The sequence below is a fragment of the Artemia franciscana genome, chromosome 10 (genome assembly GCF_032884065.1).
Source record: "Artemia franciscana chromosome 10, ASM3288406v1, whole genome shotgun sequence".
NCBI classification, from domain to species: domain Eukaryota; kingdom Metazoa; phylum Arthropoda; class Branchiopoda; order Anostraca; family Artemiidae; genus Artemia; species Artemia franciscana.
In genome coordinates, this window is record NC_088872.1 from 27,487,368 (window position 1) to 27,621,813 (window position 134,446).

The window sequence follows — 134,446 nt, forward strand, 5'->3', positions numbered from 1 at the left end:
TAATAATAATAGAATGGCTTTCATGGTCCAGATGTCCAAGGCACTGTTCCATTGAGGAGGAGCCCCTTTTGAGTCTTAAACATAAAATCTTTGGAATATAAAGGTTCCCAGAGAAAAAAAGCATTGAAAGAAAAAATTTCTAATGGTATTATGTAACATCCATGTGTGTGTCCTCCAATGTTAAATACGGGGATTCCCCAAGGGCCCTGAAGAAACAAGTCACGTTAGAATGCATTATCCTTAACATAAATAAACGTTCCCGTATTGCATAACAGCCGAAGAAATTTTGAAAGTTCTTGAAAAGTCGTCTTATCGGGGAAATTGGTCGCTAGCTGCCCCCTCCCACCAATGAAATTGGATGCTAGGGCCCCTCTGGTTAGGTTATGGGGAATGGTGAAATTGAATGCTAGGATCTCGATTGAATTGGATGCTAGGGGGTCCTAATGGTTGGGTTAGAGGCCCGGTGAAATCGGATGCTACGGCGCCTCGTTTGAATTGGTTGCTATGGGACCCTGCTGGAATCTTTCGCCAGAGTCCCCGATGGAATTAGATGCTAGGGCCACCGTAGGTTAGGTTAGGGGCTCGATGAAATTGGATTCTAGGACCACCGATAGAATTGAATGCTGGGGCCCCCTGTGATTAGGACCCGATAAAATTTGATGTTCAGGCTCCGGTGGAATTGGAAGCTAGGTTCTTCCAGTGAAATTGGATGCTAGGGCCCCCCGGTGCTTAGGCTAGAGGCCTTCCAGTAAAATTGGATGCTAGGCGCCCTCTGTTGGAATTGAATGCTAGAGTCCCTAAAAAAATTGGATGCTAGGGGGCTCCATTCGAATTGGTTGCTATGGTACACTGCTGGAATTACTCACTTGGTCCCTCCGATGGAATTGGATGGAAATTGGTTAGGTTAGGGGTCCGATGAAATCGGAGGTTAGGGACCCCGATAGAATCGGGTGCTAGGACCTCCCTTCCAGTGAAACTGGATCTTAGGGCCCTGGTGAAATAGCTCGCTAGGGTCCGGCGTCCTGAAGGTTCTCCATTAGTAGGCCCTGAATGTTTTTCCCTGGCTCTCGTAGGTTTTTAATCATAACAACCAAAGAAATCCTGGTTGGGAGGGCTCCTGAAGGTTTTTATAAATAAAAAAAAAGAAATCCTGATTTGGCAGGGTTTCGTAGGTTTTTTCTTATCCCTCGGAGGTTTTTACTCATCCAAAGAAATCCTGATTGGGAGGGCTCTTGAAGGTTGTTAAACAATCAAAACTCTATAGTATAACAAGCAAACCTATGATCTAACATCCAAGGAAATCCTTATTTGGTGGGGTGTCGTAGGTTTTTGAAAGAACGATCTTTGAAATCCTGATTTGGCGGAGTCTCGTAAGTTTTTTACAAGGAAATTTTGACTAGGCGAGGTCCCTGAAGGTTTTTAAACATAAAAATCAAAGCAAACATTCCTTATGATGTAACAAGCGAACCTTATTACGTAATAGAAACATGCGTTTTCCCCTGAGGGAATCGGCGTTCAACTTTTTCGTCATTAAAGTAAGATAGGAGTATCGGTGTCGTGGAAAGCATTAAACTATTACTACTATTGTATAACAACCGAAAATTTATCTAAGACAGTGATATTTGTTTAGACCGTAAAATATTTTGGTTAGTTAGGAAGGGAGGGAGATGCCTCAAAGGGTGCATTTTAATGCCAAAATATCCCGACCTTTATTGAGTTATAAGATAAATATGGAAATAGTTCTAAGAAAGAGACGATGGGAGGGTTGAGGTAGAAATTGCTTTATAACCCCAGGGCCATAATTTAGGATTTATTTGTTTTTTTCAGGAAGGGGGAAGGGGAAACCAAAAATATTAAACAACGCATCAAAAATGTGAAATTGATATTTAATCCCTCTTGATTTCTGGGAACATTTCTGGTCTGCGATGTTATTATGAAAGTAAAGAGCAACATTAAACCCCAAAATGAATAGAATTTTTTCCGTGTCCCCAGAATTTTTGTCTCATCCCTAGCCCTACTTCATGGTCGAAGAAACTGCGGAGTGTAGTCATAAAATTAGAAACTGAGAGTTCTAGTCCTTTTTTTACAAGTCAAAAATTGATTGAGATCAACCAGCCACAGAGGGGGGGAGGAACGCCTAGACTCAAGCTCTAAAATCAAATTCTTAGATCCAATACAAACTATAGCATATTTTGTTATTGCATTCTCTTCTTAGTAGCATAATACTGGCGTTGCCAACGTTTTGGGATAAACTCTACTAGTCCCCCGACTAAAATTGTACCGCACGAGATTATTTTGTACCATCTGAAAATCAGGTTAAAAATTTCTCGCAAAAAGAAGAAAACGTTCGATAAAGTGAAACTTTAACAGATATTCGGGCAAGTTAGAAGCACGTAAAACCTCAATCTACTGGAAAATTTTATTGTACCAAAAAATTTTCAGATGTACCGCAGTGTACTAAGATCTCTGAATTGTACAGAAAAAAGTACAGTTTTACCACATAGGCAATGTTCTATAATGCTCTTTTTTCTTATGATTCATGCCGTAGACTTTGTATCAATTATTTACGCCGTGTTTTATCTACAGATATAAGTTATTCGGTTGGCAACAGTTATACATCCGCATAGTTTGCTCTTTATAGCGAGTAATCAATTTTCGGTCATAGGTTCTAGCGCATGACGTAATGCTTTAGTTTTTTGTATTGCTGGAATCAGAGGCATTGATTCTATTTTCAACAAGGAAATATTCCCAAGACAGGAGGCTCAACGGCCAAAAATAGACGGTCTGGAATGGAAGTAATCGGTTCGTTGACCTCCAGTGTTTTGTTGGATGGCAAATTAACCCTTCTTGTTGCTTCACTTGTTGGATTCTGTACTTATTATCTCACTAACGCCGTCAAGGTAAGCACTTCTTTTAGGGTAGTGAAGACTAGTACCAAGGGTACTATAGGCCTAGAACTGGGGCTACTGAGAAAGAAACATGTGGCTATCGAGAAAGAAACATGTGGCTATCGAGAAAGAAACATGGGGCTTAGAAAACAATTCTTAATTCATAATATGCAGAAAAATTGTTTATTAACAAGTTTTGAAAGCGATTCCTTTATAGTTTACCCCAATCCTCCAAATGTGTAATTATATAGCCTAAATTGTATATCTCCCGTGTCTTTTTCCATTTCTTGATTTAGTCACCGTTGATCCAGTTTACTGGTCCATGGGTTTGAAACAAGAGTGACGCATGGCAAAATCCATGGACAATATATAATTTGGGCCTTATATTTGCACATTGTGGGGTGGGTTGTGGGTAAAATATAGTACAATTGCTTTCAAAATTGTCAACTACAATTTTTCTGCATATTAAGAAGTAAGAATTATTTTCTAGAAATTACTAGTCCTAGAGTTAAAGGATTTTTTTGCTGGCCGGCAGCGTGCCCCCTAATTTTTTGGCGTACCCCCAAGGGGTGCACGTACCACAGTCTGAGAACCACTCCCCTAGACGATAAAAAATAAAAAGGTCGGAACTTTTCTAAGTACGGTCATGCCAGTGTAAATGTTTCGGTTGGGGTAAGAGCGGGTAAAAACTTCTTTGGAAGGACAGGGTCAACACGACATAGTAATTTTTAGACCATTTTTTTTTTTTAGTTGAATCGCCGAAAAGTGTACAATTCTATTTTGTTTTTCAGATTTGGACTTTGTTGCTTGAGTCTTTCTCTCCGTGCATGATCTTGTCTTGATTAGCGATTTATCATGTAATAATAAATATTGTTTAAATTGATGCTTTAACGTTTGAACTTATTTGTAACTCTTTTATTTATTTTTTAGACTCATTATGAGGCATTTTTCTTCCAAGTCATTTAAAAGGTAGACTTGACCTTGCACTCTATGATGTAACTTTTAAGAATATTGCTTTAACAGCATTTTATGCATAACATGAACTGTGTCCTTGCCAGTTAGAAGAAAAGTTTTTTGGCAAGATATTACAAACTACGAAAATAAATAAAAGAGGATCAGGCTTTAAGTACAAAAAAACTTTTATATTCGACAAGATGTAAAACAAATATGCAAGGGACCTTTTCTTGAATTCTTAAATGCTATTACAACTTTCTTTTATATCTTTATTTGTATGAAATTGGTTATGAAGTCATAATTAGACATTGATTATAATCGACTGTAACACGCTATATTGAACACAGGGCTAGTAAAAAGCGTAACCGAAAGTGTAAAAACACATTTTGAAAAAAATCTGTTTAATGAGAAAAAATGACATTTGAAGTTTTGTAAGTAATTTTATCTATTATTTCGACTTATTCTAGCAGTAAAAGTTTATTACGGAAACAAATTTATGGGATTTCGAAAAAGAGCCCGAAACCTACCAAAAATGGGGTCGGATCAAAATACAAAGTGTACCATGAGAACCTCAGTGATGACAAAGATTTGAAAATTCGATTCGTGACGCCCTAATCGGTTCTTTTTTTCTGATCGACTTGAAACTTATTTGGCTTCTAGGATGGGCGAAACATACATGAGCTCAGAGATTCACATTAAAAAAAAAGAAAAAATTGGACCGATTTGTGCTGAATACTTTTTTTCTCATTATTTCAAAATTATTTGAAAAAAAGTGATTTTCCTTGTTGTTCAAGGAGGGGGTGGTAATTCTACTGTATAGGGTTTTCGACCCTGGTGATTCCATGGTCGCTTCCATTTTGATCTGGTACCATTTTCGATGGGTTTCATAATATCTTTCGAAATTTACTTAAAATTGTTTTTGCAATGAAATTTTAATATTAAAGTTAGTCCAAGCAATAGCTACCATTCCCGAAACAGCTTTAAATAATTTTTTTCATACGTAAGTTTTTTCATACCGTCTTTTTAAACTTTCGGTTGCTATTGGTCGTAGTTCTGACTTCTATGTTCCATTCTGATGTCAAAACTAAACCTCGGCACTGTTTCTGTTTTCCAGAAAAACAGAAACGGAGAAAAAACAGATGAAAAAAAAGCTAAACAGAAACAGGTCCGTCAAAAACAGGTGACCTGTTGCTGTTTTCTGTTCGTTTTTTTTTTAAAAACGGAAAATAGATGTTTTTACAAAAAGAACAGCAGTTTGAACAGCTGTTTTTCTTTCGCTCATCTTCCTCTGTTTTAGGAAGTCGCACCCTGTCATCTACACTGGACGAAATTATTAGCTGCAATTCCCAAGCTAGCGCAAAGAAACCGCCTTGACACTATCTCAAATCCACTAATCCAACTCTTAGTTAATTGATCACATGCAAATACGATACTACAGGTGATTCTAAAACCTAGTAGAGGACTTTAGCACAGCATAATTTTGTTCTTGCCACCTCAAGATGCGAGCCGTAGTAAGGATCGACTCGTCTCAATAGTAACCGAAAATCGAAAAAACGGAATTTTGATACCAATAGCTACATAAAAGAATCACATTTTAACCCTTTAAGTCCGGATGTCCTTTTAAAAAGACAAGCACGTTTGATGCTTGTACGAGCAATGACTCGTGTATGGTTTTAATCGGCATATACCATCTCTTATATGATTCAGCAGTTCAAGACGCGTCAAAAAAGATGTCGAACAAGGCCGTGTGACACTCGGTTCAGTTGCTAGGCCAAGATTGGCGATAGAGGTCCAAAAAGGGGTGAAAGGTAGTGATTATAAAGGGTATTGATTAAAATATTGTTAAAATTATTAAATGACTTTCAAAAAATCTAGAAAAAAATCAGTGTGTAGTTAGACAGTGTTAAATTAGAATTTGATAAGAGGCTAGGATCAAACGGTAACAATGCTGGTATATGAACTAGTTTCTGAGAAACTGTCCTTTTGAAAGGACATCCGTCCGTAAGGGTCAACAACTTGACGGCTATTGCATGAAAGAACATCGAAGGAAAATAATAAGTGTATTGAATATATTGAATATGTTTTAACGAATTTATATCCAAAGTATATTTTAAGATGGGAGACAAGTTTGAGAAGGCATTGAAGAAGTCACGAAACTTGCGCGCTCGGCGAAATTTTGAACCACAACAAACCCTAGAAATGTTTATGGAACTACAAGATGGAGATGTTTCCGAGATATTGGATCTTTCAGATTCCGGTGATGACGAGAGTGATAGCCAGTATTTACCGCTGAACCCCGAACTAACCGACTTCTACGAGTTAACGCAGCTGGAACCGATATGAGACAGCCCCCCTCCCGATAACTTTCTTGAGTCCCATGATCTTGTAAGAACCTGGGCCCTCTACTAGCTCTCACAGGGCAACTGAAGATGAGCAACCTTCAGCTAAAAAGGTAAACCGACGAAACAGGGGCGAATAAAAGTGGTGTTACAAGGACTTCGAACCTTATATTGAATATCAGCAAGTTATATGTGCATATACTCCCCCACCAACAGAGTCCATTTCCCCAGCCGAATATTTTTCTATGTTTCTCTCTGATGAAATGACTGATAAGATATTGTTAGAGACGAATCGCTATGCAATGACGAACGACAACAAATTCGTCGACGTCACAAAACAAGAGATTTAGTCTTACCTTTCAATAACTCTCTACATGGGAATAATAAGATTGCCTAGCTACAAGCTCTACTGGGAGAAGGAGCTGAACTATGCTCTCGTCTCTGGAAAGATGTCCCGAGACCGTTTCACATTGATCCGAAGGTACTTGCACTTCAATGACAACAGTAAGTGCAAGCCAAATCAGATCCTGGACATGATCGTTTGTTAAAGGTGAGGCCCATAGTTGACCTGCTGCAAGAAAATTTGATGAGAACTGAGCCTGAAGAAAGACACAGTATCGATGAATAGATTATCCCATTCAAGGGAAGATCCGTTATGTGGCTGTATCTCCAAAGCAAGCCGCACAAGTGGGGGGTTCAAAGTATTTACTCGAGCTGGAAGTAATGGGAGCATGTATGACATCGAAATTTACCAAGGCCGAGGAGCTGTGGAAGCTGGGCCCTTCGGTCTTGTGGGAGATGTTGTTATGAGCTCTTGAGATCCCTGGAACTCAAAGCGGGGCCCAAGACATTTTTCGACAATTGGTTTTCAAGCGTAGACCTTGTCGTTCATATGAAGGAGATAGGATATGATTGCGTTGGGAATAATCGACAGAACCGTCTTTCAGGATGTAAACTGATGGAAGAAAAGGAAATGAAACGGTTTTATATGGGATACGTCGACTGGGGAGTTGAAAAATCGACAGAAGTTTGCTTGGTGCGCTGGTTTGATAGCAAAGCGGTCACGCTTGTGTCGAAATACGGTGCAGTTGAGCCTAAGAATACCTGTAGACGTTGGGACTCCTCCGAGAAGAAATACGTGGAAATCGAAAGGCCCACAGTGATCAAAGAGTACAACAAGTACATGGGTGGCGTGGACCGGGCTGATATGCTTATTGAGCTCTATCGCTCAAACCTGAAGGCAAGAAAGTGGTATATACGCATATTCTACTACGTTTTTGACAGTACAGTAGTCAATGCCTGGCTAATTTATCGTCGTCACTGCTAGCAGTCCAATGACAAACCGATGCCTCTGCTGAAGTTCTAAACCATCATCGCATGCTCTCTCGGATGCTCCGACACACCCCAAAGGCGCCCTGGTAGACCATTATCTCTGGAAGCCGAAGGTACTCCTCCACGAAAAATGCCTACACAGCCTACCCCCCTCTTAAAGACGGGCATCATGACGGGTACAACTATTTTCCTGGGTTCAGAAAATATCAAAAACGCTGCCGAATTTGTCAGAGGAATTGCACTGTGCCTTGTTCCCGAGAGGAACTGTTTTCTCTCTTACCACAGGAGGTGAACTCTTTTTTACTTTTATAGTAGTTATTAGTTTTGTCTGATAAAAAAATACATGGCATTATTTGAAAAAATACTCCACTAAGGACGGATGTCCTTTTAAAAGGACATGACGGATCTCGAACCATGAACCAGATACTGAAAATCTGACTCCATATTCAAGTTCAGCGATTTTTTTTCATCTGGAAACATAATTAAAATATTTTTTTCCCTATCGATTTCATAATGCAGTAATTAAAGGGTTAATGCTGATTTTCAATATATAAATTTCATCAAGTTTATTCTTACTTGTCAAAAGTTACGAGCCTGAGAAAATCTGCCTTATTTTAGAAAATAAGAGGGACAACTTCTAAAAGTTGTAAAATCTTAACAGAAATCGCACCGTCAGATTCATCATATCAGAAAACCCTACTGTAGAAATTTCAACCTCCTATATACAAAAATGTGGAATTTTGTATTTTTTGCCTCAAGACAGATCACGGATGCGTGATTATTCGTTTTTGTTGTTGTTTTTTCCCCAGGGGTGATCATATCCACCCGGTGGTCTTAGAATATCGCGAGAGGGTTCATTCTAACGGAAGTTTAAAGTTCTAGTGCCCTTTTTTAAGCGACCAAAAAAATTGGAGGGCACCTAGGACCCCTCCCACGCACATTTCTCCCCAAAGTCCCCGGATCAAAACTTGGATATAGCCATTCTGTTGAGCCTAGTCGTAAAACTAACAACTATGTCTTTGGGCTGCAACTTACAAACTTTGACCATTGTTTACATACGGTATAGGTTATTATGAAGTGTACAGACATTTTCACGGAGGAATTTATCTTGAGGGAAGAGAAATCAATAGAATATAGCAAGTGGAAGCTCTTCAAGTGGAAGCTCTTCAAATGTAACCAAACTCTTGTGATCGATTTTCTACCCTGTATCTTAATTATTGCAGTTATAGAAAACCCGTAATCAATAGCTTAATCATAGAATGACTTGCTGGTCCACCTGTCTCAGGCTCCATTCCATCGAGGAGAATACTTTTCGAATCCTATTGCGGTCTAATATCGTTAGTTTAAAAAGGTTTCCTGAGAAAAAAAGAAATCCTGAAGAAGAAAACTCCTAAAGTATTATGTAACACCCAATGTGGCACCATCATTCCTTAACATCCCGCGTGTATGCTGTACTCGGTTACAAGCGGGGATCCTCAACGGGCCCCTGAAGTCTGGCATGTCACGGAAAAGTGTGCTATCCTTATCATAATTAAACATTCTCTATTAAATAACAGCCAAAGAAATCCTGAAACGTCTTGAAAGACGTCTTTTCAGTAAAATTGGTTGCTAGGGACTCCCCGATGCAATTCGATGCTAAGACCCCGTTGGAATTGGTTGCTAAGGGACCCTGCTGGAATTGATCGCTAGGGCCCGGTTGAATTTGATTCTAAGCCCCTTAGTGGATAGATTTTGTTAGGGGGCCGGTGAAATTGGATGCCAGGGCCCCTGGTGGTTAGGTTAGTGGGCAGATGAAATTGGATACTAGGCCTCCGATGGAATTAGGGGTTAGGACCCAATTGAAATTGGATGCTAGGGCCACTATGTGGTTAGGTTAGGGGGCACTGATGAAATCAGATGCTAGGGTTCCGGTGGGATTGGGTGCAATGGCCCCAGTTATATTGGATGCTAGGACCCCCTTGGTAAGGTTAGGGACCCTGGTGAAATTGGATGCTAGGACCCCATTGGAATTTTTCGCTAGGGCTCCGTTGGAATTGGTTGGTAAGGTTCGGTGTCTTGAAGGCTCCCTGCTAGCGGGCCCCCTGAAGGTTTTTTCCTGGCCCCTGCGGATTTTTAAACACTTATGTTACAAGTAAACTCTATTACTTAGCACCCAAGAAAATCATGATTTGGTGGCCCCCTGAAGGTTTTTTCAAGAATCAGAGAAAACTATGACATAAAAATCACGATAATCCTGATTTGGTGGGGACCCTGAAGGATTTTTAACCCTCTAAGAAAGTATGATGTAACAAGCAAACTCTATTGCGTAGGTATACTATACCGCTATAGGTGTGCTACATTATTGCCCAGTTAATAATAACGTCCTGAGGGGTGAATAGCTCCATTTTTACACCCCCTATATGTCAGTTTAAAACCATGTAGGGGATACTACTGCTACATTGTTCAACGAACGGTAAAAACTCCGTTAAATGTAATAAAAAGGTCGCGCCTTCATGACCCCATCCATCCATGTAACGCACCAAAATTTGAGACAACCAACTCCAAGGGAACTGGCTCCCTTGGTTACCAATTGGTTACTCCATTGGTGTTACCCATGTAACACCTGGCTGGTAGCAGTCCTTAGCGCTGTGCCACTCTGCCCTCAAGTTCAATTTTTTCATATTGGACTCATGAAACCCAAAATAACAGTAAAATTATGAAGCAAATCACAACACGAAAGATACTCGATTACAACCCTCAAAAGCTTTTAGGGCAGGCACGTACGCAGGGGGGGGGGGCCTTTGGTCCCCCCTTAATTTTGTGAAGTGTTTAGTTTCCGCATGATTTCTTGGGATTTCTGGCAAAAGTAGGACATTTATTAAGAATCATGTGTGAAGCCTTTTTTGTGATTTTACAGCATGCAATTATCCGGTCAAGTCACTGCCCAATTATTAACCCATTTTCTGTCTAACTTATTACCCTCTTTGAAGTAGGGGAGAGTGTGGTTGGTTCGGACGCGGGGTGAATCTGGGCAAGCGTTTTTCTTCCTACAGCGCCGACTGCTAATCAAGAAAAAAACACTGTAGACCTGACATCTAGTATTCTACCTGCGCATGTAGTTTTGTTAACCCACGTGCAGTCGTTTTGGAAATATTTGAAAAAAAAACTGAAAAAAACAAGGTAAGGCATCCTGTATCTTCTTTACTTTGAGATTTAATTCAGCCAAATCCTTATATATCAATAAACATTTAACTTGCTTAATGCATGACACGCTTAGCTTAGACTTTGTTAAGTTGTTTCGATTTTGGTTTTTGGTGCCATCTGTAAGTTTTGAGGTGTAGGTGAGGTTTCAGGCTTTTTCTTTCAGGTGGGTTTTGTTCGGACAACTACAGTGGGGTGCATTCGGTCATTGTCCGAACCAGCCCCACCCACCCCTAATTAGCGATTGTACTGTTATTTTTTTTTTTGTAAAAAGAGTTTGCTTTCCACTGCAAAATAGAATTATCCTTGATATTGGGGTGTTTATCCCCACTTTTCAGGATAAGTACAGCTTTTAATGGGTCAATTTTGGAAACTATCATTTTTCATTAAAATCAACGTTTTTGCAATAGAAGAACTACCCCCCCCCCCACAGCACCCATATTGCACTGTTATCCCTAAAATTTCCCTTTCAGTGGGATATAATAGATTAATCACTGGTTCTAATTCGCTATGAACATAACTTGAGCCTAAAACGTACTTTCGAGACTTCAGTCTTCTTCCCCCCATCCGCGAAAAGAAACACTGAACTCTTTTTCTAGTTCCTTTTTCTGGCTGAAAACGATTGGAGAACAGATCGACCAACAACAAATGTGCCTTTGGGGTCCTTAAATACCCAATTTCCACTGGATCAGCGTTTTTAAAATTGCCATTTTGTTTAAAATACTCGAAAGATCGGACACAATGGCACCCATAGTCCCGGGAGCAACAGCCCTATATTATGCCTTAATATACTCTTAAAGAGCTAACAACACATGTTGAAATGAAATTCCTCCAGAATTTCTACGATTGCTTGTTTGATATACTAGCAAAAAAAATAATAATAACAATAATAATAAACCATGTCACATCAGAAATTTTGCATTTCTTAGTTAGGGACTTGGAAATTCTGTTTAGAGAATGTTAGGAGTACAGAATTAGACAGTGCAGTTTCCACTAAGATCAGATCGATTTTGGTTGGGCAGGGTGTGTCTTTTTTTTATAAAATAATAAGAGTTTACACATTCTACTAACTTTTAACGGGTACCATTAAGCTTAATAAATTTGACAGTGTTAGAATCACCGTAAAGTGAAAATTCTGGGATCTATATGTTGCCACCAAACATGCTTAATTATTTTTTTCTTTAGATTTTCGATGGTTCTTTATTTACAGGTCGTTACCAAATGTGAAAATGCCGAAAAAACAGCACAGTGTTCTCGAACTTTGGAGCAAAAAAATACGAATAAGTGGTATTGAATCAGAAAGAGATCACAATAGCGAAGTGAATACTGCCGTCGGTAATGAGCCTTCGTCTCAGCCTCACGAAAACATACCCTTTGGAACCGAACCTAGGACTTCACCTCAGCAAATATCAGCAAATGCTGAAATGATGAAATCTGAAATAAATATTGACATTGAGCTTGACATAGAAAGTCTTTTTGATAGAAGAGGCTCACTTTCGAGATGAAACAAAGTACAATTTACTCAAAAGGCCTTTTAAACTCAACAGTAAATATCCATTCCCAGTTTAAGTCATAGGAACGAAAACAAGGAAGTTTCAGATTAGCTGGATGGATAAGTATGTCTGGGTAGTTTTTTCGGCTGTAAAAAAAGATGTTTTTGTAAATGTTGTACTGTGTTATCTTCTGACCAAGCCGGACGAGGTTTCCATCAAAACTTAGGTCAGCTTGTTTTAGATCCATATGTTAACTGGAAAAATGCACTGAAAGACTTTTCCAAACATCAGTCTAACTCTTACTATAGAGAAGCTGTTATAGAGAAGCTGTTATTGGGGGAGAAAATTTTCTGGCGACACTGAGCAGGCAGAAAACCTCTATCGTGAAAGTTCTGAATACACAGAAAAGAGAAAAATAGAGACAAACAGAAAACGGCTCCGTCTTATCGCTGAAACAATACTGATGTGTGGAAGACAGGGTATTGCTCTGCGTGGTGATGAAGAATCTGGGAAATTCCACCTCTGCTGAGCCTCTAAAAAATGATGGAAATTTCGGGACCTTGCTGCGCTATCGGATGAAAGACGATCCAGTTATGAAAGATATATTTGAGAGAAGTACAGGCAATGCCCAGTATTGAGGCCCAAGAATCCAGAATGAATTAATTGATATTTGTGGGCAGCTAATAACCGAAAAAAAAGTTGACCAAGTTAAATCCGCCAATTTTTTTACCACTCTTGCAGACAAGACTACGGATATATCAAGACAGGAACAAATGGCTCTAGGGCTTCGATTTGTGGACAGCGAAACGCTGCAAATTATGGAAGAGTTCGCTGTTGTTGAGGACTTGCGCGGTGAAAGCCTTGGTCAGTTTATCCTAAGTCGAATTGAGAAACTTGGTCTCGGCATGAAACTCTGCAGGGGACAAGGTTATGATGGAGCTCCAAACATGAGTGGATATTTTTCGGGGGCCCAAGATTTTATTTCGAGCAAATATCCGCTCGCCAAGTACGTTCGCTGTATCGCTCACTCCCTAAACTTGGCCCTGACGGACTCGAGGTGATTGTAATTCGTGAAACAGTTAATTTTTTTCCCTTTAGTGCAAAGCGACGCGCTACCCTAAAATCTTATACTGCACTTAATCTTAAAGGATTTTGCGAAACTAGGTGGGTCGAAAGACATGATGCTATTCAGATCTCAAAACAGTTGATTGTGCCTATCTTTAAGGCCCTAGAGGACATAGAGACGGACAGGGAATCGGTAACGTTGTCGAAAGACAGAAGTCTGCTCAACAACTTCCTGAGCTTGGGCTACATAGTGACCCTCATTGCGATGGATTTTTTCCTTGGGTATACATTGAATCTATCTAAGCTGCTGCAGTCTGAAAACATAGATATGGTTATGTGCATTCAGTGCGTCGAAAGTGTAACAGAAATGTTCAAAGAAATCCGAAATAGTGCCGAGGGAAGGTTTCATCAGCTGTTTCTGGAAGCAACTAGGCTATGCAGAGAACTAGAAATTAATCTTGTCATACACAAAAGAGGAACCTTGTCAAAATCCCAAGTGATATCCTTGCAGAAAAACATATAGAGCTTTACAATTGCGTCTCTATTTTCTTCTCATTTGTAGATCAGCTATTACAATCACTTGAATCTCGATTCACAAAGCACAAGGTCACGCTGAAAGGCCTCAGCGGAATCCTGCCATCTTTTGTTGTGAAACAGCCTAGCAGCGATCTTAAAGAACTGATCAAATTATATGCCTCAGATCTAACGAATCCAGACTCCGCTGTGATGGCTGAGATTGAACTATGGCGAGCTAAGAGCTGAAAGTAGTACCCAGTCTTTCCCCGAAGATAGCAGTGCAGAGCTTGGCTGAGCGCGAACGTGAAATATTTCCAATATTCACAAGTTACTGAGCATTTTTTGTGTCATTCCCACGTCTACAGCATGTTTTGAGAGGTCATTTTCTTCGATGAAAAGGATTAAAACGTATCTTCGCAGTCGGATGAGTGAAGACCTAATGAATGGCTTGGCACCCTTGAATGTCCACAGAGATGTTCTCGTATCAGTCGATGAAATTTTGGAGAAATTTGCTATTAGCTCTGCTCGAAGGTTACTATTTAAAGTACAGATAAAGTTAATCTGTATTTTCTGATATACGTGCTTTTTGCCTTTATTTAGTTACTAAATAAAAAAGTGATACTTTATATCTGCTGTTTCGAAGGTTTTGCCCCCCCCCCCGAAAAAATTCCTGCGTACGTGCCTGTTTTAGGGTTACTCCCATAAAGACGAAATTCAAAACCTACAAATCCTAGAATGGGGCCAAGAGGGGGATATTGACACTTTCCTTTCAAAGTTACCAAATCTTAAAATACAGGAAAAATATATCTATACTAATATATTTATAAGTTCCAGCTCTTCGCATAGAGAGACCCCTGCTAGAAACGGTCTGGCATGTGTTAACCAAATAAAAACAGAGAGAAAGTGCCTATTTATAGAAAATCCCCCGTAACTACCAAAAAAATCGATTGGGGCTACAAAGGAAATCCCCCGAAAGGTAAAAGACGTCCGAGTACAAAGAGATTTAATCCAACACATAGAAAGGAGAAAATATTGGCGTCTAGTTTTAGAAACAAAATGACGCTTAGCATGTAAATACGACAAGAAAGCTTCACTGCACCGCTAAAGGTAAAAACCCCTGAAATAGGATCAAAAAGACAATAAGGCTCATGGCAAAAAATTGCGATAAGAAAGCTACATTATATCACAAAAGACAAAAACCTCTGGAATGGGATTTAAAGCCACATCCCCTTTAAAGTGAGAAAATAACAATAATACGAAAAAGAATCTTTAAATATGGGAATAAAATCATTTAGAAATAAACTATAAAAGAAATCACTTTGTTTCAAGTACTGTTTGGTTTTGAAGTACATCTTGAAATGCTTGCGTATCAGAAAACAAACTTCGGAGAACCGGAAAGTTGATGCCCCCTCCCATTAAACTTATTTGGAAATTAATGTTGTTACCAGGGGTTGAAAAAGTCAATTATATTCTTGGCAAGAAATGCGATGAGAAAGCTACTCTATACTGCGAAAGTTAAAAACCCTCTTCAAATGTGATGAAAAAGCCACGTTTCCTTTAAACCGAAAAAACAACAAAAGTATAAAAAAAAATCCTAAAGTACAGGAAATAAGAAAGTTTTTATAAATTAATGTTGCGAGATGTTTGCATCTTTGAATAAGGGATATCTCCCACCGTAAAATAACCTCTTTGAAACCGTTGTTTGGGGTTTAAAATCTGGTTAAAGGATTGCCTCTCATGTTAATGGAACCTATATTTTTACATACAAGAAAACCTTAGCGTGAGAAAACAACGTCGTAGTAGTCATAATGCTGTTTGCCTTGTGAAAAAGTGGGGTTACTTTGAAAATCTCCCTGGAAGGGCCTAGTATTGCGACACTAGACCCTCAAATCCCTAGTGACAGGGTTGGGAACTAAAACTCCTGCCAGTATATTGACCCTAGCACCACGAATCTCTAGCGACCTGGTTGGGAAGTAAAATTTCCCAAAGTATAGTGACAATAGTGCCACGAATCCCTTAGCGGCGAGAATGCGAACTAACATTTCCTGTAGCTACCATTATCCCGAGCTATGCTCGTATTAATTATCCTGTTAGTAATGGTGACGAACATATGGCAAAAATAAAAATTTCGGATTCAATTTCCTTACATTCACTGCCAATTGCGGCCTCTATTTTATTTTTATAAAAATAAAATTCTAAATATTACAAGTAGTTACTGGCGAGATTTGTCTCGAGGTTTCGTCGATGCCAATTACACCATAGATGGCCCAGGAGGAACTATGTAAGTTCAATAGTCTTTCAGCGACATGACCATCGATAACTTTTAGTATATAATCATAATCCGCTAAAAGATTCAAGCAAGCTCAATTTTCAGTAAAGCTTTGGTTTTTAGAATCTTACAGATATTGGAAAAACATCACAAATCAATTTATTTGAGCTAGTTTTGTAGATATATGTTACGTAATTAAATAAAAAAACAAGCTTTTTAAATGAAAGTAAGGAGCAACATTAAAACTTAAAACGAACAGAAATTACTCTGTATATGAAAGGGGCTTTTCCTTCTCAACACCCCGCTCTTTAAAAAAACTTGTTTGTTTTTTTTTATTTAATTTCTGGACGTTTTTGAATTAATGCATGTTTTGATCTTGGCTCTCCGCACATAAATAATTAAAACAAAATTCGCATATTAATTAATTGCAATTAATCGGAAGATTTTGAGAAAAAAAGGAGTGAGAGAGGAGGCCTAGTTCCCCTCCAATTTTTTGATTACTTAAACTTTTAATTTTTTACAAACGTTTTCATTGGTAAAAATTATACGTAACTTACGAATTAACTTACGTAACGACCTTCTGTATTCGTATGTTTTTATTGCGTATACGAAGGGGGTTCAACCCTCATCGATACCTCGCTCTTTACACTAAAGCTTAAATGTCCCAATTCCTTAAGAATGACCTATGAATCCCAAAGGCCGTAGAACAAATAGTTGAAATTACTAAAAATACTTTAGCGTAAAGAGTGAGGTATACCGAGGAGGTAAACCCCTCATATGCGTAATAATTTCCGTTCGTTTTAAGTTTTAATGCTGCTCCTTACTTTCAGTAGAAAAAACTTTTCATATTTAGTTTTTTACTGTTTTTCCAAATAATGCTAGAAAATCCTTCACCCCCTTCATTGAAATTCTCTTCCCCCATGAGATTTTCCTCAATGGAAATATCCTCCGACGTAAACCCCGCCCCTCAACTCTCCCCCTAAACCAAAGAATCCCCCTGAAAACGTCTGTACACTTACCAGTAACCATTACTATATGTAAACACAGGTCAAAGTTTGTAACTTGCAGCCCCTACCACGGGGACTGCGGGGGAGTAAGTCGCCCCTAAAGATATAGTTATTAAGATTTTCGACTATGGTGAATAAAATGGCTATCTCAGAATTTTTATCCGGTGACGTTTGGGAAAAAATGAGCGTGGGAGGGGGCCTAGGTGCCCTCTAATTTTTTCGGTCACTTAAAAAGGGCACTAGAGCTTTTAATTTCCGTTAGAATAAGTCCTCTCGCGAAATTTCTAGGACCTCTCAGTCGATACGATCACCCCTGGGGAAAAAACAAAAAACAAAACAAAACAAAAAAAAACAAATAAACACGCATCCGTGATCTGTCTTCTGGCAAAAAATGCGAAATTCCACATTTTTGTAGATAGGTGCTTGAAACTTCTACAGTAAGGTTCTCTGATACGCTGAATCTGATGGTGTGATTTTCGTTAAGATTGTATGACTTTTAGGGGGTGTTTTCCCCTATTTTCTAAAATGAGGCAAATATTCTCAGGCTCGTAACTTTTGATGGGTATAACTGATCTTGATGAAACTTATATATTTAAAGTCAGCATTAAAATTCGATTCTTTTGATGTAACTATAGGTATCAAAATACCAATAGTTACTTTTTACTATGTTTTTTTTTTAATTTCTGAACGTTTTTGAATCAATGCATGTTTTGATTTTGGCTCTCCGCAGAGGAATAATTAAAACGAAATTTGCATATTTTTTTTTGACTAAATGGCTTTCTCATAATTTCGATCGAATGATTTTGAAAAAAAGAGCGAGGGAGGAAGCCTAGTTGCCCTCCGATTTTTTGGTTACTTAAATGGCAACTAGATCTTTTAATTTTTTACGAATCCTTTTATTAGTAGAAGATATACGTAACTTATAAATTAGCTTACGTAAAGAACTTTTGTATTCTCATGTTTTTATTACATATATAAGGGGGTTCGCCCCCTCGTCAGTACCTCGCTCTTTACACTGAAGCTTAAATTTTATCCCAATTCATTAAGAATGACCCCTGAATCACAAAAGCCGTAGAATAAATAGTTGATATTACTAAAAATACTTTAGCGTAAAGAGCGAGGTATTAGGAGGAGGTGATCCCCTCATATTTGTAATAATTTCTGTTTGTTTTAAGTTTTAATGCTGCTCCTTACTTCCCGCTGAAAAAAACTTTTTAATATTTATTTTTTCATTGTTTTTTTTAATAATGCTAGTAAACCCTTCGCTCCCTTCATGGAAACTTTCTTCCCCCATGAAAAATTCCTCGATGGAAAGTTCCCCCAGCATATCCCCCTCTTCTCAACCCCTCCCCCCAACCAAAAATTCTTCCTGAAAACGCCTGTACACTTCCCAATAACCATTACTATATGTATGCTCTGGTCAAATTTTGTAACCTGTTGTCCCTCCCACGGGGACTGTGGGGGAGTAAGTCGTCCCCTAAGACATAGTTATAAGGTTTTTTCAACTACGCTGAATAAAATGACTATCTCAGAATTTTGATCCGTTGACTTTGGGAAAATAATTAGCGTGGGAGGGGGCCTAGGTGCTCTCCAGTTTTTTGGTCACTTAAAAAGGGCACTAGAACTTTTCACTTCCGTTAAATGAGCCCTCTCGCAACATTCTAGGACAACTGGGTCGATACGATCACCCCTGAGGAAAAAAAAACAAACAAACGAACAAATAAACACGCATGCGTTACAGTAGGGTTCTCTGATACGCTGAATCTGATGGTGTGATTTTCGTTAAGATTCTATGACTTTTAGGGGGTGTTTCCCCCTATTTTCTAAAATAACGCTAATTTTCTCAGGCTCGTAACTTTTGATGGGTAAGACTAAACTTGATGAAACTTATATATTTAAAATCAGCATTAAAATGCAATTCTTTTTATGTAGCTATTGGTATCGAAATTCCATTTTTTAGAGTTTTGGTTAATATTGAGCCGGGTCGCTCCTTACTACAGTTCGTTACCTCGAACTGCTTGATTAGGGAAGCAATAAATTTCGTTCGTTTTAAGTCGTTTTTTTTTCAAATGGACAAAAAACCTTCTATTTAGGGTTTGACCATGAAAATCAATACACTCAATCTTTCAAGCTTTCAATCTTCAGGGGACTCTTAATTTTCAACTGATGGTAACAGCTGACAGTGAAAAAAAATATATTTCTTTGTTTTTTTCAAATGGACAAAAAACTTTCTATTTAGGGTTTGACCATGAAAATCGATACACTCTTTTAGAATTTGGATCCCCTTGTATTTTGAATTTCTGAGGGGGGAGCGGGGTTCAATGTTTCTGTTTAGTTTCTTAGACTGTAAAAAAATGATAAGCTATCTTAAAACCCCCATTCTCTGGCAATTTGATCCTCATCAGGCAAATATTGACGTTTATTGGCACAAAATGCCATGAAGCTGGGACATACCATCTTTTGTTACTTAAAAGGCACTAGATATGCCCCTTTCCTTTGAAATGAGCCATCTACCAACATTCTACCACCACTATTTCGGCATAATCATCCCTAGGGGGGGGGGAGGAGGACACATTAGTGCCTTCCGACCCCATTTTAAGATTTTGAAGCTCTTTTCGAAATCTCCGTAAATTCAGTTTTTTGCAATAGAGCTTCTACTATAAAGATTAATCGAAATACTAGTTATAATTTCAGAATTAGTGTTAAATAACAATTTTTTCACTAGATATACAAAACTCATTTCTAAATTTTTGTTACTATAGACCGTAGTTTGCTCTTTGCTAGGTTTTATTTATCGCTGTATCCATGATTTATGATCATTCAAGTTTAGATTATTATAAAAATTTATTTCCGCTCGATGGCTCTTCACTTTTCTTTAAAAACTTCTTTTTCGAAATGTTTTCGAAATTAATATTTAATAAAGATAGACATAAAATTAATATTCTTAGATTAACGACAAATCTTTTTCTTTCCTTTTTCAGAGACCTAATTTATGGTGTGGCAACCCCAAGTTCCATGATTTTTTAAATCAATTCGTTCCAGTATTCAGTGAAAAGTTTTGGCCAACGATATGGTGTTTCGAAGCACGAGCGCAGACAGTTTTTGCTAGTCTTCTAAGATCTCGGATAGCTCCTATTTCGTACTCCAGGTTCGTTTCCCACTTCCCTTTGTTGTTCTTGTCTCTTCCCTATTCTCTCGTTTTTTTTTTTTTTTTTTAGTTTTTTTTTCTAGTTTTTGTTAAGTAGTTGGAAGCACAAAGAAATGCATGCGTCTTACTTCGTTTTCACACTGATCCTTTTTCATGATTAAATAAATAAAAAATTTTTTTTTAGCTGAAAGTAAGGAGCGACATTAAAACTTAAAACGAACAGAAATTACTCCGTATATGAAAGGGACTTTTCCTCCTCGACGCCCCGCTCCTTACGCCACGGTTTAACTCTTTCTCTTAACTCTACTTTTTAAAACAGTAAAAAACTCTATGACTTTTAGGGGGTTCCCTTTTCCTAAAGACTTTAGGGGGGCACCCTTTTTCCTAAAATAAGGCAAATTTCCTCAGGCTCACAACTTTTGATGGGTAAGACTAAACTTGATGAAACTTATGTATTTAAAATCAGCATTAAATGTGACTCTTTTGATGTGACTATTGGTATCAAAATTTCATATTTTAGAGTTTCGGTTACTATTTATCCGGGTCGCTCCTTACTACAGTTCCTTACCACGAACTGTTTGAAAATTGTTGTTTTTGTTGTTTTATCATTGTCCCACTGGTTGCTTCAGAATACGACATTACACAATGGAGAAAGAGATTAAGCATGTGAGGTGGCATGTGAGTTGAGAGGATGCATCCTTGCAAAACACCAACAGAAGTTTGGAATTCTTTGGTCGTTCCCTCAACTGTTTGTACTTGGCTTCTCAACCGCTCATACATGCTACGAATGAGATTTGACGGGACGCTTTAGTATATGCCAAAGGCCCTCACTCAAAATTAAGTTGAAAGCTCGTTTGAAGTCAATAAAGAGTTGTTAGAGGTCCTGACCGTATTCAAGGTCATTTTCCATTACTTGACGGATGACAAAAATCTGGTCTATGGTCGAGTGGTTCGCTCAGAAACCCGCCTGATACTCAGGGATGATGTGATTGGCTAATGCTTTTATTCTGTCCAGTAGTACCTTGCTCAACACTTTGGAAGGTTGGCTTGTCAGGCTGAGTTGACGGTAATTGTCACATTTGGCATTGGACCCTTTCTAATGCAGAGGAATTATGGTGGTGGAACACCAAGTTTTCGGGAAATATTCCTTGGGCCAGGCAGCTGTGGCAATTCTGTGGTAGAGGTCTGTTACGACTTCTGAGTCGACTTTCTGAGTCAATCCATCTGGTCCAGGTGATTTATTTGATTTGAGTAACTTCAAGGCAGCTTCAATCTCGCTTTTGAGTGGTGGTGGGCTTTGTTCCAATGGGGATATGGTTAAATTCCTAAGAACAGCAGGGTTAGGATTGAATGGGGGGTTTAACTTTTCATGAAAACGTTTTTCCACCTCTCTCTTATTCCTATTGCATCGTTGATGGAATTCCTGTCCTTATCCAGGAGTATATTTGTTAGTGTAGATTTGCACCTCGATCACTCTCGTATTCTTTTGTACACGGCATGGGTATTGCTTCTTCGGAAGTTGACCTCGCATTGGTCACATTTGTTATGAATGTACACGGTTATCGCGCGTTTGACCTTCTTTTCTGTTAGTCACTTAAGATGCTTATAAATTTTTCTACTTTCTCGGTCTTGCCTAATAGCGACAGCATGCTTGTCTTTACACACTTGAATGATCTCATCGGTGATCCATGGCTTTTCGGAGCCATTAGTTCTTCCAAGGACTGTCTCGGCTGTCTGTATGAAGATCTCGGTGCTCTTGTAGACTAGTGTGTCTGAATCTATTTCCCTGTATTCATTGAAGAATTCTCTAAGAGGGTTTTGAGAGCTAAATTGAAATTCATCCGGTAACAGCTGCGAGTTGACTCGTCTTTCAGAAGCTCAGTACGGAATTTCGGGATTTTTTTTCTGGAGTTTTGTTGCCAACTTCAGACGGAGGTGGAAAGATGCCATTACCTGTGTGTGATCGCTGTCAAAGTCTCCTCCTGTCATTAGAGACTGTGTCTAGCGTGCTATTTTTTCAGCGTTTTGGTACGAGGACATAATCGATGCAGTTTTTGGTGATTCCCTCAGGTGATCTCCACGTGACTTTTTGTCGCTCTCTGTGTTTGAAAATCTGCTCTTTGTCCTGACAGTATTCCAGAAGACACTCACCTCTTTTGTTTCTGGTACCATGTCCAAATTTTCCCACTGCGTCTTCATGACCATCGGAGTTCGACCCCACTACTGCATTAAAGTCTCGAATAACGAGAATTACGTCTTTTTTTTGGAATAGAGTCTGTGAGGTTTTGGAGTTGGCTGTAAAATTCCTCTGAGTCTTCGTCGCTACGAGAAGAATTCGGCGCATAAACCTGGATGATGCTCAGGTTCGCAGTCGAACCTTTGAGCCGAATAGCAATGATACGTTCGGAGACTGGAGCTATGGAGATAAGTGATTTCTTTGCTTTCTTTGAAAGAATAAATCCTACTCCTTGGCAATGAATTCCATCGTTACGACCTGACAAAAGTAGTGTCGTGTCTCCAATCCTTTGAACACCAGTTACTAGAAGATGGATTTCTGACAGACCAATGATGTCCCATTTATACCTATAGATTTCTCTTACAAATAGATCGTTCTTTCCTTTCTAAGACAGGGTCCTTACATTTAGAGTTTCTATTGCCAATGTTGTTTTAGGGTTAAAAAGGGGTGAAGGGGGTCCGATTCAGGGTTTGCTACATTGGAAATTGTATTTGCGGCGTAGCCGGTCGTCAGGCTATCAGTAATCTCTCCAGCAGAACCGGTCGCCACATCGTCGGCTGCCCCTGACGTGCTATCTAGTTCATCGGTTGTCCTGGACGCGGTTGATGGCTCGTCGTTTGCCCCGGATGCGTTAGATGGTATCGCATGGTTGTCGGATAAAACCCCGAACGCTGTAGCATTAGTTCTTATAAGTTTTCTTGTCTTCGTCATTATACAACTTGAGAGCAATATCTGAGAAGAAAGGACGCTCAGCTAGATTTTTAGACAGCAGCAAGCCACTCCTCCCTGTCTCTAGAAGGGGCTGTTAACTCGTGTACGAGTTTATCCGCCCTTTACAGTTGTTGTCCTATAGGGAATCCTTCCATTTGGCGTCGTGCGTGGCCAATACAATTTTCTCATTGATGAGAGGAGGTTCGGCATCTGCCGGGACATGTCCAAACGCCGGTGGGCCCTGTTCATAACCATCTCAGGGGCCTCCTTCCTCCTGTGCACAAATTTATATCCACCGTGTATGGGTGCCTTAGTTTCTTTTTACGGACCCCCGAGGGCTGGGTCCCCCTGGTCCACGCCTCCTTAGTTTATATTCGGCATTATCTTTTATATGTAAGGGAATTCTCCCCCCACCCGCCACCTTGGGACGTGTCTGGTGCCTAGGGGAGGGCTTTCAGGGAGGAAAGCTTCTTGAGGGAAGGCTTGTTTTTATTATTCACGTTTATTTGTTTCTATTTTGATTTTTCATTTTCTGTTAATGGTAATCGCATCAAACCAGTGGTCCTGGCAATTTGGTAGGGGTTAGTTCGAGTTGAAATAGTGAGTTCCACTTCTACTGCCAAATAATAAAAAACCAGCTAGGTTACCATCGCCATTGTTTAACCCCCAGTACCTATTGCAGTCAAACATGGCGCAAATTTTTTATTGATTTTAGCTTGTTTTTGTTTGTTTTTATTACGCACGTTTATTTATTTCTTTTTTTGGTGTTTTGTTTTCTGCTAATGATAATCGTATCAAACCAGTGGTCCTGGCATTTCGGTAGGGTCTACTTCGAGTTGAAACAGCGAGCTCCACTTCTACTGCCAAATAATCAAAAACCAGCTAGGTTACCATCGCACGTTTTTATTACGCACGTTTATTTATTTCTTTTTTTTTCGTTTTCTGCTAATGGTAATCGTATTCCTGGCATTTCCGTAAGGGTTACTTCGTGTGAAAATAGCTAGTTCCACTTCGACTGCCAAATAATCAAAAACCAGCTTGGTTACCGTCGCCACATTAGCAAAACATCTAAAAGTTCATATTTTTTGTTCGCACTTTCATCTAGGATGCTTAAATCGTCAGCATAACATAACTCCAGAAGAGTGTTTCCTCCCCATTTGATTCTGCGTTCTCCCATTGCCTTTCCTGAGCTTCTTAAGACGAAATCCACCAAATGATCCATATAAAAGGGGATAGAACACAACCCTACTTAACTCCTGATTTAATACAAAACCAGTTGCTAACCTCATTTCCTACCTTAACTGTAGCAGTGTTAATCTCGTACATTACACTAATCACTTTAGTGTATTTGCCTGGTATATCAACCAAGGATAAGACCTTTGCTGAAGCTCTTCTATCAAAGGAATCGAACGCTTGCTCATAATCTTTAAAACTGAGGACCAAAGGTATTTGACAACTCAGGCACTTCTCAGTTATTAACCTAAGAGTGAAAATTTGGTTGACGCATCCTCTACCTGTCCAACACTGCACTGTTCTTCTCTTAAAACTTTGTCTACATGATTTCTTAGTCTTAAAAGTATCATATTACGAAGTAGTTTGTTTCCTACAGAGACCAGAGTAATGCCTCAATAATTACCACACTTACTCTTATCACCTTTCTTATACAGTCGTTGAATTAAGGTTTTCCTAAAATTGTTAAGTCCTTCCCCTTTTTCAAAAACCATATTCATAATCTTCAGAAACTTATTTCTTATCTCAGAGCCACAAACAATTAACTATTATGTAACAACCAGGCGTGCGTAATACGTCATCCTCATTTACATCCTGGGGTAAATTCGCATAGGGAAACAAAACCATCCCCTATAGTATTACGTAATAACTACGTATACATAGTAAATCAATAGTCAATAACATTTGTTGGCTGCTAGGGTCTGGAACTGGTTGCTCTAGCGCTCCGGCCGGATCCACAACTTCCCCGCTACTAACAGAACGTTCTGATGTGATCATGTGAGCAGTTCTATATCCACAAATGCCTTATGTGTCTGAAAAAAAAATCAACTGTATGAAACCAGGGGTACAAGCTACATTTATCATGTAGTTATAACATCGCATGATCGAGGAAATAGACACTCATTCAACAAGTGAACGTGTGCAAATTTATTCTGCCAAAAAATGTCTATTGTGAAAACTGAATAATGAATTTATATCAAAATTCTTATAGAACTTGAGAAATCAGATAGAGAAACATTTGAAATTTTAAGTGAAACCTGTGGGACAATATTTTATCTTATGTAGGTACGTTTCATTGATACAAGCAGTTTGTGGGGGAAGGGACAATGTGAAAAGATAATGAACGTTCAGAACGCACAAGATCTGCAAATTTTGAACAAAAACAGTTCGTTAAGGGATTGAGGATGGCCGAGGATTGAATTTCCATGCATTGGCTGAGTTAGTTGGTATGAGTAGGGTAGGTGTTTTGCTTATTTTAACTGAGGAATTTACCATACAAAATTTAAACTTATATCCTATGAAGGAAAGCAGTACCGTAAAGATATGTGCCTTGACAAGCTTGAATAATAAGACTTATTAGAATCGGTTTTGTTAGAGTCAGGTTTTACTTGGGATGGAACATCGCTTTTGCCTACGAGACCCTGAAAGTAGACGCCAGTCAATGTAGCGGTAGTCTCCAAGACCTTCAAGACCAGAAAATACCATTCTGGTCAAAATTACAATTCAAATTTATGTTGTTTGTCTTCTTCAACATTAGTAGAAACATGATTAACTTGATTCTCTGTGAATAAACTGCTAGCCAACAGTAATACATTGAGAAGTCGAATGAAGGGAAAAAGAATATAAAGAAAGCCCACAGCTGTGAAGCGTTTTGTGGATATTGTGTCAGGAAAATGCATCGGCTTACACTGTCAGTGAATCAGTTTCTAGCCACCTAAACTAGTCATTAACCTCCTTTTCCTAACTTTTGTTAATGTCATATTTTATCAATCGTTAATAATGTTTTAATGTTACTCCTGAAAAACAGGTAAGTTACAATCACTTACGTCATTTCCTGTTGTTCATCCCTTTCTTGTTGTTCAAGTTGCATCTCTTCGTGGAAAGAAAGCTGTCGTAATTTCAACAATTCAACAACCCATTGGAACCCTTTTGAATTGAGAAACTCATTTAGATAAATATCTTTTTTAAAAAAGTTCAATAAAACATGAATTTTCCATGAAAAATAAGGAGCGAATTTAATACTTCAGACGGTCATATATTAGCTTATGCATATTGCCAAAGAATTTTCTATGAGAAAGCAATATAAACTAAAACAAACTGAAATTACAACGTTTTTCAGAAATTAAAGAGTGATGTTGAAACTTAAAATCAACAGAAATAAAGTCATATAATTAGTCAGAATAAAAGTAAAAATTTGTAATTTTTCTGGATGAACAGGCGAAACCTAGAACAAGCAGAAATTAAAATTCATAAATCAAGTGAGACTTTCAATGAACAGAAATATTACTTCAAATTAGTGATTGACGATTTTATGTATATACTTATAATATTATATACTTTAATTGAGATGGAATTAAAAGGAAAAAGATTGACGAGAAAGGTGTCGTTGCAAAAGCATTACCTGTTTTGGATACACTTTACTGGAATTATTTCTTTGTGAGAAAACACTATTCAATATATATATAATTTCCAGTACAACGCAAATAACGACAGAAAAACAAACAACAAAACAACGATAGAATTAATCGAGGGTAAGAAGAACTTGGAAGGGTTAAGGGTCTACTTTGTGCCTCCAATTATGTAGTGTCTACTATTGTCATTATGTATCAAATGATATAGTCACATCATTTTTTAAATATGTAATTATGGTGTTTTTATTTGGACTAGTACATCATTTGTGGTGCACAAAAGCTATATACTGAGTTTAGTCTTAGGGCAATCATATTACAATTTTGACCTCATAGTGAGAATTAGTTACTTTCATATACTTAAATACCAATTTGGGTTTTTGCACGTCGGTCATAAAATGTTTAGCATGGACACATTGGAATATTTTTCCTTTTTTAAGCAAATGACCAGTAATTTACATTTACTTAAGCTCAGACTCATGTACATTAATTAGTTCTGGGCAGAGGGTACAAATCCGAAGAAAATATGAAAAAGGCAGATTATAAGGAAAGTATTGGATCTAAAAGGAAATGTCGTAGACATCTTGACAATTGGAAAGGAGGCCAAAGGCCAATATGTCCCATGCAGTAATGCTTGCTTTGACTACTGAAAAATTTGAAAATAGACCAGTTGCTTAAGTGAAATGTTTTGACTGAAGCATTTGTTTATTTCGGTGAATATTGCCCAGTTTATTTCTTATTCTTGTGATTTTTCTGTCTTTTACTTTCCTTCCTTGTTGTTTTATTATTTTTTTTTCTTTTTTATTTTTTTTTGTTTCTTTTAAAGTTACATTATTATAAATATTTGGAGTAAAGAAGTAAAAAAAAAATAAACTGCACTTTTTATTTCATATAAATACAATTCAACATAGGTACTAAGGTTTATTGAAACTTGCTCTCTTCGCTCCATGGTGTAATTAGTCGATATTTTTTGTTCGGAAGAGGGGGAGGGGCTTAAAACCCTGATAAAAAAAAGTCTTATCTTCTTGGTTTTATGATGGCTATAGAAATAACTTTTTCCTTATTTTGACTCGGGTTTCTCCCTCCTAAAATGAACACTCATACTATTGTACTAGGTATGATTTTGTTTTCTCATGTGTTGGAATTTTCGATTTTGTAGGCCTTTTTTTACTTTTTTTTCTCTTAAGCTTAGTTTTTTTTCATTTTCAGGGAGATTTTTCAGCTGAGTGATGGTGGTGAAGTTTGCCTAGACTGGACTGAACCTACCCGATTTGCTGATTCTGCACCGAGACCTGTCGTAATTTTCCTGCCCGGATTGACAGGACATAGCCAGTCTGATTATATAAAATCATTAGTTAAAGCAGCATTGAAAGTTAATGCAACTGCTGTTGTTTTTAATAATAGAGGACGTGGAGGCATCGGTATAAAGGTACCCTTGGGATACTGTGATACTTTTTTTCCGCTTCTTCTCTCTCTCTCTCTCTCTCTTTCTCTCTTTTTTATGTACTCCGTGGGAGTTATTGAGGTGTAATTCTTTCTTTTTTTTTCTCTCTATTGTTAAAAAAGACAAAAAGAGTTGCCTCCCTGTCTCCTTTGTATAAGATTTATGTATATCGTTTCTTGTCAACCCAACACAGAACAAGTTTTCACGCAATTTAATTTAATCCCAAATACTTTTTTTTCATCGGCGGTAACCAACGTCTCGACGTCTAGTATTTTCTCACCATTTTTACCTGCTTTGTCTCTGCAATGAAGCAGAGTCGTTTCTAGGGCTGGGGGTGCCAGGGGAAAAATTGTTGTAGTGATCACCCCCACCCCCGACTCAAATATAAGCAAAATATCAGAACCAAAGTGAAAAATTTGAACAGAGTGGGGAATCCCCTAGCCGCCGCCCCAGCTGCCGTTCCTGGGACAGCTGACACGGTTGCCCCCCCCCCCACTAGGAATAACTCTTTATTGAAGCCTTTCCCGTAGTTTTTTTGAAAGTACTTTTCACTCTCTAGTTGAACTCTTCCTTAAGTATTTAGTCGTTATTTGAATATATTCTTAAGAGTCAGGCATCAAAAGCTATATTTTAAGTGACCCTGAAAGGAAAAATGATATTTTCGAATGGAATACTTTCGAAAGCAGAAGAATAGTTTGATGCTTCTGTGAAAAAAAAATGATTCTTTTGCAGACTGTAAGGATCCAATGTTGACATATTTGTTATCTTTCAAGAAAACCAAAGGAAGTTTAGACCCTTTAATGGCAACTTAACCTCTTGTTTTTTTAATCTTTCAAAACGTGCTATGTATACTGTTCTCTTAGCAAAACACACTAAACTTAGAAAATCTAACAGTAAATTATTTTATTCTGGTGCAGAATTTCAGCAGTAAACTTTATACTATATTTTTATTGTTAAATTTATACTAATTAAATCTAAAGCATCCATGTTGTGGTCATTTTTAGATTGAAATAAAGGATACTAAAATATAGAGCATGATTCGGGATTAAAAAGGGTAAAAATTGTCCAAGGCTATAATCCAAATTCTCACCAAAATTTATTTACATATTATATTGTTGCCTCTAAAAGTTTTCTCGTTTATTGTAACATATAGAGCGCCTTACGAAAAACACTGAGCAAAAGTATTATCTTCTCCGATCCTCCAAAAGGATAAAAAGAAAGAGAAATCATGAGAGAAACAAGCCCATCGACTATATATGTAAAAACAAATTAAGTAGAGCTAATTCTGAAACTATACGAACAAAACACAACAAGGATACTTTTTCTGGGTGACATAGCATCAAGACATATCGTAATTAAATAATACAAGCAGGCACGAACGCGGAAATTTTTTTCGGGGGGGGGGGCAAAACCTCCGAAACAGCAGATATAAAGTAGCCCTTTTTATTTAGTAACTAAATAAATGCAAAAGGCATGCATATCGGAAAATACAGATTAACTTTAATCTGTAGTATTGTAGCGGATGGGGGAAGAAGACAGAAGCCTCAAAAGTACGTTTTAGGCTCAGGTTGTGTTCATAGCGATTTAGAACCAGTGATTAATCTATTATATCCCACTGAAAGGGAAATTTTAGGGTAAACAGTGCAATATGGGTGCAGTGAGGAGGTAGTTCTTCTATTGCGAAAACGTAGATTTTAATGAAAAATGACAGTTTCCAAAATTGATTCATTAAAAACTGTACTTTATCCTGAAAAGGGGGGATAAACGCCCTAATATCAAGGATAATTCTATTTTGTTGTGGAAAGAAAACTCTCTTTACGAAAAAAAACAAAACAAAAACAGTACAATCGCTAATTATTTCAAAGGGATAAAATGTTAGCCAGAAAATGGGTTAATAATTGGGCAGTGACTTGACCAGATAATTGCATGCTGTAAAATCCCAAAAAAAGGCTTCACACATGTATCTAGATTCTTAATAAATGTCCTACTTTTGCCAGAAATCCCAAGAAACCATGGGGAAATTAAACATTTCACAAAATTTCGGGGGGGGGGGCTTCGAAGCCCCCTGCGTACGTGCCAGAATACAAGGATGGTTCCTACTTTTATGATTTTGACGATAATTTTAACAGAAATTACTGAAGACAAGTTTTTTCAAATGAAAGTAAGGAGTAACATTAAAACTTAAAACGAACAGAAATTACTCCGTATATGATTTTGAAGCGCCCAGATTTTGAAAAAAAACTTTAGCGTAAAGAGCGGGGCGTTTAGGAGGGAACAGCCCGTTTCATATACGGAGTAATTTCCGTTCGTTTAAGTTTTAATGTCGCTCCTTACTTTCAGTTGAGAAAACTTGTTTTTTTTTTATTTAATTTCTGTAGGTTTTTGAATTAATACATGTTTTATTTTGGCTCTCCGCACATGAATAATAAAAACGAAAATTGCATATTAAGTTTTTTGTGGCTCAATGGCTTTCTCATAGTTTTGATCGGACGATTTTGTGAAAAAAGGGGGTGGGGTAAGAGACCTATTTGCCCTCCAATTTTTCGGCTATTTAAAAAGGCAACTAGAACTTTTAATTTTTTTTTTTTGAACGTTTTTATTAGTAATAAATATACGTAACTTACGAGTTAACTTACGTAGCGAGCTTCTATTTTCGTATATTTTTATTATGTATATGAGAGAGTTCACCCCTCGTCAATACCTCGCTCTTTATGCTAAAAAATTTTATCCCAATTCTTTAATAATGACCCCTGAATCACAAGGATTGTAGAATGAACGTTGAAATTACAAAAAAATACATTCCATGAAGAACATTCAGGATAACTGAAACTAAAATAGTCAATGCAAAGCATTTTCAAATAGTAGTTTGTCACTTTTCTTTAATAGATGGAATTGTTGAATAACATTTATAATGCCAACTCGCTTTTATGCATGTTTGTCAGTGCGATAGTTGCTGGAGTTGTTGTTGTTGTTGATTAACGACTGGTCTTGACTTCAGAGGGTGGTGTGTCACTTCTAATTCTTGGTATGGAGATTCCCTTTGCCCAGTTTTCATTGAGCCAAAAAAGTCCATTTACAATTTGATTCGAATTCCGAAGTAAAAAGTGCTGCCATCTTGGCAAAATTCTTATCTCATTAGCTACGATTTTTATTTATATGTTTTGCAATATTATTTAGGATTATATTTCTTAGCTAAAATTCTAGTCAGTTTGTGAAATGGATTTTCGCGGGCATCTTGTAAGCGACAATTAGAAATCTAGAATTTTGGATTTGGGAATGAAAAATTTGTATTAATCCGAAGGGAACTTTTGCGGTATGAATAGGACCCATGCTTTAGTAGTTTTGTGCCATTTTCAAACTGAAAATCTATCAGGTTTTGAAAGATAAAATCACACATTTCAGCTCACGAAACATTTCAGGTTATGAAGTCACAAATTGCTTGTAATTGCTTTTTCCTATTCTACTCTCAGCTTCTAAATGCTTTTAGTTGCTCACTCATTTTAACCCAATTTTGTCTGCAAACTATATATTTTTTATCTCTCTTTTCTCTTGAAGCTCACCTATTCATCATCGGTCACATCGATGGCAGCTGAGTAAAGCGTGTGGTATTTAATAAACTCCCCAAGTTGTTTTGTTTCTTCCAGACACCAAAAACATATTGTGGAGCTTGCAGTCTTGATTTCTCCGAAATAGTGTGCTATGTTCGTCGAAAATATCCTACATCAATTGTTGTTGCGGCTGGAATTTCTTTGGGAGGGTAAGTCGTCATTTTTTGCTAATTTGCAATCGATTTTCTAGGACAATTCTTTCTTAAGCAAAACCACGTATGCTAACTTTTTATTACTCTGAGTAAGAAACCAAAATGAAAACACTACCCTTCCTTCATACAACTAAATAAAAAGAAAACAAGTTTTTTCACTTGAACACAAGGACTGACGCTAAATTTCAACTGGGGGGGAGGGTTGTACGCCCATTCATTCTCTAATTTTTTACTAAAAATTTGGTTTTGATATAAAGAAGACAATTTTGCACTTGAACATAAAGACTAACAACTAAATTTAAACGAAGGAGGGAGGGTGTATGCCCAGTAATTCCTCTGTATTTAATACTGAAAATCTGTTTTTGATTTTAAGGAAACAATACATATCGTAAATACGTATGCTCTTTATCAAAATTTTCGAGAATGAATGCACTCATTAAAATGTATTTACTTGAAATTAGGGTTTTAATTCGGACCGGAAACGGTGAGATTTCCGCTCAAATCTTTCAAATGATGGTAGGTAAATAAAAAAACAAGCAACTACCAACGGAACATTTTTGTCACATTCCATAATAAGCTTTCAGTGAAGCGTGATCTATATTTTAACGTGAAGCGGAGACGCTGAGGGGGCCGTAGCGCTTTTCTACATAAGATAATTTTGTCTGGTTTTAAATTCGAACGTTACTCTTAATTGTCATGGGAGAAAATTTGTTCTTGTTCAATCCTAGTCCATTTTTCATTTTTGTATTTAAAGATAAAGAATATGTAATCATGAGCTTAAGAACAAAGCACCGGACCTTGGAAACTGGTAAATCTCCATTGGAATTTTTGATATCTACCAACATCATAACTTCCTGGGAGGTAGTTACCCTTCCGAAATTACTGCTTAAAATTAACCTTAGACACTTCTTGATGGCGTCTTTACTTTTATGGTCTTTACTTTACTTGATGGCGTCAATAACAGCACTCCTATATGCCCTAGTATCTTGTATTGATCCTGCCAGTCGTCGGTTTACAATAACATAATCAATAAGGATTGCCGTCTTACCATCACGTGAATACTATGTCAACTTATGGGCCATTTTATGACCAAACATCGTTTTGGTTATAACTAGAGTGTTATAGCTACTAAATCGCATAAGTCTGTATCCATCACTGTTTTCCTTTCCTACATCAAATTTACCTAGGCTAGGATACCATCTATTACTATTTTTAACAACCTGGGCGTCAAAATCCCATAGTAAAAACATTACATTTCTACCTGGGACCCTGTCTATTTGCTTCTGTAACTGTGAGTCAAATTCATCTGCGTCACTAGTATCTCCGTCAGTCGGTTCTATCGGGGCATATACTACTATAACTGATACCCTGAACTTTTTAGTCATAAAATGAGCAATTAGTATTCTATTATTAATACGTTCCCAGCCTAAACAAGACTTAGCAGCTTCCTTATTCATCATGAGTCCTACTCCCTCTCTATGTACTCCATCCATCCTGCCTGAGTAAATAAATTCTATGTCACCTAATTTCATACTTCCTTCCCTTGGGATGTGAGTTTCTGAAACTCCTAATAAGTAAAGTTCGAATCTCCTGTATTCGTCAGTCAAAATGTCGGTACGATAGTCATTTTTTAAGGTCGTAACATTCCAAGTTCCAATTTTCACGTTCTTTAAATGATTGAAATTATTTTGGCCTCAGGAAAAAGCAATGATTCCGGATACCAGTGCGGGGCGGGGATCAACATAAGTCTATACCGAAGCGCTTAAGCCGGCTTAGAACCGGACAGAAAGAAGTCCCTGGGACCTCCAGTATGAATGGAGGCTTTGTGCAATCCTGGGCCCATTTTGGTGAATACAAGGTTTTCAGCACTTGGCGATGCTCTTCTATCAACAAGAGTCGAAATCCTGTACAGACACTCCCAAGCCTATTACCTCCGACTCATTATATATTTATGCCTACAAATATTATGGTACTACGGGAAGACGACCCATAGTAGATAAATCAGCCCCATTAATCAGAATCACGTGCGAATGCTGTGTCGTTTACTAGGCTGTAATTTCCTCGAGGGGTGCCACTCCTCAAGTGGTAATAAAATGGTAAATAAATGGCAGAAAATTTTTTCTGCAATAAGAAGGGACGTATCACCCTGCAGTACCATTATTCAGGCTTAGTCTAAATGAAGGGAGATAAGAGATTAACTCAAACACTGCTCCTCCATACTCCTTCCTACATTTATCTGAAGGCTCGTGGAGAGTTAGACAATTTGGGAATTGAAATGCGCTCTTTTAGGCATCCGTCCTGCCGCGGCCAACACAATAAACCACTCTCTTTATAATAGCTCATGGACAATTATTCATCACTAAACATATTTCATGAAAAATTAAGTGAATAAGCCTTGAGATAAATATCTATACTAACCATGTATCTTGTATCGACTGCGTGAATTTTTAGGAACAAATGCACCATCGTGCGGCATTACTTCCTCTAGGACTAGGAGAATCAATTTATAGAGTTGTTGTTTTTTGATAATTTCAAATCGATTGGCTATCTCAAGTTTGCAATCGATAGCAACTTGGTCCACCTAGGAGCAAAATCGATGTTTTGTACCTCAAAATGGTGGAAAATGCCACTTTTCTGTGGCACAATCTTTTTGGTCACTAAGAAATGGCACTAGTACTTTAAATTTTTGCTCGAATGAGCCCTCTCTCGATTTTCCAGGACCAGGAAAAAACACGCATCCATGATCCTTCTTCTGGAAAAAATGCTAAATTCCACATTTTTGTGGATAAGAGCTTGAAACCTCTACTGAAGGTTTTTCTGATATGCTGAATCCAGTGATGTGAATTTTTCAAGAAATTCACTTGCGTTTTGGGGGAAGTTTCCTGCCTTTTTCAAAAACCAGGCAAATTTTCTCAGGCTCGTAGCTTTTGATGGGTAACATTAAAGCATAACAAGCCTTTTCTTTAATGTATATATTGTTATCAAAACTTTGTTTTTTATAGTTTCGGTTACTATTGGCCCGATTTCTTACTTACAGCTCGTTGCCATGAACTGTCTGATAATCTCTAAGACTCATTTTTTTCATTGAGGAACGATTCTTCGATTTAGGAATCATTTCGGCCAAATTACATTTATTTGCAAACTAGCTTTGGTGGATCTGATACCTGAGTGAAACCCTAGATCTTTCTGATTTAAGTACAGGAAGATGAAGCTTCTTGGAGCAAATTAAATAAATAAAAGAAGTTTTTTAAACTACAAGTAAGGAGCGACATTAAAACTTAAAACGAACAGAAATTATTCCGTATATGAAAGGGGTTGTCCCTTCCGCAACGCCTCGCCCTTTACGCTAAAGTTTGACTCTGTCACAACTCTACTTTTTAAAACAATAAAAAAAACTTTAGCGTGAACAGCGAGCCGCTGCTGAGGGGACAGCCCCTTTCATATACGGAATAATCTCTCTTCATTATGGCACTTGGTCTTAACCAAGTGACATATAGCAATGGCCAATTCTGTCGGTCTGTCTGTCGGTCCTGGTTTTGCTACTTTAGGCCCTTCCAGGTAAGCTAGGACGATGAAATTTGGCAGGCGTATCAGCGACGGGACCAGCTTAAATTAGAAATAGTCATTTTCCCAATTTGACCATCTGGGGGGGGGGGAGTGGGGGGGCGGTTAATTCGGAAAAAATAGAAAAATTGAAGTATTTTTAACTTACGAACTGTTCATCAGATCTTAATGAAATTTGATGTTTGGAAGGATATTGTGTCTCAGAGCTTTTATTTTAAATCCCGGCCGGATCTGGTGACATTGGTGGGGGGGGGGGGTATGGGAGGGGGAAACCTAAAATCTTGGAAAACACTTGAGTGGAGGGATCGGGATGAAACTTGGTGGGAAAAATAAGCACAAGTCCTAGATACATGATTGACATAACCGGAACGGATCCGCTCTCTTTGGGGTGATTGGGGGAAGGGGGGGGGGGGGGGGTAATTCTTAAAAATTAAAAAATGAGGTATTTTTAACTTACGAACGGGTGATCGGATCTCAATGAAATTTGATATTTAGAAGAATATGGTGTCTTAGAGTTCTTATTTTAAATCCCGACCAGATCTGGTGACATTGGGGGGGGGGGGTAGTTGGGAGGGGGAAGCCTAAAACTTGGAAAAAACTTAGAGTGGAGGGATCGGGATGAAACTGGGTGGGAATATTAAGCACAAGTCCTAGATACATGATTGACATAACCGGAACAGATCCGCTCTCTTTGGGGTAGTTGGGGGGGTAATTCTGAAAAATTAGAAAAAATGAGGTATTTTTAACTTACGAACGGGTGATCGGATCTCAATGAAATTTGATATTTAGAAGGATATCGTGTCTCAGAGCTCTTATTTTAACCCCGACCGGATCTGGTAATATTGGGGGTGGGGAGTTGGGAGGGGGAAACCTAAAACTTGGAAAACACTTAGAGTGGAGGGATCGGGATTAAACTTGGTGGGAAAAATAAGCACAAGTCCTAGATACATGATTGACATAACCGGAACGGATCCGCTCTCTTTGGGGTAGTTGGGGGAGGGGTTAGTTCTGAAAAATTAGAAAAAATGAGGTATTTTTAACTTACGAGCGGGTGATCGGATCTCAATGAAATTTGATATTTAGAAGGATATCGTGTCTTAAAACTCTTATCTTAAATCCTGACCGGATCTGGTGACAATTTTGAAAATTGAGGTATTTGTAACTTACGAAAGGGTGACCAGATCTTAATGAAATTTGATATTTAGAAGGATCTTATGCTCTAAAGTTCTAATTTTAAATTCCTACCAGATCCTGTGACACTGGGGGGAGTTGGAGGGGGAAACCGGAATTCTTGGAAAACGTGAAAATTGGGGTATTTTTACCTTACGAATAGATGATCGGATCTTAATGAAATTTGATTTTTAGAAGGGATCCATGTCTCAGAGCTCTTATTTCAAATCCCAACCAGATCTTTTGACATTGGGGAAAATTGGAGGGGGAAATCTTGGAAAACACTTGGAGTGGAGGAATCGGGATGAAGCTTGGTGGATAGAATAAACAAATGTCCTTGATACGTGATTGACAGAATCGTACTGGGTTTGCTCTCTTTGGGGGAGTTGGGGGGAGGGGTTCAGTGATTTGGCGAGTTTGGTGCTTCTGGAAGTGCTATGACGATTAAAATTGGTCGGCGTGTCAGGGAGCTGCACAATTTGACTTGATAAAGTCGTTTTCCCAGATTCGATCATCTGGAGCTAACGGGAGAGGAAAAATTAGAAAAAATTAGGTATTTATAACTTACGAGTGGGTGATCGGATCTTAATGAATTTTGATATTTAGAAGGACATCGTGACTCAGAGCTCTTATTTTAAATCCTGACCGGCATTAAGACTCTTATTTTCCTTTTCAAATCAATCTATTGATTCATAGAATTTTGTTAGACCTCATACCATATGATCTCTTGGCTCTTAGCTCTTCTCGCCTCGTCACAAGTGCCATATGAGCTCTTAGCTCTTGTTTTGAATTTTAATGTCGCTCCTTACTTGCAGTTAAAAAACTTGTTTTTTATATATTTAATTTCTGAACGTTTTTGAATTAATGCATGTTTAGATTTTGGCTCACCGCACATGAATAATTAAAACAAAATTTGCAAGTCAATTTTTTTGCTAAATGACTTTTTCATAGTTTTGATCGGACAATTTTGATGCAAACAAGAGCTAAGAGCTCATATGGTACGAGCTCTAGCAAAATTCTAAGAATCAATAGATTGCTTTAAAAGGAAAAATCAGAGTCTTAATGCCGGTCGGGATTTAAATTAAGAGCTCTGAGTCACGAGGTCCTTCTAAATATCGAAATTCATTAAGATTTGGCGTTTGCCAAGATTTTAGATTCTCCTCTACAACTCCCCCCAATGTCACCGGTTCTGGTCGAGATTTAAAATAAGAGCTCTGAGGCAGGATATCCTTCCAAACATCAAATTTGATTAAGATACCATCACCCATTCATAAGTTAAAAATACCTAATTTTTTCTATTTTTTCCGAATTAATGGGCCCCCCAATCCTCCCCAGATGGTCAAATCCGGAAAATGATTATTTCTAATTTAATATGGTCCGGTCCCTGACACGCCTGCCAAATTTCATCGTCCTAGCTTACCTGGAAGTGGCTAAAGTAGCAAAACCGGGACAGACCGACATACCGACAGACCGACAGAATTTGCGATTGCTATATGTCACTTGGTTAATACCAAGTGCCATAAAAACGGGTGAGGAAGAGGCCTAGTTGACCTCCGATTTTTGATTACTTAAAAATGCAACTCGATTGTTTTATTTATTTTTTTGTATGAACGTTTTGTTAGTAATAAACATACATACGAATTAACTTAAGTAACGAACTTCTACATTTGTGTATTTTTATTACGTACTAGCTGTTGGGGTGGCGCTTCGCGCCACCCCAACACCTAGTTGGTGGGGCGCTTCGCAACCCCCCAAGCCACCCCGCGCGCGTAAGTCGTTACGCGTCATATTAGTTATGCGCCATTGTAGTTGTGTCCCTGTGTCCCACCTGTGAATATAGATAGATTTATATATGTGTTTCAAACTACGTAAAAATTGCGAATAAACAACATTCTTGGCTTTCCCATTGTCTGTGCATATACAAAGCCGTATGTACTAATAATGACGTCATATGCAAACGCTCTTTTTACAAACAAACAAACATGCATCCACACAACTCGTTTTTATATAGATAGATAGATAGATAGATACAATACAAATTAACTGCGTAAAACTTGCGAATATACAACATTCTTCGCTGTCCAATTGTCGCTGCATATAAATACATTGTCAGGTTTACCGACCCTCGAACATGCAACGTACAATTGTCCATGGGAAAAACAATCAGTATTAAGATCTATACCACATTTTTCTAATGATTGACCTTGAGCTTTGTTAATGGTGATTGCAAATACTAATCGAATTGGGAATTGCAATCTTTTAAATTGAAAAAGCAGATCCGTTGGAATCATGGGAATGCGAGGAATAAGAACAGCCTCACCCTCATAAGGCCCTGTCAAGATTGTGGCCTCTATTAGGTTTTCCATTGTTTTTTTTTACGGCAAGTCGCGTGCCATTGCAAAGCTTTGGTGGGTTGATATTTCTTAAAAGTATTATTGGTACGCCTATTTTTAGTTGTAGCACGTGTGGTGGAAACCCTGAAGGATCTATGGAATTTAAAAATTCAGATGGATAATTAACCGCTTCATTTGGTTCCAAAACTGTGTCGACTGACTTGTAAAGGACTGTCTGGTCTCGAATCTTGGTCAAAACAATATTGTTGATTTCGTGGACGTCTATATTTTTGGGTGCGAGAATCGCTCTTTCACTTAGCCATTTATTATTTTTATAATTTTTTAGAATATTCGGAAATACTTTTTCAATCAATTCATTTTTGGACGTCACTAAATTACAGAAATCAGCAGGTAGTTGTATACGTCCTGAAATTGAGTCTACTGTTTGACCAGAGTCATCGTTTTGCAATCGGACACGCATATTTGTAGTTAATTTTAATATTTTTACGTGTGCCCATAAATTAGAATTTTTTAGGCAAGCATTCATTTCGTCTGCAGGAGTTAAACTATGTAAAAATTGCGAATATACAACATTCTTGGCTTTCCCATTGTCTCTGCATATACAAAGCCGCATATACATATACCACATTTTTCTAATGATTCACCTTGAGCTTTGTTAATGGTGATTGCAAATGCTAATCGAATTGGGAATTGCAATCTTTTAAATTGAAAAGGCAGATCCGTTGGAATCATGGGAATGCGAGGAATAAGAACAGCCTCACCCTCAAAAGGCCCTGTCAAGATTGTGGCCTCTATTAGGTTTTCCATTGTTTTTTTTTACGGCAAGTCGAGTGCCATTGCAAAGCTTTGGTGGGTTATTTCTTAAAAGTATTATTGGTACGCCTATTTTTAGTTGTAGCACGTGTGGTGGAAACCCTGAAAGATCTATGGAATTTAAAAATTCAGATGGATAATTAACCGCCTCATTTTGGTTCCAAAACTGTGTCGACTGACTTGTAAAGGACTGCCTGGTCTCGAATCTTGGTCAAAACAATATTGTTGATTTCGTGGACGTCTATATTTTTGGGTGCAAGAATCGCTCTTTCACTTAGCCATTTATTATTTTTATAATTGTTTAGAATATTCGAAAATACTTTTTCAATCATTTCATTTTTGGACGTCACTAAATTACAGAATTCAGCAGGTAGTTGTATACGTCCTGAAATTGAGTCTACTGGGAGATTTCCGTTTCCAATTGTCAGCAATTGATCTGAAAATGTTTGACCAGAGTCATCGTTTTGCAATCGGACACGCATATTTGTAGTTAATTTTAATATTTTTACGTGTGCCCATAAATTAGAATTTTTCAGGCAAGCATTCATTCGTCTTCAATGGCTCTGATGGTGCAGCCAATAGGGGAAGTTTAACTTTTCCTGAGGCGCAACACATTCCCATTGTTTCACCATTGAATTTCAAGGCCTTGCAATAGGGACAAATTTTAGACATTGTCCCGATTTGAACACATCTACTCAAGCTATAATCATCGACTGGGTTGTACCTGAATGCCAGGCGATAACTTTCAGGTTGCTCTGATTCCTCGGCACGCTTTCTTTTCTTACTTTCTCTATCAGCAGCAAGCCTGATTTCTTGCTGTTCTTGTGATTCCTCGGCACGCTTTCTTTTCTTACTTTCTCTATCAGCAGCAAGCCTGATTTCTTGCTGTTCTTGTAATTCCTCGGCACGCCTTCTTTTTTCACTTTCTCTTTTAGCAGCAAGTCTGCTTCCGCGTTGCTCTGGTAGTTCCTCGGCACGCTTTCTGTTCTTTTTTTCTCTATCAGCCTCAAGCCTGTTTCCTTGCTGTTCTTTTGATTCCTCGGCACGCTTTCTGTTCTTTCTTTCTCTATCAGCCTCAAGCCTGTTTCCTTGCTGTTCTTTTGATTCCTCGGCACGCTTTCTTTTCTGACTTTCTCTATCAGCAGCAATTTTTTTGGCATAGACTCTTTGAGCATCTTCATCGGCTTTTGCCATGGTAAGTTCATCAGTCATTGTAAACTTAAACATTAATAGATTTCTACGTGAACATATGTCTTAAATATCTTGAATGACGTCACCGTCAAAGCAAAAATGACGACAACTAATTTCATGACGTCAGTCAACACAGAAACATGACGTCACCTGATCCACAGACAGACACACAGACAGACAACTTATTTTTATATATATAGATATGAGGAGGTTTGCTCCCTCGTAAATACCTCGCTCTCTAAATTAAAGCTTGAATTTTATCCTAAACCTTTAAGAATGATCCCTGAATCACAAAGGCCATAGAATAAATAGTTGAAATTACTAAAAATACTTTCGCGTAAAGAGCAAGGTATTGTGGAGGACACGAACCCCCTTGTATACGTAATATTTTATGTTCGTTTAAAGTTTAATGCTAACCATTACTTCGTGGTGACAAAAAAAAATATTTTCTCACTGTTTTGTTTTAAATAATGCTATAAAATCCTGCGCCTTCTTCATTTAAATTCTCTTCCCTCATGACAAATTCCTCCGTGGAAAGATCCTCTCACATAACCGCCTCCTCCGACCCACCTCCACCCCAACAAGAAAAAGTCCCCCTGAAAACGTCTATACATTTCATAATAACCATTACTACATGTAAACAATGGTCAAAGGTTGTAACTTGCAGCCCCTCCCCCGGGGACTGTGGGGGGTTAAGTCATCCCCAAAGACATAGTTATTAGTTTCTTGACTGTGCTGAATAAAAGGTCTATCTCAGAGTTTTGATCCGGTGGCTTTGGGGAAAACATGTGCGTGGGAGGGGGCCTAGGTACCCTCCAATTTTTTTGGTCACCTAGAAAGGGCACTATAACTTTTAATTCCCATTAAAATGAGCCGTCTAGCGACATTGTAGGACCTCTGGGTCGATATGATCACCCCTGGGGAAAAAAAAAAACAAATAAACACGCATCCGTGATCTGAATTCTGGCAAAAAATAAAAAAAATTCCACATTTTTGCAGATAGGAGCTTGAAACTTTTACAGTAGGGTTCTCTGATACGCTGAATCTGATGGTGTGATTTTCGTTAAAATTTTATGACTTTTAAGGGGTGTTTCCCCCCCCATTTTCTAAAATAACGCAAATTTTCTCAGGCTCGTAACTTTTGATGGGTAAGACTAAGCTTTACGAAACTTATATATTTAAAATCAGCATTAAAATGCGATTCTTTTGATGTAATCATTGGTATCAAAATTCCATTTTTTAGAGTTTCGGTTACTACTTACTACAGTTCGTTACCACGAACTGTTTGATATTGACAGATGAAACAGGGACGCCGGCAATGGCTTTATCATGGAAAGACTTTGCTGGAGATTGAATGTGGAAACATCGCATTACTGTGAGGATATTGCTTCCTCGCCCCTCTTCTCTGTGCAAAACTACCCTCAGAATTTTATGCAAATATGATCACAAAAATATTGAAAATGGTAGTCTAGGAAGCACTTTTCTGTTAAAATTTATAGCCTAGGGTATTTTGTAACAACTTATTTATGTAATAAGGTAAAACGTGAATAATACACGTCTCCTTTTTTCGTACGACGTTAAACCTTTTCCTTTTATTGTTGTGTCTTCACATTTCGGCATAATTTTAAGGAAAAATTACCGTAGTTTTTTGTAATTGTATCCGGATTTTATGTTTCGAAATTTTTGTTATCCCAAACAACTTGTTATTTAGAATAATCTACGTAGGACTATCTTATCATTACGAATCTCTAGGCCTATCCCCTTTTTAAACTGTAAAATATGATCATATGCTATGATCGTAAAATTATGTTTCGTTGCTCTGTTAAATTAGCTGAAGAAGAAGCATTTGCCCAAGACAAAAAACAAATCGTTCCTGTAAGGCTTTACGGTCTGCTACGCAGGAAAAGAAGAAAGTTCATAATAGTTGAAACACAAGTGTAAGCAAAGGAGTAAAACGAAAAAAAAAGAAAAAATATCTCACAATGAAGTTATTCTATAAGATATTAAATAAATAAATACAATTTTTTCAACTGAAAGTACAATATCAAAACTTAAAACGAATATAAAGTATTACATATATGAGGGAAGTCTTTCCCTCCTCAATACCTTACTCTTCGTCCTGATGTTTTTTAGTATTTAAAAAAATACTTAGTATTTAAAAAAAACTTAGCATTTAAAAAAGAGAAATGGTCCTTGTATTTCAGGAGTAATTAATAAAGAATTAAGACAAAAAGTCAACATTTAGCGTAAAGGATGAGGTATTGAAAACATGTACTATAGGGTTCGCTGATACGCTAATCTGATAGTATGATTTTATTAAGATTCCTTGACTTTTAGGGAGTATTTCCCCCTTTGTTTGAAATTTTGACGAGAAACAGTAAGCTTAATGGATCTTGCATGTTTGGAATCAAAATTCCTTTTTAGAGTTTCGGTTACTTTGGAGACGTATCGCTCCTTACGTACAGTTCGTTGCCACGAACTGTTTGATATATAAGAAAAAACTGAAACGAGGAAATGAAAAATAAGAAGATAAAAGGTCAACTTACCTATGACTCATTTTATGGATAAGATACACAAGGCATAACTAGTAAAAACAGAAATGAATCGAAATGAATTATTTAGCAGCCTATTCAAGAATTCTATCAACAAAGATAAAATGAATACCAGTGACGTAACAAAAACTCAGTCCCCGAAGCATCTCAATCCACTAAAAAAGAAAGAAAAAAAATAATCGAAGCTAAGAAGAAAATTAAACATTCTCGCTAGATATTGGACGGTGTTCTGGATACTGAAGCAAATTTGGTTTTACTCTATTTTGTTTCTGTTCGAACCCCACATATAACAAGGGTTTTTAATTTTTTATTTCAGGTTGATACTTGGTAACTACTTAGCAACAAACGGATCCAAAGCACGAATTTATCTTGATGCTGCGATGATAGTGTCTGTACCATGGGATGTTCTTAAGGGAACTGTTAGTCTAGAAAAACCAATCCTTAACCTGATGTTGAATCGTCATTTGGCAGGATGTCTTGCACAGTCTCTTGATCTGTAGGTAGAAATCTTCCTTTTTGTGCGTTAATTTTTCAATATTCTATTTCCCAAATTTTTGAATGGAGATTGAACCTTAAAATAGTAAAAATTACCCCGCATAAAATTTTACCTTTACCCGCTTGTTTCCAGTTCAGTAAGGACAAGACTTGCTGATATCATAAGCTTTACTGTCTTCAAGTTTCACGGTGAAGATAGTCAGTTAGAGCGTGGTTACAATAAGTTGCCTGAACTTAGCCAAGTTTCATATTTGAACTTTTTTCCAAAACAAATTATATTCTTGTAGAATACCAACGTATCTTGTCAAAACGTTTCTGAAGCACAATCTTACGTATGGTAAATCCTGCTTGTTTTTTGCACTTGTCTTTTTTATATATATCATTGAAAAGGGTCTTCTTGAGACAGCTTATATTCGAAGACTAAGTGTCTAAGAACTTTTAGGTACCTCTAATTTAATTCGCTACAAAGCTTTTTTTAAAGCCACCGTAGTGGCTTTTTAGTCAAAGATTAGCGTTTAGTGGCACTAAGCGGGAAAAAGCTCTATCATACAGAATGATTCATTTCTAATTACAAAAAATTATTAGATATCCCAAGAAAAATGAACCTGTTCACAGATTAAATGCGATTTCTTATAAAAGGTAAAAATAATAATAAAATAAAAGCAAATAAAGCCAAAAAAGTAAAGCTTTGCCAGACCAATCGGCTACCAGAAAAACGAAGCCTTTTATTATTTTAAATAGCGGGGTTGAATGGATATGTTTACGAAAAATCTGCTCTAGAAATATAATCGGTCATTAACAGAAGCGGTCTATTACGCAAGCGGTCTATTTGGTAACTGTAATTCGACCCATTTGTTCTTTGAGGGATCTGTTCTACCCTATTCTGATGACGATAGCGATTCTATGATTCAGCATCAGTGATTATCTTATATCTCACCCGCACTGTCAATGCTCCATTCTCTCTGTTTATCTAAGTATAAACGTAGTCTAGTGTAAAAGTCTAGGCGTAAACTTATAAGAGATCTTCGGCCGGCAAATTTACATGAGTTCCGTGAACAAATAAGTGTAATATCGTGGGAGAAAGTGTATGAAGAACCGGATCCCTCGCGTGCCCTCGACAACTTTCTTGGGATAATTACTCCGATATTTGAGTCTGCTTGTCCCTTAAAACTTACTAGGAAAAAAGAACGAGATATCCCCCGAAAACCCTGGATTGATGATGAAGTTGTTGAAGCTATAAATGCTCGTAACGCTTGCTTCTTTAAAAGTTTAAATGACTCATCTGAAGAAAGTAAAAATGAATAGATTCGTCAACGAAATTTAGTGAATAAGTTAAGACGTTCAAAAAAAAAATATTACATCGAAAAATTTAATGAACAAAAAGGTGATATGCGGGGCACTTGGCAGACCATTAATGGCGTGATTAAAGGCACAGGTAAACATGATGGCCTCATAAATGCTATCACTGTCGAGGGTGTTACAGTCACTGATAAGCAGCAGATTGCTGACGAGTTTGGTCAATCAAGGAATCAAGAATCAAGGAAGACACTTCTCACGGAGACCCAGCGAAAAGTGACATGCTCATTGAAGATAATCGAGGTGAACATAATAAATTTCAATTTGAAAAAGCGTCAATTGAAGAATTAACAAAAATTGTGAAGAATTTAAAGTCAAATGCTGCTGGTATTGGTGGTTTGAATCTGAAAGCATTCAAAAGAGTTTCAGTGTATCTACTACCATGTCTTCCCTACCTCGTTAACCTGTCACTTGAAGTCGGCCAATTCCCTGAAGCGCTTAAGCGAGCAAAAGTCCTCCCACTGTTCAAATCAGGCAATAAGCACGATATGACGAACTATCGACCTATAAGCTTGTTACTACTATTCTCAAAGATATACGAGAAAATAGTACATCGACAACTGTACGAATATTTAGACAAGCTCAAAATATTAAGTGAGTCACAGTTCGGTTTCAGAACTAAACATTCAACTGTTCATGCGGCATACCATCTAATGGAGTGCGTTAATAGTGCCCTTGAAAGGAATCTTATCCCTCTTACTGTGTTCATAGATTTTAAAAAAGCATTTGATACCGTTGATTTTAATCTTTTATTAAGTAGGCTAGCTTGTTTGGGAGTCCGTGAGAAGTGTTGGGATTGGTTTAGGTCTTACTTGCATGGTAGGTCCATCAAAGTTATGATAGATGATGGTGGTAGGGAAACCCTTCAATGTGAATTGTGGAGTTCCCCAAGGTTTGGTATTAGGACCTTTAATGTTTCTTATATACGTGGATACAATGCGTTTTTACCTTCCTGGTGCCGTAGTTACATCATTCGCAGATGACACAGCGCTTACAGTGATTGGGGAATCTGTCGAAGATCTTATAGAGATAACTAATGTAGCTTTGGATAATTTATCTCAGTTCACAAAGCATAGTTTTCTTTCAGTGAATACTGAGAAGACTAATTATACGATATTTAGTCGTATTGGTAAAGTTGTAAATAATTGTCATAGTATTCTTTTACAAGGTGTTTCCATTAGTCAGGTTTTTCAATGTAGATATCTAGGATTTTATTTTGATGTAAATTTTAGTTGGATTCATCATTGCAAAGTTTTATCTTCAAAATTGGCTCGCGGAGTTGGTATTTTAAGAAGATTTCATAATTTTTTTCCTCTACATGTCCTGAAAGCAATTTATTATTCAATTGTCCATCCTTATTTAGTGTATGATTGTTCATTGTATGCAAGCAATTTTTCTAGTCATGTAAAAAGGGTCCAGATTATGCAGAATAAGGCAATTAGAAGTTTGGGTGAGTATCTTGCGTGTGGTAGTACTAGAGATTGTTTTAGAGATTTAGATATTTTGAATATTGATTTTATTAAATCTCAGCAGATTTTAATTTTTGTATACCAGGTTTTAAATGGATTGTCTCCTCAATATTTTAGAAGTTTTTATCGATATAATTCAAATTATCACGACTATTCTACTAGGAGCTCTGATCAGGTGACTAGTGAAATCAGGCATACAACGCGATCTGGGTTTATGATTAAACATGTAGGTGTTGTTATTTGGAACTCAATTCCAGAGAGTGTTAGTTGTTCTGAAAACCTTATGTTATTTAAAGTAAGAATAAAAAATTATTTTTTGAATAAATTATAAATTATATTGGTTATAATTTTCCCCTTTTTTTTCTTTTTTTTTATGATGAGAGATGGCTGTTTAGAGATTGTATAGTGTTTCGTCTGTTTGTTTCTTTTTTTGTTTTTTTTTTTTTGCGTATTTCTTTGATTTTGAATGAATAGTTATCATTTATTTGTTGTAGTTTTGATGCTGAACAGGGACATTTTAGGTCCCTAAATTGAGCAGCATATTATTGATTGTAAGTGCAATTTTAGTAATTTTTATTTGATGAAATAAACGCATACCTACCTACCTAAGGAACGCTTGAAACAAAACACTATTTCTGCTACGGCTGTAGTCTTTGACAGATTTCCAAATTATAAAAATACCTTTGCAGATGTATTCCAAATTATAAAAATACATTTCCTGGTGTGTGTCTGGCTTTTTAATTTTCTTAGAGTTTCCTCTTCTGTGCTAAGCTCTTACACATTTTAGTTGCTGTCACGTGGGAAGGTCGGATCCAACGCTTTTACACTTCCGACATAATTGCCAAAAACCATCAAAGGGAGGGAAGATCAGGGCAATGTAAATCAGGATGATAAAAGTGTAATTCAATATAAATCATTTATTTTTTATTTCTGAGTCTCTAAAATGTCAGGTAGGACGTTTAAGCATGAAAGCGACGTTTTCTTCGACATTATCTTACTAAATAGTAAGGATCAGATTTTTTTATGAGATATGATATATACATTTCATAAAATAAAAATTCACGTTTTAACTTCTAGTAATTTTCAGTAGAGTTCCACAACTATTTTCTAAAACACTTTTTATTGCCACTTTATTTCAGGGTAAAGCACCAATTTGAAACAGTTGATGGGAAGTGGAATATTGAGCTAGCTTTGGCAGCCAGGACTATTAGAGAGTTTGATACTCATTTTACCTCAAAACAATTTGGCTTTTCAGACTTAGAAGAATATTATAAAGCCGCGTGCCTTCATGATAAGATTCATAGAATCAAGGTTCCAACCTTGTGTCTTAGTGCCCGTGATGATCCGTTCCAACCCGACGAAGGTAAATATCTATATCTGGTACCTAAATAAGTTAAACAATAATTTCCAATAAGATCGATCCTAGGGCCATCCCCCAACCCCCCCCCCCAAAAAAAAAGTCTAAAAATACTGTCCAAAAATGCGGTTTGTCCATGTAGTGCAGATAAATGTTGATAAATTTGGGGAGAGTAGGTAGTGCAGATAAATTGGTTTATAAGTGTCATATATTGTTAAGGGTCAAGAACCAAGGGGAATATAAATTTTTGTATTTCTATGATTTGGCATTATTGTTGACAGTCAGCCGCAGTCAGCTTAGTTATTCGGATAGTTAGGTCCCCAAAATTATTCAACTAGAGTTGAAACTATTTCTGGTTATAATTGTATGATACTAGTAAACAATTGCTAGACGAATTTGTAATTAAAATTATGACAACCATCTAACACTTGGTGGTAAAAAAACAATAAGTAAGGAGTGACTCGGCCCAATAGTAACCGAAACTCTAAAAAAGGGAACCAATTGTCCTGGAATATTAAGAGAGGGCTAATTTGAACGGAAATTATAAGTTCTAGTACCTTTTTTTAAGTGACCTAAAAGATTGCAGGGCAGCTAGCCCACCTCCCACGCCCTTTTCCTCCCTTTCCAATCCAAATTTTGTGATAACTATGTCTCTGGGTACGGCGTGACCCCCGCAGCCACAGGGGGAACGGATGTATGTTATGCAATTTACCCACTGTTGACATATAGTATTTGTTATTTGATAATTATATGGAATTTTTGTTGGGGTGGGGGATTTTCGGAGACGGGAAGATTTTACACGCGGATAATTTTCCATGGGGAAAAAATTTCCTGGGTAAATTTTCCAGTAGAAATTTTATAAGAAGGGAGGGATTTCCTGGTATCAGTTTAAAAACAGTCAGAAATCGAATAAAAGTTTGACTTTTGTCCCAATTTTTTAAGAACAGCCCCTGATACACAAGGGCCGTCGGTTTCACATGACAATTATTTTCAAAGAACTTTAAGACTTTAGTGTAAAGAGTAAGAGTTATACCCGGAATAATTTCTGTTTTGTTTCGATTTTTCAGTTGAAAATACGTATTTTGTCTATTAAACCTTGTAAAAGCTAAGGAAAATACACCGAAATCAAGTCAATCAGATTTGGTTCGCTTTTGCTATGAAACGAAGTCTGATAGTGTCAGCGAACTTCAGCAATGGATGGAATTTTTACCCATGGCGCGAGTTAGAGGAGGAAAAGAGAAATATTAAGTTTGACTATGATGGTATACCGGTACTTTGGGAATGGCTATTAATCAGATAAATAAATACATTTTATCTTTAATATTAAGCCCTCCACCTTTATACAATTTCAGGCAACGTCTCCAACGTTCGGGCAAAATCTCCAACGAAATTTTATGCCTCAACCCCATCCAGTGCCTCAACCCCATCCAAATCAGATCTTTCTACTCAAGCCTCTTTCTGTTCAAGCCTTTTTCAACTCAACACAGTGGCGTCGTTTGGGGGGAGGGCAAGGCTGGGCAGTCTCTCCAATAATTTGAATAAAATATTATTAAGTTGCTTTAAAACTGCTGCTCGTTTTAAGTTTCAACTTTGTTCTTTACTGTAAGCAGATTTTTTTTAAGTAATCCATCCTCGTTTTTGGTACGTTTTTAGTATAAAAAACAAGGCGAAAGGGGTTCATTACGCTTCCTAATATGTTCTACATTAATATTTATTCAATTAAACCGCCTGAAAACCTTGTCATGAAGTAAATAGGTGAGCCTAGTTAATGGTAAAATTGCAAAAATGTACGATACTTCCTGTTTCGCCTCGCTTGCTCAGGTCAATTTTTTTCCCCTTGCAGTTAAGGGTCTTAAACCTCCTCAAATCTACGAGTTCAAGATTAGATTTTCTTGGTTTAAAACTTTCAAAAATGAATATGAGCACACCCTCTATATCTGCAAATAGGACAGAAATGGAATCACTGAAAACAAGAAATCATTGAAAATAAAAATAATTTATTGAAAAACATGAAAAATATTTCATCGAAAAAGAAAATGAGACTTACTGTTATTATAATAATTTAAAAAAAGCAAGTTTTTTTTTAAACTGAAATTAAGGAGTGACATTAAAACTTAAAACAAACAGCAATTATTCCGTTTGTGAAAGGGGCTGTCTCCTCCTCAACGCCTCGCTCTTTACGCTAAAGTTTCACTCTTTCTCCCAACTCCACTTTTTAAAACAATCAAAAACTTTAGCGTAAAGAGCGGGGAATTCAGGAGGGGACAGTCCCTTTCATATACGGAATGACTGAATCTGATGATGTGATTTTCATTGAGATTCCTTGAACTTTAGGGGGTGTTTCCCTATTTCAAAAATATGGCGAATTTTCTCAGGCTCTTAACTTTTGATGTGTACCACTAAATTTGACAAATATTATATATTTTGAATCAGCATCATAAGCTGAATCTCTTGATATATCTATTAATATCGAAATTTTGTTTTTTAGAGTTTTGGTTACTATTGAGCCAAGTCGCTTCTTATTTACAGTTCATTATCACAAACTGTTTGATTTACCCCGGACAATACCCATAACATCTCCACGCATAAAATTGAGTTGGAAAAGAGAAAGCAGGACATAAGACGAATTTCGTAAAGGAATTCTGGAAAAATATACTATTGCTAGCTAGGTCAAATCGGTTGTTGTTTAGTCAAAGAAGTTAGTATGGGGGGGGGGGGAGGAGATCAGCTCCAGGAATCATTTAATTATTTTAAATTTTTTACTTCAAATATTTAAATAAAAACTCCAATTTTTAATAATTAAATCAAAAATATTTAAATCAAATATTTAAATCAAATTGTCTTATTTGTAATTGAAACGCCTAATAAGCGTTGATAAAGTCTTATTCCTTACGTTTTGGATTAACGTGCTAGCCCATAAATGTAGAACTGCCTCTATGTACATATACCATGCTGACTTCTCGTTATTTTTGCTTTTCTAAATATTCCTATTAGCCGGCTCAAAAAAAAAAGTATTGACAGGAATGTACTGAGGATTATTACTGTTATTTGTGGCATTTCACGTAACGCCAGCGATACTTATGTGACATTTATCTCTGCATCAGCATGTTGTACGAAATGCCCCCTGTAAGGGATGAAATAAAGTGAGTCGAACAATATATGTATATCTTTCTCGTAATTTAGAAATTTTATGCTCATATATAAGCGGTACCAACCCATACTATTTCTCTATTATTATTAGTTTTAATATGCAGCACTAGGAGACAGAGCTTCGTTTTGTAAAGGAAATTTTAGAGATAATAAAATATTCAGTGCCTCTACCCCTTCCGGAAAGTGTAATTTTCCTGCATTTCGTTTTCAAACAGTTCGTGGTAACGACCTGTAGTAAGGAGCGATCCGGCTCAATAGTAACCAAAACTCTAAAAAATTGAATTTTGATATCAATAGCTACATCAAAAGAATCGCATTTTAATGCTGATTTTAAATATATAAGTTTCATCAAGTTTAGTCTTAGCCATCAAAAGTTACGAGCCTGAGAAAATTTGCCTTATTTAGGAAAATAGGGGGAAACACCCCCTAAAAGTCGTAGGATCTTAACGAAAATGACACCATCAGATTCAGCGTATCAGAGAACCCTACTGTAGAAGTTTCAAGCTCCTATCTACAAAAATGTGGAATTTTGCATTTTTTGCCAGAAGACAAATCACGGGTGCGTGTTTATTTGTTTGTTTGTTTTTTTTTTGTTTTTTTTTCCCACGGTTCATCGTATCGACCAAGTGGTCCTAGAATGTCGCAAGAGGGCTCATTCTAACGGAAATGAAAAGTTCTAGTGCCCTTTTTAAGTGACCAAAAAAATTGGAGGGCATCTAAGGCCCCCTCCCACGCTCATTTTTTTCCCAAAGTCAACGGATCAAAATTTTGAGATAGCCATTTTGTTTAGCATAGTCGAAAATCATAATAACTATTTATTTGGGGATGACTTACTCCCCCACAGTCCCTGGGGGAGGGGCTGCAAGTTACAAACTTCAACCAGTGTTTACATATAATAATGGTCATTGGGAAGTGTACAGACGTTTTCAGGGGGACTTTTTTGGTTTTGGGGGTAGGGTTGAGGGAGGGGGCTATGTGGGAGGATCTTTCCTTGGAGAAATATGCCATGGGGGAAAAAAATTCAATGAAAAGGGCGCAGGACGAATCTGGTCACGTTAGAAAAAAACGTCAAATTCAGAGCTTAATATACAATGCTGGGTGTTCGGAGCCTCTCTATTATGGAGTATAATTTGAAAATAACACAACTATACGAGCGATAAAACATATATACCACAACCATAACTCAACTAACGAAAGAACTGCTAAGAGATAACACAACTATAAAGCGAAAACAGGTGAAAACTAACGGGAAATAAACGAACTAAGAGGTGGAAGGGGCCCAGAGAAAAAATTTTGAGCCTGACTTCCGCAAAGGAGTAATAATGTCAGAAGCCCCGAAATACCGAATTATTTTCTTTTCAAACAGTTCGTGGTAAAGAACTGTAGTAAGGGGCGACCCGGCTCAATAGTAAACGGAACTCTAAAAAACGGAATTTTGATGCTAAAAGATACATCAAAAGAATCGAATTTTCACGCTGATTCTAAATATATAAGTTTCAATTAATTTAGTAGAATCTTAACGAAAATCACACTATCGCATTCGGCATATCAGAGAACTCTATAGCAAAAATTTCAAGCTCCTATCTAAAAAAATGTGGAATTTCATATTTTTTGCCAGAAGACAAATCACGGGTGCGTGTTTATTTGTTTGTTTGTTGTTTTTTTTTCTTTTCCCCAGGGGTCATCGTATCGACCAGGTGGTCTTAGAGTGTCGCAAGAGGGCTCATTCTTACGGAAATGAAAAGTTCTAGTGCCCTTTTTAAGTGATAAAAAAATTGGAGGGCAAATAGGCCCCCTCCCACGCTAATTTTTTCCAAAAGTCAACAGATTAAAATTTTAAGATAGCCATTTTGTTCCGGATAGTCGAAAACCATAATAACTGTGTCTTTGGGAATGGCTTACTCCCCCACAATCCCTGGGGGAGGGGCTGCAAGTTACAAACTTTGACCAGTGTTTACATATAGTAATGGTTATTCGGAAGTGTACAGACGTTTTCATGGGGATTTTTTGGTTTGGGGGGTGGGGTTGATAGGAGAGGGCTTTGTGGGAGGATCTTTCCTTTGAGGAATATGTCATGGGGGAAGAAAAATTCAATGAAAAGGGCGCAGGAAGTTCTAGCATTACTATAAAAAAAACAATGAAAAAATAAACATGAAAACGTTTTTTCAAATGAAAGTAAGGAATAGCATTGAAATTTAAAACGAACAGAGATTATTACGCATATGAGGGGTTCTAAAAATACTTTAGCATAAAGAGCGAGGTATTTAGGAGGAGATAAATGCCTCGCTCTTTATGCTAAAATATTTTTAGTAATTTCAACTATTTATTCTACGGCCTTTTTGATTCAGGGGTCATTCTTAAAGAATTGGGACAAAACTTACGATTTAGTGTAAAGAGCGAGGTATTAACGAGGGTACAAACCCCCTCGTACACATAATAAAAATATAAGAATATAAAAGTTTGTTACGTAAGTTAATTCTTAAGTTACGTATATTTTTTTACTAATAAAAACGTTCGTTGAAAATTAAAAGTTCTAGTAGCCTTTTTAAGTAACCGAAAAACTGGAGGGCAGCTAGGCCTCCTTCCCCACCCCTTATTTCTCAAAATTGTCTGATCAAAACTAAGAGAAAGCCATTTAGCCAAAAAAAATTAATATACTAATTTCATTTCAATAATTTATGTGCGGAGAGCCAAAATCAAACATGCATTAATTCAAAAACGTTCAGAAATTAAATAAAAAAAACTAGTTTTTTTAACTGAAAGTAAGGAACGACATTAAAACTTAAAACGAACAGAAATTACTTCGTATATGAAATGGGTTGTCCCCTCTGCAGTCCCTCGCTCTTTACGCTAAAGTTTGACTCTTTGCCACAATTCTACTTTTAAAACAATTAAAAACTTTAGCGTAAAGAGCGAGGGACTGCGGAGAGGACAACCCATTTCATATACGGAGTAATTTCTGTTCGTTTTAAGTTTTAATGTCGCTCCTTACTTTCAGTTAAAAAAACTAGTTTTTTTTTATTTTTAACAAGGATACAAAGGGGAAGGTAATTTCCAAACTCTAGGCGTAAATTTTAAAAATACCGTCCCTATTTCAAATGTAAGGAAATTTCCAGGGGAATTCTCAGTGGAGGAGAATTCCCGCAGGGGTAAGGGGAAATTTTTCTGCCGAGTTTTTTTCATTGGACAACGCCCTTTTTGCTATTTTTTATTTTTTAAAATGAAAAAAACGCCATGTGGCACTTTACGTTTGCCTTTTAAAGTCAAATTTATAAAGAGCATTTAAATATAAAAATTAGTTATAAATGAGCCCATAATTAGCTCTCCATGATGTCCGTATGTCCGGTCTAACCTTTTCATTCCAAAAATGTCACTCGAATTGCGCTTTTAGTGTGCCGTGTGACACTATATGACGACGTTATCGAGTCTATCATATAAAAAACGTTAAGATATAGGTCTCTATGAATGTCTATAAACAGGTCTCTATGATGTTCCAGTGCCTCAATAGCGACGAAGAAAAATATGAAGACATATTACTACTGGCCATGTAAAAAAGTGATTTTTTCTTGTTGTCCAATGAGAGGGTTGTAATTTTCCTGTATAAGGTTCCAACACTGGTAATTTAAAGGGTATACTTTGTGATTTGCTAAGACGTCATTTTCAAATGACATGCAACTGAATGACGGGATGCATGAGGCTATTAGATTAGTGCGTAGTTCAACTGCAAGATTTAGTCTCCTATGATGTTTGCGGGAGTAGAAGGAAATGGAAGAGTGGCATGCAACTTAATATTAACGCTAAAACTTGCAAAAAAGCCGAGGTGATGGTGAGTTTTAAACTCACCATTACCCATTCGAAAGCTTGTTTAAAGTACACTACTGTCGCCTGCAGCAATCCATTGCTGACAGCCTTAGTACAAGCCGAGTCCACTACTTAATTTATGCTTATTTGATGCGTGTGCATTGTTTATTTATGTATTCTGTGATGTTTTTTAATTTAATCGAGTAACTTCTTTCCTAAATAGTAACTTTTCTTCGTTATCGCTTTTAGATAAATGCTCTGTTGAAGACTTAGGGAAGGAACGGGCTATTTTTACTTTTTAACCGCTTGGTATATCTCTCCCCCCCCCCTTCAGTTTGAACAGTGCATGCTCTTGCGTTCCCGGGGATCGGGACAGCTGGGCTGCTACATATTCTGTAAGTTATTAATTCAGAATAAGCGCTTCCGTAGGTTCAGCAATGTAGGATGGCCAAACTTTCGGTTCCTTAACCAGTTCCGTAAAAAAACAGCTTTCTCCAGCTTTCAACTTTGATGTGTTTTATAACGTTATTAAAAATTATAATTTCTATCAATTTTATTTTGCTGTAACAGGCTAATAAAACCAGTATAGGGCAGAGCTCCTTACTCTTTTTTTTGGCGGAAAAGCAACTTTAAAAAGTAAAGGAAAGGGGAACCACAAGAAGAAAGTATTGACAAGGGATTTGATCCCATCCACGTCTTCTTGCAGTAACACAGAAATTCTTCTTCACAGAAACTGAAGATAATCTTAACAGTGAAAGCAGCTCAACTTTGACCAAACTAATTAGCAGGCGTGATCCAGTTAATGGTACAGCTTCAGCTTTGGCTCATATTTGTAATAATCCCTTTGAACAAAGTCATCTTTAAAATACATTTAGGCTTGTGTTTTTTCAGAAGTTTTCCAACATCCCTTTTCCTAGATGTGGTTTTAGGGGAGGGAGTTGAAGGGGAAATCGCCCGGGCGCAGAAATTCTAGGGGTGCAAAACTTAAATAAATAATTTAACATTTATAATTAGTTTGTAGTTTTTGAAATTGTATCTTTATTAAAATAAAGCAAAGGTCGTAGTTGGCAATAAGTTACTTACTGTAATACTTATATAATAATGCTTAATATTTTCTGTAAGTATAAGCAAATTGAAGAGAAAAGAACCGCCATTGCTTTTTCCTGAAAAATGGCCCATGTCCCTTGAATATTTGGATTTGGACTCCCTCTTGCCCCTCCCAATAAAAGTGCTGGAGCTACGCACCTGACTCAATATGATCAGCCTTCTTGAACTTAATATAAATATCATTTATGACTAGGTTTTGTGCCTCGATTGCTGTAAGAAACTACTCATATCTATCTCTTCCTTTTAAGTTTTCCATCCCATGGACGAGTTCTCAATCTTATCCGGATTAATCATATGTTTGATGATTAATTTTATCAACAAAAGAATTTCAAAACAATACCCATTTAATTGAGTCTTGTGAACCTTCGTTCAAATTAAGCTCCATTAGCTCATCTTCAAGCAAAATCAACCCGCATTCAACTCTGTTCAAACACTTCAAATAATAAATTTAGACAAGGCCCATCTTTTACCCCCCCCCACCTTGAAATATCCGTCGCTCTTAATCGCCTATTGGATTTTAATTAAACTGTTAACGGGTCATTTAACTCATTTTTCCTTTGCTTTACGTGCTTCGTTGAAACGTAACTTTGTTTTATTCGAGCAAATACTTTTTTTTAGTAGAAAAATTCGATCTAGAAAACAGGCTGGTATCACCTCTGAATTGAATTTTGACATAAAATCAGAACCTGCTTAAAATACATGACGGTTCCGTGGCCTAATTGATTAACTATCTTAAAAGGATAATAAACAGCAAAAATTAGAAGTTGAGATTAAAATCAATTTCCAGCGAATCCAAAATGGCAGCCATGAACTATTAGTAAACAATTGTGTTTGTGAGGCTAGTTGAGTTGGCCAGGTCAATTTCTGCGTTTGGGTCTGAGCAAGAGGAATATTATCATATGGGCCTCTGAAACATTCACAGTTTTCTCATTTTGACAGAAATTAGAGCTTACCCTTTCTACCTGACTTGATAGTGATGTTAGGAATTCGGTCCGGTTAAAAAGACAAAAATTGAGTTTTGAACATGCTTAGATGGATTTTTCTATCCATGCTGATAAACAGTCCTTAACCAGTTGATCAGAGTCTGTGATATCTAACTTTTGGCTGAAAGAAACGTCCATGATGCACACCATGTTGAAAAGTTTGATCAGTCAAAGTCTTCATAGTTCTGGTAGGTAGGTACCAGACAAAAATCGGATAATGGCTCTTTACAGTAGTAACCTAAGTCTTAAGTCTTTGTAAAAAACGAGTCTAATCCTGATAGGTTTACCAGATCAGCTGCACTTAGTCCTCCCCTATGCAAACAAGAGTTAGGCAAGTAGCACTTTGTTTAAATCGGAAATATGCAATAATTTTCAATCTGTGTTCTTAAAGGCACAAATTGAGTCTCTGACTCCTCTAACGTTGCCCCACCTTCCCAAGAACTTTGTAAAAGAAAGGTAGGCATGTGCAGCAACATTTGACATCGATAATTGGACAACCAAAGTACTCCAGTGGTCCCTCAACGATTTCTCCACCTTCCCGCCAAATTCTTAACAGAAAGGTAGGCATATGGGAGTCTATTTTAGCTAAGATCCTGCAAGGATTTTAAATTTTTATAACTTGAGGCGCAAAACAGAGCGTTTCCTCCGCCATTTCCAGCACCATCCGCCTATGTCAATTTTTTCAGCCGAAATGTAGGCTGGTTTCTCACCGATGGGTTTGAAACTTGTGGGACAAGTACCTTAGGCCAATATGACATGAGAAGGGTGCTTCTCAGAGACATACAGCCCTTCACTTTTGTTAACATGTAAAGGGTAAGGTCCGCTGAAATTTACAGGACCAGTAAATTAGACCAAAATGATAAACGAGATTGATTTTCAGTGGATGTAACTTTCGAACCAAACCTACTTTCAGTACAAAATTGTACAGCTTTACTTGACAGTTTTTAGGCGCATAGCCACAGTCAATGAGACTTTCCCCAATACATTTTAGGCCTTAGGACCATTCAGAAGTTTAAACCTTCGGGGCTCAAACTGAGAAACTTTGAAGCTGTAAATTTATTATGCTGATTTTTTTCAAGAAATCCTATTTATCTTGAAGCCTGCTAGCTCCTGAACTAACCTAACCTGGCAGTCCAAAATTGATAGAGACTTTTTGGTTGTAGATATATTGATAAGCTACAGTGGAAGAAACCAATCCCGAGCGATATTGGATGAACTAGGTGAGCCTCTAGGTCCTCTACATACCCAATATTGAGAAACCCTTGTTTCTTATAGACCACACTAATAGTTGACCATCCTCATTAGGTCCTCTAAAATAAAATGCATATTTTGGAAAAATTTATTTTTATTGCTCGAAGCAGATTTTTTCGCTGTGGGGCCAAGAAATTGTAGAAAAGATTTATAGTTACTATCTAAAAGTAACAACTGGATCGCCTGGCTGGCTTTCTGGAAACTTGATTTACAAAAAAAGGAAAAATCGGTTCCCTCACTTTGGTAGCAGGTACATCAAAATCAAAATTTTTCATACTTACAGCATTGCGCTAAATGTAGCATAAAGAGCGGGGCGTTGAGGAGGGACAGCCCCTTTCAGATGCGGAATATTTTCTGTTCGTTTTAAGTTTTAATGTCGCTCCTTACTTTCAGTTGAGAAAACTTGCTTTTTTTAATTTAATTTCTGAACGTTTTTGAACTAATGCATGTTTTGATTTTGGCTCACCGCACATCAATAATTAAAACGAAATTTACATATTAATTTCTTTAGCTAAATGAATTTCTCGTAGTTATGATCGGACGATTCTGATAAAAAAGGGGTGGGGGAGGAGGTCTAGTTGCCCTCCAATTTTTTAACTACTTAAAAGGCAACTAGAACTTTTATTTTTTACGAATGTTTTTATTAGTAATAAATTTAAGTAACTTACGAATTAACTTACGTAACGAACTTCTACATTTGTCTATTTTTATTGCGTATATGAGGGGGTTTGTCCCCTCGTCAATGCCTCGCTCTTTACATTAAAGCTTGAATTTTGTCCCAATTCTTTAAGAACGACGCTTAAATCACAAAGGCCGTAGAATAAACAGTTGAAACAATTAAAAATACTTTAGCGTAAAGAGCGAGGTATTGAAGAGGAGACGAACCCCCTTATATACGTAATAAAAATAGACAAATGTAGAAGTTCGTTACGTAAGTTACTTAAATTTATTACTAATAAAAGCATTCGTAAAAAAAATAAAAAAGGATTAAGTTAAAGATTAAGGTAAAGGTTAAGGATTAAGGTAAGGTAAAAGGATTAGGGTTTTTCCTTACCATGGAAACTCTTCTCTTGGAAAACCCCCCTCGCAGAATATGTCGGTATATTCCCCAATAACAAATACTAGGCTATATCTAAGCAATGGACAAATTGAGCAACTTACATCCTTTTTCTTCAAACACTATATAAACCAAAAGAAACAATGAATTGATAAATTTGAATAGCCTGGTTTGATTTTCGAAATAATAAAAGAAAACTAAAAAAAGGTGAAGCTATTCTTTTTTATCGAGAAAAAAGCGTTGGTTAAGAATTACCATAGTCAGCCTTAACAAAGACAGGTTATCGACATAATTATATAGAAGTGACAAAACCATGATTGAAAAACAAACACCCAATAAGGGACTTGAGTCCTTGACTCTCGGATTAAAAGTTCAACGCTCCATCGATTGAACTACCAGGTCTCTTAATACAACTTAATCTATGGCTTGTTGTAGCACCATAATTGTATAACTTACAGCCCTATCCCAGGAACTATGGAGTCTCATGTCATCACCGAAAGCATAGTTATTGTAACTTTTGACTATGTGGAACAAAACGACTATTTCAAAATTTTGATCAGACGACTTTGGGGGAAGGGGACTGGGGGAGAGGTGGACTCACTCACCTTCAGTCTCTTAGTCACTTAAAAAGGGCACTGGTAATTTTGATTTCTGTTCGAATGAGCTATTAAATATCTCTCTATAATGTTCTGGTAACCCTCTAGCCATAGTAGAAAAAAAGAAGAAAAAACAAGGAGACATATGCAACCGAAGCAAAGAAATGATTTTCCTTGTTCTTCAAGGTGGAGGACTGTAATTATCCTATACAAGGTTTGGGGACAAGCAGTTCCAATAACGAGCTTTTTTAATTTGATCTGACGCCATTTCCGAGGGGTTTCAGGCTTTTTTCAAAATCACCGTAATTTTTTTGCAATAAGCGCAATAAATGTGTTAACTTTTAGGATTAACCGAAATGATAGTTACCATTCCTGAATTAGTGTCAAGTGCAACTTCTTCTCATTAGGCCTTTTTTCAAAAGGGGTTTTTCTGGTTCGCTCTTTACTAGGTTGCGACTACTGCTGCAACTACGATTAATGCAACGAATGCTTGAAACCAAATACCAAGTGCAGCTGGCTCAGAACTTAAAATATTAGACCCTCAATCTCGAGTTCATTTGGTTATTGCCTGGCTAGTTTTTTTTATAGAATATATTCTTTTTTGGGTAACAATTGCATTTATGGAGAAAAAGTCGATCTCAGACTATTTTAAACGAACAGATGAGAAGGAATTTAATTAAAGGATGGAGATCTTTTCCTCTATAGCTATAGTTTTTACATGTCTACCCTATTATGTCTCACGACTGAGGAATAAAGCTAAAACTTTAAGGAATTTTTTTTTGGGGGGGGGGGGGGGGTAGTCAAAATTTTTCTCTGTGGGAATTTTTTTCGCTGATTTTCACAAAAGTGTTTCTAATTTCAGCCGAAAAGCTTCGCTGCTTGTAGAGAAAAAATCAGTTTTAAGCATAAAGGTTTCAATGTTTCAAACAGCGTATTTTGTGAGCGTATCTTCTTTTTTGTTTTAAGTAAAAGTTCTTCTTTAGATATAACAATTGTGGTGTCTAGAGTTTGATATCGATAGCGTTTCGATGGCACAGAAATAAAACCAGAGTATTAAGCACTGCTCAAACGTTACATTTGTCGACGCAACAATCAAAGGTTGCTGCAACATTCACGTTGCCTAGGCAACGTAAGTTTTAGTACCTGTGCAATATCAACACATGTTTCCTTTCATTTTTGCACAATGCTATTTCTGTCAAGGTTAAGCGTTATTGCATATGTTTCCTAAGGCGGCTGTTGCGAAAATAATTATTGATCGTTACACGTGTCATTTTCTGGCTACTTGGACTCAGTACAGTTCATGAAATATAGGGCAAAATGAAAAGCGAAATAAATGCATTGAAGTCTTATAAAAGAATGCTAAAACTTAGGTATTGGGCAGGGACGGATAAAGAATTAATATTTGGCGGGAGCACAAAGATGACTTGGGCTCCATCGTTGGTGGGAGGGGTTGTACGTGCCCCCTCCCTTACATTGCCCCTTGGATCTGGGTGGTTTTGGTAATCAGTGTTTACAAAAGAGGTAGCATAAATACGAGTGAAACTATCCCTCCTCACCCCTTTCAAACCCTGAAAAAGGATCGATTGTCGTCAGTACCTTAAAACAGCATTTATTTTGAACAGCGTGCTAGACTTATTCCCCCCGGAGCATTATCCTCGCGGAAAATTCCCGCTTGCAAAATATCCCCCCGGAAAATTAACCACTTGCTGAAAATTTTTCCTTGGAAACCTCCCCCCTCGTGGAAAATACTCCCCGCTTTTCAAGCTGAACAGCCACAGAGAAAGTATGACAAATAAGAATAATAATCGAAAAGAATGGATTTTGCAACACTCAACCAATATTCCAAAATATGGGCAGAATAAGTAGTGGAGAATGTCTTATAATATTTATTTTTTGACTTCCATTTAATTTGATTTTGTTCGTGTTTCTGGGGATTGAGTTTTCATAGCAGGATAAGATAAAGTTTAATATTGGGACCATGGAAAGATATCAACCCCAAAGGCAAAGTTATTAGAAATTTGGAAGTTTTTGAACAAAACAGATGTCTCAAAATTTGATTCGATGTCATAGGGGTAAGAGGAGGACCGGATAGCAAAAAAGAATTGAGAGGGAGGCTGATTGCCACCCAGTAGCTTTCGGTCTTTAAGAAAGATACAAGAACTTTCAGTTTCCAATTGAATAATCCCTCTCCAAAGTTCCTAAAACTAGCCCCATCCCTTTGGAGTGGGTGTGGAAAAAGTTTTTTGCCCTTTTTTGGACTGTATGTTGAGGGGAAGAAATATATATATATATATATATATATATATATATATATATATATATATATATATATATATATATATATATATATATATATATATATATATATATTAATTTACTTCTGAAGTATGGTCCCCTTAGACCCACGTTTTACATGAGTTTCAGGCCAATCGAAAAAATTTTGGCGTTTTTTTTTGCCCTTGGCCCAAAAACCTGTGGCTTTAAGTTTCAAATTGATCTGGAAAAAAGGTTTTGTGGCTCATTTCTGGACCAGTAGCCCTCCCCCTTTCTACAGCACAATATTGCTGATCTTTTTGACCAAGAGAATAATCACGCCACTGGACTCCTGAGAAAAAACTGGCCTCTTTACTCCTTTTCCACTGTAAAACCCATCTGTAAAGGATTGACAGTTTGCATAATTTATGCGTTATCAAAAGAATCGATATAAAAATGTTCAAGGATTGGGGCTGGCTGCGCTCTCCAATCATATTTAACTTTTAAAAAAAGGCCCTAAAACTCTCAATTCCCGATCGAACGAGCATCCGCCGAAGTTTATACGACCACAAGGAAAATTGAGGAGGGGATAACCCCTTTCTTTACAGAATAAATTCTGCCTTTTAGGGTTTAATGTTATTATTTATTTCCATAACAAAGACGTAGACCAGAAATATTTCCTGAAATCAAGAAGGATTAGAAATCAATTTCTACCTTCTCCCCACTTCACTGGAAATAAATCTGTACTTATCTGTAAAGCTTATTGAGAATTAGGATCTTTTAGCGTTAAAGTGCACTCTTTGATGCATCCGCCCTCCCCGCCTACAAAATGATCCATCACCACTTTTTCATAATAACTGACCTGTACTTACACATTACTTCATACAATTTTATGAAATTTGAAGCAAATTAGTTTAGTTAAATGAAGCTTAAAAATAAATTTAAGAAATAATAGCTCAATAGCTACAGCTCAGCCCTCGTTACTCAACCCGTTTAACTCAATTCCTATTGAACCATGTCAAATTTAACCCAAACCTCAGTCAACGCAACCACAACTGAATTCAACCTCTGCAATACGTTAGGTTAGGTTGAATGGGGATTGAGTTGAACAGAGTTGAAGTTAAACGAGGGTCGAACTGCGCGCATACCATATTAAACATCATAAATAAAATACATACAATTCGACAGAACAAAACAGGTTAGGGAGGAGGTTAATACCACCAAAATAGTGGATTTATAATGTGTCTTTATCTTTTTTATCTTTTATCTTTTTTTTATTATTTTTACTTTTTCTATTTCTGAAGACCAAAGAGAAAAAAAGACTTTTCTATTTCAACGTCATTATATAAAAACTGTGCTTTAAGTCCATTGGCTTGTCTTTGTGGCGTCAATCGTATATCTTCTCCTTAATAAGAAATTACATAAAAAAAACTAGTTTTTTTAACTGAAAGTAAAGAGCGACATTAAAACTTAAAACGAACAGAAATTACTCAGTATATGAAATGGGTTGTCCCCTCCGCAATCCCTCGCTCTTTACGCTAAAGCTTTAATTGTTTTAAAAAGCAGAATTGTAGCAAAGAGCGTAAAGAGCGAGGGATTGCGGAGGGGACAACCCATTTCATATACGGAGTAATTTCTGTTCGTTTTAAGTTTTAATGTCGCTCCTTACTTTCAGTTAAAAAAACTAGTTTTTTTATGTAATTTCTGAACGTTTTTGAATTAATGCATGTTTGATTTTGGCTTTCCACACATAAATTATTAAAATGAAATTTGCATATTAATTCCTTTTTGGCTAAATGGCTTTCTCTTAGTTTTGATCAGACGATTTTGAGAAATAAGGGATGGGGAAGAAGGCCTAGTTGCCATGCAATTTTTCGGTTGCATAAAAAGGCAACTATAAATTTTAATTTTTAACGAATTTTTTTATTAGTAAAAAATATACGTAACTTAAGAATTAACTTACGTAACAAACTTTTATATTCTTTAATTTTTATTATTTATATGAGGGGGTTTGTACCCTCGTTAATACTTCATTCTTTACACTAAATCGTTTCCCAATTCTTTAAGACCCCTGAATCAGAAAGGCCGTAGAATAAATAGTTGAGATTACTAAAAATACTATAGCATAAAGAGCGAGGTATTTATCTCCTCCTAAATACCACGCTCTTTATGCTAAAGTATTTTTAGAACCCCTTATATGCGTAATAATCTCTGTTCGTTTTAAGCTTTAATGCTACTCTTTACTTTCAATTGAAAAAACATTTCCATGTTTATTTTTTTCATTGTTTTTTTTATAGTTATTTTAGAAAATCCTGCGCCCTTCTCATTGAATTTCTGTTCCCCCTTGAAATATTTCTCCAAGGAAAGATCCTCCCATATAGCCCCCTCCCCTCAACCCCACCCCCAAAACAAAAAAAAAATCCCCTGAAAACGACTGTACACTTCCCAATAACCATTATTACATGTAAACACTGGTCGAAGTTTGTAACTTGCAGCCCCTCCCCCAGGGACTGTGGGGGAGTAAGTCATTTCCAAAGACATAGTTATTATGGTTTTTGACTATGCGGAACAAAATGGCTATCTCAAAATTTTGATCTGCTGACTTTATAGAAAAAATGAGCGTGGGAGGGGGCCTAGGTGCCCTCCAATTTTTTTGTCACTTAAAAAGGGCACTAAAACATTTTCGTTAGAATGAGCCCTCTTGCGACATTCTAGGACCACTTGATCGATACGATTACCCCTGGGAAAAAAAAACAAAAAAACAACAAATAAACACGCACCCGTGATTTGTTTTCTGGCAAAAAATACGAAATTCCACATTTTTGTAGATAAGAGCTTCAAAACTTTGCCATATGGTTCTCTGATACGCCGAATGCGATGGTGTGATTTTTGTGACAAAGACTAAATTTGATGAAACTTATATATTTAAAATTAGCATGGAAATCTGATTCTTTTGATGTATATTTTAGCATCAAAATTCCGTTTTTTAGAGTTTCGTTTACTATTGAGCCGGGTCGCTCCTTACTACAGTCCGTTACCACGAACTGTTTGAGAAGATATCACACTGTAACACTTTTATTCAGGCTTAGTCTAAACAAAAGGAGATGTTTAGAGGCACATTGACAATTAATTAATGATTAGTATTTGTTCAAGCTTAAAACGTCGTTCAAGGTACTAGAGTCGGGTAGACGTGATGTGCCTGGTAGACCCTTTGGTTGGGTTCCAGTCTAACCCAATAAGCCTGATAACAGGGACGTAATCTGCTATGGGGCAGGGTTAACTGTCCTCCAGGCCCCAGTTTGCCCCTCCCAGCTGAAATTTAGCGTCTTTAAAAATCCTGGCAAAACTGAGGAAGGTCTATATAATTCAAGATCCACAGAAACAGGTCAGGTTTCTTTAGTATGCCTATGACTTTATGGTGCTCTATGGCCCATTTTTAATTAGTCAATGTTATTTTCAAGTGAATTGGGAAACTTTGCCCTCTCGCCAGGATTTTGACGAAATTACATCACTGACTGATAAACTCAGGTGTCTCAAGCAACTAACCCTTTTACACGTTTCTTAAATTTATCCTGAACTTTTTATAAAATGCAAAAGAAGTATAATGCTAAGCTTTAATTGTGAACAGTATTCACCAACTATTGATCAAAATTTTGTATTTTTTGTGGATTTTCATTGCTAAAGAAGACGGAAGTACTGCTAAAACTATTGAGAGCACATTGCGTCACCAAGTCGCCTGAGACTAACGCAGCTGCGCTGCTCTTTCACCGCCCAATTCTGTTCAGTCTTACATTCTTGAATTCCTCCCCTGAAGTCTACACCTGCTTACGACGTTTTCTTATGGCATTTTCCCGACCCGTTCAAAGATATCCATCTTTTTCGTTTGGCCCCATCTAGATTGTCATAAATCATTTTTTTTTTGAACCTTCATTCGTTAAATGTAACCTGATCATCTCTATCTTGCTTTCATAATATTCCTAGAAAGTGAGAAGGATACAAATTGAATAATTAAAAACCGAATAATGGTCCTAAATTAAACCAAAATTGCCGAATTGTGAGCGAATTTTGTCCCTGGCTTGAACGAAAACAAAAATCAGATTTTTAAATGGGTAGCAATGATGTTTCTCCTTTTTAATGGCACTTGGTATTTACCATGTACGACGGTTAATTCGGAAAAATTAGAAAAAATGAGGTATTTGTAACTTACGAACGGGTGATCAGATCTTAATGAAATTTGATATTTAGAAGGATCTTGGGCTTCAGAGCTCTTATTTTAAATCCCGACCAGATCCGGTGACATTGGGGGCAGTTGAAGGGGGACACCGGAAATCTTGGAAACCTGAAAATTGAGGTATCTTTATCTTACGAATGGGTGATCGGATCTTAAAGAAACTTGATATATAGAAAGATCTTATGTCTCAGATGCTCCATTTTCAATTCGAATCGGATTCGGAGACATAGGGGGTTGGAGGGGGAAACAGAAATCTTGGAAAACGGAAATCTTGGAAAACGCTTAGGGTGGAGAGATCGGGATGAAACTTGGTGGTTAGAATAAGCAAATGTCGTAGATAAGTGATGACGTAACCAGACTGGATCCGCTCCCCTTGGGGGAGTTAGGGTGTCCAGTGCTTTGGCGAGTTTGGTGCTTCTGGACGTACTAGGACGATGAAAATTTGTAGGCGTGTCAGGGACCTGCACAAATTGACTTAATAAAGTCGTTTTCCTCGATTCGACCATCTGAGGGGCTGAAGGGAGAGGAAAAATTAGAAAAATGAGGTATTTTTAATTTACGAGTGGGTGATCGGATCTTAATGAATTTTGATATTTAGAAGGACCTCGTGTCTCAGAGCTCTTATTTTAAATCCCGACCGGCATTAAGCCTCCGATTTTCCTTTTAAGTCAATCTATTGATTCTTAGAATTTTGCTAGAGCTCATGCCATATGGGCTCTTGGATCTTGGCTCTTCCGACCTTGTCACAAGTGCCATATGAGCTTTTAGCTCTTGTTCTTTTTGTTTCTACCAATGCTAGCAGGGCTATCACTTTCTTTTCAGTTCAGCTGGTCACCGTGGTTGTTTACTTGCTCATGCATTACAGCGATTTTTCTATATTGGTTTTTATGTCAGCGTAATAGCGCTGCCTAAGTAAAGAGTGATGCGGGCACAATGTAGCGCCAACCCCCCAAGCACCCCCGCGCGCAAGTCGTTACGCGCCATTCAAGTTGTGTCCCTGTGTCCCACCTGTGAATATCTTGAACATGCAACATATAAATGTCGATGAAAAAAACAATCCGTATTCAGATCTATACCTCATTATTCTAATGATTGCCCTTGATCTTTGTTGATGGTGATTGCTAATCGAACATTCCCTGTGTCCCCGTCGTCATTTATATATCCCCCTGTGTCCCGGTCGTTATTTGTGTCTCGGTATCCCGGTCCGTAATTTCTCTTTGAGTGTCCCGGTCGTCATTTATATTCCCTGTATCCCGGTCGTCATTTGTATCCCGATGTCCCGGTCTGTAATGTCATCTTATAATGACGTCATATACAAAGCCTTATATACTTATAATGACGTCATATGCAAACCCACAAACAAACAAACATGCATACATACAACTTATTATATATATATATATATATATATATATATATAGTTATAGTTTCTCTTTTAGTTTTTCTTTTTTTTTAGTTTTGCAGCTTTCTTAGTTTTTTTACCTTTTTTATTTTTTTCCTTTTTTTTTCTTTTTAGGTTTTTTCTTTTTTTAGCCTTTTTCGCGCCATATACCGTCGTCATTTATATATCCCCCTGTGCCCCCCGGCGTCCCCGTTGTTGTTGTTTCCCTGTGTCCCGGTCGTCATTTGTGTCCCGGTGTCCCAGTCTGTAATTTCTCTTTGAGTATCGCGGTCGTCATTTATATTCCCTGTGTCCCGGTCGCCATTTGTGTCCCGGTGCTTTGTTGATTGGTAATCGAACATTCCTTGTGTCCCGGTTGCTTTCTCTTTGAGTGTCCCGGTCGTCATTTATATTCCCTATGTCCCGGTCGTCATTTGTGTCCCGATCTGTAATTTCGTCAGTCGACAAACATGATGTCAGTCGACACACAAACATGACGTCACTCGACAGACAGAAGGACAACTTATTTTTATATATATAGATATACTAGCTGTTGGGGAGGCGCTTCGTGCCCTCCCCCCCCCCCGAGCGCGTAAGTCGTTACGCGCCATATTAGTTACGCGCCATTGTAGTTGTGTCCCTGTGTCCCACCTGTGAATATATATATATATATATATATATATATATATTTTTATTGTCACTCGACAGACACACAGACAACTTATTGTCACTCGACAGACAACTTATCTTTATATATATATAGGTATATGGATTCCCTGTGTCCCGGTGTCCCGGTCGTCATTTGTGTCCCGGTCTGTAATTTCATCAGTCGACAAACATGATGTCAGTCGACAAACAACTTCATGATGGAATAATACTCAATCCTTATAATGACGTCAGTCGACAAAAATGACGTCAGTCGACACACAAACATGACGTCAGTCAACAGACGAACAACTTATTTTTATATATATAGACTAGCTGTTGGGGTGGTGCTTCGCGCCACCCCAACACCTACTTGGTGGGGGCGCTTCGCTCCCCCCCCCCCCAAGGCCTCGCGCGCGCGTAAGTCGTTACGCGCCATATTAGCTACGCGCCATTGTAGTTGTGTCCCTGTGTCCCACCTGTGAATATAGATAGATATATATATATTTTTAACTATGTAAAACTTGCGAATATACAACATTCTTTGCTGTCCCATTGTCTGTGCATATAAATAGATTGTCAGGTTTACCGACTCTTGTCGATAGATTGTCAGGTTTACCGACTCGTGATTGCTAATCGAACATTCCCTGTGTCCCCGTCGTCATTTATATATCCCCTTGTGCCCCCCGGCGTCCCCGTTGTAGTTGTTTCCCTGTGTCCCGGTCATCATTTGTGTCTCGGTGTCCCAGTCTGTAATTTCTCTTTGAGTGTCGCGGTCGTCATTTATATTCCCTGTGTCCTGGTCGTCATTTTTGTCCCGGTCGTCATTTGTGTTCCGGTGTCCCCGTCTGTAATTTCTCTTTGAGCGTCCTGGTCGTCATTTATATTCCCTGTGTCCCGGTCGTCATTTGTGTCCCGGTGCTTTGTTGATGGTGATTGCTAATCGAACATTCCTTGTGTCCCGGTCGCTTTCTCCCTGAGTGTCCCGGTCGTCATTTATATTCCCTATGTCCCGGTCGTCATTTGTGTCCCGATGTCCCGGTCTGTAATTTCGTCAGTCGACAAACATGACGTCAGTCGACACACAAACATGACGTCACTCGACAGACACACAGACAACTTATCTATATATATAAAAATAAGTTGTCTGTGTGTGTGTCGAGTGACGTCATGTTTGTGTGTCGATTGACGTCATGTTTGTCGACTGACGTCATTATAAGGATTGAGCTGTATGCGTCATGAAGTTGTTTGTCGACTGACGTCATGTTCGTCAACTGATGAAATTACATACCGGGACACAGGGAATATAAATGACGACCGGGAACTTCAAAGAGTAATTACAGACTGGGACACCCGGACACAAATCACGACCGGACACAGGGAATATAGATGACGACTGGGACACAGGGACACAACTACAACGGGGACGCCGGGGGCACAGGCGGGATATATAAATGACGACCGGGACACAGGGATTGTTCGAATAGAAATTAAAGACCGGGACACCGGGACACAAATGACGACCAGGACACCGGGAATATAAATGACGATTGGGACACTCAAAGAGAAATTACAAACTGGGACACCGGGACACAAATGACGACCGGGACACAGGGAATATAAATGACGACCGGGACACAGGGACACATCATTAGAATAATGAGGCATAGAACTGAATACGGATTGTTTATCCCATGGACAATTATATGTTGCATGTTCAAGAGTCAGTAAACCTGACAATTTATTTATATGCACAGACAATGGGACAGCGAAGAATGTTGTATATTCGCATGTTTTACGTAGTTAAAAACATATATATATATATATATATATATATATATATATATATATATATATATATATATATATATATATATATATATATATATATATATATATATATATATATATATATATCTATATTCACAGGTGGGTCACAGGGACACAACTACAATGGCGCGTAACTAATATGGCGCGTAACGACTTACGCGCGCGGGGGGGCTTGGGGGGGGGAGTCGTGAAGCGCCCCCACCAGCTAGTTTATATATATATATAGATAGATAGATAGATACGTCAGTTGACAAACATGACGTCAGTCGACACACAAACATGACGTCAGTAGACAGACACACAGACAAACAACTTATTTTTATATATATAGATTTTTAGACCAGGGCACTTTGTATAGAAGAAGTTGTAAAAACTTCGAAGGGTTCATTCAGCTGGAGATTGAAAAGAGTAATGCCCTTTTTAATAGTCAAAAGCGATTGGAGGACAAATATCACCCTCCCCCCCCCCCCGCCCAAGAAAGTCATTTCCCAAAACACATCCAGTCAAAATTTTGAGATAGTCGTTTTCTTCAGCGTAGTTGAAAGGTCTAGACATTATGTCTCTAAGGATGACAACCCATACACAGCCCTCTGGGCTAGGGTTGTAAAGTTTGCCCTTGTGGCTTTTAAGGTTTTTATATAAAGGATGGTCGTACTAACCCGAATGGAGCTCATTTGAATGGTAGCCAGATTTTCAAACGCCATTTTTTAGAGTCAAAGCAATCGGAGGGCAGCTACCCCCCCACACGTCGTATTTTCTTTAAATACATCTAATAGAAATTTTGAGATATTTATTTATTCAAAAATAGTCCAAAAAATCGTAGACAGTGCAATTGCGCTGGCTTAGTAAAGAACGATATTATCACAATGCAGTTTTTTTTACCACAATACAGGTTTTTTTTTCGTATAGAAGGAGTAGTCGAAGCCACTTCGAAAGAGGTTCATTCGATTGGAAATCGCAACTTCTATTGCTCTTTTTAATAGTCGAAAGTGATTGTATGGTAACCACACCCACGCTCATCATATCCCCAAATACATCCAATTAAAATTTTGAGATAGCCATTTTCTTCAGCGCATTTGAAAGGTCGGGTAATTATGGGAGCACTCATGCTTCGGAGCTATATTTGATCACTGTCATCACTGTACCTCCCAGTATCCTAATCTTGGTTTGCATACTTATCTTCTTATTCTTCCAAACTTTTTTTTAACTGTGAAAAAAAAACCGGAGCCTTGTCTATTCTACTTCTAACATCTTCACTGCTCCCACAGTTTTTACTAATAATATCATCAAGGAAAATGAAGCTGCCCACCTGGTCAATCTTTTCGTTACCCAACGTCACCTTTTCATTTACACTTACTCCTAGCCTTAGTGACTTAGTCTTCTTAACATTAGTTTTCAAACGTATTCTTGGACTCTGAACTAGCAAAGCCTCTAAAAGCTCATTCATTTTGCTCACACTTTCATCTAGGGTGCTTAAACCATCAGCAAAATCTATGTCCACGAGTTTTTTCTCGCCATTTGTTTCCGTAGTCTCCCATTGTCTTTCCTGTGCTCCTTAAGGCAAATTCCCATGAAAATGATCCATATAAAGGTGGATAGAACAAAACCCTGCTTAAATCCTGATTTAATACAAAACCAGCTGTTAACTTCAATTCCTACCTTATCCGCAGCAGTGTTATTCTCGCACATAGCATTAATCACTTTAATGTATTTGTCTGGTATACAATACAAGGATAAGACCTTTGCTTAAGCTCTGCTATCAACAGAATCGGACGCTTGCTCATAATCTATAAAACCAAGGACCAAAAGGTGTTTGACAGCTAATGTACTTCTCAATTATTAACCTAAGAGTGAAAATTTAGTTGACGCATCTTCTACCTTTTCTAAAACCGCACTGTTCTTCTCTTAAAACTTTGTCTACATCATCTCTCAGTCTAAAAGGTATCATTTTACCAAATAATTTATTACATACAGAGACCAGACAAATGTCTCGATATTTACGACACCCACCCTCATCACCTTTCTTATACAGTGGTCTAATTAAGGTTTTCTTACAATCGTTAGGTACTTCCCCTTTTTTTAAAATCATATTCATAATCTTCAGTCGCTTATTTCTAACCTCAGAGCCACCATATTTGAGAAACTCATTTACCACACTATCAGCACCTGGAGCCTTATTATTTTTTTAATCCGTTTAGTACTGTCACTATTTCTTCTTCACAAAACTAATCTTCCTTCACATCCAAGATATCACAAACTTTTTCATTTTCCTCTATATCTTTTCCTGTAACTGTATCTCGGTTTTGCTCATTCTCAAACTTTTCTGCCCATCTCTAAATCTTTCCTTATCACTAATTGTGGCCCCTTTTCTATCTTTAGCTGGGACAAGTCCGGATTGACTACTCCCTCTCAATTTATTAACATCCCGGTACAATATTTTACTTTTGAGTCGTCTAGCTGCATCTTCCAGATCCACGGCAATTTTATCCATGGCCTCCACTTCACATCTCCTTAGTTCATGTTTTAGTTCTTTCTTCACTTTCTTTACATTCCTTTTGTCGTCGTCTGATCTATCACTCAGATAGTTCTTGTACAAACCCCTTCTTCTCTCAATTAAACATAAAGCTTTTTCACAAACATTTCTAGCTGCAGTCTTAACTTTCTTCCCTAAGACACCATCAGCAACTTCATAAATTATTTTTCTAAAATTATTCCAACAGTATCCCACATTGTCAAATTTTAAACCCTTAAGTTTAGCATTCAACTGTCCCTGGAAAGTTTCTCTCGAATTTTCACCCTGGAGTCTACCAACATCATAACTTCCCTGGAGGTTGTTTCGAAATTTCAGCTTTAAATTAACCCTAGAGATGGTGACCTTTACTTTTATCATCAATAACAGCACTCCTGTATACCCCAGTATCTTGTATTGATCCTGCCAGTCTTCGGTTTACTATAACATAATCAATAAGGTTTGCAGTCTTCCCATCACGCGAAGACCATGTCAACTTATGGGTCATTTTATGACCAAATACCGTTATTGATTATAACTAGATTTTTATACCTACAAAATTGCAAAAGTCTGTTGCCATTGCCGTTTTCTTTTCCTACATCAAATTTACCTTGGCTAGGCTACCATCTATGTATGTTTCTACCGACCTGGGCGTTAAAATATCCTAGTAAACACACCACATTTCTACCTGGGACCCTGTCTTTTTGCTCCTGTAACTGTGAATAAAATTCATCTGAGTCACTAGTATCTCCTTCAGTCGGTTCAACAAGGGCATATTCTACTAAAACTGATACCCTGAACTTTTTAGTCATAAAATGAGCAATTAGGAGTTAAGCATTGTCGCATTCTATCCCCATTTATATGGGTATTTTGATGGACTTCGCCATAAGGAGCACAACAACTGCAACGAGAGAACACGGAATCAAATGAGGAAGTAAAACTACCCTAGACTTAGATAATGGCGCTGATTTAAGCATCCTAGATGCAAATGTTGAACTTTTGGAGGGTTTGCGAACTCAGGATGCAAGAATAGGTTTGAAAATTAATGTCATTATGAATAAGTCGCTAAGACTAGAAATAACTGAAGATGAAGAGGTGATGTTGGGTAACGAGAGGACCGATCAAGGGGACAGCTTCATTTGTCTAGGTAGCATTAATAGTAAAGATGAAGGGTGCCGTGAAGATTTTAGAAGTAGAATAGCCAAGGCGCAGGGTGTTTTTCCACAGTTGAAAAAAGTTCGCAAGAATAGGAAGATAAGTCTACGGACCAAGATTAGAATATTGAAAGTTATAGTGTACGTATCCAGTATGGCTCCAAAGGCCGGATGCTGCGAAGGGTGGAGGAGATGCTGCTAGATATTTTCCAGAGAAATTACCTACGGATTGTTTTGGGAACCCGACTGACTGACCGTATCTCATATAGTAAGCTCTACGAAAAATGTGGCTCAGTCCCGCTTTCTAGGACTATAATGAGAGAAAGGATGAGTCTGAAAGGATGAGAAAAGTCTGCGGACCAAGATTAGAATATTGAAAGAACCCGACTGAGTGACCGTATCTCATATAGTAAGTTTTACGAAAAATGTGATTCAATGCCGTTTTCTAGGACTATAATGAGAGAAACGATGAGATAGCTAGGATATGTTCTGCAGATGATGATTACCGAAGATTGTCCATGTCAGCTTACTGTGTAGGGCCAAAGGGCTTCCCCGAATGGGGTGGGAGGATGTCGTTAGGAAAGATTTAAGGGAAGTGAGAATTTCTTGAGAGGATGTAAAGAGGGAGGCATTGAATAGATTGGAATTGAGGAGAAGCGTGCGTAGCTGCGTTGGCCCCAAGTGACTTGTGCATTAATGAACAGTAGTAGTAGTAGTCTCAAAAGATTCAACAAGATTTTAATGTCTGTGCTTTCAACCCTAGCCGCTGTTCTAAAATAACACGGTCGCTTTGTGGGGGAAGGAGAATATTTCTATGATTGTTGTTAGCAATTAAAGGTAGGGCCTAAACGTGGAAATATTTCAGCCTTATGACCGAAGTACGACAACTTTGAAAAACCCTTTATAGACAAAGCTAACATCTTTTGCCCTTTAGCCTTGGGCATATAACATTTTATTGGGGGGTCTCATTTCAAATTTTGTAATAACCCCTCAGTAACTGAAGGGGGAGTGCGTGCCACCTTCTGGTCCCAGAATTAAACAAAGGTTTAGCAGCGTAACCTTTTGCATGAAATGTTTACTTATTTAGTTGATATTTTATTCATTATTATGTTCCCAAAACGGCATATGGTCGTATTATCTGTAAATTACTGTCTAATCAAATAATATTTGTTGAGCGGTTTATACTAAATATCGTATAGAAAACATTCTGAAATAGTTTCGTAAAGAGTTCTGAGAAACCAATTATATCGCTACTACTGGGGAAATACCACGATTCTAAATTCTAGTTCAGGCATTAGTAAAGTGATTCTTATTTTTTCGTCTGATGTTTGGCCGATTCCCGGCTACGAAACATATGTTTATAGTCAAGTTTTTCAGGTAACAGTTTGTTGCCTCTATGCTATAGTATAAACCGGTATTCCTCAATATTATTACATTCTCTATATGCAATTTGTTTAAAGTGACCAGACTTCTCTCTTCAATATTCAGGTCGATAAGAATTAGGAAAATTAATTATTACTGTTTTCCTTAATAACCTCTTCAGGCACGTACACAGGAATTTTTTTCGGAGGGGGGGCAAAACCTTCGAAACAGCAGATATAAAGTAGCACTTTTTTTTATTTAGTAGCTAAATAAATGCAAAAAGCACACACATCAGAAAATACAGATTAACTTTAATCTGTAGTATTGTAGCGGATGGGGGGGAAGAAGACTGAAGCCTCAAAAGTACGTTTTAGGCTCAGATTATATTCATGACGATTTAGAACCAGTGATTAATCTATTATATCCCACTGAAATGGATATTTTAGGGTTAACAGTGCAATATGGGTGCTGTGGCGGGTAGTTCTTCTATTGCGAAAACGTCGATTTTAATGAAAAATTATAGTTTCCAGAGTTGATCCATTGAAAGCTGTACTTTATCCTAAAAAGGGGGGGGGGGTAAACACCCTAATATCAAGGATAATTCTATTTTGCTGTGGAAAGCAAACTCTTTACGAAAAAAATAACAGTACAATCGCTAATTACTTCAAAGAGGGTAAAAAGTTAGACAGAAAATGAGTTAATAATTGGGAAATGACTTGACCGGATAATTGCATGCTGTAAAATCCAAAAAAAGGCTTCACTCCTGTATCTAGATTCTTAATAAATGTCCTACTTTTGCTGACCTCTTTCTATAAAAATGATGCCATGGAGAGTTACAGGGGTGCCAGGCAGGGGCGTAATTTGCTAGGAGGAAGGGTGGCAATTGCCCCCTCCAGACCTAAGTTTGCCCCCCAGACCTCAGTTTGACCCCTAGACCTCAGTTTGACCCCCCAGCTGAAAGTTAGTTTCTATAAAAAAAAAATATAGTCAAAACTAAGATAAGTCTGCATAATTCAAGTGTCCAGAGAAACAGGTCAGTTTTCTTTAGTATATTTTTGCCTTTATGGTACTATATGGCTCATTTTTCATTTTCCCCTGTTATTTTCTCTTGAATTAGGAAAATTGGCTCCAACTTTGCCCCCCCCCCACAGGACTTAACATAATTACGCCACTGGTGCCAGTGTGTAAAAAGGGTACAGGAGGGTGCTGATTATCCTCCATTCACTTTTGAACTACAAAAAGGGCACTTTAAATCTTAATTGAATGAATCCTTTCACAAGGGGATTTCTTCAACTACCCCTTCTTAACGAAGTGGCCGTGGTTGAGAAGAAAAAGAATAGATAATAATGACAATGGACGGGGGACTATTCTCTCTTTACTAAGCCAAAGCTAGTGCATTAATTCTGATTTTTTTAAATGTAGAATTTGCAAGATAAGACTGCGCTACTTTTCCTCAAAACAAACCTCCGATTATTTGTTTCTGATGTATTTATTATGTAACTTTGGGCGGCCACTTGAATTGATGGTACGTGTTACATAATTTGGTAATTAAATAAACTGAACTGAACATTAGTATTAATCATTATGTAACAAAAGAAAATTTTTGTACCAATTCGATTCAAAAAAGGTGTAATATGGCAAAATTTCTGCTAAAAATTTTGAAGGAGAAGGGTAGTGTTTCTGGACCCCTTTGGTCCTCTAATTTTATTGATTGAAAATACTTGTGTAATTTCAGTTTGGACAGATATGAAATGTCTACCTTTCTACTAGAAAAATGGTGGGAAGGAGGTGAAGGGATGTTGGTGTTGACATCGACGACCTTAATTCAGCCAATAATAGATATTGAAATCCTCACGTGATTCCGCTTCCAACAAGGTGCAGTAGCCCTACCTTTCCACAAAAGAAATGGTACGGACAATGGGAAAGAGGATCAAAGGGCCTTCTTGATATCTGGATCATGCTGATTAAAAATCCGTGCATGATCCCGGTTTAATCAAGTTGAATCATTTCCACCTTTCTATTGACAAGTAGGTGGTAAGAATAATAGCGGGATGTTGGATAGGCCACTGGTCAACTTTATACATTCAATCTTACAGACTGGAAATCCTTTACATGATTCCACTACATACAAGATCCAGCGTATGTACCTTTGCTCTATAAAGTTGATGGTGGGGGGGCCAGGAAGAGGGATGTTGAACTGAGCATAGGTTAATTGTGTGCCTCCAGTAACACAAGTCATTGGCTTCAAATAAGTGTATCCAGCCAACCTTTGTGCTAAAATTTTTAATGGGAGAGGGGAATGGAGGGAACAATGGACAATTTAACGACTCAGCTCGTTCTTGCAAGGAACCATGGCTTCGATCATTTTTTTTTCGCAAAGCCATTATATGATTTTATTTTTCGATGTCTATCACAACAATGAAGCTGTTAGCCCATTGAAAATTTTTATAATGATGTATCTCATGAGCGAATTTTTATTCAAAAAAAATTTGTCGCTTCTTCCATCAGTTTTTCAAGGGCTATTTATCGGTAGGTTGTTGAAAACAAAATTGCTTCTCACTTAGTTCAAGCGTTAATTTTCTTGTCAAGGGAAAACATTCTAATATCACCAGTTAGAAAGGAGCAAAGAGTAAGATTGCCTTTCTTTTTAGCAGCCAGAGCACAATTAAAGTTTAAGAGAGACATGTGATAACATTCCTCTGCCCCAGCCCTAAATGTAGAAAGTGAAATAACGAACTCAACCGATATCACAAATAAAATAGCCTGTAAAAGTAGATGATAGCACTTTCTAACCTATAGGAAAATGCTCGTTTTTTTGGTTTCTATATTGTTCAATTTATTATTTTAAGAAAATTTTTCGTCGATTGTGTCGGTAAACCGTCGATCACTTTAAGGACTTTTTGATTGTAGCCTGATTCTAATTTGAAACTGATACCTGTTTGCGGGCCACTTTAAAACGGAGCTCGCCGCTTCAAAGTAGAATCGTAGCTCGAAGAAACGAAAGCTTGACAGAATAGTTTCGGATAGTTCTCTGGTTCAAGAACAAGCGACAACCATCCTTTTTGGCCCGAGACAAGAAGCATACACAGCCTTCCAAAATGAATCGTCATATTTAATGACCCGGCCGGAGGTCTTTATTTTTTGTAAAAACTGCAGAATCTACACCTTGGTTTTATCAAAATGAAACCAGGGTTTTGCTTCCGCAACACAATAAGGATTTTAACTATAGCTACTGGGTTTGAAGAGAGCACATACAGTTACTTTTGACTTGGTTTACCTGTGTTGACAGCTGATCCTTGCAATTTAAAATAATGTTTACTTTTTGGTCGAATACTAATTTGATCGTGCTAATATCATCAATGTTAGGTTTCGCAATTCGTTTCATAACACTTTTCCGGTTTCAGTCTAGAAATGTTTCGGTAATTAATGTGGAGAGTTATTGCTTTTTCCTCGAAGACTAATTCACGGTTCCTTTGAAAATGATGGCGTGGCTTGTCAAAACTGTTGCGAAATCTCCAACAAAACCACAGACAAAAGTTATATGATACAGATATCCAACTAAACAATTTTTTGGTAACCGATTGTCTTCAGTTTCTTCAAAAAGTATTTCCAGGAATGTTACCTATTAAAACCAGGCTCATTCGGAACATTTGATCTTCACAAAAGAAATTCAAGAGAATAATGTATAAGTTTTGAAATAATCATAATTTTTCTTATGATTAGTAATTAGGTTTAAACCTATGGCCATTTGATGCTTAATAAAATAAAAAAAACAAGCTTTCTTAGCTGAAAGTAAGGAGCGACATTAAAACTTAAAACGAACAGAAAATTAATACGAACGCTTTTTGGTCACTTTAAAAAGGCCACAAGAACTTTTCATTTTATTTATGAACGTTTTTATTAGTAATAAATATACGTAACTTACAGATTAACTTACGTAACGAACTTCTATATTCGTATATGTTTAGTACATATATGAGGGGGTTCGCCCCCCTCGTTAATACCTTGCTCTTAACACTAAAGTTCAAATTCTGTTCCTATTCTTTAAGAAAGACCCCTGAATCACAAATGCCGTTTAATTAGAATAAATAGCTCTTTTGAAATTGCTAAAAATACTTTAGCGTAAAGAGCGAGGTATTGAGGAGGGGACAAAACCCCTCATATACGTAATAATTTCTGTTCGTTCTAAGTTTTAATGTTGTTCCTTACTTTCAGTTGAAAAACTTGCTATTTATATTTAATTTCTGAATATTTTTGAATTAATGCAGGTTTTGATTTTGGCTCACCGTACATGAATAGTTAAAACGAAATTTGCATATTAATTTTACTTTTTTTGGCTGAATAGCTTTCTCAAAGTTTTGATCAAACCATTTGGAGAAAAAGGGGCGGGGAGGGGGCCTAGTTGCTCTCCAATTTTTGGGTTACTTAAAAAGTCCACTAGAACTTTTAATTTTATTTTATGAACGTTTTTCATTAGTAATAAATATACGTCACTTACAAATTAACTTACGCAACAAACTTTTGTATTTGTATATTTTTATTACTTATATGAGGGGGTTTGCCCCCTCGTCAATACCTCGCTCTTACACTAAAGTTCGAATTTTGTTCGAATTATTTAAGAATGGCCCCAGAATCACAAAGGCCGTTTAATTAGAATAAATAGCTCTTTTGAAATTATTTAAAAAAAAATTGCGTAAAGAGCGAGGTATTGAGGATGGGGTGAACTTCCTAATATACAAAATAATTTCTGTTAGTTTTAAGCTTTAATATTACTCCTTACTTTCAGTTGAAAAAACTTGACTTTTATTTAATTTCTCATTATTTTTTTTTTCTTTTTTAATTTCGTTTAATACATATTATGTACCTTTTGTCTATGGACAAAACGTATTGGATTTTAGTCGGAATTTTTATAGAGGTTAACTAGGCATACAGCAACATTTATGCAAAGTATATTCTTAATTAAATTAAAGCCCCCTAATTCCATCTTAAGGTATGTGTGTGTGAATTTTTTTTCTTTTTAACAGTTTAAGTATCTCATCGATGAATCCCCATGATAGCATGAACTTACAATCAATTACTTTGAAAGGGAGGATTTACAGCTTTTAACTGAAGTTATAGCTATCAGGTGACTCTCAAAGGCCCCGGTAGGATTTTTCCAGATAATATTTGGTCTTTGCTGTATAATTGGCTAGAAACTTTCGGTGATTATTCTCTGGTTGAAGGTGACCTTAACTGTTTTTGGATAGGATGGAGTAGGGATATGAAAATATGCCTAAGAACTACTTGCCGCTGATAGGTTACAAACTTACATGCTAAGAATATCCTAGTTTCTGGGCTAAGAACAGGCCCCCTGGAAACGGGGTTCTTGATAAGCTGTCAGATTTATTCTTAGATCTGCTTAAAACCTATTTCCTCAAGTACTTGAGCCAGGGATACTAAATGCTTAAAAACAGAAAAAAAGACCTCGTTACCCCCAAAAATGATGCCCAGACAGGCCTTTTAACTAATTATCTTTCAAATGGCTTCAAACTTTTATCTGTAAGTCCCTGGATCAAAGTGACCCTAATTCACAAAAGGTCGAAAAAATTGGTCGGCCAGAAAATAGGTAAAAAATCGCTGTTTTTTGCATCGGCCAGGCCGGGATATTTTTAATCAGCCTAGATCGAGAAACCTTTTACTGGGTATGGAATTTTTTTTAATGAGCCGCGATGGAAAAGCCAAAAGATTCATGAGGCCCAAAAAATTAACCCGCGAATTTGTGCATCTGATCAGCTTGAAGATTAAATAAGCCAGGTGTTCCCCAATGCGGAAAGAAAAAATTGAAGCTAAATTTGGTTGCACTAATTTTCTATGGCCTAAAATAAGTTAACTATTTTTATCACATGTGACCGACTTGAAAATTTACAAGGCTTGTAGACTGGTCCGAATAGACCCCAATGAAGACATGAAATTTTGAAAACAAAATTGCTTGTATCAATTTGAGATTAGAAAATCGATTTTTTCTCGTGTTAAATAAGGTTTAAAACAAAACCGTAAAATCGCTTAAGAATAAAAAACAAACTATGCCACAGAATATGCAAGTGAGCTCATACCTAAAGCCAAACAGACTTCCCCCGAGAAATATTAGGTCACTGGCTTTTTTCGGTCGGGATGCTAAAGTTTGGGATTCTCTGACTAATTATTATTAGCCTAATGAATAAATAAAACTTAAAATGAATAGAAATTCAAATGAATAACCAAGTCAACCTTAAATGAACAGATATTTGAACAGAAAAAGTCCGGAGGGACTTATTATCACCGTCGACTTTGAGGAGGCACAGATACAAAATTTTTTTAATCATCTATGACACATTTTGATTTAATTACAATGCGCCTTATGCAACACAAGGCTCATCTACTTTGTGGATAGCATCAAGAGAACTTGTGGAAAAAGTAGCACTTATAGCAAAACAAAGAGGACAATAAAAGAGTGACAAAGAAAAAATTTTGGTCTCCGTACGTAGAATATCCGTCACCTTTTTAAACAGTAGCCTTTTGTAAAAACTCAGATGCAAATGTCAGATGCAAAAAAAGTTCTAAAAGGTCCGGCGTGGTGCAGTGGGATTGACCTCTGCTTGAAAAGGTGGGACCCAGAGTTCGAACTTTGTTGCAGCAACCACCTGCAGGGTCCTGGATTTGATTCCTGTGGTGATAATTATGCGAAAGCGTCTCTGTAACAATCCAAACAAGAAGACGACGAAGAAGATGGCTCAGAAGAAAACAACGAGGTTTCTCTCGTTAGACAGTTTCGCTGAAAATACAAAATTGACATCTAGAGCGTTGAGTGCCAACGGGCTTATCTTCAGCGCCTGGACAGTACACGTTTGACTTTTTTTTAGGTCGCATTTAACCAGTGGTTACACACACACACACACACACACACATATATATATATATATATATATATATATATATATATATATATATATATATATATATATATATATATATATATATATATATATATTGGTTTCAAGCTGAAGTGTTTTCGATGTTATGGCGGGTTAGAGATTTTCAAGATGGGGGTTGTAAGCCTTCTGATAGGGATTTTAATCATGGTGAAATCAATGTTGCAATTTCCATTTCGATCCACCGCCATTTTCGATGAGTTTCAAGCTCTTTTTCAAAATTCTTGAAAATTTATTTTCCTAATTAATTTTAGTTAAATGGTAAACATAAATAATAGTAAATATTTTTGAATCAAATTTGATTAAATTTTTCTTTTAGTAGGAAATAATTTTTTGAAAATGTTTTTGTTTTCGGTTACTAGAGGGCTAGGCGGATTAGAATTCCACGAGGGGGATTGTGGACCTGTGGTTAAGAGTCTCTCCTACCATTATATTTTAATGGTGTCCTTGTTATGCTTCATAGCCCACCAGAAATGGCACCAAAGAGTGCCATTTTCGGTGTCATATAGCACTTTGTAATGGCAGCATCAGTATAAATTTATAGAAAGTACATATTTATAAGCATTAGCTTTCAAACTAGCTATTAAACAAATCTTTACGATTTTTTGGTGCCCCGCTAATATCCGAGAAAAAAAGACACATCTTTCTAGCTTTTATGAAATTCTCGAAAAATGTTTTCGTAATTAATTTTTATTGTTAAAGTAAACATAAATTACAGTTATTATTACAGGATCAAATTTAAAGGATTTTTTCATTAAGTAGCTGTTTTAAACGTGCTTTTAGTTTTCAATTAAAAACGCGGGTTTCAAAACCCAGAGTATGGGTTTTCAAAGAGAAGTGAGCTGAAAATGTGCTAATAAGGTTCCTAGACAATTATCATACCAAAATTAAACTTAGCTTTTCGATCTGCGGTCAAGGTCATTTTTGGGGTCTCAGGCTTTTCAAATACCCTTTCAAAATTTCCGTGCCTTTGTTTTCACTACAAACTTTTGCCATTAGAATCAACATAAATAATAGTTACTATTCCTCAATCACCTTTAAATGAAAAATTTTTCACATTAGATATTTCTTTTTCGAAACGTGTTTTAAAACTTCCTCTTTTTTTGCTACTCTGTATCATTGACCTTTTCCTGCCTCAAGTGATAAGCCTCAGTTTATTTAATCTGTATTCTTTTTCAGCCATACCATATGAAGCTGCGGCAAAGTCTGATTATGTTGCCATTGTTGCGACTTCTCGTGGTGGACACATTGGTTTCATGGAGGGATTCCTTCCATTGAGAGAGAATTACATTGACCGTGTTTTTGCTCAGTATCTGCAAGCCATTATCAACAAACATGATCTGCTTTCGAAATTATGATGTCTTTTTACTGTTAGCTAATTAGATCTTTTTTTTTTTATAGCGCAATCATTTACAAGAGATCTAGGAATTTGTGCTTATTTTTTCCCTCTGCTTCTTCGGTAGCTCGTCGTTTGTCCATTCTTCATTTCATATCTTCTTGTCTATGATTTGTTTTTTCCACATCGTCGGCTGCTTTTCTTTGGGCCTTTCTCTTCTTGGCAGCCTTTTGCATTCTTTCTTTCGTTCTTCTGGTTTTTCTATCATCTTTTTATGGATCAACTTTTCTCTAGTAGTGTTTTTGAGTTGTATTATGATGCATCATTCTTTTAACCGTGTAATGTACAGAATTCAACCTACGGTGAAATATAGATATATATTCCGTATATGTATCCGCAACTTTTTTTTTCCTAAAATGTAACTTAACTAGCGTGTTCTCCTATCAAACACATCAGAATATTCGTAAAATACTTAGAAATATTTATGTTCGTATGCAGTGCTATCTATGCAAATGGCATTTTCTCATGGCGTCAAATTCCCAGTTCCTTTGATTTTTTTTACCCTAATTTGCATTATCTTGGTTCTAAGACTATATTCAGATATTTCAAGCTTCTAGCTTGAATAGTTTAGCTGCAAATTACTGAACAGACAAATAAACACTTGAATTTCTGTAAGAAGGTATTTATTAATGCTGACAGAAAGGGTTTTGTGACAGAAATAATTATTAATGCAGATTTAAAGATTTTCCGTAGAGTCGACTTCTGGCTCTAAAATTATGTGTAAGGTAGATATGAAAAATAGGCCCAAAATGCTGGAAAACAAAGGGAGTACTTGCGCTAGACGTTCATTAGCTTCGCTTTCGTTTTCCAGTCGTATTACCCAGGTAACCGAAAGTGTTTATGAATCAAGAAACTCCTCTGTGTTTCGTTAGGTGTCATATTGCGTGGAAACTAGTCCCTAAGAGCAAGGCAGAGGATTTTCAGAAAAAGTACTGAGAACTGTCGCCCTATGCTGTGAGCACTTAGTTGTGATATTTTTTCGTTTTTCATGGTTGAACTCACCTACACTATCATCTATGCATGATCTTTGTAATAAAATATAAGCTTTTGGAGTTCTTATGAGTTTTTGGATTTTTCTTTGAAGGGCTAATATAACATTTTGAGCTTTCTTTAATCCGGAGACATTTCTAGCTTCCCAGGCACTCTAACGGTCCAATGTGTTGACACCCGTTTTGTAGACTTTTCTTACATGTAGTGAACATAAGCAAGGCTTTTAGTGAGATTAATTAAAAAGAACTTTATCCACAAAATAAGTTTTTCAAGGAAAAGTAAAGAACTCCATGAATGTGTATTTTCAGTTTAGTTCAAATATGCTGGTATTTATTCCTTAAAATGTTAATCAAATTCGATTTATTAAAGTTGTAAATGCGAAAATATTTAAATTTTTTCAGTAAAGTGTAAATTATGTTATGGCCTTGGGGAGGCATAGGTGTTTTGAGCCCTACTCATGTTAATATCTACTCATTTGACTCGGTTATTTATTGTAATTTCTGTTCGTTTTGGGTTTCATTTATTTGTCGATATTGATTTGTGGTAGTTTTACGCTTGGTAGATTATTGGATTTTGCTCATTTTTCGTTTAATGGTGTTCTTTACTTTTCTTTGAAAAACTGTTTTTGTGAATTTTTTTTAATTAATTTCTGTTCGTTTTATATTGACATTGTCTTTTCAGGCAAAAAGAAAACAATACTTTAACTCTTTTTGGTTTTTCTTCAAGAATTTATAGTTTGGCCTGTTATTTATATGCTGGAGAAAATTCTTGAACAATTTTTACCAACTTACACCCTTTTGAAAATCTGGACACAAATAGTGGTGTTTAATTTATTAATATACCTGTTCCAGTTGACCTGCAAATAAAACTTGGTACCATTTGCAAAAACATCTACCTATGCTCTTTGACAGCTTGGATACACGCACACTCTTTCGATTTAGTAAAATTTTAAGAGTAGAAGTATTAATAGAAGTAGCCCCAAAAGTTTAAACATAATACTCTCAGTCGTTCTTGGGATTCTGCTGAGATGTCTTATTGGCAGTCTGCATACCCACAGTGCTTTTTGATTTGATCTTAAGGCAGCATTTAGTTTTTAAACAAAATTTGAAAATTGCACAACTGTGGGGGGCTGACCTACGCAATAGCCCTGGAGATATAGTTACAAGACTGTTCAGCTATGCTGAACAAAATGACTTTCTTAAATTTTTATTTGAAGTGTTTGGAAAATTATGAGCTAAAAAAAAGGGCTGGTTGCCCTCCAATCACTTTTGACTCTTAAAAGGGTACTAGAACTTTGAATTTGCAATCAAACTAGTTCCTTTAAAATTCCTTTAAAATATCGAGCAGCGCTGCCTATGATATTACTTATATGCCCTTTTGGTACTTGCATGATCATAGTTCGTTTTGGTTTAGTTCAGTATTCGCCTAAGTACTCTTCGAAAGCTTCATCTTAATACCCTTGGCTTGTGTAGTAGCATTAATTGTAGTAGCAGTAATAGCGTTAGTGCCAGTAAGCAAATAGCACCTTTTTATCAACATCCCCTTCAACACACGATGAAATTTTTAACTCATAACCCTCAACCAGTCCTGAAGCATTGCTGATACATCCTCTTGAAAACCTATTTGGGCATAGTGTGTTTCAATTTATTTCATTACAGTTACAATATTGTCCAAAATTTTCACCTTAATACCCTTAGGTTTATTAGTAGTATTAGTAGCACCAGTAGTTATAGTAGTAGCAGTAGGAGTAGGTTAATAGTAGTAGTCTTAGCTTTAGTAGCAGTAGTAGTAGCAATAACAATAGTAGCAATAGTAGTAGTTGTAGGAGTAGAAGCAGTAGTGTTATGATGCAAATATTGTCATTTGGTTACTTCAGCATCCCCCACGACAAGCGTTTTAAGTTCTGATTTTACTCACGAAACTGTTCCTAACACATTGCTGATATGCTCTTTTGACAAGCTGCATACGGATGTCAGGTTGTAATCCGTACAATATAAATTTTCAGGAGTATTCTCTGAAATTTTCGCCTTTATACCCTTAGGTAAAGCTGTAATAGTAGTCACAGCAGTATTATAATTACTCTACTTAATACACTTAGCCATTGCTGTGGCATGGTCGATTTGTTTTTTTGATAACCAGTATATTCATATATTCCTTGAAATTTTCATCTTAATGCTCTTAACCTCAAAAGTTGCTGCGATGGAAGTAGTAGCTGGAGAAATAGTAATAGTGGTAGTAGAACTAGTAAATGTTGCAGTAGCAGTAGTATTAGTGTGCAAATACTGCCTTTTGGTCAATTTATCTTCCCCTTTAAGTATTCTCTGAGAGTTGCAACTTCATGCACAAATTATTTTTTTACACAATTATACACAAATTTTTAGTCCAAATTTGCCATCAATATTCTCTAAGATTTTAACTTCGTAGACTTAGCCTTAATAGTACTAATTTCACAATAATTTCAGTGGTAGTAGAAGTAGTTGAAGTGTTAGTGTTGTATTTGTAGTAGTAGTAGGAGTAGTAGTAACAGCAGTATTAATAGCGGTAGTAGTATGTACATATTGCCTTTTGGTCAATTGAACATCGCTATCATGATGCCCTGGAAGTTTCACCTTAAAACGTTAAGCTGTCCCAAAAATATTGTTGATGTACGCTTTTGACGCTCTGTTCACCATAATACTCTAAGCCTTGCAAGTTGTTGCAATTGAAATAGTAGTTGGAGTAGTTTAGTAGCAGTAGTAGTATAAGTAAAAGTAGCAGTGGTATTACTATTAGTAGTGGTATGCATATATTCCCTTTTTGTCAATTGATCTTCCTTTTTAAGTATTCTCCGAAAGTTTCAACTTAATACCCAAATCAATTCTTGGGATATACTCTTTTGACAACATGCATGCTCTTAGTGTGTTTAGATTTAGTTCAAATTCTCCCACAACATTCTGTCAACTTTTCACCTTCATACGTGTAAGTAGTATGCTAATATGCAGTTTAAGTGTCCAGGTACCCCCTAATCTTTTCTTCTTTAGTGACTTGAGATCATGAAGAAGGTTTGACGGCGATACGTCTACATCATTGCCATCTACATCACTAGAGTTATAGATAAAGTTATTGTTAACAACAGCTATATTTGGTGATAGTTATAGATCTTTTCTTTTCCAACAACACATTTTTAGCTTCTAAGGAGTTTTCCATTGATTTATGAAGTTTATGTGTAATGTAGGAATCGAACGTGGGACCCATTATTTCTTATTGCAAAAGAACGACACGCTACTCGACCGAGCAAACAAGACATTAATACTATTATGTTCTTAGAAATAGACTCTATGTACTCAATGTATTGCTTCTGAAGCGCTGGCCAACTGATGTTAAGCGTCACAATATCGTAGCAAGTTAATTGCGCAATCAATTTCTCAATTAGATTTGGATATATGGTAAATGCAATCAGTGATTTGTTTTCGGGCATCTTTTTTGGCAACATTCCCAGGATATGCAAACCATGGTGATTTGGAATGCTTGCTGGAAAGACATATTCTTTTGATGCCTAATGAAACCTGTTTCGATATCCGAAACTTGTAATGACTACAACTGGGCAGGTATTATTTTTTGTAATTTAATGGTCCTGAGCACATAGGTTTTCCATAATCGGGGCTTGTGCATGAGTTTCGGTTCCCACACTCCCATCCAGGGCCCCATATCCCCCCCCCAACGACCCTTCCACCCAACTTTTTGACCCCCAGCCTTTTTTCATCTTTTTTTCCATGTCTTAAAATCACTAAAGTTCTTAGATTTACATTCTAAGACAATCAATGTATTGTTTCTGGGATGCTGGCCAAACGATCTTATGCGTCACAATATCGTAACAAGTTAATTGCGGAATCGATTTCTCTATTGGAGTTGGATTTTTGGTAAGTGCTACCAGTGGTTTGTTTCAGGGCACCTGTTTTTGGCATTATTCCGAGAATATGCATAACATAGTAATTTGAGATGCTTGCTGGACAGATATATTCTTTTGATGACTAATCGAACTTGTTTCAATCTTAAAAAATTCTAATTTGTGCAACCGGCCAAGCATCCTTATTGTAATGTAATGGCCCTGACCACGAGGGTTTTCCATTACCGAGCTTGTGCATCAGTCTAGAGCCCACATTCCCATTCAGGACCCCATGCCCCCCATCCATGACCTGAATTTCCCATATAAGGCCAGATATCCCCATTCACGTCCCAAATGACCCTCTTGTTAAATTCCAAGTCTTTTAACTGGGGACTGATCATCAAAAGTTAATAAATAATGCAGTCTTGCATAGAACAAACTCGGCTACTTGGTAAATTCCAAGTCTTTTAATCAGTGATTGAGTATTAAAAACTAATAAAAAAAACACACTTTTGTACAGAACAAACTCAGCTATTTGAAAAATTTCAAGTCTTTAATTGGTAGTTGACTATCAAAATTAATAAGAAAACCGCTTTTTCATAGAACATACTCGGCTGCTTGGTAAATTCCATGTATTTTAATTGGTGACTGAGTATCAAAATTAATAAAAATAAGAGTTAAGAGCTCATATGGCACTTGTGACGAGGTCGAAAGAGCCAAGACCTCAAATGGTATGAGCTCTAGCAAAATTCTAAGAATCAATAGATTGCTTTAACAGGAAAATCAGAGGCTTCATGCCGGTTAGGACTTAAAATAAGAGCTCTGAGTTACGGGGTCCTTCTAAATATCAAAATTCATTAAGATCCGATCACCCATTCGTAAGATACCTCGTTTTTCATGCTTTCCAAGAATTCCGGTTCCCCCCTCCAACTCCCATCAATGTCAGCGGATCTGGTCGGGATTTAAAATGAGAGCTCTAAAGCACAAGATCTTTCTAAATATCAAATTTCATTAAGATCTGATCACCTGGTCGTAAGTTACAAATACCTCATTTTTCTAATTTTTCCGAATTACTCCCCCCCCCCAACTCCACCAAAGAGAGCGAATTCGGTCCGGTTATGTCAGTCAACTATCTTGGACTTGTGCTTATTCTTTCCACCAAATTTCATCCTGATCTCTCCGCTTTAAATGTTTTCCAAGATTTCCCCTCCCCCTAATGACACTGGATCCTGTCCTGATTTAAAATAAGAGATCTGAGTTTCGAGGTCCTTCTAAATATGAAATTTCATTAAGATACGATCACTTTCATAAGCTAAAAACACCTCATTTTTTCTATTTTTTAGAATTAACTCCCCCCCCAACTCCCCCAAAGAGAGCAGATCCGTTCTGGTTATTTCACTCCCGTATCTAGGACTTGTGCTTATTTTTCCTGCCGAGTCTTATCCTGATCCCTCCACTCTAAGCGTTTCCCAAGATTTTAGGTCCCCCCCCAACTTCCACTTCACCAGATCCAGTCAGAATTTAAAATAAGAGCTCTGAGACATGATATCCTTCCAAACATCAAATTTCACTAAGATCCGATCACTCCTTCGTAAGTTAAAAATACCTCATTGTTCTAATTTTTCAGAATTAACCCTCTCCCCCCAACTCCACTAAAGAGAGAGGATCCGTTCCGGTTATGTCAATCACGTATCTAGGACTCATGATTATTTTCCATCAAGTTTCATTCCGATCCCTCCACTCTAAGCGTTTTCTAAGATTTTAGGTCTCCCCACAACTCTCGCCAATGTTACCAGATCCGGTCGGGATTTAAAATAAGAGCTTCGAGACACAATATCCTTCCAAACATCAAATTTCATTAAGATCCAATCATTCCTTCGTAAGTTAAAAATACCTGATTTTAAAATTTTTCAGAATTAACCCTCCTCCCCCCAACTCCCCGAAGAGAGCGGATCCGTTCCTGTTATGTCAGTCACGTATCTAGGACTTCTGATTATTCTTACCACCAATTTGCATCCCGATCCCTCCACTCTAAGCGTTTTCCAAGATTTTAGGCTCCCCCTCACCAACTCCCCCCAATGTCACCGAATCTGGTCGGGATTTAAAATAAGAGCTCTGAGACACGATATGCTTCCAAACACAGCAGGATTTATCACAGCAGGACCAGGAGAGGCTTTTGGAACTAAAGTCGGATTATTAGAGAATTTTTCCAATTTTAAACGGTGGAATTTTTCAGAAAGTCTTTGTCTAGAAATATTTAAGAATTTTTAGAAATAGCCTTAATTTGATGAAAATCAGCATAAGAAAGCGTGCATGACATTTCTCGCTCAAGCCTGAAAATATCCTGATTTAACCTGTAGCACTTGCTTTTGCATTCGCTAATAACATGATTTAAAATTCAAAACCCTATACATTCTGTAAATTGCCGTTCATTACGTGTGTTTAAGTGAAGTGAAGGTTGCATTGACTTGGATAAAATACGGTTCTTTTTACAATTATGAAGAAAATACTGTTGATTAATCAAATTAGCTTTTTTTCTTGCACGTGATATGAATAAAGTAACCACATTGGTAGAATACTCCTCATAAGCATGACGAAGATAATTTCTTAAACCACATTGGCCGGTAATCTATAGTAAACAGTATTACTGGCTTTCGTATAAAGTGAATATACCACTCGATGCCTTTTTTTATGCTCTTTACAAATATAATAATCGCTTCTACCGGAAATTCAGATTTAAGCACTTTTTGACCTCTTAAAAATGACCTAAATATGGGGTATAAAAAGGCTTAAATGATTTGCGATTTCAGATATCCTATTATTTTGTTAAAAAACACCGAAAACGCATGCTTTAATTGAAATTTCGGCGACAAGGAAAAAGAAAACGCCTAACATTGATAAAATTCATTTATCCAATTTAATCGTGGAAAATCAGTGCTTGTGGATGATATAACATTTAAAAAATGGATTTATAATAAAACGGTAAGTTTGAGTCCAATGTTTTAAAGTCTGAGACCAATGTTTCAAGCCTTTTTATACCCCATATTCAGGTCATTTTTAAGAGGTCAAAAAGTGCTTAAATCTGAATTTCCGGTAGAAGCGATTATTATATTTGTAAAAAGCATAAAAAAGGCATCGAGTGGTACATTCACTTTATACGAAAGCCAGTAATACTGTTTGCTATAAATTTACCCATTGGCCTGCCATAACATAAAGAAAGAAAACGATCAAAAATGGGGTATTTAAAGGCCAAATGAAAATACTGAAGAACACACAGAAAGCGAATGTTTCGAGAGAACAACCACCTCTCTTCTTCAGCGCGAACAAAATAATATGATCAAGGAAAAAGCAAAAACCAAAAAAACAAGCGCAGAAAGTACAACAAAGCCAAAGAAAAACCGCCAAACTTTTAAATAAAAGACCAAAATTAAAAGAATTAAAATCAAATACCTAACAACAATAAATGTTATTCGCCAATATCCGTGATTTGCACAAAATCCAAACAAATATGAACTGCCATCGACGGATAATAACGAACAACTAAGAAACAAAAGAAAAACTTCATTCACTCAAACAAACGAAGCAGCAATTGAATAAATTGGAGAACTAGGTCATCTGATGTCTGATTTTAACCATTGCATTTCTTGTGGAAGTTCTTTGCGACCTAAAGGGTTGATGACGTATTTGATTATGTGATTGGGGAAGTGGTTCAACATTTATTTCAGGGATTACTAAAGTATCGACTTCTCTTTTGAGAAAACCAAAATACGACTCATTTATTCTTAAATCACCTGAATCTCTGGCCTTTAAAAATCCCATTTTTGATCATTTTCTTTCTTTATGTTAAAGGTTATAACTTGGAATTACACAACAACACAATTTTTCTTAATGTTAGTACTTGTGAAATATACAAATGAGTATAGTTTTTCAACCACGAAGAAAGGTTTAGTCAGAAAATCGATATTCAGTTCTGCTAGTTTTTCGGGTGTTGCAAATACACCTCACACCACACTTACGATAGAAATAAGCTGAATAAATTATGAAACTTCTTGAGCTTGAGCTGTTTTCCTATAAAACACCTGAATTTGGACAACTGTGCTGCTTTCGTATATGAGTCGTTGATGGAATTTCGAAACTTCGCCACCCTTACGAAACCCAAGTCAGGAATTTAATGTCTGCTTTTATAAGACTTTGCGAAATTAAATCGACCGATAAATAACTTTAGGAATATGGCTAGCCATTATTCTATATTTTGTTTCTCAGTTGTTTTTTTTTTTAAATAAAAAACTTGTTCTTTAAAAAAACAAGTTTTTAAACGGAATGTAATTTGAGCCAAAAAAAAATGCACAATTTTGTTTCAATTATTCAGCCTTGGAGAGCCAAAATCAAAACATTCATTGATTCAAAAACGTTCAGAAATTAAATAAAAAAAACAAGTTTTTTAACGGAAAGCAAGGAGCGACATCAAAGCTTAAAACGAACAGAAATTACTTCGTATATGAAAGGAGATGCTTCCTCATCAACGCCCCGCTCTTTACGCTAAAGTTTGACTCTTTCTCTTAACTCTACTTTTTAAAACAGTAAAAAAACTTTAGCGTAAAGAGCGGGGCGTTGATGAGGAAGCATCTCCTTTCATATACGAAGTAATTTCTGTTCGTTTTAAGTTTTAATGTCGCTCCTTACTTTCCGTTAAAAAACTTGTTTTTTTTTTATTTAATTTCTGAACGTTTTTGAATCAATGAATGTTTTGATTTTGGCTCTCCGAGGCTGAATAATTGAAACAAAGTTTGGATTTTTTTTTTGGCTCAATGGCTTTCTCATAGTTTTGATCGAATGATTTTGAGAAAAAAAGGAGCGAGGGAGGAGGCCTAGAAGCCCTCCGATTTTGGGTTACTTAAAATGCAACTAGAACTTTTAATTTTTTTACGAATGTTTTTATTAGTAAATGATATATGTAACTTACAAATTAGCTTATGTAGCGAACTTCTGTATTCTCATGTTTTCGTTACGCATACAAAGGGGTTCACCCCCTCGTCAGAACCTTGCTCTTTACACTAAAGCTTAAATTTTGTTCTAATTTCTTAAGAATGACCCCTGAATCACAAATGCCATAGAATAAATAGTTGAAATTACTAAAAATACCTTAGCTTTAAGAATAGCGAGGTATTAGGAGGAGGTGAGCCCATCATATGCGTAATAATTTCTGTTCGTTTTAAATTTTAATGCTTCTCCTTACTTTCAGTTGAAAAAACGTTTTCATATTTATTTTTTCATTGTATTATTTTAAATAATGATAGATAATCCTGCGCTCCCTTCATGAAAATTTTCTTCTTCCATGACAAATTCCTCCAAGGAAAGTTCCTCCAACATATCCCCTTTTCTCAACTCCTCCCCCAACCTAAAAATCCCCTGAAAACGTCTGTAAACTTCCAAATAACCATTACTAAATGTAAGCACTGGTCAAAGTTTGTAAATTGTGGCCCCTCCCACGGGGACTGTGGGGGATCAAGTCGTCCCCAAAGACATAGTTATAAGGTTTTTTGACTACGCTGAATAAAATAGCTATCTCAGAATTTTGATCTGGTGACTTTGGGAAAATAATTAGCGTGAGAGGGGGCCTAGGTGCCCTCCAATTTTTTCGTTACTTAAAAAGGGCACTAGAACTTTTCATTTCCGTTCGAATGAGCCCTCTCGCAAAGTTCTAGGACCACTGGATCGATACGATCACCCCAGGGAAAAAGAAAAAAAAACAAATAAACACGCATTCGTGATTTGTCTTCTGGCAAAAAATACGAAATTCCACATTTTTGTAGATAGGAGCTTGGAACTTGTGCAGTAGGGTTCTCTGATACGCTGAATCTGATGGTGTGATTTTAGTTAAAATTCTATCACTTTTAGGGGGTGTTTCTCCTATTTTCTAAAATAAGGCAAATTTTCTCAGGCTCGTAACTTCTGATGGGTAGGACTAAACTTGATGAAACTTATATATTTGAAATCAGCATTAAAATGCGATTCTTTTGATGTAAATATTGGTATCAAAATTCCGTTTTTTAGAGTTTCAGTTACTATTGAGCCGGGTCGCTCCTTACTACAGTTCGTGACCACGAACTGTTTGACACCACGGTTTCAAGGTAAATTCTGATAGAAAAAAGCTTTTTCTACAGGGACGTCTTTATGGATGTCGGCAGAAGGGCCAGGGGGGTAATGCCCCCGGGAAACAAGAAGACACCAAAAAGTTTTATTAATAGGAAAAGTGATTCGTATTCTCAGCCGACTCTCGCTGACTCTCGCTTGTAGCAGTTGCCCCACACCCTGGTAAATTTTCTGGTGACATTCACGATGCCCTCCCAGCGTCCCATCCTTTGTGCTGGTAAGTGCATGAACGTAATCTTTTATGCTACACAGGGGAAACTTTCCTGCATTAAGATAGGAGCTGTTAACCGACATGACCCACATTACCGGCTTTTCCAAAAATATCCTCGAGAATGAAGAAAAATTAAACATTAATCCCTACCACCTCACCCCCTCAAGCCTCTGCAAACCTCCTTGTTTATTAGTCTGAGCATAAAAGAGCAAATGGGATATATTGGAGCAAAAGTTTGTCCATAAAAGGCACACTCTCTCCCTCTCTACACAGAGATACACTGGCCCTTAACTATAATAGCTGATGAGCTATTACACACCATTGGTACATAAATTTTTTTTCTCAGTCTCAAATGAATAAACTTAGTTAAATGAAGCTTAAAATGAATGTCGATAGTAACCGTTTGTGTTGTATGGACTACTTACATTTTTAAGAACGAATGCACCATCACGAGGACTCACTGTCTCTTCAACTGGATACAGTTATACACAGTGGCGTCGCTGGGTGGAGGAGTAAGGGGAGCAGTTGCCTCCCCAATAATTTGAGGAAAAACTCTAATTTATAAAGTAGCTTTAAAACTGTTGCACGTTACAAGTGCAAAATTGCTCTTTACTTTGAACAGATATTTTAATTTAAGTAATCCATGCTCGTTTTTAACACAAGTAAAACGAGTAAAATTTGGGTCCATTACACTTCATAATATGTTCCACATCAATATTTTTTTCGAATATACAGCCTTTGAAATCTTATCATCAGCTAAAAAGGTGAGCCTAGTTAACGGTAAAACTGAAAAGTTTTCTATACTTCCTGTTTCACCTCATTTGCTCTGGTCAATTTTTCCCTGATATTTAAGGTGCTTTTACTTTCTAAAATCTATCGTTTTGAGATTAGATGCTCTTGTTTTAAAACTTTTAAAAGCCGAAATGAATAAACTCTCTAAATCTGTAAATAGGACAGGAATGTAATCATTGAAGAATAAGAAGGTAGATATACACTGAACATAACTTCCTGAAGAAAAAGAAATCCTTGAAAATGAAAATAAGACTCAGTGCTTTTTATAATGATGGTCGTACTTTCACTAGATAGGTCAAATCGGTTGTAGTTTGGTCATGGAACTTGATGAAAGGGGATCCGGTCCAGGAATTATTTTAGTGTATAGTTTTTTGTGAGTTTTTTGCGAGTGAGTTTTTTTTTTCACTGCTCGCTTGAAGGTAGTAAGGTTATTTGAGTTCCGGATTTCCAAGGGGATTGAATTCCAGATAGCTGGTGCATATCCGTAGAAAGTCCTTTGCGAAAGCCAAGTTGGGTATCGCACAGAAGATTCTACTCCTGGAGGTAATCATACATTCTTTCATGGACTACTTTCTCATAAATCTTCGAAAAAAAGGTAAAATAGAAATGGATCGGTAATTACTCGGTTCATTTTTTGACTTCCCTTTGTGAAGGGGTAGCACTCAGGCTAATTTAAGTCTTTCTGGAAAAGTTCCCTCTTCAAGTGATAAATTAATCAGATGAGTCAAAATAGAAATAACAATTGTTTTTGTTGCTTTAACGATACTTCATCTACTCCACAGGATTGTTATTTCATACACATAATTATTTCATTTATTTCATTTTCATCACAATTTGTAAAAAGGAATTCAGAAGTAACATGACGAGGTTTAAGTTTGGGGACTGGTGGACTTCGAGAACTGAAGATTAAAAGAAAATAGCCAGGTGGGTGTTTCACCCACCTGGCTAACTGCTTGCAATTCTCAATACCCAAGGGTTCTCCCAATAGCCAAACAATTTTCATTTCCAAACGGACTCGGTCTCGGTTGAGGTTTGGGAGAGTTCACGCTTTACATTTCAAAACAGACACCCATCTCGAAAATAAAAGATTTGTCTACTTTTCGTACAAGTTCTACCATTTGCATTCAATGCACATCGAATCAAAATCTCTGAGCGAAAAAATATAGGATTACCCTTTAAATTGATGTGCAAAAGAAAACACTATTTTTAGCTCAGCAGTGGGTATATTTTCTTTTACATAACCTGTTCATTTAAATTAATCTCCGTAGAATCTAACGTGCTTTTGCTAAACAAACATCTTTTGTTTTTTTCTCCCACTTGTTTATGTTTTTGTCAAGTCTCATAAACGAGTTTGCTATCGAATAGATACTAGCAGTGGCGTTATTAAGATTCTTAGAATCTGTTTCAGAAATTGGGCGGGAACAAAAAAGACCATTAGCCTTAAAAAGTAGAGTTGCGAGAAAGAATCAAACTTTAGCGCAAGGAGCGGGGTGTCGAGGAGGAAAAGCCCCTTTCATATACGGAGTAATTTCTGTTCGTTTTAAGTTTTAATGTCGCTCCTTACTTTCGTTTAAAAAAACTTGTTTTTTATTTAATTTCTGAAAGTTTTTGAATTAATGCATGTCTGATTTTGGCTCTTCGTACATAAATTATAAAAATAAAATTTGCATATTACTTCTTTTTTTGGCTAAATGGCTTTCTCTTAGTTTTGATCAGACGATTTTGAGAAATAAGGGGTGGGGAAGGAGGTCTAGTTGCCCTCCAACTTTTCGGTTACTTAAAAAGGCAACTAGATCTTTTATTTTTACGAACGTTTTTATTAGTAAAAAAAAATACGTAACTTAAGAATTAACTTACGTAACAAACTTTTATATTCTTATATTTTTGATTATATATATGAGGGGGTTGGTCCCCTCGTTAATACCTCGCTCTTCACACTAAATCGTGTTTTATCCCAATTCTTTAAGAATGACCCTTGAATCGGAAAGGCCGTAGAATAAATAGTTGAAATTATTTAAAAAAAATTTAGCATAAGGAGCGAAGTATTTATCTCCTCCTAAATACCTCGCTCTTTATGCTAGAGTATTTTTAGAACCCCTCATATGCGTAATAATCTCTGTTCGTTTTAAGTTTTAATGCTTCTCCTTACTTTCAATTGAAAAAACTTTTTCATGTTTACATTTTCATTGTTTTTTTTTTTTATAGTAATGCTAGAAAGTCCTGCGCCCTTTTCATTGAATTTCTCTTCCCCCATAAAATATTCCTCAAAGGAAAGATCCTCCCATATAGCCCCCTCCCCTGAACCCCACACCCAAACCAAAAAAAATCCCCCTGATAACGTCGGTACACTTCCCAGTAACCATTACTGTGTGTAAACATTGGTCAAAGTTTGTAACTTGTAGCCCCTCCCCCAGGGACTGTGGGGGAGTAAGTCATCCCCAAAGACATAGTTATTATGGTTTTCGACTATGTGGAACAAAATGGCTATCTCAAAATTTTGATCCGTTGACTTTGGGGAAAAAATGAGCGTGGGAGGGGGCCTAGGTGCCCTCCAATTTTTTTGGTCACTTATAAAGGACACTAGAACTTTTCATTTCCGTTAGAATGAGCCCTTTTGCAACACTCTAGGACCACTTGGTCGATACGATGACCCCTGGGAAAAAAACAAAAAAAACAAAAAAACAAATTAACACGCACCCGTGATTTGTCTTCTGGCAAAAAATATGAAATTCCACATTTTTGTAGATTGGACCTTGAAATTTTTTCTGTAGGGTTCTCTGATACGCTGAATGCGATGGTGTAATTTTCGTTAAGATCCTATGACTTTTAGGGGGTGTTACCCCCTATTTTCCAAAATAAGGCAAATTTTCTCAGGCTCGTAACTTTTGATGACAAAGACTAAATTTGATGAAACTTATATATTTAAAATCAGCATAAAAATCCCATTCTTTTGATATATCTTTTAGCATGAAATTCCGTTTTTTAGAGTTTCGTTTACTATTGAGCCGGGTCGCTCCTTACTACAGTTCGTTACCACGAACTGTTTGATCAGTTTTATCATGCAGTACTAGAAGACTGAGCTTTGCTTGTGAAGGGAATTATAGACATAAAAGCGACTTTCAGTGTAACCCCCCTCCATAATTTTTTTTTCTTTGAGCACTGAGGACGACTTGGCGGAGGTCCTTGTCGAAATATTTGCTTGTTTTTCATATTTAGCTACTGGCTGATAAAATCCTCGTTTTTTCACCTATTTGTTTTTTCTCTTTTCATTTTTTATTCCCTTTCTTTGTTTTCATACGTCATGCATAGCCAGTATGGTCCCAGAACGTATTTATAACAAATATAAAAAGGGGAAGGTACTTTTGAAACATCTAGGAGTCAATTTTCCCTCCCAGTTGACATCCCTGGTACTTTTGAATTAAATTAAGGTTTCTACAGTAATGATGCCAAGAATTGCTCAGATTTCCTGGACATTCTTTGTCAAACAATATCTAAGGGATAAGTTAATAATTCTAACTTTATTTTTCGAATACGTTCAAACTTGAAATACGGTTCCTATTTAAATGTGGGGAATATTTCACAATATAATGTTACACAATATGTGGTAGTACTTTGCCTTATCTTGTATCTTTACTTATAAAGCGCTATTGAGCTGCCTATAATTTTTGTTTCGGCTTTATGTGGCCCGCAGATATCAATGCTATTTATTGATATTAATTAAAAAAAAAATCTGAAAAAGAAGTTTTCCAAAGAAAAGTAAATGCCATATTAAACTTAAAATCAGAAGAACTAGAAACCTATAATGACTCAAACTCAAAACAAACAGAAATTACTATTAAAGAATAAGTGAAACCCAATTAGTACAGAAATTAAATAAAAATCATAGCAAAAAGCTTACAACAGGTACTAGTATAAATGAATAAATAATTCTCAAAACAAGTAAAGCTTAGGTTGAATATGCAAATCAAGCTTAAAACGAACAAAAATATTTCACTATTGAGGCATACATGAAACCCGAAACGAAAAGAAATTAAATCTACAATCACAGCAAACAAACAAACAACAGTTACTAATATAAATGAACAAATAAATCTTAAAACGATGTTTTGAACTATTTTGTACACAACTATTTTGAATAAAATAACTATCTCATTTTTTGATTGAATGTATTTGGGGAAAAGGGCCTTGGGGGGGGGGGAGGCTAGTTGTCCTCCGATTACTCTTTACTTTTGAGAAGGACACTATAAATTCTGATTTACAATCGAATAAGCTCCATCCGAAGTTTATACGACCATCCATTTCATAAAAACCTTATATGCCCCAAGAAAATATTTTACAACACTTGCCCTCCGGATTCTGGGGGGCTGTTTTATCCCTGGAGTTTCTGTTATATTAGCTTTGGTATATTTTGAACAAAACTGCTATATACAAATTCGATTGGACGCATTTGGGGAGCAGAAGGTTGGGAGGGAGGGGTGCTAGTCGCCATCGGATCACTTTTGACTCTTAAAAGGTGTTTTAAAAATTTCGATTCCTAATCAATTGAGTCCCCTCCAAAGCTTATACGAGCATCTCTTCCATAAAAAGCATATACGATCCCGTGGTTTAATTTGCAACCCTTCCCTTGGCACTTGGGGGGGGGGGAATGTTGACACCTAAGTTTTATCTTATCTTTGGACTATTTTAAATAAACAGACTATCTCAAAATTTTCATTTGATGCATTTGGGGTAAAGAGGGTGTTTGTGTCGGGAGGGGGGGTGTAGATACCCTCCATTAACTTTTGACTCACAAAAAGGTAACTAGAACTTTCAGTCTCTATTCAAATGAGCCACCTTCGAAGTTTATATGACCACCCTTTACATAACACCTTACGCGCCTCCAGAGCATAACTTAAAATACTTGCCTCAAGCTCTAGGGGGTTGCGTTGACCCTAGAGTTTTTGTTATCTTATGTTTGAACTATTTAAAAAAAATTAGCTACTTTAAAATTTGTATCGGAGGGGTTCGAAGAGAAAAGAGCTAGGGGGTGGGGGTAGTTACCCTCAGATCTTTTTTTACTCTGAAAGTGAACTAAAACTTCAAACTTTTAATCAAATGAACCCTCTCCGAAGTTTATACAAGCATCTCTTTCATAAGATCCATATATGCCCCCAGAGCGTAACTTACAAGGCCTACCCCCGGGCCCCGGAGAGTTGCGTCAACACCTGAGTTTTTCTTATCTGACCATTGAATTATTTTTAACAAAATGGCTATTTCAAAATTATTATCGGATGGATTTGAGGGAAAGGGCGTGAAGGGGCAAGTTACCCTCGAATCTCTTTTGATTCTTGAAAAGTGATCTAGAACTTTCAATTTCCAATCAAATGAGCCCTCTCTGAAGGTATACGAGCATCCCTTCCACAAGAACCATATATGCCCCTAGGACATAACCTACAACGCCTGCCCTCGGACCCTGAGGGTTGTGTCGACCATGGAGTTTTCGTTATATAATCTTCGAACTATTTAAAAAAAATGCCTATCTCAAAACTTTTATCAGATGCGTTTGGAAAAAAGGGCATAGGGGCTAGTTGCCTTCCGATTACTTTTGACTCTTCAAAAAGGCCCTAGATTTTCCAATTTCGAATCAAATTAGCCCCCTCCAAAGTTTATGCGACGACCCCTTCCATATAAAATGCCTATGGAAAAAACAACAACATAGGAGCTGTATGGCCTTTACTATAGGCTACACTATAGCGTTGCCTCTGATAAATCTGTGAGCCCACATACAAATCAATTTAATAAAAAAAAAATAATAAGTAGCATCTCAGTAAATCACGTATGTTAGAGTTTAGCACAACAAATTAAATCTTACAGAGTCAAAATTCATTCATAATAGAGAGCAAATGAATAGTCCGATACCCGGGGCTATTGGAATAGAACTTGGTTCAATTATGAGATTGAGAATCCTGTGCTGTGCTTAGGGTTTGGGGGAAGTAGAGGTGGGATATGCACTGCAGCATTAGAGGTGAATCTGGCTGAAAAAAGCCGAGTATATACGACATTTACCTTCGCCCACCCGAAAGCTTATTTATGCTATACCACTGTCGTCTGCAGCAGCTCATTGCTGACAATTTTAGTAAAGGCCAAGCACCAGCATTTATATTTGTGATTGTTTAATGTGTGTTTATCTCCTTTAGTGTATTACGTAATGCATTTAAATTCACCCAGTAGCGTCTTTGTTAAATAGTTTCTTTTCTTCACTACCGCTTGAATAGCAACTACCTCGATGGCACCCCCTCTTTCCCTCCCCCCGAATAAAAATACCGTAGCTACGCCCTTGTATGGCGGTACATGTAAAGAATAGACCTAATTAAATCTGGCGACACTCCAAGGTTCAAAAGCTCATTCATGGCTTGGGGATGCAACACCCAGTTAAATACTTTCCTAACATTATCATTTCCAAGGGTTAGGGTCCCATCATGTTCGCCATATTTTGTCTCAGTAAAATATTTAAAGATATTTTTTGCGATAAAACATCGAAGAAACAAAGAAAAAAATTTAAAGAAAAAAAACACACACAACAGGTTAGTTTTCAGCCAGTAAGTACAACGAAAAGATAAAGCCTATGTTTTGGCAAAGACCTCCACCACGCCGTGCTTAGCGCAAAAAAAAAATCTTTTGAAATTAACCGCACAGAAAGAACACAGTTTTTTGTTTTTATGCTTCTCAAATAATTTTTTTTGTTTGGTGGTATGTCGTGGATAGCCAATGTTTTCTCAGAATAGTATATTACCTTTTCAATTTTTTTATTTTAAAAATGTAGAGTATCTTTTATATTTTCAGGAAATACTAACAAAAATCCTTATTTTGTCGAATAGCTTTTAATCCATTCTATTCGGTAAATTTATTCTATACTATTTTTATAACATAATGTAATAATTAATAATTTATTCTTTTTTTTAGCCAAATTTATTCTATAAATTAATTCTATAATTCTATAATTCGGTAAATCTCTTCTATAATATCAGGAATTTGATAAAAAATTTGATAAAAATCGTAAATAATATTTCAACAAATCACATATATTAAACGTTTGGTACAACAAGTCGAATCTTACAGAGTCAAAATCTATTCAAAATTACGAGCAAATGAATAGCGCGATACCCAGGACTATTTGAATTGAGCTTGGTTCAGTTATGAGATTGAGCATCGTGTGCTGGGCGTGGGGTGTGGGGGAAGTGGAGGGGGAATATACACTGCAGCATTAGTGGCTAATCTGGCTGGAAAAAGCCGAATGTATACGACATCCACCTTCGCCCACCCGGAAGCTTGTGTACGCTATATTAATGTCGTCTTCAGTAGCTCATTACTGACAATTTTAGTAAAAGCCAAGTGCCAGCACTTATATTTATGATTGTTCAATGTGTGTTTATTGTTTATAACATATTTCGTAAGGTTTTTAAATTCACCAAGAAGGGTGTTTGTTAAATAGTTACTTTTCTTCTCTACCGCTTGAATAGTACCTACTTCAATAGCACCCCTCTTGCCCTCATACATAGTTCTTCGATAATTTCGAAGATAATTTCGCTTTGGGCCAAAACTCTTGTTCTGTGCCAGAAAATGGCAGAAAAGTTCACTTTGCCATAGCATAATCGTTTTTGCCATTATCGATTAAAAAAAAAAAAAAAAAAAAAATCCAGAAACGAAGTTTTCCCAAAAAAGTAAAGAGCCATATTAAAACTTAATACGAACAGAAGTAAAGTCCTATAGTAATTCAAAATTAAAGTCGCCAGAAATAACAATCGATGAATAAATTAAATCCAAAATGAACAGGAATTAAAACAAATAATCACATCACATCAAACACTGAGTAGGCAAAACTGTAGTGTTCAACAAATCCATAAACAGGTTTTGCTCATTAGTTATAAACTAGGTTATGTCACGTGTACATTTTCTAAGGTGGCCGTCCTGAGGTCAAAAGACATAAAAATGCATGAAGCCCAATGAGCAAGCTTAATAGGGTATCTCTAATAGTAGTAAAGCAAAGCCACCATCTTTTATCTCCTGTCTCCACTATGCAATGAGCATGCCGGACACGAACGTATGCAGGAATTTTTTCAAAGGATCCAATAACATAGAAAAGCGTTTTCAATAGTAAAAGCGAAGTTTATTTGATAGCTTGAATAAGAAATATCAAGAAATTAAAAAAATATATATAGGATTTCTGGAGGGGGTTTGGGCCTCGAGTACCCTCATACGTAGGTCCCAAGGGTGGGATCAAGCGCCAAACAGTTTTACAGTATCTCATTTCAGTTGAGGTACTGTAGTTATCTACAATATATCTTATTTATACGTTTTCATTTTAAAAAAAATGGCTTTTTTGTATTTTTCATTGAAGAAATTAAAAAAACAGCAAAATACGCTCCCAGGATCTTGAGAGAAAACATTTTACCCCCATCCCCCTAAATTTCCCTGAATTGGCGCTGCTGGTTCAGAAGTCGTCTTTCGATTAGCTCATTCTGTTTGCTTCTGTTCTTACCTGACCATTAAAATGTTCAGAAAGTTCTCCTTTTCCGAAACCTGTTACATCATCTTTCTTAGTCTCCAAAAATAGTTGAAAATCAGAGCATTTGACAACAGAATTCTTTTCGCACCAACAAAAATGTTGGTGCATCACCCTTGAAATTTCGATTTTTTTGCGATTTACCCTCTAATTCCTTACATTTCTCCTGTGTCTTACCTATTTTTTCGAAATTATGCTTGCTCCCCTACCGAAAAAATTCTTGTGAACTTTTTTCTGCTCTTCTCAAACTTTTTCAATGTTTTGCTCTCGTATGAAATTTATTATTTAACCTTTTTTAACTTTGGCTTATCAAACAGTTCTTGTTAACGAACTGTAAGTAAAGAGCGCTTCGGGCCAATAGTAGCCGCAACTCCAAAAAATGAATTTTGATAATGATTCGTGCGTAAAAATATGGCTTTTATACTGGTTCCAAATATATAAATTTCATTAAGAATTAAGTTATCCATCAAAAGCTACGAACCTAAGAATGTTTGTCTCATTTTCAAAAAAGGGGATAACGCTCCCAAAAAGCCAAATGATTTAATGAAAATCACACTTTTAGAGTTAGCATATATCAGAGAACTCTAGTATAGAGGCTTCAAGCACCTATCTACAAAAATGTGGACTTTTGTTTGTTTGTTTTCAAACAGTTCGTGGTAACGAACTGTAGTAAGGAGCGATCCGGCTCAATAGTAACCAAAACTCTAAAAAATTGAATTTTGATATCAATAGCTACATCAAAAGAATCGCATTTTAATGCTGATTTTAAATATATAAGTTTCATCAAGTTTAGTCTTACCCATCAAAAGTGAAGAGCCTGAGAAAATTTGCCTTATTTAGGAAAATAGGGGGAAACACCCCCTAAAAGTCGTAGGATCTTAACGAAAATGACATCCTCAAATTCAGCGTATCAGAGAACCCTACTGTAGAAGTTTCAAGCTCCTATCTACAAAAATGTGGAATTTTGTATTTTTTGCCAGAAGACAAATCACGGGTGCGTGTTTATTTGGGTTTTTTTTTTTTTTTTTCCCAAGGGTCATCGTATCGACCAAGTGGTCCTAGAATGTCACAAGAGGGCTCATTCTAACGGAAATGAAAAGTTCTAGTGCCCTTTTTAAGTGACCAAAAAAATTGGCGGGCATCTAGGCCCCCTCCCACGCTCATTTTTTTCCCAAAGTCAACGGATCAAAATTTTGAGATGGCCATTTTGTTCAGCATAGTCGAAAACCATAATAACTATGTCTTTGGGGATGACTTACTCCCCCACAGTCCCTGGGGGAGGGGCTGCAAGTTACAAACTTCGACCATTGTTTACATATAATAATGGTTATTGGGAAGTGTACAGACGTTTTCAGGGAGGATTTTTTTGGTTTGGGGGTAGGGTTGAGGAGAGGGAGCTATGTGGAAGGATCTTTCCTTGGAGAATTATGTCATAGGGGAAGAAAAATTCAATGAAAAGGGCGTAGGGCGCAGGACGAATCTGGTCACGTTAGAATTTTTTTTTTTTAAATTCAGAGCTTAATATACAATGCTGGGTGTTCGGAGCCTCTCTATTATGGAATATAATTTGAAAATAACACAACTATACGAGCGATAAAACATATATACCACAAACATAACTCAACTAACGAAAGAACTGCTAAGAGATAACACAACTATAAAGCGAAAACAGGTGAAAACTAACGGGAAAATAAACGAACTAAGAGGTGGAAGGGGCCCAGAGAAAAAATATAATCCTTTTCCAATTTTGAGCCTAAATTTCGCAAAGGAGTACTAATGTCAGAAGCCCCGAAATACCGAATTGTTTTCTTTTTCCTATAAGACCGGGGTAAATGAAACAGAAACTTACAATAGCGGAAATATAATACACACAATTCAGCCAGATCTTGTCTTTTTTTACAGGATAGGTGAAATACCAGATAGGAAAAGTATTGAATGGTCGCAAAAAACTAGTGTATAGCAATGCAAGCGCTTTTCGATAATTAAATAAAAAACACAAGTTTTTCTAACTGCAAGTAAGGAGCGACTGTAAAACTTAAAACGAACAGAAATTACTCCGTATATGAAAGGGGCTTTTCCTCCTCAACACCCCGCTCTTTACGCTAAAGTTTGACTTTTTCTCTTAACTCTACATTTTAAAACAGTAATAGAAACGTTAGTTAAAAACTAAAAGTTATAGTTGCCTTTTTATGTAACCGAAAATTTGGAGGGTAACTAGGCCTCCTTCCCCACCCCTTATTTCTCAAAACCGTCTGATCAAAACTAAGAGAAAGCAATTTAGCCAAAAAAGGAATTAATATGCAAATTTCATTTTAATAATCTGTTAATCTGATTCAATACACAAAATTCAATAAGATTGGACAAGTCCTATGGTGGAGAGCCAAAATCAAACATGCATTAATTCAAAAACGTTCAGAAATTAAATGAAAAAAACTAGTTTTTTTAACTGTAAGTAAGGAGCGACATTAAAACTTAAAACGAACAGAAATTATTCAGTATATGAAATGGATTGTCCCCTCTTCAACGTCTCGCTCTTTACGCTAAAGTTTGACTCTTTGCCACAATTCTACTTTTTAAAACGATTAAAAGCTTTAGCGTAAAGAGCGAGGCGTTGAAGAGGGGACAACCCATTTCATATACTGAATAATTTCTGTTCGTTTTAAGTTTTAATGTCGCTCCTTACTCACAGTTAAAAAACTAGTTTTTTTTCATTTAATTACAACGAAAAAGATGATAAATGCGTGTTTATTTGTTTGTTTGTTGGTTGTTGTTGTTTTTTTTTTTTTTGCATTTCTCAGGGGTGATCGTATTGAACCAATGGTCCTTTAAGATCGGGAATGTGCTCCTTCGATTGAAAATTAAAAATTACAGTGCTTTTTAAGTGACCAAAAAAATTGTGCCAAAGGGAAAGTGCCTTTTTGTGCCATTTTGTGGCACCAAACTACGATTTTGCCACAAAGGACCAAGTTGCATTCGATTGAAAATTTTGAGACACAATTTAACATCAAGAAATAGGGGGGGGGACATGGAGCCAATAGCGAGATATCAAATAAAAAAAGTTTTTAACTTAAAGTAATGAGTAACAATAATACTCATAATATTATAGGCCATTGCGGCCTATTTTTTTTAGCTGATGAATGAAAGTTTATTGTATTGTTTTTTGAATAAAATTACCTACCTACCTACATTAAAACTTAAAACGGTACTTGTGCATTATCCCGAATACGCCCAAGAAGTTTGTTTTGTTTGATCTGAGTAAAATCGTTTTTTTTTTCTGGCATCCGTTATAATTTCCTCATTCTTTCCTGAAATAAACTACAAGGCAGGCATTAATTAAATACTTAATATATAGAGGTTGCTTGGTTAGGGATTTAATATAATGCGTTCTGGGCTGCCTGCTTTCCATAGTTCTTTGTTGTAGTTTCCATAATTTTGTTACTAAAGTATTATATTTTTATCGAATTTTGGTATATTTAATTATGATTAATCAACTTAACTCCTTGAGTGTGTTTGGGATAATACACAAGTACCCTTAAAACGAACAGAAATTATTCCGTATATGAGGAGGACTACCCCTCCCCTAACAGTTACTCTTTACACTCAAGTTTGACTTTTTGTCCGAATTCCTCAAGAATAACTGCTGAAACACAAGGGCCTTTGAATTGAAATAAGAAAATTTTTATAGCACTAAAATTTGTAGCATGAGAAGCCTTGGGTTTAGAAAGGGGAAGCTCCCCTCATAACCGGAATAACTGCTGTACGTTTTAATGTTGCTCCTTACTATCAGTTGAAAAAACTTATTTCTCAATTATTATGGAAAATTTGTTTCTCAATTATCATGGCAAATTTGTAGAACTAAAAGTTTCTTCAAGTTTTGAGTTTCATGACACAGCTTAATATACGATAGTTGCTTCATCAAAATCAATTTCACAACAAAATTACGCAAACGGGATGACTCCACCTCGTCTCTCTACGATTGGCCGTGTTGCCGTTCACTTTGTCTCTCTCCCTTCATATTTCCGTAGCATTGTAAATTGTTCTTTTGCTGATAGACATAGACTTCTATGCAAGACATACGATACGAGACAGTGAACCATCCAGTTTTATTTATTTGTGAAAAAAATTGATAACCAACTGCAGTGAAAAGAAGTTATTTGATTACAAAAATTCATTACAACATCAAAATGAAATATGGAGATGTAATATGCAATCCTCCAGGAAGATAACATTAAGGGGCAAAAAGATAAATATAGATACTTTAGTCTTGATTTTGGATTTAAACAGGTGACATAATTTTTTGACTGTGCAAAATACAAACTTCATTAGTGCAGAGCGTTTCGAGATTATTAATTTCCAATTCGTTATTCAATGTCTGAAAGCAGATATTCAGGTCCAGTTCGACGGTCGAGAAAAGAGAGAGGTGGTCCTTACAGCACACAAAGAAGTCAGGAAAAAGAGAATGGTGGATGCGAAACGGTTCGCCCTGAGACGCCTCCAAGGATTCAGCCAGGAATTGCAGAACAAGTAAATGAGAGAACTGACACTGATGCTAAAATTATTGGCGATAGATATTTGTTTCTTGAAAATTTAGAAGGATCTAATTTGAAACGTGCCATTGACCTCGTTACCAAGAGGGAACTAGCGTGTAGGGTGAGTTCAAGGAACAGTGCTTAAACGTTTTTATACTGCTACATAACCGAATAAGAGACAGTAAGGCTGAGTTGGGGTGCAGTATTGTAAAAAAGTAAGGGGAACTTAATTAGATAGGCCTATTTGTTTCCTTATCTTACTTATTCTAGATAAGGGATTTTATTGTTTGTCCTGTAAATTAGTTAAGCTGGGTGGGTGAAACTTTGAGGAATGAATTCAGAGCCTCAGTTATTTTCTGGGAAGTTTCCAGTTTAGAGACCTTAGAAATGCTAATTCTAGAAGTGCATCCATTTCTGGTTAATCCTCCTCTTCCGTAGGGCAAACTAAAAATGTGGGTAAAATTCTAGTTAGTGACTTCTTGCTATATCAGGAAGGGGTTAGGTTAGGAAAATGAAACTTTCAGGGATGGGTCTACAGGCTAAAGTATGTCCCGGGAAGGTATTTTGAAGTACCTACCTCCACTCCCTCTCCCTCTAGAGGGTCCTGACCTTTGATAACCTTTAAAAATATGTGTGTGTTATAAAAGTGAAATCCCCGAAAGTTTCATTTTCCTGACCTAACCCCTTTCCGACTAAGATTATTCTACATATTATGAAGTAAGAATTGTTTTCTTATGTATGGCTGGAACTCAAGGCTTATACCCAGAGATAGCAAGAAGTCACTAAAGTAGAATTTTACCGATAATTTTATAAAAATTTTACGTATTGAGGAGCGAGCTTGGGCTCATCGTTTTAAATTTGTTTATATTCAAATACACTAAATTTTATGGATTAGACAGAACCCTTTTAAGTTTATCTTTTATAGACACGTTGTTTTTATTTGAAATTTTACTTAAAAGATAAGAAGATACGTAATTTCGAGACTTTTCCCTTGAAATTTCTAATTTCCTGACTGACAATTAAGCAATCCGGATTGTCAATTTTAGGCTCTTACTGATAAATCTTTCACAGCCAAAGAAATTCGATTTAGATATTAGTCTATTTTATTATTAAATAAAAACAGTTTTTTTTAACAGAAAGTAAGGAGCAACATTAAAACTTCAAACATACAGAAACTGTTCCGTATTTGAAGGGGACAGCCCCTTCCTCAATCCCCCTGTCTTTCAGCTGAAATCTTGAAGTCCTTTGTAAATAATTCTTATTCAAATTGAATTGCCCTTGTGTCTCAGGAGACGTTCTAAAATAATTGTTATGATAAGTCTTACTTTAGCTTAGAGATGACGGATGAGGAAGCGGCAGCTCCCCTCATACGCGGAATAATTTCGGTACTTTTTTAGTTATGTAGAACACAATCAAATTCTTCATCTGAATGGAAGAGCTGAGAAAACCGGTTTCATAGTCACAAAGACAAATAAAGGATGATAGAATGCGTTGGACTTATATAATTTGGGCTATATATTTGCAGATTAAGGGGGGAGGGGAGTATAGCAGTTGTACATGTAAAATGTTTTAGCTACAATTATTCTGCAATTTATCCAGTAAGAATTCTTTTCTAACTTCACGCTGTCAATACTTTACCCCACCCCCCTTAATGTGCAAATATATAGCCAAAATCATACAAGTCCAATGCATTATGTCACCCGTCAGTTGCCTTTGTTGCTATTAAACCAATTTTCTCAGATCTTGCATTCAGATCAAGAACTAGATTGTGTTCTGAATTTTTAACAAGTACCATAATTTCTGCTTGTTTCAAGTTTTTAATGTTGATCCTTACTTTCATCTGAAAAAAATTATGTTTGTATAATTTCTAGCTTTTTCAAATCATGCCAGGAGGTCCCCTTCCCTCTGTAAAATTTCCCCTTCCAGATTATCTCCCCCCTGGAAACTTGTTCTTAAGCTTTCGGTTACTATGGGCTGTGGTTCGCTCTTAGCTCGGTTGTAGCTATTGCAGCAACCAAGATGTTGATTGCAATGAATAGCTGGAATGGCTCTAAATTCAAGCACTTTAAGTATTCTAAATATTTTTCCCCAAGAAAGCTTCCCCTATATTCCTTTTTTTTCAGCTATGACAAAATCCCATGTGCCTTGGCTATTCTATATCTTATATCTTTACAGCATCGACCTTCTTTACTACTAATACTACTGATGGAAGAAGTGGTCTTCTTTATATATTTTCCTCACTACATAACATATCCACTTCACCCTCATTTTTTCATTGTCTATGCGCCATAATCTCCTCAACACTAACTTTCGAGCCTGCTCCTGGACTCCCAAAACCTCCAAAAATTCTTTCGTTATACATAGGCGTAATAACCATCAAAATTCACACTTAGGGTACATACTCCTACTCCCCATTCAGTCTGTTTGAAATCTGATTACGCCTTATAGCGGATGCCCTTATGAGTGAACAAAAATTAGCGACCCCTCTCCCTTCCCTTTCTCGAAGTGCCAAAGGAGGTGCTGATCCCTAAAAGAAATAAATAGAATTTCAACTCTTGCATCTTCTCAGGTCTGGGTGAGATGCAACGTCCCTTCTGATAACAATAATTTAAATAATTAGATATCTCTCCTGTCACAGAGGTTGAGTCATGTCCTGATGCTCGAAAAATACAAGCAGGATTCTTACTCTTGCTTTGTGCCAGGTTTGGTTAAATTCAAGAAAGTCTCTGGGTTAGGTATATGGACCAAGCTAATTTGGGAATTCCTTCCTCTTTCCTCAAAGCCGGGATTAGATCAGCTCCTCAAAAGGCCCAACTTACCAATGGCCAACTCAAAAGCCAGGATTAGGCCCAACTTACCAAAGGCCAACTCCAAAGCCGGGATTAGGCCCAGATTCCCAAAAGGCCAACTTAAAGGCCTACTTTTTGTTTCATGACCCCTTTCTCTCACACTTAGAGGTCGGAATACAAATGGACCGTCAGAAAGTGCAGCTACAATGTTAACTCTAATATCCTGCCATGTCTGACAAAGATCCGATAACTCCTTCTGCTGTATTTCTATAGAAAAAAATTTAGAAACTCCTACCCTTTCCCTCACCTGGAAGGTTGAATCAGATCTGACCCGAGACACAATTCTTACTTCTCACCAAGTTTGACTTATATCCGATCAACTTCTCTGGTAGATTCCTGATAAAAAAATAGGGATCTCCTCCCCCACCTGAAAGAGGTAGGATTGTTTCTGGATACCCTAAAGACGTAACTAGGAACCCTAATTTTGCCTCTCATCAAGTTTGGTGCAGATCTGACCACAGCTTCTGGTAGATATGGCCTAAAATTAGTGTATATTGGGTACGCCCCCTACCTCTGAGTCAAAATTAAATAAAAAAAAACAAGTTTTTTTAAATGAAAGTAAGGAGCGACATTAAAACTTAAAACGAACAGAAATTACTCCGTATATGAAAGGGGCTTTTCCTCCTCGACACCTCGCTCCTTACGCTAAAGTTTTTTATTGTTTTAAAAAGTAGAGTTGCGAGAAAGAATCAAACTTTAGTGCAAGGAGCGGGGTGCCGAGGAGGAAAAGCCCCTTAAGATCCTATCACTTTTAGGGGGTGTTACCCCCTATTTTCCAAAATAAGGCAAATTTTCTCAGGCTCGTAACTTTTGATGACAAAGACTAAATTTGATGAAACTTATATATTTAAAATCAGCATAAAAATCTGATTCTTTTGATATATCTTTTAGCATCGAAATTCCGTTTTTTAGAGTTTCGTTTACTATTGAGCCGGGTCGCTCCTTACTACAGTTCGTTACCACGAACTGTTTGACAAAGCCGGATTATTTTCTTTTCAGTTTGTCACTGGGCCTTAGTTTTATAAGCATATATTATTTTCGAAAATTTGATGATCATTGAAAATTTTAATAAAAAAAATCGGAATTTAGGATTTCTAAATTATATCTTCCGGAATTATGCGTAAAATTCAAATTTGACTTTAGATCTCGGAAGAGCTAATTGAATGTTTTAAACGAGTCCTTCATTACAAAATCCCTCATAAGCTTAATTTCGTAACTAAAAAGATTTTTTGGATTATCTGGAATTTGGATCATTTTTATTTTTTCTGGAAAATTGTTGGAATTTGTACAAAGTAAAAAAAAAAAAACAAAAAAAACTTGTTTTCCGTTTGCGACCCCCCATACCGAAAGAGTTCCGGGTTTCCGTCTCTGTTTTTAAAGAAGCCAATATCAGTGATTTTTGATTGGGGTAGGAAAGTATTTTCCAAGGAGGGAGGAACGATACCCCAGTCTTGCGCTGTTTTTGCGAAGTATTTTTTCAGCCATTTTGTGAAATCTGTTGCCTTCTGGGAAATATAGCCCTACGGCTTCTTGCACGGACACAGCACCCGTGCCTGAAACTTAAAATAGTGTAAGGTAATTTCATGTATCTGTGTTCTAGGCTGTATCTCGTCAAGCCGGTGCTTCCATCTTACAAGCTCATTTTCGACTGGAATTTTCTCAGTTTGTGGCACAGCCTGTTGAAATAGTTTCTGCTGGAACCGAGCAGTTCATTTTCTATCAAAAAAATTTCGGTGATCTTCATGGACTTGTTCGTGATCGCCTGGTGCGCGATGAAGAACACGCTCGGGTACTTTTATACCAGATAGTCAATGCCGTTTACGACTGTCACTGCGCTGGTATCGTCCTAACCGATCTCAAAATGCGTCGTTTTGTTTTCACTGATAAAGCAAAGTAAGTAGTTATTTTTTTACTTCATCGGAAACGATTTGTGTCAATTTGGAAGATTGTGACTGAAGAGTATTTAAAAAAGGAAAAATGAAACCAAGGAGAAACTCGCAGTCCTCTCCCCCTCCCCACAGTGTGCAGTAAGTGTAAATCATAGTATCAAATGGACGGGATTTATGGGACTGGAATTATCTTTTCTGGTGAAGGCTCGTATGCTGAAGGGGTTAGGTGCCTGTACACCTTAAAATATCTTGAGATTAATATGAACTTTCCTTTGACTGTTTGTTTAAGATGTCTCCCCTGCCCTCGCCTGAAAAAAAAAATCCTTTTTGCGTGCCTACCCCGACAACTAAGAATTTTGGAATTTTGGCAATTGGTCTTCTTTTCTCTCAAATTTATTCTACTGTTTATTTACTAAAATTAATTGTGCTATAAAATAAAATTATGTCGTCATCGAAAGGGGTCGAAAGATGCCATAATAAAGGATCTTAAGGAATTGTACAACATAATACTTAACATAACGGAATTCTACTACGACTGACGTGGAAAATAGTCAATTTCTGCAAACAATGAAACGCTTGTTATTTTTATTACTTCAGACTAAAATTCTTGTTTCCGCAAAAGAAGACGTAAAATGTAAAACGTTTTACGGCTCATGATTCTGATAGGGCAAATTTTTGTTACATGGCCAGGTACGAAAGAGAAAGAAAAACTTACAACAATCATGAGCCCATCGTAAACAGAAAATGATTTACTTAGTTTATATTGCTACTATTACTACTAACGACTCTGTGCAGCTCCGAGCAGTCTGAGTCTAACTCAGCTGCCCACGCTCCCCATCCACTCTAACCTATTCAAAGCTTCACTCTTTACTACCTCACTCCAAGTCCTAATATTCATCCCTAACGATAACCCCTGAAAAAAGAAGAAAAAAACAGATCAATAAACACGGATCCGTGATCTTTCTTCTGGCAAAGGCAAAAATGCCAGTCATTTTGTAGTTGTAGTAGTTTTTTATATATAGATGAAAAAGTGATAATCTTTCAAGCTGTTGCTCGAGCACAAATAATGGAATTGTGATTAGAAGTCTTTTTATGCAGGATATAGCCAGGAATTAGTTTAATGGGTGTACCCTTATAAAATGATAAAAATAAAAATTAAAGAAAAATAATTTACAGTACTTTTTGAACTGTGCATAATGACGTTAATCAAGTATTTCCGAAGTTGATCCCTGAAGTAACTTGGATTCTTCATAGAATGCAATCAGTCCGGAAGGGAATTTTTGAATCAAACAGTTCGTGGTAACGAACTAAGTAAGGAGCGAGACGGCTCAATAGTAACCGAAATTTTAAAAACGAAGTTTTAAAATACATAAATATATCAAAAGAATCGGCTTATTATGCTGATATCAAATATATAAGATTCATTAAGCTAAGTGTTACCCATAAAAGGCTATAGAGTTTGAGAATGTGCGCCTGATTTTCGAAAAGGGGAGAACACCTTCTAAAAGTCAAAGAATCTTAATGAAAATCACACCATCACATTCAGTGTATCAAAGAATCCTATTGTACAGGTTTCAAGCTCCTATCTGCAAAATGTAGAGTTCATATTTTTTGTCAGAAGGAAGATCACGGATGCGTCTATATTTGTTTTTTTTTCTGGGGGTTATCGTATTGAACAAATGGCTGTAGAACATCGGGAGAGGGCTCATTTGGACAAAAATTAAAAGTTCTAGTGCCTTTTCAAGTGATCGAAAAGAAAGGTGGGCAGCTAGTCCTTCAATTTTCGTGTAGAGGAAAATTTCTGGGGTAAGCTTTGCAGGGGAAATGTTAGACTGGGGGGATTTGACAGAATTCCTTTATAGAATTATTTTTATTTGTCTTAATTCTCTTTGCTTACCCAATTTCTCTTTGCCGATTACTCCGGGAGAAATTTTCTGGGTGTTGGGATTTCTGAGAAATATTTTCCACGGAAGGGGTATTTCCAGAATGATTGGAAAATCGATTAGAATTGGGTCTTTTTCGAATGAAAGTATGCTAAGGAGAATTTTTCAGGCTGAATCTTCTTCAAGAAATTTTTCGAGGGGGGATTTTCAGTGAGGATGGAATTGTCCAGAAGGAATTTTATGGGGAGGGGGTATTTTGAGTGGGAGGAACTTCCCACGGAGGACTTTCTTCCCTTGAGGGGGGAGGATTTCTTCCCTTGAGGGGGAGGATTTCTCATGAAGGGTGAGCCAGATTTACCGGCACTATTTGAAAAATGACCAGAAACTAAATAAAAAAAAGTTTTTTTTACCTGAAAGTAAGGAGCAACATTAAAACTAAATACGAGCAGAATTATTCCGTATATGAATGGGTTGCCCCCTCCTTGATACCTTGCTCTTTACGCAAAAGTTTGACTTTGTCCCAATTTTTAAGAATGATTGATGAAACATAATGGCCTTTTAATTAGAATATGAAGCTTTTTTCAAAAGTGCTTAACACTTTAGTGTGAAGAGCAAGGTATTGAGGAGCGGGCAACCCCTTCGTATACGGAATTGTTTCTGTTCGTTTTGAGTTTTAATGTTGCTCCTTGCTTTCAGTTATAAAAACTTAATGTTCCGCGCTTGGTTTTCAACGTAAAAAATAGTTTCCAGTGTTCACTTGTTCGAATCATTACAACACTAAATTACAATAGTTCTCAGTATTGAAAAAGAAGAAAATGGCTATTAAATAACAGTTGTCTGTCGTGCTAAATTGCGGTTAAATTTAATTCATTTTCTGTCATCTAAAAAATGAACAGAACGGTATCACTAATTCCTTAATATATAAAAGGTTTTTTATTATGCTCTATTTTTGTAAGAAATATAGCTTGCAGGTTTTATTTTTACCCGGGTAGCAGCTGTAAAAATAGACTTATGCTCGTTCATTCTGGCGGTTAAATTTATTTTTAGATTAGGTTATTGTTACTCTCTATTTATAGATTTAGCTATTGTTGTTCTCGCTTTAAGGTACGTTTCCACTGTCCTAGCAGGACTTTGTTAGTAACAGTTACGCTACCAATATTTGCGCGAAGCAAAAGAAAATTGAATGACTTGTTAGTAAATTCCTCAGGTAGTTCGAAATGTTGCTGGTAAAAATTGTGTGAAATTCAGAATTCGAAGAGTAAAAATAACACTTGCAAATTTCTTTATAGAAAAAATTGCTGACGGCTTCAAGAGGGCTCCCATTGAGACCGTCGAAGCCTCGGCATTTCTAGATATTAGATTATAATGGGCTGGTTTATCTACTGTATTAGCACATGTGCTCTTCTAGGAAAATGAAAGTTAAGCAATGGGGGGGGGGGTTAGAAGAGGTTCACCATCAAGATATCAAGGGGTCACGACTTGGCATCGGGCCGTAAAACAATCTTGCTGGATTGCAACAGATTGAAATTCCAGCAATTTTATTTATTATATTTTCTGTGCACCGGGAACAATTCAAATTTGTGTATTTGTACTCTTTTAAGTAGCTTTTCGGGTGTTCCTGTGTGTTGGGTTGCTACCTTTGCTAGGTGTTCGAATTCTCCCAGGGTACTTCAAACCAACCTCCCGGCTTAAATATTTTCCGACTTTATATTACAGGGACGAAACGAAGAAAAAAAAATATTTCTTCTGTTTCTAAAGTTGGAAATTAATATGATTATTTTCTAATCACTTATTTCTTATGTAGTTATTTGAAATTGCTGAGTGTAAAATAAGTAAACAAATAACTGGATTTCTATTTTAAATTTTGTTTTTGAATAAATTCTTTTTTTTCATAAGGTATGCAGCAACGAAAAATTTTAAAACTCAAACCGGACCACGCACATGTCACCCTCAGAATGCTCAACCCATCTTTCGTTAACATAAGGAAATTATAATAGGCCTAGTTATGCTCTAAAAAGAAGCACAACATTACTAAGTAAAAGATGGCCTCTTTTTCTTGTAGGTGGTGGTTAATTCCTCTTAACGCACCCCACACATGTAGGTACGGTACCGTACTCACTGGATGTCTAAACATGTTAAAAGTCAAGGCTTTAAATGTTCAAATAGCCCAAGAATAGTCTCATTAGAAAAAAAGACTTGAAGGGACTTGATTCCCATTTGGAATGAATTATCCGTATAGAGGACACAGACATATTTCCTTTTTTTGCTTATCAAAAAATTTTTATGGCGTTTCATCTGTCAAATATATATTTTATAAAAAGATATATAATACGTATATATTTATATATTATGTAATCTTATATAAAAATCTACCCCCCAAGCTCTTATTTTCATCCGGATTTTTACTGTTTAGTGTGTCGTGTGTGCGTAATTGCGCTTTTGTATGGTCTGATCCAGCAAGATCGTTTTGCAGAGATGACGAAACGAATTACGTGTTATTTATGCTGATGGTTTTCGTAAGAATTTCAGCATGTTGCGTTACTTTTCCCCTGCAGTTTTATTTCGTAATTCGCAGGTGTTTCCTGTGGAATAGGTTTGAGCAATAGGTCTGTGTCAGTTACACAGAAGTTTAGCTCATTATTGCTCAATCTCTAAATTTCACTTCCATTCGATTATTGCCATAAAAAAAGACGTGTCCTTATGCTTATATTATCGATTAAGTTACATGGTTTCCGGTTTAAAATTTTAAAATACTACAAATTTTGCGACACTTGTGACAAATATTTTATGACGCTATGATGTCGGTTTGAACATCTAGGAAAGCATGGATTCTTTAATTGTATGTCTGACCCGTAGTTATTGGGGCTCCTGGAATAAAAACTTCTTTTTATTTAGTTTTTTTTATCGCTTTCTATAGTATTTTTTAGATTTTCCCATTCTTCTTTGTTCCTCTGTACATGCCTGTTGTCTGCATCAGGTACCGATTTTATGTTCTTTTCATCTGCGAGATTTCTGAAATATTATTTACCAATTTTCTTTTACGTTGTTTTTAAAAGCAATATTTATTGATAAAACAGATAAAAAAAATGCCCTTCTGGTTGTTGGTCTTAAGTTTAAACGTTGCTTGGAAACAAATCTTTATCTATCTAGTCATATTAAGCTTTTAGAAAGTTTTTTCCTGGAACATAATTTCTTGAAATAAAATGGTTTGTTATATTTTTTTTTGGTTTGTCAAAAAGTGACTTATGCTTTCAGATCAAATGCAGAACCTAGCAGTTAACACTGAATTAATGTGATAGGAATATAAATTGGGATCAGAAAAATCTGGGACTTTCCACGAATCTTCGTCGCGGTAATTATCCTGATTCTTAAAACAATTAATCAAAAGAATTTTCTGTTGTAAAAGTAAAGAGCCAAGTTGAAACTTAAAATGAATAAAAATTATTGCTTTGCATTTTATGCAATACGAGTCTGAAAGACTGTTTCAAATTAACTGACTCGTAATATTTCTCTATATTCATAGAACTCTGAAAAAAAAACAGCGTTTTACTGATATCTGAGCTTGTCTTTTTTAGAGTATTAAAATTTCATAATAAAATTTATTAATTTCATGGCTGGTAAAATACAACTAAGAGCTTTATAATTATTTTTTTTTTGTTTTCTACAGGGTATTTGGGATTTTTCTGCTCCTAATCCTGTTTTGTTGCTTCGGTTTTGTGTTTTGAGTAAAGTATTAAGTTTTCAGAATTCTGCAATTTTAGGGGAATATCACCAGTAAGTTTAATTGAAATGGTTTTTCGTATATATTTTGCATAAACTTCGAAGCAGTAATGTTTGTCTGTTTTAAGTTTCAACTTCACTCTTTCCTCTTATCGAAAAGACTTGATTTTTTTTTCAGAAATTTTCATTCGTTATTAGGTTCTAAAAATATACACAGTAAGCCTTACAAAAAGATCTTGTCTACTTAGTTGAAAGTCAACATGTTTTTTTTCGTTAAAGTGGGATATTTTAACATTTTTAACTTGTAACAATAACTTTTGGTGCTTATGTCTTATAGTCACCACACTCAAGTTCTGTCGAGAAGTCAAGTTTGGTTAAGAACCGGTTTTCCAGACGATGGGGTGAAATGAAATTCAGTTTGTGATCTGTGTTGATAGAAAATAATGTCTGACTATGGATGTTAAAATGAAAGTTTGGGGATTTGCCAAGTACTGAAGAAGAGGCAACTTGAATTTTCTCAGATAAGGGGGTGTTGCCGAAAGCAAAACAGTGCGTCAATGGACACAGAATGACTTAATACTCTGTCAATAAGACCCTTTTTGGAAGTGTACAACTAGGTTATGAATGAATTGTCGGTTTGCGTGTCAATGCGTGGTTTGCTCACAGTAGAATACCATTTGTTACTGCAAATCGTTTATTTATTTGTGGGTTTACGAATCGTCGTCTACGGCATGGTGCGAACGAGAGCTAGGAATTTCCAAAAAAAAACTATATTATCCTAATGCATTTTCATCATGTTGTGTTTTATTTCATTAGCATTAACCGAACTTCGCTCCTCGACCAGAACTTGGGTGTGGTGGCTAAGACGCAAGTACCTAACTTCCATCTTCTAATATTAACTTTTACTGTTAAGATAACATAAATAACAGATCCTGTTCCAATTTTTTTTTTATTTGAAAGTGATTTTTAGTTTCACTTACTAAGGGGGCTGGGAGGTGGAGTTGTAAACCTTCTTCTAAGGATTCTCAACCATGGAGATTATAATGGTACCTTTTTATGCTTCCCAGCCTTATCTATCAACAAATGAACTGATACGATTTTTATACAAAGCTAATAGGGCTTATGCCAGATTTGCCTCTCACTCAATCGGACTATCTGTCTTGGCTTTTTCTACAATTAGCCATAGCTTGGTGCCCACAACTACTTGATGTTAATTCAAAATCAACATGTGCCTGTGACACTTGATGACTTTGTCCAGACGAATCTACAAAAAGTACGTTGATATAATCAAGAGCTTTGAATTCAGCCATCAAGTATTTCTCTACGGTGTTGCAGTAGTCTGCCAATTCTGCTAGTCAACAAACAACTCTTGAAACTTAATACAGGGCCTGTGAGAAGTTATATACATGGAGGATTGTAAGAAGCCTCAGATTAAGCATTTTTGATCATTGACGATCGATTTTGATCATTGACGCATCATTCACGATCGAAAACCACGAGTGTTTATTATACAACCGATAAGTACTCTCATTTCTTGTCACACCTTCCATCATAAATCACTGAATTTAAGTTTCCTCTTTCTTACATTTTTCCTTGGGCGGATCTGCCCCAACACATGCAAATTCTACGTTGGCACAATCGGCTGATGTTTCACATTGTTCTATTGATTATTGATATGGACACATGACCCATTTTTTAGTTCACCATCTGCCTCAGATATTGCAGTGTCCCCTACTTTCAACCGAAATTTCGGAAACTAGGTTACATTCAGTACTTTTATTCAAATCTCTTCAAGGGACCAAAAGAGACATCATATCAAGCAAATCCCAGTTTTTTTTCTACCTATCTGCCGATCCGCTTTTTGGTATTTTAGCCGTTTTTTACCCCATTTGTTAATGTGTTGCTCAAATCTTTTCAAGCCTTTTGACATGAATCGGCTAGGATGAAAGAAAACGTTTTCAATATGTAGTGCTATTATATGCATTTAAGTGCCTTGCGTGGTTTTTCACACTAAAACGATTGTATGACTAGGTTTTGTGCCTCGGTGTGAACATAACATAAGTTATAAGTTATTTTTTACTTAACTTTAAAAACTTAAAAAAATTGACTAGTGATCTGTTTTTACGATAAGTTTCAAATTTCAATATTTTTTTTCAATTAGTAGCACAGACACGCTAAGCAGAAAGAATTGTAATTTCATTGCCAGAAATGTTGGAGTCCTGCACTTCCAATATTTTGCGCGTTCAGAAAAAAACATTTTTTACTTATTTTAAATATATGCTGCGAAGATCAGACTTTAAAGAAACATCCAAAAAAACAAGCATATGCGAGCATCTACAAAATGGGGCTAGCTTTGGTCGCAATATTACTAGGGGCTCTTCTGTTGGGGGACGAGTTTCTTTTTGTTCAGTCCCAGATGGATGGCTAAAAAATACGATCTTTGGCGATCTATTTTTCTTCTTTTTCTCATTTTTTTTTTTCATTTAACAGCCCTAGAAAGTGGGGTCGAACTACAGTTTTTACACATCTTACTCTTTGATATATGGAACAAGTATACTTCAGAACGTCTGATTTTGTCAATCAAGATATCCTTAGGATAGTTGTCTCTCAACTTCGTAAAATTACGTGTCACAAATTACATATTGTTCAAATCATTAAGTCTTTATGGCCTCTAGAAATACTATGGGTCCCTCCACTGCAGGTCAGTAATACGTACTACAGAAGCATTCTCAAAGTGTGTTACCTCTTGATGAGCTGATCAAAGTATATGTCATCCATTTTTTGGTAGAAAAATTCCTTCATGAGGTATACCAGTTTGAGTTTAAAGGGGTTGACAACTTCAATAGTAAGGTACACACTGAAATCAAAAATTGGCCAATACCAATTGTTAGACATATAGGGGTTTTAAGCAACAGTCGGCTGTTAGCTCATAATCATCTTCCGCAATGAGGGGTTTCGCAACTTTCGCTAGTTGGTGTACCTATTATTTGTTTCCGGTGTATTTGATGGTAATACCAATTTGGTTCCAGCGGTAAGACATGTAGGGGACTTATCCCCTACATGTAATCTGCTGTTACATAATATACATAATAATCTGCTGCTAGGCTACAATCATCTTCAGCGATGAGAGGTTTGTACCTTTTGCTAGTTGCAATGAGGGGTTTGCAACTTTTGCGAGTTGTTGTGCCTAGTATTTTATTTTAAAAAAGATTAATAGCTTCAGCGTTTAATCGAAGCAAAGAAATGAAACCAAAGTGTTGCTCTCGCAATACTTTACTCGGCGAAGCCCAACAAAGGTTGCCGTAACACCTCACGTTGCCCAGGCAACGTAGATCTAGTTTAGTTTAAGATGTCCCTCATAATTCACCAAAGTTTCGCATTAATACCCTCGGCCTTTTCGATGAACCCAGACCTAAAACTTCTTCCTTATCCTAATGATAAGTTCTGCATATTAACAATGGATAAATTGAATAATTTACAATCCTTACCCCGGGTATGTGAGGGGCATAGCAATTAGACCTTTGACTAGTTCTAACAAAATGGCAATTCCAAAATTTTGACCGTCGTGAAACAGAGGGAATATATAAGAAGGGCAAGAACGGGGAGCTAGTTGCCCTCCAATCTCTTCACCCCCCCTCAGCTCACATTGAAATTTTCAACTTAAAACCATTAGTCATTGCTTAGATATTGCTGATATTCCCTTTTCACAACCAGCAAGGACAAAGTGTATTTGATTGTGTTTGGCATCTCTCTCAACATTTCCTTTAAAGTTTCATCTTATTACTCTAAGCTTTTTTGAAGACCCAGGATGAAAAATACCCTCTTTTCTTAATGAAAAACCTTAGACGTAAACAATGAGCAAATTCCGTAACTTGCTGCCCTTGCACCCGGGCTGCGGGAAGGGGGAAGGTTGTCATTCCTGGAGCCATAGTTATTTGATCTTGGGACTATTTTGAATAAAATGGATATCTTAAAATTTTGATCGGATGTAATCGGAGGGAAAATGGTATGGGGGGTTCCCTCCGATCTCTTTCGAATCTTCAAAAGGGCACTGGATTACTCGATTTCCGATTGAAAGAGCCCCCCCCAAAGTTTATACGAAAACCCTTCCTATAAAACCTTATATGTTAAGAATGGGCAACTTACATAACACCGTGCCCTGGGGACTGGAAGGGGGGTTGTCAACCCTGGAGGCATGGTTATTTCACCTTTGGACTATTCTGAACAAAATGGCTATCTAAAAATTTTGATCGGATGCGTTTGGCGGAAAGGGGTGTGAAGAGGGGGGCTGGTTGCTTTCCAATTACTTTTGACTCTTAAGTATGGCACCAGAACTCGACTTTTCAATTGAATGCCTCTGGGAAAATTGAATCCTTATGGCTGTTACTGTAGGCAACGCTATGACATTGTCTCTGTGAGTAGAAGTTACAATTTTCCTCCTAATAAACATTCAAAATTATCCGGGAGTTACATGAGGGAATTTCCGCGGAGAATTTTTTGGGGTGAGGGGGATACGCCTCGCACTTCAACAGGCTTAACTCTAGGTAAAGTTAAAAAAAAGGCAAAGAACACGGCACTGGACTTTACAGCCCCTGCCAGATTTGCTGATCTCCGTTTCACGGCCCATCAGCCAGAAAGTGCAATGGGAGGGGGGAGGTAGCCATCCTGTCTTTTCGCACACCCTTCCTTTTTACGTTCCCCAGATTTCTTCAGGTACCTATTTAGAGTCAGCTGAGTTCGTAGAGTCAGCCAGTCTGGCCGAGCTTATAGAGTCACACCACCGAACACTGAAGTTTTTAACGGCTCGTTGCCATGAAAATTGTCATAAAAACTTCAATGGACAAAAGGTCATAAAGACGTTTCTTTTGGTCACAATGTTGTCATGGACAGAACAGCTTTTGAGTTCTGTTTAACCTTTGGTGAATTCAGCTTAGTGCCTCCATGTCTATGTCTGCTTCTCAATGCTGCTATCACTAGTCCTGCGTCGTGTCTTCAACAGTACTTTCGTACCTCTTGACCCTCGGTATGCATGTAAAATTATAGTATTTGACTCTCAATCATGGGAAATTGGAATTTATTTCCCTCTGATCTGTCTACAGTATCGAACCACCTCGTCCCTTCTCTAAGACAAATGTAGGATATCTATGCTTAAAAATGTATTTTTTTTTTTGGTTTTCAGTCCATTCCCCTTAAAAAAAACTCGTGGTATTTCCCGTTCTCTAAAATAGTGGCTGTCTGAACACATGCACATAATCTAATCCATTAATGAAGGTTCGAATTTGCCTTATCTCTATTTCAATGAGCTTGACACATGTTGTAATGCTTCTTATTTTGATACAAAGTTTAATATCGGATGTTTGCTAATTCATTTTTTTTATTTATTTAGAACGAAGATAGTATTAGAAACTCTAGAAGATGCAACCATCCTTCAAACAGATAACGATGTTCAGAGCTATCGACGAGTTGGTCATCCCGCGTACTTATCACCAGAAGCCATTTGTTCAAGCCGCGGAGGCTCTTATTCCGGTTTCAAGGCTGACATTTGGGGGCTTGGAGTTATTATCTACACTGTTCTTATTGGAAGGTAAGTTTAATTTAAGCGATATTTCAATACATGAATGTGCTTGTGACCGAATGGTCACAATATCACAATGGTCACGAATGGTTGTTATCCTAGACTCACACTGAGGTAGTGCTTGCTTGTCTTGATAATTGAGCTACCGAGCTTAGCTAAAATTTTTGTGACTTTTTTAGCTGTGAGAATTTTGAATTTGTTTTTATTTTTCTTTTTTTTTTTGCTTAGTAGAACTGCACAAAATTAAAATGCACCATAGTCGGGGAAGGGGGATCGACAGATGCCAAACCCAAAGAGGGTCGCGCCCTGGATCCTCCGTGGGTCATTGAGGCAATTGACGAATATTGCCTATCGCAGCATTTTTTTTCATATTTAAACTTGAAGAGTTCCAAAGAGGGCATATAAAGGAAAAGTACGTCCTAGGAGAGGCGTCGTACAGTGTCTGGTCTTTCCTAGATGCAATTTTGTAGTGCGGGCTATGTGCTGCTTACTAACTTGATTTAACTTCTTCTTCTGTTTATTCTTTGGATAAAGGTTTCCTAAAACAGGTTCTTTACTTAGGTGTTTCATGGAACATATTTCACTGTAGATTCCAAAATTTTTTGGATGCTCTCCAAAAACACTCCTGATGTTAAAAACCATATACTTGATGCCAGAAAATCACTCTCTCGCAAGGTTTGATCATTTCATAAAATATATGAATAAAGTTGCTAACCGAAAAGAGAAAAAACAACATACTAGCTATTATGTCCACTTATAATCACCTGAATGAGGTTAATAAAATATAAATAAGTAAAGTACTACAGGTTTCGCCTTTATCTTTGTTGCTACAACCTTTAGATAACACAGGTTTCAATCCCCAACTAGTAATAACATCATGATTTCAAAACCTTTTTGACTGCCAGAATAGTATTTTTGAGGAAGTTGAATAGATATCATTTTCAAAGGAAAAAATTACTTATTTTGATGGTTTCAGTCAGTCAAATCCTAATAGTCTACTTTCATCAAATTGGTACAAACTGATTGACGTGATTCTTTGTCTTGTTTTCTTAGAATCGTAAACCGAAAATGAAGATCAGCTGTTTTTTTGTTAGACGACACATTTATGCCACAATGAGAGGAGAGTGTTTCTTAGTCCCTCTTGCCATTTATTTGTCCACGAGTTTGGACAGCACCAAGAATATGTATTTAACTGCTATGTCCTTTTCAGGTATCCGTTCAATGACCAAAATCCCTTAGCCCTTTTCTCGAAGATTTTGCAAGGGCACTACTACCTGCCTGATGACCTGTCATCTCATGCTAAATGCATGATTCGGAATTTACTTCGCAAAGATCCTTTTGAACGACTGACTGCAGAAGATCTTCTTGCCCATCCATGGTTTGCTGAAAGTGAGGATATTATTGATAAAACAGGCAGTGTGGAAGTTTTTGATGAAATTAATAATGATCAGATTGTTCCAAGTGCTAATTAGATTTTATCTCGGTTTATGATTGTTTTGCCGGATTCCTTGCTTTGAGATATTGAATTTTAACTTTCTTGTGGTTTTAGGGAAGTGTTCTACTCGCTTTTCTCTCAGCTACTTTCTGTACTTCGCAATTTGATTTCAATTACACTTTAAAAAAAATTGTTATTATTCAGTCTCTAGCCTTTTTTGTGTTGCCCTGTCAACGCAATTATTAAATGTGTTTTTTTTATTCTCTTTACTGTCGTCATTTATAAAAAAAAAATTGTATAAACAAATTTTCAGCCTCATCAAGCAAATAGTCAAAGCCAAAGAGCGTATCTCACATTTTCGTAATTTTACGGGAGAGCGAAAACAACGCTTTAAAACTCCGTTTTTTGTTTTGAAGGATTTAATAGGGAAAAAACCATTGGAAACGACTCAGCAGTTCGATAGTATGGTTTCATTTTTAAGATGAAGCTATATTATCAACAATCTTTGGCAAGGCTTAGACACATTTTTTGCCCCATCAAGGCTAATTTCCTTTCCCACTTATAAAATAAGTATGTCTGCAATTGTTACTTATAGATTAAAAAGAACACATAGAAACTGAAATTGAAAACAGTTTCATTATTTACTGATGTGATGTTTCAGATTTTAGAGCGTGCTACAGAGAAATCATTAAGAGACTTCAAATTCTTTTATTGGTAAAAAATGTCATATACGCTATTTGGTTTTGGGTATCATGGCATCCACCCTTTACTGCAAACATACCCTCCTAACTTTGAATTTATGTATTGATGCGAGAAAAGAAATATTTGGTATGAAAATTCAGTTGTAAAAGAAATAAATAATAAACTGGAATAAGTATGTCTTTTCTTCCTTGACAAGTTCAATTCATAAAAATGGTAGTTCGTGAAATGAAGTCTAGCTTTGGAGTTTACTTTTTTTGTTCTTGTTTTTTAAAAGGTAGCAAACTTGAGTGAAAGGCCTTTAAACCTTCAATAATGACCGGCCTCAAAAGCGTAACTGTACCTGATGCATTTCTATTTGTGTATTTGTATCTTTCGTATTTTCTTGCACTGTATTTTTTTTCTGTCCCTGGTACATCTGTAACTCGAGCTAATAGCTTTTGCCACGGAAGGGGATTTATACCATCATCCCTTCAAAATTTGAAATTCATATTCCCTATACCCCCCCCCCTTGTGATAATAGCTGGACTTCCTTGGAATTGGAATTTTGGCCACACCCCTGACTGGACGTAATAAATACACGGGATGCATTCATTAAAAGGGAGATGGATTTTCTTGTTCACTGTACTTTTCACATCTTTGCTTTGAAACACGCCTTTGCAATTCGCTATTGTGTGTGTGTTATGGGAAAATGTCTGCCTTAAAAAACTCTATCGTCCTATTTTTTGTGTAATCCGGTTGTTTTGTCTTCCAGTTTGATGATTTGCTAGGAATCTGTTAGATGAATAGATGTGTCCAAAAATGCCAGATTCTTGTATTTGCACATCAATGTTAAATCTCAAATTATTGCAAGTTACTCGTTTATGGGTGATACTATCAGTCAGAGTTTTAGTATCTAAAGTATTACCTAGGGCGGGGGGGGGGGGCAGGGTTTTTCCCACCAGGCAGGTTCTTTTTGGCGGCTGAAAGCAAGCTTTTGATGTAAAATCAGTGAAAGGAAAAGAAATTGCGGTGTTCAACGTTACCATTTTATGCATGTCTGCCATCTGGCCAAGTTTATTGGAAAGGAGGGGGGTGCCTCTCCATATGTGACGCCCATGCGCCCATCATTTGGCTCTTGAGAGGATCCATGACGGTAGTAAAACTGCAAAATTGTTTCTTTGATTTATTAAATATAACACAATGCGAAAAAAAGTGTAAATTATTTAACTGCATTGATCTATGAGGGCTAACTTGCACCAGTATGAGTGACTTAAGGCCAGATTTTAAACCACATAAAACAAACGTCAGAAAAGATTCGCCAAGAAGTTAAATTGGTGGACTTAATCGTAATGGGATTAAAATACGGTGAATCTTTTCTTGTATCTTGATTTTATTAAGCTCCAAACCATGCACGTTCGCAGCAAGAGGGGAGGAAGGACTTTGGAACCGCCCCCCGAAATAATAAATTTTCCCGTGCTCTTGACACTTTTCATTAAAATTATTAAATATTTTTTTTTTCATTGTTATTTTGATTGGGCCCCCAGACAAAGGTAACTTGTGTACATGCCTCCTCCAAAGGGAGGCATGATTTCAACTTGTAACAGGTTCCTTTATTTATTAAGTTTCGATTGAAGAGGGGTTTAATAAATGTTGAGGGGAGTCTTGTCGTCTTAGTAAATTTTGTTTGTTTGTCACTGCAGGCTTGAGAGGGGATGCTAGGTGAGTTTTTCCTTTTGTGATTTCTTTTTAGTGAAACAGTACCATTTTGTTCCTTCTAGATATATAGTGCGATATTTTTTTTTTTACTATTTTATTGAAGAAATTCAAGACTAACACTGTCTCTACCCTTTGGAATTTAGAAGATGATAGACTGGTTCACTTTTTTTCGTTTCTTTTTTTCTAAGAAATTTGAATAGAAGCATCACGGAACTAACACTCTCTAGTGCCCTATCGAATTTAGAAAATGATAGACTGGTTCTCTTTTCTTTGTTTCTTATTTTTATTTATCTAGAATCAGAAGAGATGACACCAAAGATCTAGCTTTACTGCATTGTTCGAGTTTCTTATTTAAGCTGTTTCGTACCTTTTATAAATAAATATTACTGGAAGTACTAACTTATCGATATATTTAAGACTTGTTTGCTTCTTTTTTTTTTTTTTTTTTGTATTAGAATGACCGGAAAGCGTAATTGTCTTAAAAGACAGATTAAAATAAATTAAAATAGTAAACGACAATCAATGGTAGTTTTGATTTTTGTCTTGTAGAATCGTTCTGCTTGTTAGTTTTTCTTTGCCTTTAGTATAATTGGAAGATTCAGTATTAACGTGAACCAGGTTCAAGAAGTGATTGTCAAGATATGAGGCTCTACAATGAAATGAATAGTATGCCCCGTCTCCAGCCAGGTTGTTACATAAAACATTTTCAAGAGTAAGTTTTGTCCTAGATAAAATGATCTTGAGCTGAAATCTTCTTTCCGTTTAGCTTTAGCGAAAGTTGGTAAACGTAAACTTGAAAAATACTATCGAACATGCAACCCTTTTCCACAGCATTATAAATTTTTGGCTTGTACCGAAAAAGGAAAAATACCTTAAATTGTAGTTTTGTTCAATTGTACTACCGTTTTAATTTTCATGAACGTTACTATTTTTCGAACTAAGATAGACTTCTTTTGTTTTAATGCTAGGATATCCAGTTATGCTAAAATATTGATCTTGGGATGACTGTTATCACAATTATGACATCCAATTCATTTGTATTTGTCATAGACTTCTTTTTTTTCCCTTTTTTTAAGAAGGTCAAGAGCAAGAATTTTTTAAGGGCAGGTGCTTGTCCTCTAGTTTATGGGAATTCCTCCTCTGTCCTATCGCTCTTTACTAATCCATAAAAAGGGGTAAGCACCGCAATTACATTTAAAATAACAGTCCACTCACTATTACTAGTGGGGTGAAATTGCTTTACATGTCTAACTAACAATTGTCTCTTCGCAAATAACGATCTGGGAGCTTTTCGCTTCTAGCGATTAAGGCTGGAAGGGCTCTCAAGGAATTTTCCTATACCTCCCATTTTATACGTTTGGAGCTTGCCTGACGTTCCTGAATTAGTGATTTTGGCGGTTTTTATTTTAACAGACAGAAAAAAATCTGGTGAATATTTTGATCTAACTACACTTGACACTGTTGCTACGGGGTATCAAAAAATAGAGCAAAAGATATTCTATTCAACAATCACAAACTTATTTCTATATACTTGTTGGCTGCAGCCCTTCAAACTTTACATATTTGTGTTCCGAAGTAAAAAATTCTCCTCAAAAGACTAGATGCAGCTGTAATCGGAGCGGCTGAAAATGCATAAATTAGACCAAGGGACTAACCACTCGGATTGTTTTTGAGCGATTCAGTGAAGTATTAGTTAGTTGTAACCGGTTTAAACAGAAAACGGAGAATAAGTAGCGTGCAGAAACCAAACTGCCGGCTAATAAATATATATAAAAAATTATATTGTATAAATAATTGCAAGAAGAATTGCTAAGGATAACCTGCGCCCAATCGTAATTTTGAGTGAGAAACCCCTTAAGTTCAACCTTCTCGTGTTTGCTTAGTCGAAGCGACGAAGAAAACTGACATCTTTGTCTTTGACCGAGTTGCCGCCTCGGAAAAAGAATTGACAAGAGAATAAAATGCTTGGACTCTGGCTCCCGGAAAAGGCCTTAGACATAGTGTGTCAGGTTACGTTTGGCTTGTCTGACTGTTCGTCAGTACCAATATTCTCCTAGCTGCCAAAGGAGGTATAATGCTTTAGTTCGAATTTTGGTTTTATTTGATGGTGTTCGAGTTTTGACCAGGGGTGCCAATTGGAGAGGGGGGCTTTGCCCCCCTAGATTTTTGAAAATACTGTTTTTGGTAGCTTCGACTTGAAAAATCGGTAAAAACAACAGAATTGCACCTCCCCCTAGATTTTGAAAAGTCTATTTTGCACCCATTGACATTTTAATTAATGGACGCCCCTAGTTTTACTAATAAAAACGTTTGTTCGCCTTCCTGTTTTTTAATACTCCACCGTTGACGGAACATACAGCTAAATGGTTGATCATAGCCAAATCAAACCTTTGATTTGAGGGGATGCCGTCAATTTGTACCACATTTATGCCACCATTTTTTAGCCATGGAATTATATTGAGAAATATTGCACTGTCACAATAAATGTCACAATAGCGTTCATTTGCTTGTAATACACATTCTATAAACTGTATGTCGTGCTAGCAGTTGTCAGACATTAAACCCCACATAGGAGAACGGAAGGTTATAAGAGATAGTGTGTGATGTCTACCATTGTCTACAAAATAGAAAACAGGCCCAATAATTATACCTCTGGGCACGACATGACCCGACATAACACCGGAGGCAAGGGCTGTAAGTTATCCAAGTTGCCCTTTAATTGTATATAAGTTTTTCTATAGGGAAAGGGGCGTGTTTGATCCTTCGTCTTCAAAAATGCTGGGGGTATTAAGGTGAAATATCCAACAGGAGCGTAGCTCCAGCATTTTTATTTGGAGGCAAGAGGAGGTCCACACCTGAGAAGTCAAGGGGCGTGGGATATCCTTCAGGGGAAAGGGGTTTTGGAACGTTTGTGAAAAACACGAGCCTAAATGGATTTTCAAGATGTCTAAAAACTTGTTTTGGGAAATTGTTTATAATGGATACTGAACACCCAATGAAAAAAGTAAGTGGGCATGTGCCTGCCCTAAGTCATTTTCTTGAATATCACCTTTTTCTTTAAGCGGTAGTGAAGAAAAGTTAAAGTAACTATTTAGCAAAGTCACTACTTAGTCAAATTCAAGACAAGGCACAATGCATAATAAACCATAAACAAACATAAAATTAGGTACTGGTGCTCCACATTTGCTGAAATTATCAGTAGTGAGTTGTCGCAGGTGACAGTAGTATAGTGCAAACAAGCTTTCGGGCGGGCGAATGTAGTATACACTCGGCTTTTTTCAGCCAGCTTCACCAGTAAAATTACAGTATATATCCCCCTACGCTTTCCCCGACCCCCACGCCCAACGCAGGATGCTCAATCTCATAGTTGAACCGAGGGCTATTCCAACAGCCCTGTATATGGCGCTATTCAGTTGGTTGTGATTTGAAAATGATGTGTGAGCAAATCAAAAAGTACACCCTTAAATCGCCATTGTTGAAACCTTATACAAGAAAATTACAACCCTCTCCTTGAACAACAAGAAAAAATCACTTCTTTGCATGGGCAGCAGTGGTAAGTCCTTTTTTTTTCTTCGTCGATATCGAGACATTGGAACATCATAGAGCCCATTTAAAAGGGCTCATTTAAAAGCTAATTCTTCTATCTTATCGTTTTATTTATATAAATTAGACTCAATAAAGACGTCATAAAATGCCATATGGTAACCTGAAGCGCAATTTGGGTGACATTTCTGGAATATAAAGCCTGGGCTGGACTTACATCCTAATTTTTATATTTAATTGCTTTTTTATAAACTCGACTTAAAAAGGCAATCACAAACTTGTATATAGCACCCAAAAAGTGCACTTAGGGCTGTTTATCCATTTTTTAAATGAAAATAACGAAAAAGGGTCTTTTCCAATGAAAAAATTCCGCGAAAAAATTTTCGATGGAAAATGCCTTCCACCCCTTCCTTGGTACCATTCCTTGGCAACCTTGGTACCATTGTGGCAGAAACCTGACATTAATTGAAATTTACCAGGGATGCCAATTGGAAGGAAAAAATGGCACCTAGAGTTTGAAAACTGCCTTCTTCTTATTACATTTGTATAAAATAAAAATGAACTCTAGAAAAATTACACAAAAGTTTTCCCTTGTATAAATCAGGGTATGGGGGTATATATTTTCGGGGGCGGGAAGGTTACACTGAATAGCGTTTTTATATCTGAAATTTCCTTCGCCAAGCAAAGCTCGGTCTACTAGTGCTGCATGTTAAAAGTGATAACAATAGAAAAAAGTATGGGTTGGTACCACATATATGTGTACGAAAAATGTCTAAATTCTGAGAAAAATATTTCTATTGCTCGAATTAACTTCATACTACTTTCAGCAGACATTTCGTAGAGCATGTTGGTGCAGAGATTTATATCCCACAAGTAACGCTGGCGTTACGTGAAATGTGACTAATAACAGTAATAATCCTCAGTATATTTATGTCAATTCTTTTTTGGAGGTGGTTAAAAGAAATATTTAGAAAAGGTAAAATAGTGAGTAGTCATCGTGTTATTATACATAGGCAGCTCTGCATTTATGGGTTAGTATGTGAATCCAAATCATAAGTAATAGGACTTTATCAGCGTTTATTAGGCGTTTCAATTGCCAATAAGGGAATTTGGAGCTATATTGGAGTTTTGATTAAATATTGAAAGTAAAAATTTTAACGTTTAAATGATTCCTGGATCGGATTCCCCCCTCCTACCAGCTTCCATGAGCAAGCTACAACCGATTTGACCAATCTAGCTATGGTAAAAATATTTTTGTATAAAAAGCACTTAGTCTTATTTCCTTTTTCAAGGATTTTCTTTTTATTCAGGAAATTATATTCACTGTATCCTTCTTAAAATTACGTTTTAAAGTCACTTAATAAATTACATTTTTTTGTCCAAATTATATGGGGGTAACTGCCCCTCCTTGTTGAGGGAGATGTTGAATTAAATCAAAACAGAGTATGTGGAAGCATGTTGTCAAAAGGGCGTATCAGCGATATTTCAAGAATATCTGAGGGTATTATGTTGAAAATTTGTGGGAATGTTGAGGGGGATGTCGTACTAACCAAAAACCATTATGTGCATTCACGTTGTCAAAATTTAAAGACATTAGACACCAAGGCAACTAATTCAAAGATACGTCATCCGCCTCAAGGCATCTCAGGAAACGGCTGAGGGTATTAAATTAAAACTTTCAGGGCATATTCAGGAAATTGTTTAACTAACCAAAAGTCACTATTTGCATCCATGATGTCAAAAGGCGCGCATCTGCAATGTTTTAGAAGCCGCAAAGATTATTAGGTAGATTCTTTCAGGAATGTTGAGCTAATCAAAAGAATATATGTGCATCAAGGTTGTCAAAAGGGCATATTTGCAATTTCTGAGGAATGGCTAAGGGTATTGAGTTAAAACTTTCAGTGCATATTTAGGACTGAATGTAAATCAAAGGACGATATATGAATCCATATGTTCAAAACAGCGTATCTGCAATATTGCCATACAGCTAAGGTTATTAATTGGAAACTTTCAGGGCCTGTTGAATAAAGTCAAAGGAAAGATTTGCATCCAGGTTGTCAAAAGGGTAGATCTACAATATCTCAAATAGTTATTTGAGATACTACAGATATCTCAAATA

The 134,446-nt window shown here is 36.7% G+C and overlaps 2 protein-coding genes across 3 annotated transcripts; both read left to right on the top strand.

Moving 5' to 3' along the window:
• Nucleotides 1-2,639: 2,639 nt before the first annotated feature.
• Nucleotides 2,640-85,011, top strand: LOC136032012 (phospholipase ABHD3-like). Of its 2 annotated transcripts, none has more exons than XM_065712080.1 (7): nt 2,640-2,900; nt 20,025-20,191; nt 27,986-28,205; nt 31,865-31,977; nt 43,941-44,120; nt 48,084-48,307; nt 61,109-62,557. In XM_065712080.1, exons 1-7 carry the CDS (start codon nt 2,790-2,792, stop codon nt 61,129-61,131), a joined length of 1,038 nt encoding a protein of 345 aa, XP_065568152.1. In that variant the 5' UTR covers nt 2,640-2,789; the 3' UTR covers nt 61,132-62,557. The 2 variants fall into 2 exon arrangements, with proteins under 2 accessions (XP_065568152.1, XP_065568151.1); XM_065712079.1 differs by lacking the exon at nt 61,109-62,557 and adding an exon at nt 83,738-85,011 and having other exon boundaries at nt 2,643-2,900.
• A 23,509-nt stretch (nt 85,012-108,520) lies between these two features.
• On the top strand, nt 108,521-129,183 carry LOC136032013 (tribbles homolog 2-like). The gene is made up of 4 exons (XM_065712082.1): nt 108,521-109,157; nt 113,486-113,778; nt 124,764-124,961; nt 126,163-129,183. The coding sequence occupies exons 1-4, from the start codon at nt 108,876-108,878 to the stop codon at nt 126,422-126,424; spliced, it is 1,035 nt and encodes a 344-aa protein (XP_065568154.1). The 5' UTR covers nt 108,521-108,875; the 3' UTR covers nt 126,425-129,183.
• Nucleotides 129,184-134,446: the final 5,263 nt, after the last annotated feature.

Excerpts from the sequence above, each read along its gene's own strand:
- LOC136032012 (XM_065712079.1), top strand. The coding sequence starts at position 2,790 with ATGGAAGTAATCGGTTCGTTGACCTCCAGTGTTTTGTTGGATGGCAAA. Across the intron at positions 20,192-27,985 it reads GCTCCTATTTCGTACTCCAG|GGAGATTTTTCAGCTGAGTG; the intron begins GTTCGTTTCCCA and ends TTTCATTTTCAG. Across the intron at positions 31,978-43,940 it reads GCTGGAATTTCTTTGGGAGG|GTTGATACTTGGTAACTACT; the intron begins GTAAGTCGTCAT and ends TTTTTATTTCAG.
- LOC136032013 (XM_065712082.1), top strand. The coding sequence starts at position 108,876 with ATGTCTGAAAGCAGATATTCAGGTCCAGTTCGACGGTCGAGAAAAGAG. Across the intron at positions 109,158-113,485 it reads AGAGGGAACTAGCGTGTAGG|GCTGTATCTCGTCAAGCCGG; the intron begins GTGAGTTCAAGG and ends TCTGTGTTCTAG. Across the intron at positions 113,779-124,763 it reads GTTTTCACTGATAAAGCAAA|AACGAAGATAGTATTAGAAA; the intron begins GTAAGTAGTTAT and ends TTATTTATTTAG.